This window comes from Condylostylus longicornis, unplaced genomic scaffold, assembly GCF_029603195.1.
Source record: "Condylostylus longicornis isolate FDR11 unplaced genomic scaffold, ASM2960319v2 ptg000003l, whole genome shotgun sequence".
Lineage (NCBI taxonomy): Eukaryota > Metazoa > Arthropoda > Insecta > Diptera > Dolichopodidae > Condylostylus > Condylostylus longicornis.
Genome location: NW_026577972.1, coordinates 1 through 129,024, shown reverse-complemented (window position 1 = coordinate 129,024; position 129,024 = coordinate 1). Strand labels below are relative to the sequence as shown.

The 129,024-nt window shown below is 26.5% G+C and overlaps 4 protein-coding genes across 18 annotated transcripts; 1 reads left to right on the top strand and 3 right to left on the bottom strand.

Moving 5' to 3' along the window:
* Positions 1-1,740: 1,740 nt before the first annotated feature.
* On the bottom strand, positions 1,741-2,393 carry LOC129607218 (putative uncharacterized protein DDB_G0271982). The gene is made up of 2 exons (XM_055518037.1): positions 1,917-2,393; positions 1,741-1,767 (listed from the first exon to the last, which is right to left on the bottom strand). Exons 1-2 carry the CDS (start codon positions 2,391-2,393, stop codon positions 1,741-1,743), a joined length of 504 nt encoding a protein of 167 aa, XP_055374012.1.
* A 3,211-nt stretch (positions 2,394-5,604) lies between these two features.
* On the bottom strand, positions 5,605-41,418 carry LOC129606516 (calcium/calmodulin-dependent protein kinase type II alpha chain). 2 transcript variants are annotated; one of them, XM_055516870.1, is made up of 13 exons: positions 41,401-41,418; positions 27,966-28,248; positions 27,785-27,879; positions 26,138-26,197; positions 25,669-26,049; positions 25,507-25,601; positions 25,315-25,437; positions 25,095-25,221; positions 24,392-24,487; positions 12,671-12,746; positions 11,010-11,104; positions 10,238-10,352; positions 5,605-9,583 (listed from the first exon to the last, which is right to left on the bottom strand). In XM_055516870.1, the coding sequence occupies exons 2-13, from the start codon at positions 28,028-28,030 to the stop codon at positions 9,433-9,435; spliced, it is 1,479 nt and encodes a 492-aa protein (XP_055372845.1). In that variant the 5' UTR covers positions 28,031-28,248; positions 41,401-41,418; the 3' UTR covers positions 5,605-9,432. The 2 variants fall into 2 exon arrangements, with proteins under 2 accessions (XP_055372845.1, XP_055372854.1); XM_055516879.1 differs by having other exon boundaries at positions 24,392-24,484.
* A 2,720-nt stretch (positions 41,419-44,138) lies between these two features.
* On the bottom strand, positions 44,139-65,857 carry LOC129606738 (uncharacterized). Of its 13 annotated transcripts, XM_055517356.1 has the most exons (11): positions 65,165-65,668; positions 64,536-64,947; positions 62,763-62,897; positions 56,213-59,836; positions 55,660-56,078; positions 54,431-55,538; positions 52,816-54,381; positions 52,534-52,748; positions 51,622-52,117; positions 50,528-51,555; positions 44,139-49,989 (listed from the first exon to the last, which is right to left on the bottom strand). In XM_055517356.1, the coding sequence occupies exons 4-11, from the start codon at positions 58,038-58,040 to the stop codon at positions 48,214-48,216; spliced, it is 8,436 nt and encodes a 2,811-aa protein (XP_055373331.1). In that variant the 5' UTR covers positions 58,041-59,836; positions 62,763-62,897; positions 64,536-64,947; positions 65,165-65,668; the 3' UTR covers positions 44,139-48,213. The 13 variants fall into 13 exon arrangements, with proteins under 13 accessions (XP_055373331.1, XP_055373228.1, XP_055373242.1 ...); XM_055517253.1 differs by having other exon boundaries at positions 44,141-49,989; positions 50,528-52,117; positions 65,165-65,667; XM_055517267.1 differs by having other exon boundaries at positions 44,141-49,989; positions 50,528-52,117; positions 64,536-65,164; positions 65,314-65,667.
* Positions 65,858-69,483: 3,626 nt separating this feature from the next.
* Positions 69,484-109,392, top strand: LOC129606566 (single-stranded DNA-binding protein 3). Of its 2 annotated transcripts, XM_055516946.1 has the most exons (15): positions 69,484-69,635; positions 76,309-76,641; positions 76,841-77,365; positions 80,491-80,563; positions 80,837-80,898; positions 80,982-81,066; positions 83,232-83,276; positions 84,671-84,757; positions 100,276-100,368; positions 104,412-104,495; positions 104,842-104,890; positions 105,502-105,807; positions 105,882-105,952; positions 106,029-106,229; positions 106,518-109,392. In XM_055516946.1, exons 3-15 carry the CDS (start codon positions 77,310-77,312, stop codon positions 106,620-106,622), a joined length of 1,317 nt encoding a protein of 438 aa, XP_055372921.1. In that variant the 5' UTR covers positions 69,484-69,635; positions 76,309-76,641; positions 76,841-77,309; the 3' UTR covers positions 106,623-109,392. The 2 variants fall into 2 exon arrangements, with proteins under 2 accessions (XP_055372921.1, XP_055372929.1); XM_055516954.1 differs by lacking the exons at positions 69,484-69,635; positions 76,309-76,641; positions 100,276-100,368 and having other exon boundaries at positions 76,903-77,365; positions 106,518-109,382.
* The last annotated feature ends 19,632 nt before the right edge of the window (positions 109,393-129,024 follow it).

Sequence of the window (129,024 nt, the reverse complement as noted above, 5' to 3'; positions counted from 1 at the left end):
CAAAAAAATTAAAAAAATTTCTAATGAAATACCAGGCAAGCAGGAATTGTAGCAAGTAAATCAGAAATTTACTTTTTCGCCTGGTATCATTTATGATCGCCTACTACTTTTATTAAAACTAAAATTGTAAAAAGGAGCAAAAGAATTAAAGAAATTTCTAATGAAATACCAGGCAAACAGGACTTGTAGCAAGTAGACCAGAAATTTACTTTTTCGCCTGCTAACATTCATGATCGCCTACTACTTTTATTAAAACTAAAATTGTAAAAGGGAGCAAAAAAATTTAAAAAATTTCTAATGAAATACCAGGCAAGCAGAAATTGTAGCAAGTAGATCAGAAATTTACTTTTTCGCCTACTAACATTCATGATCGCCTACTACTTTTATTAAAACTAAAATTGTAAAAGGGAGCAAAAAAATTAAAAAAATTTCTAATGAAATACCAGGCAAGCAGAAATTGTAGAAAGTAGATCAGAAATTTACTTTTTCGCTTGCAATCATTTATGATCGCCTAATACTCGTACTTTCATTAAAATTAAAATTTTAAAAAGGAGCAAAAAATTAATTATTTTCCTAGCACAATACCAGGCAAGCAGGAATTGTAGCAAGTAGATCAGAAATTTACTTTTTCGCTTGCAATGATTTAAGATCGCCTAATACTCGTACTTCCATTAAAATTAAAATTTTAAAGAGTAGCAAAAAATTAATTATATTCCTAGCAAAATACCAGGAAAGCAGGAATTGTAGAAAGTAGATCAGAAATTTACGTTGTTGCTTGCTATCATTTAAGATCGCCTAATACTCGTACTTCCATTAAAATTAAAATTTTAAAAAGTAGCAAAAAATTAATTATTTTCCTAACAAAATACCAGGCAAGCAGGAATTACAGCAAGTAGATCAGAAATTTACTTTTTCGCCTGCAAACATCCATGATGGCCTACTACTCTTATTAAAACTAAAATTGTAAAAAGGAGCATAAAAATTAAAAAAATTTCTAAAGAAATACCAGGCAAGCAGAAATTGAAGCAAGTAGATCAGAAATTTACTTTTTCGCCTGCAAACATCCATGATGGCCTACTACTCTTATTAAAACTAAAATTGTAAAAAGGAGCAAAAAAAATTAAAAAAATTTCTAAAGAAATACTAGGCAAGCAGGAATTGTAGCAAGTAGATCAGAAATTTACTTTTTCGCCAGTAGGTATACTAGGCCGATTCTAGACCAGGCCGATTCTAGACCAGGAAATGAGTCATTAGTTTTAATATTTTTCATAGTGGTGATAAGAAATGTTCATAGTGTATATTGTTATGGTATGAATTAAATTGGAGAGCTTTTAATGTAAAAAAATAATGTGTGTTTATTAATTGTTTTGATAAGAATTTTTTTTGTGTGATTTGAGAATAAGAAAATGATTTGGTTCCGATATTTGATAATTTATTATCGCGCAATAATTGATTTAAATATAGTAAGTCTTTCAATATTATCATTAAATTTTCTTTTAATTTTTTTTCACTCGCGTTCTTTTCATTTTTAAGAGAAAGCCGTATATGCTTTCTTAAAATAATTTTTGATATGTCCGTCATTGTAAAAATTATTTTTATTTTAATACGCAACTTAACCGTCCAATAAAAATTTTAAAACTAATTTCAATTTTAACAATTTGTTTTTTAAATTTGTTGTTTTTTAATTAAAATTATCAGTAAGTTTTAATTGTTTAACATAAAAAAAAAAAAAAAAAAATTCTATATCCTTTGTACTGGTTCTACTACCTGAAAATTAAAATATCTGAAAATTAAAATATTTGTGAAAAAAAATAACTAATAATTATTTATATTTTACTTTATTTTATTGATTTTTTTTTTTGACAATATTATTGGTTGTCAGCCAATTTTTCTTGTGAGAAAATGTCTTCTCTCACCAATTTGTATTTGTCTTTTTGATGGCATATCATTACTATATCCGATTCTACGTTGATCTTGCTAATTTGTTCATCTGTTAAGAAGTCTTTCATAAATTCCGGTAGGAAAAATACCGTATTTTCGAATTCCAGCATCAGTCGCTGGCCATACACGGTATTTTTCCTTTCAATTCTATTTACTTGGTAATATTTGTTCAATACTATGTCTCCCACTCTTAAGGCTCTCTTCATCACGTTCCGCCTTATGACCTTTTCATTGAAGGTATCTAAAATACCATCAATATTTTCTTCACTTCGTCTTCTTTTACGGTTGTTGCCGTTGTTGTTGTTGTTGTTGTAGTTGCTTTTGCTGTTGATTTTGCTGTTGTTGTTACTAGTTACCCTACTGCTACTAGTGCCAGTAATAGCATAATCAAATGCTGATGGTGGTAGCGGATCCAGGATGATTGAATCTATTATTTCTACTTCGCTGGTCATTTTGAATTATTTTAATTATTTTAATTAATTAATTATAAGTACTATTTCTTTAAAGTAGTTTATTAAACTGAATAATAATTTCAAACGACGGTCCTTTTTATTTCAAAATTACATTTGCGTAAGGTCTGAAATTACTGATAAAGTTTTATATAAACTCTAAAACACACAAAACTAGCCTATACTTTTATTTTTTTATTCAAGAAGCAAAGCAAAGGAATTCCCTATTGTGACGTCATTCTCATTCTTTCATAATAACAAAATCTTGCTTTTATTTTTTATTCAAGAAAGAATCTCTGACCTCACTTTCACTGTTCATACAACCAAAATCATGAAATTTTTATTTTCTTATTTTCTTATTCTCAAATCCATAACAATATACACTATGAACATTTCATATCACCACTATGAAAAATATTAAAACTAATGACTCATTTTGTGTGTTTATTAATTGTTTTGATAAGAATTTTTTTTGTGTGATTTGAGAATAAGAAATTTTTATTTTCTTATTTTCTTATTCTCAAATCACACAAAAAAAATTCTTATCAAAACAATTAATAAACACACATTATTTTTTTACATTAAAAGCTCTCCAATTTAATTCATACCATAACAATATACACTATGAACATTTCTTATCACCACTATGAAAAATATTAAAACTAATGACTCATTTCCTGGTCTAGAATCGGCCTGGTCTAGAATCGGCCTAGTATACCTACTTAAAAAGGAGCAAAAAAATTAAAAAAAATTCTAAAAAAATACCAGGCAAGCAGGAATTGTAGCAAGTAGATCAGAAATTTACTTTTTCGCCTACTAACATTCATGATCGCCTACTACTCTTATTAAAACTAAAATTTTAAAAAGGAGCAAAAAAATTAACAAAAATTTCTAATGGGCAAGCAGAAATTGTAGCAAGTAGATCAGAAATTTACTTTTTCGCCTGCTATCATTTATGATCGCCTAATACTCGTACTTCCATTAAAATTAAAATTTCAAAAAGGAGCAAAAAATTTATTATTTTCATAGCAAAATACCAGGCAAGCAGGAATTGTAGCAAGTAGATCAGAAATTTATTTTTTCGCTTGCTAACATTCATGATCGCCTACTACTTTTATTAAAACTAAAATTGTAAAAGGGAGCAAAAAAATTAAAAAAATTTCTAATGAAATACCAGGCAAGCAGAAATTGTAGCAAGTAAACCAGAAATTTACTTTTTCGCCTGCTAACATTCATGATCGCCTACTACTTTTATTAAAACTAAAATTGTAAAAGGGAGCAAAAAAATTAAAAAAATTTCTAATGAAATACCAGGCAAGCAGAAGTTGTAGCAAGTAGATCAGAAATTTACTTTTTCGCCTACCATCATTTATGATCGCCCATTACTTTCATTAAAATTAAAATTTTAAAAAGGAGCAAAAAATTAATTATTTTCATAGCAAAATACCAGGCAAGCAGGAATTGTAGCAAGTAGATCAGAAATTTATTTTTTCGCTTGCAATGATTTATGATCGCCTAATACTCGTACTTCCATTAAAATAAAAATTTCAAAAAGGAGCAAAAAATAATTATTTTCCTAGCAAAATACCAGGCAAGCAGGAATTGTAGCAAGTAGATCAGAAATTTACTTTTTCGCCTGCTAACATTCATGATCGCCTAATACTCGTACCTCCATTAAAATTAAAATATTAAAAAGGAGCAAAAAATTAATAATTTTCCTGACGAAATACCAGGCAAGCAGGAATTGTAGCAAGTAGATCAGAAATTTACTTTTTCGCCTACCATCATTTATGATCGCCTAATACGAGTACTCTCAATAAAATTAAAGTTTTGAAAAGGAGCAAAAAATTAATTATTTTCCTAACAAAATACCAGGCAAGCAGGAATTGTAGCAAGTAGATCAGAAATTTACTTTTTCGCCTGCAAACATCCATGATGGCCTACTACTCTTATTAAAACTAAAATTGTAAAAAGGAGCAAAAAAAATTAAAAAAATTTCTAAAGAAATACCAGGCAAACAGGAATTGTAGCAAGTAGATGAGAAATTTACTTTTTCGCCTACCATCATTTATGATCGCCTAATACTCTCAATAAAATTAAAGTTTTGAAAAGGAGCAAAAAATTAATTATTTTCCTAACAAAATACCAGGCAAGCAGGAATTGTAGCAAGTAGATCAGAAATTTACTTTTTCGCCTGCAAACATCCATGATGGCCTACTACTCTTATTAAAACTAAAATTGTAAAAAGGAGCAAAAAAATTAAAAAAATTTTCTAAAGAAATACCAGGCAAGCAGGAATTGTAGCAAGTAGATCAGAAATTTACTTTTTCGCCTACTAACATTCATGATCGCCTACTACTCTTATTAAAACTAAAATTGTAAAAAGGAGCAAAAAAATTAACAAAAATTTCTAATGGGCAAGCAGAAATTGTAGCAAGTAGATCAGAAATTTACTTTTTCGCCTACCATCATTTATGATCGCCTAATACTCTCAATAAAATTAAAGTTTTGAAAAGGAGCAAAAAATTAATTATTTTCCTAACAAAATACCAGGCAAGCAGGAATTGTAGCAAGTAGATCAGAAATTTGCTTTTTCGCCTGCAAACATCCATGATGGCCTACTACTCTTATTAAAACTAAAATTGTAAAAAGGAGTAAAGAATTATCTATTTTCCTGACGAAATACCAGGCAAGTAGGAATTGTAGCAAGTAGATCAGAAATTTACTTTTTTCCCTACTAACATTCATGATGGCCTACTACTCTTATTAAAACTAAAATTGTAAAAAGGAGCAAAAAAATTAAAAAAATTTTCTAAAGAAATACCAGGCAAGCAGGAATTGTAGCAAGTAGATCAGAAATTTACTTTTTCGCCTATGTACGCAGCTGAGGTGTTTTAAATGGCCGCTAAGTCAATGAACTATAAAGTAGGTCAAAGGTTGCAAAGCAAGTTGTTTACTTGTCCAAGTTCCAAAAAAGTCCAAGATATGGGGTTTTTTCCCAGCACCAAGTACCCCAATACCTACTTATGTATATTCATAACAAATATTTGCTGGAAATTGATCAAAGAATCATCCCTGAAATTATTTGCCACCTCATGCGAAGGCACCATTTGGAAGGCATAAAAGTTTATAATTTTAAGAAAAAGAAATTCTATATATATATTTTTTTTTATTATTTTATTTCTCATTTTTTTTTTACATGAAGTTTTTTAAAATTTTTGATACTTTTTTTTATTTATATATTTTTATTATTATGAATAAATAATATAAAAAAAGAAGAAGTTTTATACATATAAAGATTTTTCTATTTTTATTTTTTTTTTTTTTGTTTTCTGCATTTTTATTCAAATTGTAAATTTTAATTAAATATGATAAAATTTGCTATAATGATAAATTAGTTACGTAAAAATTTTTAATATAAGGTGTCTTCTTAACATTTAATAATCAGAAGTTTTTTAAAACAATAAATTTATTATTTTATTTGAATGATGTGCTGGTGATGAAAATCTGGAACTAATTAAGAAAGGCAACAAAATATTAATAGGGTGTTTTGCTATTTTTTGATTTACAAAATTATTTGTGCTTTCAAGAATTTTTCTCTTAGTTGTTATATTCGAGTTGAAACAAAAAAAAAACAAAAATGATAGATAGCCCTACTATGAATTCCGTTCGTAGCCCTGAATTTCGGAAAATTACGAATGTCATATTGTCAACTTCGAAATTATTAAAATTTTGCTCCGAATATTATTATAATTTCGTAGACTTTTCAAATTATTTAGTAAAAATAATTTGAAAAGTCTACGAAAGATATACTCACTTTTATAGATGAAAGTTGTTTACCCAAAAAGTAAAAAAATATAAATGAATATTTGTCAGTTGAAATAAAATACTGACTTTCGTAATTCGTATTATGAGTCGAATTCATGATAGAACTGATAAGCTAAGAAATTACTAACATTTAAAAATTATATTCGATTAACAATTATAATGTACTCAATATATTGAAAAAATAAAAATCTACAAATTTTCCAACTTAATTTTAAAATATTCTACTAAAAAAAATGTACATGCACAATATGCTTATTTATTAGACTAAATTATGTTTATGAACTAGACTAGCACGGTGGCGAACAGAGGAGCGGGTCGTTGGGGATTCTTAAAAAATTTAAAATAATTTCCTTAAAACAAGTATTGTTAACTATATAATAAACTATTTTATTCTATTAATTTTTTTTTTTATTACGGCACTTAATTTTCAATAATGTATCACCACCAGCATCACTGACCTTAAAAATTTTGAAGCAACCAGTGTGTATTTAACTTTAATTTACTAATATATTTTTATTTATAAATATATATATATATGTATATACATATATGTGCTTTTATTATATATACATTATTTCTTTTTAAATTACATTTTATAACCATGTACCATTTCCTTATCCAAAAAACTTAATAATCAATTTTGTTTTTATTTAGAGCCTCATATTCTGTATTTCACCTTTGTTGTTTTACTCACTTAAACTAGATTAGGAAAAAGTGAATGAATATTACATAAATTATTATAATTCTATATAATTTTAGCCTAATCCCGTTGTTCGAAAAAAATTTCACTCGTTTTGGAAAAAAAATATACATATATAAATGTATATGACCAATGGTGCAGTGATTATGGCACCGATCCTTTAACCGAAGGGTCTCGGGTATACATATATATATATAAGTTTATTTAGTAAATAAGAAATTTAATTATTTTTGTTATTTATTAAAAGAATTGTATTGGCTATTGATTAAGATTTTATCGGGCCCAGAAATTTAATTAAAAAATAAGAATTTTAATGAACAAAAAATATACATACACAAAAAAGATAAGTAAATATAAATAAGTAAAATGAATAAAGAAATACTTTTTTTTGAATAATTAAAAACAAAATATTTTTAAAACAAGTTTAAAGTGTCAATGAAATTAAAAATTTTTAACAGATCCTTATACAAACAAAAAAGAAAAAGAAAACTCATTTTAAATTTTAAAACACTTGGTTTAGAAAATTTATATATATATAAGTATGTATACATATATATGTGTAAATTACAAATATGTATAGAATTTTTCACTATTAATGGTGACCAAGTGCACAATATTAGTGCTCAGGTAGATATGCAACTTTTAGTTGTGGAAACATTTCATTGCTTTATATGTATTCCATAGGTTTATATTCAAGCGCCCACACATGCAACCTATATGATCGCATGCACTTAAGGAATCGAACAATTTGTAATTTTTTATAAACTGGTTGCAATTTTAAGTTGTTCGATTGCTTAATTGCATGCGACCTGTTCGATTGCTTAATTGCATACTGTTGCATGTGTGCGGGCTATTCAATAAACCTATGGCATCCAAATAAGCAATCAGACAGCTGCAAAATTAAAACTTCAGGTCCATCTGAGCTCTTAATGTATTTACTTTCAGTGATTCTTAATAACCAGAAAACTTTAATAATAAGAAAATTAAATAAAACTATTTTATTTAAATAAACCTTCAAATTGAAAAATTTATATGCAAAAAAAAGGAATGAAATTTTGTACTATTACATATTTAAAATTAATTAAAATGAACATTAATTGAATATTCAAAATTAATTAATTAATCAATTAATTAAAATCAACATTTTTAAATCGACCGATAACCAAAAAATATGAATAAAAAAGAAAAATTCATAAAATAAATAAAATTTATTTATAATTAAAAATTCTCTGATAATCTTTTGTTCACTGTAACCAAATACCAAAAAGAATCCTAAATACTATTTAATTTGATCAAAACGATTTTAACAAAAAATTATATAATATTGGCAGAGATTAACGATTAGATTTTGTTTTTTCGAATTACAATTTTACAATCCTAATTTAAAAAATTACAAGTGATTTTAAATAAAAATATTTCTAATTATTAATTTTGTACGACAATTTAAATTAAAAAATAAGAAAAAAACGATTTTTTTAATTTCTTAAGAGGATATTCAAATACGGACATGCATATATATGTAAAATTCCATTAAAATTTATTGTACTTTTAATGCACATAAAATAATATAAATAAATATATAGAGTAAGAATTCTATAAATCGAACTTTTTTAAATTACGTTTTAAAAATATGAGAAAAATTCGAGTATTTGAATTATTTTGAGTGTGTTTGTGTGTGTGACAAAATTGACACAGAAAAATTTTCTACTTTTTCTCTCTTTGTATTTATCAAAATATAATATTAAAATGTAAATACATATTTATATTTTTAAAATGCATAATATCTTATGTACATAGTTTATAATTATATACAGAGGGCAATTTTTGTAATTCCACAAACGAACTACTTTTTTGAGTAATAGCTAGTAAGCATAACTAAAATTTTACAATTGCGAGTAGCGTTACTCAAAAAATTACATATTTCATGTGTGTTATTACAAAAATTGTCTTTTGTATATCATTATAAAGTATATACACAATGATAAAATATAAAACTTAAAATTATTTTTGCTATTGTACTAATATGTTATATAGGAATGACGATATTACTCACTATACACATCAAAATAACACGGAATTGTAATTTCAAATTTTTCACAATTAACACAATTTGAAGAAAAAACAAACAAAAAAAAATTTTTATTTCTATTATCGCGATTATCTTAAAAATTTAGTAAAAAATTTAAAGTACATAAATATTGTATGTACTTCTTCTATAATATAAATAGTTTTAGTGTTTTATTTTTCTAAAATAATATTGTGATTTAAATCCGAAATAATCTAAATATTTAATAAAAAATATTTAAGTAAATTAGAAAATTTATTTTTCTTTATATTGAAGTTAAAGTTTTAATTCGAATAATCTAAGCTTTACTGTATACATTATATGTTACATTTATACATACATATTACAATATTTTAAATATTTTTGTAGTTAAATTTTTTTATTTTAAATTTTTTTTTATATTTTCTTCATTTTCTTTTATTTTATTTATTTATCTACTTTAAAAGAGTCTATTTTTGTTGTTGATTAATAAAATCGAAAGTCGTTGCTCCACTAATTTTTCCAGATGCACTTCTATGAAAATGAACATTTTGCCATTTGCTATCTCTTTTATGCCATACACGTGTCTCTTCTGATTGATGTGTGTGAGCATGTCCTTGTCTACAAAATAAACAAAAAATAAAAGCAAAATTTTAAAATTTTAATTCCAAAAAACATTTACAATTTCTTTAAAACAAAAAAAAAATTCTTAATATAAATTATTTCTATATAGTCGGTTAACGCGCGTTATAAATCGCGTTATATTTTATTGCCCAAACCTCTCAGTTTATTTTTAGAAAGTAACAATTCTTTAATTTTTTAAACGTTGTCAAATTGAATCTCGGTGATAGTAATGATATATCAATGTTAACAAGATATTTATTTAAATTCAACAAGACTAAGCAAAAATTTCTAATACTAAATTGTGTTTTATAGTTAATAAACTCTTTTCAATTTTTTAACTAAGCAAATTCTGAATCAACTGTTGATTTATAATAAAAGTATTTGAAATATTTAAAAAAAAAATTTGAGCATATACAAAAAACGAAACTGCCGGGAACTGCTGTCCAAGTCCCTAGGGGATATATCCAGCTCTTACCACACTCGGTTCTCTTAAAACCTACGAATCTATACCGATACGAAAGATTCAAATATTCATAATTATCTCGGGGCAATTAGTTATTAGTATGTAATGGAGATAAACTAGCGTTGAAGTTTTAGTCTGAAGAATCTTTCTTAAAAAAAAAAAAATTTCAACTTAATAAAATTACTTACTTGTCAATATACTGCGTCAATCTAACATAAGCAATGCAAGCCGCATCTTCACCTAGTAAATGTACATGAGGATTCAATATTGTTGTATTTATAGCCTTACAATTTTTTCCAAGCACTAAAATTTGTATACAAAATTAAAATATTATTTTGTAAAATTATCAGAACTAAAAATTTATCAAAACAAAAAAGTAAAAACAAATACTATATAATATAGGTGGAATCAAAATCAGTGCAGAATTTACCCAACAGATATTACATCCTATATAGGTCTTTCGCGTATACATGTATATATGTATGAGGGCTTCAATTAACAATTAAATTTTAACAAAAGATATTTATTAATTGTTATACATAAAAAATATAGATGAAATTGTAAGTATATATGTATACAAGTAACGTTATGACATTTCTACTGCAAATGTAGACCGAAAACTGGATACATAGCTACAGAGAAAGAAAATAATTTATCTATCCACCATAAATGTGTATTTTATTGTATTTTATTTACAGAAGTGATTCTGAAATTTATTCTTGTTTTTGAAATTTTGTTGAGCAAATTATTAAAATACATTTGCATATATTTTATTCCAAATCCGGTATACAATTGAATTAAATATTTTAATATATATTCAAATATTCATCTCTTTCAAGATGATTCATCATAAGTCATTATATAATAAATTCGGCTCTGATTTACAAAGCATATTATATTAAATAAATAAGCATACTATTTTACACATAAAAAATTTTTTTAAATGACAAAAAAAATTACCATTTTCAAAATAGAATTTATGAAAATCAATGCCTTCGACTAGATTACCTAATGCTTCGGGCTCAAAAGCAGTTAAATGTGGGTCACATATTTTTCTGTAAAAAAATTTTTTTTTTAAATAATATATTAAATGACTTTTCTGTGATAATTTTTCTTAAGAAATAATACAATTTTTTATTTATATTTTTTTTTTGCAAAACTGTTGCATTTCCTAATCAAATGGACTTCCGTCGCATCACACGAATATTATGTTACAAATTTGAAGCGTGAAATGCTTTAACTATTTAACTTTATCAATAAAGAATCCTGTTACAGTCCGACAATCTTTATAATATATATATATATAAATAATATTTGTAAGTCATAATCTAAACTCTAAGCCCATATAACGTTCACCGAAAATAATGGAATCGGTGACTAAAATTGATATAAATCCTGTATAATATGGATGCTTTATTTTGAAAGTGACTTAAGATTTGAAATTAAAGAATTCTTTTTATTTTTGTGAATTAGTTGAAATTGAAACTTATGTTGAGTCGAATAAGAAAATTAAATATTCAACATAAAGCAAATAACCTGTTTAACCGAACAGTTTTCGTTACTTTGCGATACCAAAACGAATTGGCAATCATTCATTTTTAATTGAAATATAAACTAAGGTCACTTTTAAAATAAATCGTCAATCCAATAAAGAGTTTATAAAGTATTTAAAAAATTGAGGATTTTTTGAAAATTCCGTCTTTTCAATAAAACGTATATATGTATGTGAATTAGACCACTCTGGTTCTATATATAGATGCACAAATAATTAATAGTATAAAAATATTTAAATTGACTTCTTCATAGCACATTTTATTAGGAAAACACACGTTTTTTATATAATTGCGTACATATATGTATGTATTTGTACAAAGGGTGTACCAAAATTCACAAGAGATTTGAATTTTGTACCCTTTATATTGACAAATGTAATATACTTAACATCAAATATACTTCCTATGCTTGAATTTATATATGAGAAAACTTTCACATTTAAATTTGGGAGCTGAAAGCACATTCAATTATTCTGAACGAATTCAGAAAATTGAGATATAACAAGCTAACAAATTTTTTTTAAAGTATGTAAAATTCAAAATATGTTATTCCCTGTTTTTCAAAAAATTCATTTACAAACTTAGGATGTTCTACAAAATATGGCAATTGTATGCGATTGTTAAAAATTTCGTGTATTATACTGAATTTGTGGAGTCCCGCAAAGTAGCTGCGAAGCTGTTATATACGACGATTAATATAAAATACATAATATGAACAAATCTTTATATTTTTACAAACACCTGTGAGTTAATATGCAAAATATTTAACAGGAATTTCAATAAAGGAATTCCCATATTACCGGTTTATTGCTTAAATTTTTCGCACAAATGAGTATAGTAAAATATGTAACGAAGCGAAGCGCTTGTCCAAACCAAGCATGCTACAATCGATAATAATTTAAATAATCTTATATAAAAAGTAATTTTATGATTGCGCATTTTGCAATCGATTATTGCTAAAATTAGTAAGTTTTTAAAATTTAATTATTAAAATTTTGAGACACTCTGTACATAAAATATTATATTTTGTATAGTTAAATATTTTTTTTTTAATATTTTAATATTTACGTATAACTATCAAAATCTCCACTATTGATAGCTTCAATCAATTGTTCGGTGATTTTAATAATTTCCTGTCGTCGAGCTGCAATCCAAGTGTTATTGTTTTTGAAAAACAGTTGAGAAAAAAAAAAATTAAAAAAAAATATTTTATAATTAATATGTATTTTTGTTTTTGTTAAAGAATAGTTATTTTAAAAATATATTGGAGATATTTGGCAAAAAATGTTTATCATTAATGCTTAGAGGGTGTAGTTTTCTTTTTCTCCAAAAAAATTCGAGACAATAAGTGTTTTAACAACCAAGAAATACTAAATGTTATATACCAATGCGGTGTGCCGGTATGCTCTTTGAGGGATTCCGTGAGGCTGCTTTAGAAATTACACGAGAGAACTTCATAAATAATATTTAATAAATACGAGCTCGAAATATAATTTTTGGCGAGATGCTGTTTGATATGCAACAGAATTTTATTAAGTAGCAGTGTTGCTACTTTAATCGAAAATGAACCCTTTTTGTTCTGTTAAAATTGTTCTGGCTCCATGGCTCGTCTTTTTTATCATATTAAGTCATATTTGGGCAAAACACTCATTTCGTCTATATCTTCCCAATATATTTGCGAAAATTAGTAATGGTAATGAGCAAACTATATACAATATTATTAGTTTCAAATCGCAACAGTGTCCGAGATACAGGAATTTTAACAAATATTTTCGAAATTTCTATTTGCCTAAACTTCTCAGTTTAGATACACACCCTTGAAGATAGAAAGCTGAAATTTAATATGTACATAGATCTTTACTAGAAACTTATTTTCGTAGAACAAAATTTTTACCTATCTCCCCCTCTCTAAAAGTTATATCCCTCCAAAAACCCTAAAAAAGCCATTATTTAACTATTTGTTGCAGTGAAACCATAAGCATTTTTCAAATTTTGCAAACGCAGAAAGGTAGTGGCTTGCTTCTGCTATCGCTGCATACTATAGTTAAATTTAAAAAAAAAAACAAAATGGCCGTTGAAATTTACCGTTATCTAAAATCCGTTTTTTTCAAAATTTTTGAAGACGTTTTTTTTTCTAGACCTCAGGTTGTAGCAGCTTTTAGACACTAATAAATAGTTTATTTGGTTAGAAGAAATTTTTTTTCCATCTCCATCCTCTCTCAAGTTATCGCCTAAAAATTTGAATTTTTGACGCTATATATTTCCGAAACCGCAAGCTTATTTAAATTTTTCAAAACGCTAAAAGCTAACGGTAAATTCCATGCCATTAAAAAATATAATTATTTTTCTTAACTCACGCAATTAACTATTAAACTCCTTAAATTAATTTTTGCTTCATTTCAAAGACTGCATAAAACGTTCACCCTAAATATATGCATTCCAAGAAATAGTTTCGTTTATGAATGAAATTAAATAATTTAATAGTGTGGTAGGTATACATAGACTATATTTAAAAGCAGTATTTTCACTTGTTAAAGGGAAAAGTGCTACAATACAAACCATTGGTTTGACCCAACTTTATTTACTTTATTTTGTATTTTATGTGCTCTCTCTCGAAATACTTTGAGAAACCAAACATTTTTTTCGATTTTTTTCCACTATTTGGTGTGAAATTTTTAGAAACTTTAAATCTTTTTTACAGAATTTTGGCCACTTTCTTACAGCCTGATCGTGTATCCCGCTTTTTTTAAGATTACTCATTTTTTCAATTGGATTTTTGTATTTTCTCTTTAATTATTGATTAAACGTCTTTCAAAAATAAAGTGAATAAATTTTGTATACATTTTAGAAAAAACGAGATACGCAATACCGAACAGTTCTTCTCACTCAAAAATTACATTATACAAATACATAATAGTTACTCACTTTCTTCTCACTTGCCGAGTAAAATAGCGAGATAGACAATCAGGCCCTTAAGCTTTAATTTAAGTCACTAAATGTTAAAAGAATTTTTTATGTTACAAAAGATATAGTACAAAAACCATTTCTGTGTCAAGATTTTAAAGGCCTAGTAAAATGCAGAAACTTATAAAATTGTAACAATTTTTAATTTTTATTGATTTTAAGTGTAGTAATTATTATCAAATATTAATTTTTAATCCCAATATTCACTATAAATAGCAAGTTGACATTTATAAGAATAATTGTTGAAATAAAAAACTTAATTTTAAGGTTTTTATTGAAATATAATAAATTTTAAGAGAAAATTCCCCATGGTTTTATTTTTCAAATATTTTGCAACGAATGCTCAATCGATCAAGCTGCTCAACGATTCTAGAACCGAAATAAAGTTGACGAAATTCAATACACGGAGCTTGCTGACCAAGAGGCTAGGTCCTAGAAAGAATGAGTGAGATTACTACTATTTGTCCTTTGAGTAGTCCAGCAATCTTCGGTTACTAATTTTGCTTGCAGCAACAATGAAAAAGTATATTTGCAGAAAAATTTTCCAAAAAAATTTAACAGCAAGGATTTTTTATTAAAATTTATTCTATTTCAATAAAAATCTTCATATTCACCTTTTTTTTTTACAATAACGGTTCTTAAAAATGTGAACTAATTTTTAGAGTGACTACTGTGATCAAAAATAATAGTTAATAATTACAGTATATGAAATCAATAAAGGTAAAAATAGTAATAATTCTTTGGGTTCCTACATTTATTGGGGTCTTTAAAATCTTGATATAGAAATGGTTTTCGTACTATATCTTCTGTACCATAAAAGATTTTTTTAACCTATATTGACTTAAATCGAAGTTTAAGTGGCCAAAATTCTGTAAAAAAAATTTTTTGTGTTATTTGATAGAATCGTTGAGATTTGAGAACTAGTTCCAAACAAAAATTTTAACCCATTTTGGATACCTTAAATAATAATTTGTAACATTGTACTCTTTACTGAATCACCCTGCTTTTTTTTTTTTCATCTGGGTATATGTATATTGCTTTCTATCACCCTCCTTCGGAAATACAATAGAATTTTGGGCATCCTATATATATATAAAAGTAAAAACTAAATTAGAAATAAAAAAACATTAAACATACCTTAAATATTTTGTAATAAAACTCGAATAATTTATTATTAATATAGAAGCGTCAAATACATAATACTATATAATTTTATTACAGCAGCACCTGGTATAATTTTGATTCAGCAAATATATATTATAATTATTAAATTATATATTAAGTATTTTATATAGTGATGCTTAAACAACGACGATAGCGGCGGCGACAATGCTCAAATTGTTTGATTGTTAAAAACGCAAAAGTCGTGATGCTCAAAAGTCGTTCTTCTCTGTTCTTGTTTTCTGTTAAAATTCTTTAACAAATATACACACATGTATGATACAGTATAGTAAATATTATTAAATTTTTGTTGCCTTTTTGGTCCGGTTTCCGTTGCCCTTCTTATATAAGCATATAAATTGGTTTTTGTTGTTGATTTCGCATAGTTTGTATTGGCTATGTTACGTATCGTATTTATATATATATAAAGTTGTAACACTGATTCAAAATTTATTATTGTCTTTACACATATTATAACTTTTGATTTTGAAGTTCTGCAGTGCCATTTTTTGATTATAAAGTATTGCTGCAAAAAACCAAGGTTTTTTTGGCTGCCTTTTTTGTTTTTTTTTTTTTGCATTATGAGTAAACTCTCATAAATCGCACTTTAATTAATTTTTCTCTTATGATATAAATTTTTTATATATAAACATATAATATACACAGAGTATTCGGAATTAAATAGTATTCCTGAAGCAAATGATAAAATAAGTTCAGATGAATTACAAAAAAAATCGAATTTCCACTATCTAAACTAAAATAAACTAAAAATAATGCAATGAAAATAACAATGTTCAAAAATATAGCACATTTCCAGAGTTGAGAACAATTTTAAATTTTAATTTATTATAAGTCTTAATGCCTAAATAACAGACATTCTCTTATAAAAAATTATTTATACTCTAGTTCTGGGGTCAGTAACCTTGTCAGCATGCTGAACTGTGGACTATGACAAAAATAAGAACTAAAAAATGGATAGCGGGAAACCTTTTTCTGCAAAAATGTAGTCCCTTCTTCTTAGTGTATATACGAGTACGACGGTTCATTTAGCAAATGTAACATACTTTCGATTTGCTACTGTAATATCGAATTATCGTACAATAATTAAAAACAAAAAGGGCATTGAATTTTGATTCATCAATTAATGAAACTATTTTCCTTTACATTTTATATATTTTACATTTCGTATTTTAAATATATTTTGTTAATAATAGTACTGTTAAAAGTACATTTGCGCGGCACTCAAAAAAAATTATTTTAAAAATTGTTCACCGTTTCAAAAAGGTTTTTGACCCCTGCTCTTGTTTCAAACATTGAATTGTATTGCTTTAATTACTGTGGCTTATTCTGAGTATCGAATCGCTAAGTGATAGCGTTATTTATAGGCACGAATCATTTGTATGATTTGGTTTGCGTTTACAATAATAATATCGAACTTTTTACGATAATTATAACTATCACGTAGGGATTCGATACTCAGAATAAGACCCATTTATGAAATTTTTAAAAACATAAGGATTTATTTTTTCAAACATTTTGCAACGAATGCTCAATCGTGCATTCTACCAAAGTTTAGTTACTAAAAATTGACACATTTATTTTTCTTGCCACAGAGTTAAGAAAAGAAACTCTCACGTCGTATGTGGAAAGTTTTACAGAAATAGCACACACGATCGCCACCTTTCTTTTTGTAGTCAAGTTAATCACATAGTCAGTTCAAGTGTGAAATAACCAAACTTACGAAAATTCGTGGACCTCATCAGATGAAATATGTTTGTGTAGAGTTTTTTTAATAGACGATAATATTGAATTTTTGACATTTTAATTGAAGTCGATCGAGATTATTGTTGAAAACATGAAAAATTTATTCAAAGCTCCCTCCATTTAGCGCATTGTGCGGCAGCGCATTGAAAAGCTCCTTTTATGTTGAAATGGTAAGCAATATTTTAAATTTAAAAGAATTATTTAAAAATATTGAGGGGAACCAAGTTGTGGTCTTATTCAAACTTACAGTAAGAAAATTTGAAGTATTGTAAATTGTGTTTTCATGAAATATAGGAATTGGAACCACTTTTCTGAAAATGGCTCCCTTTTTCGAATATTTCTGCTCCCCATCCAAAAAATCGAACAACAGCCCTACGTAGAATACAGGGCTTAAACCTGATGATATCACTTCACATGATATTTACATATGCCATACAGGCTACCATACCATATGCCATACTTTACATGATATTTTACATATGCCATACAGGCTACCGGAATATATGGGTAAATTACTTTTCCACTAATATTTTCCAACTTTTTATATACCAATTGAAGAGAATAAAGTTAAGCAAATAGTAATTGGAACTATAAACGAACTATAAGACAAACCAATAATTGGCCGGAAATGTGCTATAAGAAAATAACTAAGACATAATTTTCTTTTCGTTTATATTAAAATTTTAAAACTTCAAGAATACTATCAAATCTCTTATACACATCCTGTATATATATATAGAATATCAAAATGATGGACAAGATTAATACAAAAAAATTTATAATATGTACATATACGAGTATATACATAAATATACAAATAAAATATAATAAAATGGATGAATATTTATTATATACATTTAATATAAAAAGCCTGCGTACACTTAACGTTCCTGTATATCGTCGGTTAAAAAGCAGAAAGCCAGGAAACTGTGTTTTGAGTAAAGTCAATTTGAAAAAATTGTAAAATTGTAAAACTAATCAATTAGTGCAATGGGATATGTCTCTTTAATTTCTGGATTTATAAACTACATTCTGGATTTGCATGATTTTTTGCCACAACAAAGATTATATTATTCCGATTTAATTCATCTATGAATTCCGAATTCCCAAAAAATGCACTTAGTGCTTTCTGCTTTTTAACCGACGATATACATTTAAAAAAGATTAGTTATATTTTCAGGAAAGAGAGCAAAAATTTTACAAAAATATGGAAAATCGTAAAGAGAAGCACTTTTCTGTACAAAGAGTAATAAATAAATTTAAAGAAACATGTTTTTTTTAGTCTCTAAGCCTCGTTCTGGTCGCCCATCTAAATTGACGCCTAAGGAGAAATGCGATATAGTCAAAAGGGTGAAAGTGAACCCAAGATTTACGGCTTCTGAAACTGTAAAAAATATTAAATTTAAATTTAAAAAAGGCATTTGCGCTAAGACTGTACACAAAACTCTCAAAAAAGCTGCTTATAAAAGCCGAGTGATACGTAGAAAGCCATTAGTATATAGGGTAAATCATTTAAAACGTTAGAAGCCCCTTAGCTTCTAGAAGAAAGTTGTATTTTCGGATGAACGTAAATTTTGCACTTTTGAAACTAAAGGAGGACGACAGTCGGTGTAGAGGAAATGTGGTAGTGCGCAAGAAAAAAAATTTACTTCCAACAGTAAAACTTAAGGTGGAGTAATAATTTGCGGGTGTATGCTAGCTAGTGGTTTAGGAGTTTTAAAGTCTATAGAATCAATTATGAAAAGAGAGGATTATTTAGATATTTTTAAAGAAAATTTAATAATAGTGTTTGAAAACTAGGTCTTCAGACACAAGAAGACACATCTTGCTTTCGCAAGACAATGACCCTAAGCATACCGATAAAATTGTGAAGCTGTGACTATTGTATAATGTCAGAAAACAGTTGCATACACCACCCCAATCTCCCATAAAATATTTATGGGATTTGCTAGAACGTAAAATTCGTAAACGAACCATAAGTTCTAAAAAATGTTCAAAGATGTCATAACAAAAGAATGGTCAAAAATCACAATTGAAGAAATTTCAAAACTGGTTCATTCCACGCCAAAAAGGCTACGAGGAATTTTAGCAAGAAAAGGCTAGCCAACTTCATACTCTGAATTTAGTCACATTGGTTTAAAAATTCAGGTGCTGTATGCAGACTTTTTCTGCTCGTTTTGCATACGAAAAATTTTTTTTGTTTGTTTTTTGTAAAATAAAATGTTATATTTTGAAATGTTAAATACTATAAAAATTATTAAAAAAATTGAAATTTCTAAACAATATAATTAATCTCGTTTTAATGCAAAATATACAGGAACGCTTAGTGAATGCAGACTTTTCATACTTAGTTTCACGTTTGTATTAGGACACTGAAAGATAAATCTGTATAATTGAATAATAAATTTTTAATATTTCATTTTGTTCTATATAACTCTCTCGAACCATATACTATATCTATATATACATAACAAGTATACAGGAAGATGTTTGATGATAATGCAGGGTAGCATTAGGATGTAACTATATAAACAATTTTAAAAACAAAAACTTTAAAAATTTGAAGAAATCTGCAACAACGTAACATTTCACATTAAAAAACAGCCCCCCCCCCCCCCCCTATTCAAATATTTAACGAAAACAAAATGTTGCTGAAAGTGTTGTTCAAAGTTGAAAGACTGAAATCAAGTTTTTCACAATTCAAAAAAAAAATTTTGATGAGTTGCGCTCGTGTTATGTTATAAATTTTCGAATTTATAAGCTAATATCTTCGGAATTTATAGAATTCTGAAGTTGTCATTTAAGAGCTTACTATAGAAAAAATTCTACTTTATTTTACTGTACTGTAGACCTAATCGCTCTCTAGCTCTCATAGCTAACGATTAGAGTATATGAACAAAACTGCACTCCAAACAATTATTTTACTTTTACATGCAGCAGTATACACGTGGTATATACACTTAAAGACACATACCATTCGTTAGCATCCTGTATATGTCTAATTTTAACTTGTACATGTCTACAAAAAAATTTTATATTTTCATCATAGATTTTATACTGCGATGGCACCATTTGGCCATATTCCCATTCGAAATTCAATTATATTTTCTACGTATAAAAAAAATTAAACAAATTTCTTAATCGAATATTACACTTTTTTTGCTTATATATTTTGGCAATTTTAAAATAATAAATATCAATATATTTTTTAAATTATTTCATTTAAATATCATAAATGCTTTAACAATTTATATATATATAAGTTCAATAAATATATGACTACTCTTTTATATAATATCAGGTATTTTTTTTAAATTTCTATTATACTACTTTTTTTTCATATACGAGTACTACTTTTTTTCATTTTTGAGTACTCATTTCAACAGGTTAAATTAGATAATGCCCTTTCAAACATATTAAAGGCCGCCATACTTTACAATTACAAAATTTGACAACGGCAAAAATGTCAGCTTCGAACTTACAGAAAACACTATCATGAATTTCGTTCGTAGTTCCGAAATTTGGAAAATTACGAATTTCATATTCTCAATTCCGAATTACTAAAATCCTACTGCGAATATTGCGCAAAAGAGAAATCATAAATTACGTCCGTAGTTTACGTAGAATTCTACGAATGACGAACTTAGCTACGACGTAAACTTTTCACAAATCACAAATTCCTTTCGTAGAGATTATGAATCAGCAATGGTAACACAATTTTTTTGGAGTGTAAAAATCAATACTTTATTTCAACTGTCAAATGTTTATTTATGTTTTTTTTTTTGCTATTTGAGTACACAACTTTCATAAAAAAGGATATTTTTGAAAAGTTTATTTTGAAAAGGATATATTTTTGTATTTGAAAAGTGAAAAAAACAATTCTTTAGCAAATATGAATTAATTTCATTTAACGGTTGCTGTTTTGGAAAAACTCAAATTCAAACAAAAAAATTAAAAGCTTGAAAATTTATAACAACCACTCTCTCTAAATTGCTTGTTACATGTGAGTATTTCTTTCGTACACTATTGAGTGTTATTTTTATTACGAACGTAATTTTTGATTGCTTCATTACGAATATCCGGAGCAGAACTTTAATAATTCGGAATTGAGAGTATGAAAATTGTAATTTTCCGAATTTCGGAGCTACGAACGAAATTCATGATAGGGCTACTGATCTTTCCAAAAAATTTATATTTTTATTGTTTTAACACTCCAAATTGAAATATTAATTTTTAAGGAAATTGGTTGACTACTTTTCTTTATATGCGCAAAAATGTAAAATCGGCTCGTAAACAGGTCCAGTTTCTGAGGTCTGGTATGTCCCAAAATTCGTGACATAGCCATAAATTAATTCACACATAAAATTTCATTAAAATCGGTACAGCCCAAATTGAGACACACGCGTGCATTCACAGGCTCACAGCCCAACAGGTAGATCGACCAACAGCTCTATAAAATTAGTTTATTTATGTTCCTCTACTATGGAGAAGTGTATTCCCACCGAAAACTTGATATCCGAAATTTGGTGCTATCACTTAACCTCCCTTATTGTATTCAATGCGGTCGGCAAATAATAGAAAATAACCTTATTTTAATTGATTATAGATTTATTTTATATATACGCACTTGTGAAGCTACATTATTGACAATTTATCATAAATTCTGCAGTTCATAGTGGTGCCTACTAAATATGTGTGTTTCTGGCATTCAAATATATTATGCTAAAAAATATTATTCATCTTCCACAAAAGTTTCAAAAAAATCGAAACTAAATTCACGTGGATTAATATAACTTTTGGCAAATCTTTGTGTCAAACGTTCGACTTTATATTTTAATTTTATAATATAACATAGTATACAGAAATTTAAACATACATTTATATATATATATATATAAATATATACAAATATATATAAAGAAAATTAATGAAAGAAATCGAGACAAATAGAAAGAGAGAGAGAGAGACAAAGAAAGAGAAAGTAAACAAAGATAATTATTTTTCAAAAAAACAAAAAAAAATTTATAGTTTATTTGAATTGCTACTAATTTTTAAGACTATTTTTATTCAACAATATATAATACTTTAATTATGTTCTAGCAATACTTCTTTATAAATTAATATGCTTAACACACAGCAACAGTTGCATGACATTGAACTTATGTAATATAAAGAAATTATTATTTTTTATATGCACTAATATGACATAAGTACGATTAAAATGAGTAGTGAAATAACAGAGCGTCCAAGACTCGAAAATATTCCCGCCGAAGCAAGGTGATAAAATGCCTCCAGACGGAGAAACAAATTCTTAGTGACATTTTGCTCTTTGTGCCGGCCTTCTCGAATCCTTCCAATATAATCTCTTCGAAGCCTCAACAATTGAAATTTCTCAAAATCGTATATTTTGCAATTTTCACTGATAATTCATGGACGTGAATCTTTCTTTTTTATTGTTTTTTCTTTTTGCATTCGTATATGAATACTTATACATTACCTAATAGGTACAATGGCCAAAATTTTGTTTATTCATTTGAAGCTTCTAACAACCTTTCAGGTAATGGTGCATAATCAATGACGTCAAAAACTTCTTTAGTTTCAGAGATATTTAAATGTAAAATCATTTAAAAATTTAGATATTAAATTTATTAAAATAGATTTTCCTTTAATCGTCATTTACTCATATAATTTACGCACCGCATATTAAAAACCTAACCTTTTTTTTACAGAAAGTTGGAGCATTGTATTCTGACCTCCATTTTCATATAACATAATGTCGCAGAAATCTAAGGAACAAAATATTTATTAGATAAAACCGGGGGGGAAGCATTAAAAAAATAACTCAAGCAAAGTAAAATAAGAAAAATAATTTAAGAAAATTTAAGAGTCTCAGACATTCTGTAGTAATTTAAGATCAAAAAAAGTGTTTCCTTTATAGGAAATAATACAGAGCTTTAAGATATTTATTAGTAAGATACTAATAAGGATATAACTATAATAATAGTAAAATATTGTTCTTATCGTACTCTTACTCCGGTTTAATAAACATTTCTATTAACAATAATCACGAAATTTTAAAATTTTTCAGATGATAATGTAAAAAATTCTGAAATAATGACAAACTACTTTGTAAATAAAAAACAAGAGTGCATAATTTTATGGGAAAAATTTTATGTTTTTAGCTATTAAAATTGCTTATTTTCATAATCCACAAAAATACATCTCTAAAGTAAACACAATTATTATTCACTTTCTATTATTTTAATTTCAACAAAAAAAAAAATGTAAAATTATAAAACAACAACTGGTTAAGACTTTAAGACAAAATAGTTAAGTGAGTCCGCTGTGCAACAAATACGAAAACATTTTAAATCACATAAAGCACGCATAATCTTCTTCAGATTTATATTCGCAGATCTAAGCCACTAAACTATTACGTCAATTTAAAATTGCAATCAGTTTGGGGAATCAGTTTGGATTCGTAATAAAATTTTTGAAAAACAACACACGTACTAATACACATAAACAGATAAATGCCGAATAAAATTGAATCTATGTATATCAAATTAAATTAGAACAAGTCAATAACATTTTCTTATGTTCCTAAATGTATGCAATATATGAATGAAAATTTAATGTTAGTTATGGTTTTCTAAATAACACACAAAGGGCTATAAAATCATCTGGCAACAATATTAACGAGATGAGAGCACAAAAGACGGCCTTAAACAATAAATTTTTCAAAAATGGACTTTTCTATAAATGGTTAAAACATATTTTTGTTATGAGTTGTTTTTTGAATTCATTTTGAAAGTGTTACAGTGTATTTAAAATACTTATTAAACTAAAACTAATTTTGGCAACACTAAAAAAGTTTAAAATTTGTGAAAAAAAACTTACCCTTAACATCATCGTCTTCTAAAGTTGTGCTTGATGAATCAGTTGATTCTTTTACTTGCGAACCATCACCCTTTTTTGTGATCATACTTCTACCTACAGTTTTTTTTAAAGATACAAAAAAATTTTAAAATAAAAGAAAAGTTGTGACATAGAAATTTTGTTTTTATAGTAGGATTTAACAGGAATTTCGATTTAATGGTTGCAAAATACATTTATGAAATAGATCACATAATTACGGAAGATAACTTAAAGGTATTAAGAGAGGTGAAAAACAATTAAAGTATTAAGAGAGGTGAAAGGAAAACAAATCAAACAAAGACTGCCTACTGAACAAGGACGAAGGTAACGCGACTACTTGGCTCTTTAAATTAATTATTTGACCAATTTTAAGGATTAAAACAGGTACAATTTTAAATGTAATTAATAATAAAAATAAAAACATAAAGAAAAATTAAATTTTAGATTAAGTCAGTTGAAAATAAGATTAGGTCAGGTATGATATTTCTAAATTTAATAGATTTTAATTTTATTATTTGTTGCGTATGTAGCGCACGAAATATATAAGCAAAAATAAAAAGTATTTTATTCCGAATACAAGTTAGTCTCCTTTTCTTACACGCAAAAAAAATTTATGTTTCGGAAAAATTACCAACTATTGAAGAATTTTTTCAATTTATATAAAATAAAAATTATAGTAACTTACTTGAAAAATTTCTTGTTGCTAACATTGTTGTTAAAATGGCGCCTTTAAGTTTACGACGAGCATTGAATTTCTTGAGACAATCGACCGTTTCTTGACGATGTACAACAGAAGCAACTCTTTCTCTTTGCTAAAGTTGTTTTGGAAAAAATACATATGTATATAAGAAAACCAAATATAAAGACACAATATAAATTGTTATAGTTTTAATATAATAATTTACGCATATCCAAGGATGTTTAAGTGCTTCAGCAGCTGTAATTCTTTTATATGGATTAACAGTTAACATTTGATTTATTAAATTTTTAGCTTCAGGTGTTACCGTATCCCATTCTGGTGATGGATACTATAATATTTCAATAAAAGAAACAAGACAATAAAGAAAAAAATGGTAAAAATATCATAATATCCTTACATCATAAGCGCCAGCTTTGATTTGCGAATATAATCGATGTTGATCTTCATCCCAAAATGGTGGATATCCAACTAATAGAATATATAGGATGACACCTATTGTTGTTTTTGGAATATAATTTTAATAAATTAAACAACTTTTTGAAAAAGAAAACTAACTTACCACAAGCCCATATATCGACTGATTTTCCATATGGTTCCTTTTTTAATACTTCTGGTGATAAATAACCTGGTGTACCAGCAAAACCAAACCATGCTTGATGATCACCTTGTACTTCAATAGCTAAACCAAAATCAGCTAATTTAACAGCAGCACCTTTTGCTTTGCTTGCTAATAATAAGTTTTCTGGTTTTAAATCACGATGTACAACACCATTTTGATGACAATGATTAACTGATTCTAAAATTTGCTGAATACAATGTGATGCATCAGCTTCGGAATAAAATTCACGTGCAACAATGTCTTCAAATAATTCACCACCGGTTACCAAATCGAAGACAAGATAATGATAATTCTCTTCTTGTATGCTATCGTGCAGTCGTACTTTTGAAAAAAATTTAACAATTTTATAAATTTTCGGATTAGAAATGTTTTAACTTATATTTACTGAAAAAATAAAAAAGAAATTTACCAATATTTGGATGTTGTAATTTTCTGCAGATTCTAGCTTCCCTTTCCAGCTTCTGAAAATCTAAGAAAAAAAAAATTGCACATGCATTAATAACGTCATTTTTTAAAAGTTTATTTAAATCAGCAAATTGAATTTTTTATTTTTTGAAACCTGAAAAAAACTGTTGGTTCGAAATTTTTATCATTTTCCAAAAAAAAAAAAAATTTAAAAAAAAAGTGCTTATTAGTTTCACTTTGTCCGTCCGTTCGTCTGTCCGTGCGTCTGTTTACAAAACTTCTATACCCTTGAAAATAAAAGCTGAAATTTTAGATGTACAGAGATCTTTACTAGAAACTTATTTCCGTAGAAGAAAATTTTTATCTATCTTCCCCCTCTAAAAGTTATACCCCCCCAAAACCCTAAAAATTCCATTTTTCAACTTTTTACTGTAGTAGAACCATATGCATTTTGCAAATTTTGCAAACGCAGAAAAGCAGTGGATTGCTTCTTCTATCACGGGATACTATAGTTAAACTTTCAAAAAAGAAAATGGCCGTTCGAATTTACCGTTATCTAAAATTCGCTTTTTGCCAAATTTTTGATAACTTTTTTCTTCTAGACCCCAACTTATAGGAGCCTGAAATTTTAGCAACTTTTAGACATTAATAAATAGTTTATTTCGTTAGAAGAAAATTTTTTTCCATCTCTAGTTATCATCGCTTCTTGAAATTTGTAAAATTTGAATGTTTGACGCCTTATATATTCAAAACCGCAAGCTTTCTCAAATTTCTATAAAACCATAAAGCTAACGGTAAATTCCATGACATTAAAAAATATAATTATTTTTCTTAACTCACGCAATTAACCCTTAAAATCGAGCTTTATGTTAACTACTCTTTATATTAATTTTTGGTTTATTTCAAAGACTGCATAAATCGTTCATCCTAAATATATGCAATCCTAGAAATAGTTTCCTATATAAATGAAAGTAATTTTAATATAATAATAGAAAATCACTAGATTGTTTTTGAAAGCAGCATTTTCACTTGTTGAAGGGAAAAGTGCTACAATACAAACCATTGGTTTGACCAACTTTATTAATCCCTGTTATACTAAAATTGAATATCATTAAATATGATCATACGGGATTTATATTGAAAAGGTTTCGCTGCGTAATTTTTCTATTTGATTTAGGTTCCAGTAGATTTTTAAAAATTCAAAACCACGCTGTAAGATATCAGGTCCGATAAAGGGATTCAGAAAAAAAAAACATTTTAAATATAGTTCGGTCTATGCACAATTAAATTTTTTGTATAATTGATATTTGATATTAATATCTATATTAAAAAATTTATTAAGACTAATCATAATCACGTGAAAGACCGAACAAAAATTTTAGTATAGTCATGGTGTATCAAAACAAAGATTTTATAATACATTCGAGAAGTTTTGTTTTGTAAAGAGTAGAATAACAGCGCAACTACAAAATAAGTCGTTCAAGTATAAATATATGAAAATGCAAGTGGAAACTCATGGTATTACTTACAGAAAAATTGAGGTATCAATTAAGAAAAGTTATAAACCTGAAACAAATATTTCTGAGCAGATTTAGAGGTGAGCGCTGGGAAATTTTTCTGTTCAAGAAAATAAAATTGTTTACACACTTACCTCTGGCAGTTAACTTTTTTGTGTTGATTATTTTTGCAGCAAATTCCAGACCAGTTGATTTCTGAACACATCTTTTAACAATTGAGAATGCACCTCTTTATTTTACATATTATTAAAACAAAAAAAAATAAAATATTATTTAAAGTTTTTAAGTTTTCTTGCCAAAAAAAAAAACACTTACTTTCCGAGCTCTTCTTTAATATCGTAATTATCTGAGAAGCGCGTACAGGCTGCTGGTGCAGCCATCGCGATTGCACACTTGAAGAAATCTATTTTTAATTGATTTTCCTTTTATTCAAGAAAATCTTTTCTTTTATTTTTAATCCCGAGAAAAAATTATTTCAATGATCTTTATCATCAAAAAAAAAAAAAAAAAATTAAATGATTGCAATTTGAAATTTCACCTTTTTTAATTTAATTTTAATTTTTATCTGTTAAAATTTTGACTGTAATACGAAAAAAATCTGTGAAATAAAAAAAAAAAAATTCAAATTATTTAGACATGCTACTAACTATACCTATGTATATAATTTCAACATTTTTAACAATGCACAAAAAATCGAGGATAGGTTCTCTTAGAAACAATTACGACAGACCTTTCCTTATCAATAATATTTTCGAAAATTTTAAGCTGTTTTTAGGCAAAAATAAAATCTTTAAAAATTGAATAGAATAACTTATTATAAAACCTATATTTACTTATGCATTTTGAATTTATTCGAAGTATTGAACTTAATAATTGCTACAACTCCAGTTGTAATAAGGTGTAATAACTACAGAATAAAACACATAAACACAAACATAAACATAAAAAATGTTTTGTGCTCCCAGTTTGTTTAGTGCTCCATTTGTTTTTTAAAGCTATTGAAATTTTTCAGAATTGGAATTTTTTTAAACTTTTTTTCCATATTTTTCAAAGTTGCCAAAAAAGCATTTTGACAAAAAAGTTAATTTAATACGCTACACATGGTAACGCTGCTTCAATGACAAAAAATTTTTGATAATCTACGCTGCAATTAATTTCATATTGATCGACTTGGCGCATAACCTAAATGCGCATAAGGCTTATGAGATCTTGTGCCATTGTGCCAGTCATTAGCTTTGTTTTTTGGTTTCTGATTTGGTTCGAATTGAAATCGTGATATTTTAGATCACTACTTTTTTCTATTAAACTTGAATTTAAGATCTCGAAGAGTTAACGTTATTTGAGAAAGTGATTTGGGCTGTTAATATTTTATGCAAAGAAAATTTTTCGGCAATTTTATTTTATTTATATATTCCTATATTTTTGTATTACTATATATGATTTCTATAATTAATTCTTGAAGATTTCAGGCGGTTGATTCAAATAAAAAACACGAAAAAAGAGAATTCCAGCGGTACCACATAACGGGCCTAAGTGGTCCAAGTGTATTCTTTGGGCGTGAGGAAGGGTTGTTAACTTAATCAAACTTAGTATATGATGCTATAGATATATTGGTACAATTCTTAAAATTGATATTGTAACCAAATAATGTCTCGGAAACATTATCAAAGAAATACAAGTGCTTGTAATTTTTTTCTCCTATAATAAAATTCTGATAAAATTTTCATTCTAATTGCATAAATTTTTTTATAATAATGTATACATAGTTACGTACTAATATAAAATAATTTAATTATTCAAAGTACATAATATGGTAGTTTAATCATATACATATAAATAGTATTTTTGGAACTTGTAAATAAGTATATATTATCGAAATTGATTGGAAAATTTAACACAATTTATGTATGTGTCTCTATACATGTATACAGCAAATTCATTAAATTACAATTTAATTACATTTAATTACAAACAAATCGCCGAAATTTTGTAATGCGTACAATATTGTATTTATTATTATAAAAAATTATTTAGTCACTTAGGTGTATATTCCAAAAATTTAATCAAGCTTTAATACACATATGTGTGTACATATTTTCATAACTCAAATACTTATATATACCCATTTTTCAAAACGAAAAAGAATGTATATTTCACATAATAACAGGAGGGTGCCACCATCATATTCTTTCTGTATACAGTGGAACTTCCCGTATCGGTACCTTCCTGAATTCGAAATTCTCTTATACTCGAACTTTTTATTTACATTAAAGCGTTACATCTGTTTTTCATACAAAACAGTCTCTCATAATCGAAAATCTCTCGTATTCGAAATTTTCTCATAGTCGAACTATTTTTGAGTCTTTTTGAGCATAAATTTTCTCCAGCTCGAACTTTTATTTTTTCTTTCTTTTTTTTTTTATTTTTTGTTATGTTTTGTTTGTTTCGAAATTGCCAGAAATGTCAAATAGAACGAAAAAACCGATTAACTGAGTTTGTTTGAAAAATTTTTGTGGAAAATGTTTTCAAAAAAAATTAAATATTTAACATTACAACAAAAATGCATATGAAAAACCATTCACCGTTAGCGATTACTTAAACCTGGGCCAAAATGTTAAAACAAATAGTTTATTAACAGAAACATTAATAACATTATAGCATTGAATACAGATGAAGTAAATACAGCTAATATTAGCGACTACGAAAATTCAACAGAAGATTTCTGTTTCATAAAACGTTCTTCTTCGTCAGCTGATGAACCCTTACACATTATAAGAAATGCGTTTTTAAGCGAAAATGATTCACCTGAAGAATTTTTTTAAAATTTACATAAGTTCGAAAATTTTTTTTACATAAAGCCAAATAAGGGAATGCGGCAAACATATACACTATATAACGAAAGTCATCATACACCCTATATTTTTGCTATTTCTCCGAATTTAGTACAGTTTGATAAAAATTGCATTTATAGTTTCAAAGCACAATTAATTTAAAGAACATTGAGTATAAGATGCAAGGCCCCACTTAATGTATGCTCCCACTTAAGAAAAATATGAAAAATTTGTGATTTTTTTTGCAACGAAAGTTATCATACATTAATTTTATGCAACCTGTTTCGCGACATTTAGGCACCGACATAAAATATTTTTTAAAGTAGGCTTATAATTTTATTGAAGCACAAGTCAATTTAATTGTTGTTTTCATTTAATAAAGTCCACCAACTTCAAGAAAATAATATGGCAAAAACACGTAAAGAAACCACAATAGAGGAAAGGGAAATAATAATGAAATTGAAACATAAAGGCAAATCTGTCAGACAAATTGGGGAAATAATTGGTCGGAGTTTCTCGACAATTGCCCAAATAATAAACCGTGCCGAAAATTCAGGAACTGTAGAAAATCGACAGAGAACTGGTCGTCCTTCGAAAATGGATGACCGTACTAAGAGAGGTGTTTTGCAAGAATTGAGGAAAAATCCAAAACTGAGTGCTCCAAAATTAGCTACAAGTACATCACAAAAATTGCATACTGATATTCATGCCCAAGCTATACGTAGATTTTTGTGGCAAGAAGGATATCATGGCCGAGTTCCACGTAAAAAACCGCTAATATCAGATATTAATAAATGCAAGAGAATAGAGTTTGCAAAAAAATATGAAAAAGCAACTTTGGACTTCTGGCAAACCGTGCTCTTCACAGATGAAAGCAAATTCAATGTTTTTGGTGCAGATGGTAGAGGAAAAATTTGGCGCAAGTGTAATGAAGCACTGGATTTGCAACATATTATACCCACAGTAAAACATGGTGGGGGTTCTGTGATGGTTTGGGGGTCAATGGCGGCGTCTGGGGTTGGCAATTTAGTTTTTATTGATGGGAAAATGGATCAGTGGCAATATTTAAATATTATTAAAAATAATTTAAAACAGTCTGCCGAAAAATTAGAGTTGGGATCGACCTGGGTCTTTCAACAGGATAACGATCCCAAACATACTGCGAGAGTTGTAAAGGAATGGCTGTTGTATAACGTTCCAAAACAACTCCATTCACCACCCCAGTCGCCTGATTTGAATCCCATAGAACATCTATGGGATTTTTTAGAACAAAAAATCAGGAAACACGACATAACTGGCAAGGAGTCTTTGAAACGCGTAATAATTGAAGAATGGCATAAAATACCGTCGACTGTTACTTGTAACCTAGTCCAATCTATGCCAAGACGTTTGGAAGCTGTGCTTCAAGCGAAAGGTGGACCAACAAGATATTAGATACCATACTTTGTGCAATTTCTTTAAAATTTTTATTTAGTGTATGATGAATTTCGTTGCAATTTTTAATAGAATTTTTTGTTTTTGTTTTATAACTTTGAATTAATGAATTGTTTTTGTTATATATAAGCTTGTATATTTGTTTTACTTCATTTTCTAACAAATAATAAAAATATTAACTTATTTGGATATCTTTGATGCTAAATTATTTAAAAAAGTAATGGTGTATGATGACTTTCGTTGCTGTGTGTATCTTTGATTTTTTCCCATATCTCATGTACAAAATGGATAATATGTATAACATACCATAACTATATGTGCATATGTATGAATATAAAATAAATAAATTTTTTTTGTAATTTCATGTTTACTTTATTTTTTTTTTAAGGAATTTATTGGTTTTTTTTATATCTTTTCATTTTAACGCTTATTTTGCTCAAACTTCCCCTAACGGAATTCTCTCCAACTCGAACAAATTTTTTAGCATTTAGCGAGTTCGAGTTGGAGAAGTTCCACTGTACGTTGAGGATATTTTCTTGATGCACAATATATTCAATCAATATTTTGGGATTAAGGTTATTTATTACAATTTTTCATTTTATATGCATACATAGGTATATGTAATGTTTAATATAAGTATTATATATACATATATTTACGATAAATATTATCGACTTTTTTTTTGTTTTACTCGTGCATACATACATATATGTATGTGTATAAAATATCTATTTTTGAAAGGCGATATCAAAAAACAAAAAAAAACAAGACAAAAGTTAGAACAACAAGTGGAAAAAGAATAAATAAAAAATAAAAAAATAAACTAAAAATAATTGAATTTATTACTTAAACTCCTTAAATATACAGTCAATACACAAACAGACACACAGGCACACACACAGTATGGCCATAAATACAAAGTTTCCATTGCATACAAAGTTTTTCATTTATGCGAATTATTAGTCGAGCTGTTTTACACAAAACTTTCAAAAAAAAAAAATCATCCAAAATTTTTTTATTATTATTCTGTCTGTTACCATCCTTTCCCCCCGCCTCTTGATAATTTTAATTAATCGACTACACAATATATATGTTCCTCATACAAGATGTTAGAGCTCATTAGATGGGTGGTACAGCATGTGCAGTAAGGAATGTCCGCACTCAGAGGAGGGGACACAATAAATCCTTATATGTGGTCTGGGTGCACTATTACCCAAGTTGTACAAATACACAAATCTATAATATTTATATAAGTTCATATGTCAATCAAACCCAATTTTTGAAACGGAATTTTTAAGTTAATTTTAACAATTCCTAATCCAATCCTAATATTTAAAATAGTTTTATAAGATAGGGTAAACAATTAAATTAAAAATATGGGTAAGTAGCTACCTACCCGGGCCCATTCTTTATACTATATATACAGAAACTGAACTGAATAAGAAGTTTTGTTTATTTTTGTTTGTTTGTATTATAGATTAGATTCCAAATTTTAGAGATTTTCTGGAACTACTTTAAATAGAAAAGTACCGAAACTTCAATAATGCTTTATAAAAAGTTTAAGTACGGTATTAATACGGTTGTCCTACAGTCTCAGAGATTTCAATACCTTTACATTGTAAAAAAAAAAACTGCTTAAACGTTTGATACATTTTGGAATACAATTTTTACAATATTAATACGTTCTTAATAATTGTTTGTAGCACGTTCGAAAATTCACGCTACATATACTAAAAATATAGATCGTTCGGAAATTACTGGCTGCAATAAATCTTTAATAAAGAAATGTCAGAAATGTAGCGCAAACTTCTAGGTCAAATTTTGCTGCTGCCTCGTGAAACTTTTTTTTTTTCATATTTAAATTTCAAAATGACAGATTCAGATATTGAAGGATTATTAAAGTAAGTGTTCTTTAAGTTCAAAATTTCTATATTTTGCAGTGAATTGGAGGGCAAAAAGTTTTGCGGTACTATTTCATAAACAATGTCATTTCTGTTATTTTCGAACGACTGATTATTTAGAAGTTTCAGAATTTGTAGACTGCGTTAACTAAAAAAACTTAATTGAAGTTTTTGCATACTGCTTAACGCTTAGAAATTTTAGTTCTAATGTAGAACTTTCAGTGCAGCGTGCATAAACGAAAACCCCCTATAGCACTTTATTGCTGAAGATATATGCTAGATAACTTAATTGGTTATTTCTGGCAAAGTTTATATGACATGTATAAGAAAAGCGTGCTCGATTTTTTCGATACCCAATTTACTTTTATTTTACGTAAAGAACGCATTTAGGAATAATGTATTAAATGTACAATGTTTTTTACTAAGAGCTTTGGAATGTGATACTTTGTAAAGTTAACGTTGTAAGAGCATTATTTAAGTCACGGGTACTCTATATGAATTTGGATGATCATGAATGAGTCATTGACGAAACCAATAAGTTGAAAGCAACCTAAACTGTATATACTTAACAACTATGCCATTGAATATGAAAATGTTTAAGTCCATAAGTTAGTAAGTCCAGTATTTAATATCAAACTTGGGGTAATCCAAACCCAAATTATGACGGTTCAAAAAAAAATACAAATTTGGTTGGTTTTTGTTTTTTCACTAATTGCGCAAAGTATTTTATAATTTTTTCTCAAATTGGATATAGAAGGATTTTCTTCACATATTAAATATTATGGACTTTGAAATAATGAAATTAAATCGCAATGAGTACCTTCTACAATTGAAAATTGCTTTTTACATTTTAACTTTATAAAAAACTACTTACCAAATTTTTTTCATTAAATAAAACTAGGTTAGTTCGTTCTTGTTAGTGTTTTTCGTTCTAGTGGTGCAATAGAAAACTTGCAAATGTTTTTCGATTAATTAATTTTTTAATCAAAAAAGTGTCCTTATGATGAGAACCAATTTTTGTGTTCTCCTTAGGCAATAAATGAATAAATAAATAAATAAACGAGTTATTTATGCAATAGGAATAAGAAATTTTAACCGCGAGAAATTTAAATAAAGAAAATTTTTTCTCTATATAAGTATATGTATTTCATTCTTTTTTACAGATTTTATATTTTTGAGTATGAAAACCAAATTGTTAATTACAATATTATAGTAGTGGAATTTTAAAAACAAAATTAATTTAAATTAAAAGTAGGTAAGATATGTAGGTACCCTAAGTATCGCGATTTGTTGAACTTTAGTACCATATAACTACAATATATGCATTTCCCTCTATACTTAAACACGTATATGTATATAATAACAGTTTTTATATGAAAAAGCTTCTATGCTAGAACAAAAAATTTAATAAGGAGTTTTTAAAAAGGGTTTAAACGCATGTCAAAATTTTTTTTTTCCTTACTGTCCACATACTCTGAAGAAACTTTTTTAGTTTTTCTGAAAAATTTCTTTCGAATTTCAACATTTTTTTAACTAAATAAAAAATTACTTTGTTTTTTCTCATAATTCAATTTTTACCTTCCATCTTCCTGAAGGGTGTTATCACTTTGGTATGGAGTTTGTAACTACTTGAAGGAGTCATCTCCGGTATGGCCATATGTGTATATTCCTGTTCAGCGCAAAATTTTACGTTGATTTAGACGTGTCCGTCCATTCGTCCGTCCAATCGCACGATAACTCAAAAACGAATAAAGCAATCGGCACCAAACTTTCACAAGTTGTTTCTTTTCTGCCAAGGATGGCTGCCAGTGTAATTGAATTCGTAAAAAAAATTCCGACAATGGGTTCGTGCAGTTGTCATACAACAAGTTTTTTTTAATATTTTAAAAAATGAAACAGATATTAGGATAAAATTTTGTAAAGATGTTTTGAATTATATTTTACACTTGTTCTGAAAATTTTATTATATTTTTGAATTGTTTGGTAGATGCCAAACAATTCCAAAAGCTAATTCTATATTTTCGGAAAAGTAATAAAACTAGATTCATGAAATTTGGCAGTCATGTGTCCAATTGTATGCCACATATATCCCTGAAGTTTTGATGGAATAGCTTAACAGGTTTGGGTAGCTGCCACATAACTCCAAAAGCAAATTTAAAATATTCGAAAAAATAATTAAGGTTAGGTTCTTGAAACTTAGCAGTTGTTTTTCAAAATATAGATCAGAAATATCCGTGCAACTTCTATAGAGTGGCTTGACGGGTTCGAGTACTTGGTATATAACAATGAAAGCTAATTCTAGATATCTCAAAAACAAATTTTTAAACTCATATTGCAAGGTTTATACGGACTAAAACGTTTTTACTTGGTTTTATTTATTTTCACGTTTGTTTTTATTAAAAATGTTTGTACAACACGGTGTACAAAAACTTTAAATCTACAACTAATCCAAAACCATTTTGAATTTCGATTTTTTAAAAAAAAATAAAAAAAAAAAACTAAAATTCTTGTACCTTTTATTTTTTAATGGGCTGTCAAACACTTCTCTCCCTCAACCCCCTCCCCCCAACACACACACTCATATAATTTTTTGTTAGAAATTTATCAAAACCCTAAATAGAAATTGAATCATCCCTAAAATTATTTGCCATCTTATGCGAAACACCCTGTATATATATGTACGTATAAGGTTTGTTTACTATTAATATTAATGTTAATTATTATTAATAATTAATATTAATGCTAAAAGCATTAAACAATAAAAAAGATATGGATTTATGTATTGTGAAAATGATAAGTAATTCTTTTGATTTTATTGGGGAAAATTTGCTATCAATTATAAATGAATCTCTACGTTCGGGAATTTTTCCCGATTGTTTAAAAGAATCTATGGTGGTGCCTATTCAGAAGGTAAAGAATACCAAACTTTGCAATGAATTCCGTCCAATCAACATGATTTCAATATTATCTAAAATTGTTGAAAAGGTTGTATTTAACCAATTGGAGGAGTACTTCGAAAAACGTTATCTCATTTCTCAACATCAGTCTGGACTTAGAAAACGCCACAGTTGTGAATCTTTGATTAATCTCGTAGTAACAAACTGGAAAGTTGCGATTGACGACAATAAGCATGTAGTAGCAGTTTTTTTAGACTTACGACGTGCGTTTGAAACAGTTGACCGTTATAGTTTAATTTCAAGTTGAAAAAATATGGCATTGATCGTATTGAATTAAAGTGGTTCCAATCTTATTTAAAAGACAGAAAGCAAAGGACAAAAGTTGATGGAGAAATATCTGATCCCATAGAAGTTTCTTTAGGAGTTCCTCAAGGCACTATTCTGGGCGTTTTATTGTTTTTAATATACATATATAAACGATATGGAGAAGGTAACAAGAACGGGAAATTTGGCGTTATTTGCAGATGATGCATTAATATATGTTGTGGGTAAGAATATTGATGAAAGTATACATATATAAAATTAATGATGATTTGGAACAATTAAACAAGTGGTTTGTAATTAATAAGCTTAAGTTAAATTTTGAAAAAAACTAAATGTATGGAAATTAACGGTGTATTAAATAATGAGATAAAAATTAATTCAACAGATATTGATGTTGTTAATGAGATTAAATATTTAGGGGTAGTTATAGATAGTAAGTTATGCTTTAAACCACATTTAGATTTTATTTGTAAAAAATTAGTAAAAAGTTAGGATTTTTTTCAAAAATAAGTTTTTAATGTAATGTTGAAACATCATTTTGAATTCTGTTCATCAATACTTTTTACGTTTAATGCTGAAATTATGGGGAGGTTGCAAAAGCTTCAAAATCGAGGTATGAGAATAATATTAAAATTACCAAAACATTTATCTTGGAAACTTTGAAATGGATGAGTGTGTCCCAGCGGGTTAAAATGAATGTATTAATGACGGTGTTCAAAATAAAAAATAAAATGATGCCAAGTTATTTAACTAATAGATTAATTTATGTTGAAAATGCACAAAATTATAACTTAAGAAGTTTCTTGGATTTTATATTAAATTTTTATAGAAAAACCAAAACGCAAAATATGTTGATAAGGGCTTAAAATTTTTTTTACGAATTACCTACAAATTTAAAGTATGAGAATAATTTTAAAATGTTTAAAAGAAACTTAATTCGACACATATTAGAAAACTTTGCTCTTTAATGAATATGTATATGTATACATATATGTATATAGTAAAAACAATTTTTGTAAATATGAAAATTTAATGTGATAATGTAAATACCTTAGTATTAATTGTAAATAGTTATTCTTATACTAAATTAAGAAATTAATAAAAATAAATAAAAATAAAAAATAAATGAAATTAATATTATTAAGCGAAAAACAAAATAAATATTCATCTGAGTTGAACAACACAAAAACCACCAAATATCGCAGTTCGGAATATATACATTCGTTTAATTGCAGATTTGGTTTCGGAATAATAAATTTTGAAAATTACAATATTCCCAATTTAATCATATTTCATTAGTTTGTTCAACAAAAGAAAATGCTGTTTTTAAAAACAATCTACGTATACTAGACTATTAAAATTATTTTCTTTCATATACGAAACTATTTCTATGATTGCATATATTTAGGATAAACGATTTATGCAGTCTTTGAAATAAAGCAAAAATAAGTTTAAAGAGGCATCAAAAATTTAAATTTTACAAATTTCAAGAGGCGATAACTTTTAGAGGAGGGAGATAGATAAAAATTATGTTCTACAAAAAAATTAGTTTCTAGTAAAGATCTATGTACATATCAAATTTCAGGTTTCTATCTTCAAGCGTGTAGAAGTTTTGTAAACAGACACACGGGCAGACGGACGGATGGATGGACGGTCGGTCGGATGGACGGACGGACGGACAGACGGACTGACAGACGGATGGACGGGTGAACGGACGGATAGAAGAGTGGACGGACGGACAGAGTGAAACTAATAAGCACTTTTTTCAAAAATTTTTTGGAAAAGTGCAAAAAATACCTATTAAATCAAAAATTTATTTCAAATTTTCAAAGAAACTAAAAAATGTAAATTTGCTACAAATATTAAATTTCAAATAGCTAACATAGACGGGAAACTCTAACATTAAATGTATGATAAAATATATACATAATGGCTGTTTTTTATCACAAATCAAACTGAAATATTGATTGATGGTGCTCCTCAGACTTAATGACTTAAAAATTTAATAGTAATTTTGCTATAATGAAAATTATAAACCAAAAAATAAGAATTAATTGGTTTCTGTGTTCTGTTCTAAACATCCACAAAAAAATAATAATTATTTCCATTTTACTTTACAAAAAATTTTTGCAATAAATCTTGTCTGATGAGAATAATGAGTCTGATATCAAATAAGGTTTATATATACGACTTTCATAAGACTCCAAATTTATTCCAAAAAATTATTCAATATATTTCCAATATAGCAAAATAATTTGGATTGTAATTGAAATTTAAGCGCTTACCTACATACATAACGTAATATATTTGGATTGGTAGGTCCTTTTACCTACATATTATCTGCATTGTTTTTGAACAGGCTTCATTAAATATTATATTGGATAAATTTATGTTTTATTTAATAAATCTAATTTTCCTTTCAAAATTTGAAACAACAGTTTGCTTGGCAAGAGATTTTGACGAGGAAAAAGCAATGGTGGCAACATTTTTGAAATTTTTAACAGCAAACAGCTGATTTTTGATTGCGATTTTTCTTTTATAATCTTTTTAAATATTGATTTTTTAATTCTGTTTTAACAACAAACTTAAATAAAATTGAAAATAAAACTTCGCTATTTTAATTGTATAATTACAAATCGGATTAAATTTGATAAATAACTAAAACTACTGTACGTCATAACATCTGGTGTATAGTTATTAAATAAAATCTAACTCTGGAATCATCAAATATTTAAATTACCAAGAACAAACAAAAATATCTTTATTTAGAGTTTTTATTGTACCAAAAAAAGACCAACCAAGCCCAACATACAATAATATTTATAAATGAGCACGCTACTATATAATTTTCAAAAACTTCAAATTTTTTTTTGGTGTTTATTTTGGAAAAAGCTCTCACCGTGTCTCTTTCTTTTAAAATGAAATGAAGCTTTCCGAACACATATTAAATTAATTCCGAATATCAGCAATAGCAAAAATAGTAGTACTTGTTTTTCAAATTCAGCACGAATGAGGTCACAGTTTAGTGTAGGTACACATAAAAAATATTACACGCTTTTCTTATAAATATTTAAATTTGTTAATTTTAAATGGTTAGAATTATGGTAATTCTTCGGTTTTTTTTTTTTTTGGAAAATTAAAAGAGGAAACAAATTTTGTCCTTTTTTTGGACAAGATTTACAACATATTTTCCCGCGTACTAGCAATTTTGCCTGTTTGTATTTATAAATTAGTTTTTTTTTATTGAGGTAGAGTGGTAGGTACCTATCACCTTACCATCCCTACATACATTATATACAATTGGTAATCAATATTTCTTTCTGTATACACACGTTAAAAAGATTAATAAAGAAAATAGGTAAAAAAACTTTTAGGCAATTTTTTTCTACTTTTTTTTTATATAAATTTAAAATTGGCTTCACTAGTTCAATTAGTGTAATACCTATACCTTTTTGTACATACTTTTATAGTATTATAACAATCCTCACTCTGCAGATAAACTGCAAATATGAATCAAACCACAAAATTGACTACCAAACTCGACATACAAATAATAAACATTTAGCAAATATTTTTGTATAACACAAGGATGCCTTTATTCTGGCAATGTCCTGTGCATGTATTCATGTATTTATATATATATATATATATGTATAAATTGAAATCGAAATTATATAGCTCTTAATTACTTTAAATATAATGTATAGGTTTTAACAACATAATTTGTTTTTTTTTTGCAAAGCTTCTTAAAATTATAAATTTGCTGGTTAAAATTTTATCATTGCTGCGGGGACGATACAAATAAAAAAAAACCGAAAATCATTAAAAATAAAGTAAAAAGGACTTTTTTTTTAATAATGGATTCTTAAATGGTTTTCAGTCAATTCTTTATTTTACACACAAATTATTCCTGATAGAGCATTTCTAAAGCGTTTTGTTTACAAAGAACTAACTAAAATATTTTTTTCATTCCTTCTTTAAGGACTTGGAACTAATTATAATTGGTGATCTTTTTAATAATTTTTCTTCAATTTTTCTTTATAAACATACTATAGGCAATTATATGTACATAATATGCTCATACGCATTTACAAAAATACAATGTTTTCCATATTTAAATTTACAATATTTTACCCTACTAAATTTTATTTCACTTTAAATTTTAATTTTTACATTACAATTTCCAGTCATCACACAAATTTTTTTTTTATTTTGTCGCAATTCACATATACATACATCACATCATAAATTTTGCGTGTACATAAATATTAAAGGACGACCAAGAAAAATATTAAATAACAGACACTTAATTACAAAAAAAAAAAAAAAAAGAAAATAATGGAAAAAATAAAAACCACCTAACCTGAACTACACCAAGTAACAGTTGAAATAAGACTGAAAATTAATGAAAAAGTATTATACAGATAGACATATAACCAATGCTGTCGTAAATGTGCCAATTGCAGTAGATTTTTATAGGATTTGAGAAACATTAACTGCATTAATACTGCCTTAATAGATTTGCTGCAATTAAAAAAAACAAACGTTGGCTTTCATGTGTAAACTCTTAAAAGATATTTTGGCAAACATCTAGATAATAGGTTGAACATTCCATTCAATTCATTTATGTTTCTCAGCAACTTCAAAACTTTTGACATCAAATCTTGAAAATTCGCAAGGAATTTTAATATCATTTTCATTTCTCACAATTCAAAATAAAATGTTTAAATAACCTTAACTATAAGAACACTTTAATATAAATGAAAATGGTTCAATGAGGAAGTGCTCCCAAAATTGAATAATTTCGTATAAAACTTATTAAGCTCCATCCCATAGTGGTGCAACATTTGTACGGTTTTTTTCCAAAAATTAATTACAACGAAAAAAGAAATTGTTTACATTCGAACTTGTAATTTGGCTGATAAATGGACTCAATCAAAAACCCTTATTCATTCTTACAAAAAATTATTTAAATTTTATGTTATCTTAAATGCAATATTGCAAATATATAATAATTCATATAAATGTCAGGAAACGCGTTAATTACATAAGAGGGATGAAAACTTTTAATTGAAGGAAAAATTTTTCTTTCATGCAATTGGGATAACTTAGCTGCAACTCAAGAGACTCATTTACTGCAGCTTAGAAAATAGAAACGACAACACTGTATATAATATTTTGGTGAAATATGAAATAAACGATATCGTTTGGGCTCCGAACGTAGCTTTTTGCTCCATTTTGTTTACTTCGCTGCTCCACTACTCGACAAAGTTCCCATCCAAGTATATCTACACAAGAAGTAGTTCGACTTTCCGTTTACATCACACTAATGCAATCACTCACCAATATTTGTATGTGTTTTTTAAAGCGGGAGTTATTTATTTTTCCGTATATAAAGTATAAGAAAAAATATTAAAAATTTTAAAAGCGGGAGCTTCATTTCTGCAACTTATTTCACTACAAGGTGGCAGAAATGGTGTATCCGTATAATAAAAGCGAAGCAATTTAAAAACAAAATTTTACTATTAAAAAAAAAATTATAATTTATATCTATGTATATAATTTGAAAAAGACAAATATTAAAACAAAAATTTAAAATTTGTAATTAGTAATTCTCATTTCATTCGTTGTATGTATATACAATAAATGTAATGAGAATCACTATTTTAAAAAAAATTATTAATTTCATATATAAACTATGAATTTTTTATTTCAATTTTGTCTTTAAAAATTTAAAACAAATATTTCTTATGAATATACATACATACACACGTATCGTTAATAGGCATTTTTTTTATAAATTGCTTAATTTCTATGCCTCGTCTACATTGCGGCTTGACGTGAAATCAGCTCGAAACTTAAGCTGCGTTTTAACTATGGTAGGTTAAGCTTTTAAAAGCTCGAAAACGGTGTTTCGAGCTGTAAAATTTCAAATCAATATTAAGATTTCAAGTCAAGTAAACAACTTGAGTATAGCCGGCTTCAGGCCAAATAACTTTTATATAGACAATAATAAGCTTGAAGCAGCCATATAATCGGGGTACATACATATTATTAGGGGGTTTTCGTTTATGCAGGCTACGCTGAAAGTCCTACATTAGAGCTAAAATTTCTAAGTTGCAGGGTTAAACAGTATGCAAAAACTTTAACTAAGCTTTTTTTGTTTACGAACTCTACAAATTCTGAAACTTCTAAACAATCTATCGTTCGAAAATAACATAAATCTCATTGTTTATGAAATTATATCCCAATACTTTTCGCCTTCCAATTCACTGCAAAATAAGGAAATTTTAACAAGATTTGACGACTTAAAGAAAACTTACTTTAACACCCTTCGATATCTTATTCTGTCATTTTAAAATTTAATTTTTTTTTTTGAATTTTAAATTAAAAAAGAAAAAAAAAATCATACTAGAGGTTATTGCAGCCACTAATTTCCGAACGATCTATATTTTTAGTGTGTGTAGCGTGAATTTGCGAACGTACTAGAAGCTAGAAGTATTCTAGAACTGAATAAACTAAAACCCTCCTACATCATATTGTGTATCTACCTTGAATAGATATGTACCGTATAACAAAATATGAAATTTTAAATTTATAACTATTACTTTCATACATTCGAATGTTCTTACCTAACTTTTATGAAATGAAAAATAAAATATGAAAAAAACAATTTTGTTGTTATCAAAATAGAAATAACAAAATTTTTATCTAATTTAATTTTATTTCAGTTCGATGTTTTTGATACACTCGCTTGTTTACAATATTTTGTTTCTTTCTTGCCTACACAACTCTTATTACCAACTATTTCTAAAGAAAAATGGAATATTTTAAAAATTTGAAAGCAAAATGCAAACGAAAACTAACGGAATGGAACGAGTCGAACTACTTTTTGATAGATATACTTTGGGTATGACCCATGCCTTAGATGATAAACTTTTCTTTTGACACTTAAGAACACTTAAGACCGTTTTTTTTGAAACGTAAAAAAATTTAAAACAATTTCTGCAAATAAATAGCATTTGTTGTGAAGAAGAAAAAATTTAATAAATTTATTTTTGTTCCTGAACATTTTATTTCCAAATTTAAAACTTTTTTAACTTACAAATTAAATTTGCAATTTACATTTGTTGTTTAGTTTTTTCATTATTATTTTTTTTAATTTCTTTTATTAGACATTTCATGATTTTCGTTTTGCCATTTTTATTACCTTTAATTTGTCAAATATTTTATTTGATTTTTTATTTTCTGCTTTTAATTTAACTATGCAATTTTATTTAGCAAATAAATAATACATAATTACGCAATTTTGATAATTAATATACTAGTAGCCTAATCTGTGTTATCTTAAAAAAAACATAATAACTGCATTTTATTTTGATTTTTTCAATTATCGATTTCAATGCTTTTGTACAAATTTTTTTCTTTTATTACAAATTATTATAATAAAAATTTTGGGGGGTAAGGGCGGTTGCAGTAATTCCCTCGAGTGTTTTTTTTTTAATTAAAAAAAAATAAAAATTTTGACTTTGACGAGCTTTGTCTCGAAAACTATGGCCCTCTAAAAAAAAGCTCTCGATGGTTACTATATCGCATGGTTCCCAAGTTATAAATATTTATTTATATGCAGGAAAAATCTAGTACCTTTCTTTTTCAACAGGCTGTAACGAGTATATTTGAACCCCACCACCACCATATAATTTTTTACTGGAAATTACTCAAACAATCATCCCTGAAATTATGCAAAACCCCCTGTATAATGTTTAATTATTTATTCGTATATTTTCATCGATTTTACTACTGAATATAACTTTCTTTGTATTTTGTTTTCTTTAATTTTCTAATTAATTTTGTATTTTTGTTTTTGTTATTTGAACAGAAATTATTACATTTAAATTTATAATTATATTACATGAATAGTGTTATATAATAATAGCAATTAATAATACTATTAGTTTATAGAAATTGTATTTTTTAAAATTAATATAAAATGAATTTTAATTAATTAATAGGTTATAACAATAGTATAATATTTAGTCAAATTTATATTAAATTTTTAATAATATTACTTATTATATATACTATTTATTTTTATATTAATTTTATAGAAATTATTATTATTATTATTGTTAGTTTTATTATTATTATTAATTAATTAATTTATAAATAACAATTGAATAATTTGAATACATGATATGCGCAATTTAATTTATTTTTTTTTTTGAGTTTTGATTATACATATTAATATATTTAATGATACAAGTTCTTTTCCGAAAGGTTATTTTCATTTTTATAGTGCATAATGCAACATATTAATATGGTAATTTAATTTTTATTATATTATATTGAATGCTTTAAGGTTATACACCTAATTATAATATTCTCTTACTTTCAAGAATCGAATTAACAAATCTTTAAAAAAATACATATTCTTCAAATACTGAAAATCATAATGACAAGACGAAATTTTTTTGAAAAATTTAAAAGCATATTATGTAGTTGTTTCCTCTTTTTTGTGGCTGTTTTTTTTTTATGATACATTCACTTTATTGAAAGAAACATTTATAAAAATCCATTATGTAGTCAAAATTAAGTTCATTAAATTTCCGAAACTAAACATAAGTTTCCTTGCGTTAAAAAATTTATTTAGCAATTATTGTTTTTTTTTTTGAAAAATATCATAAATTTCTTCAGCTATTTTGTATACATAACACCATTTGTTTAAAATTTCGAATAAGACCCAGATATGTTCTTCATAACAACAATAAATGTATTATTATGTCAGGAAATAATTTCTATATAACGACTATGTTTAATTATACTGTATTTTTAAAACTATTTATAACAAATTATGAAATATTTAAACAAATTAATTAGAGATAAAATTTGTAGATTGATCTAACTTCTAAGTAAATTAAATTATTTAGATAAAAATATATGGTGCGATATAAAAAATTAAATTGTTTTATTTAAAACAAAAATAAAATTAACATAAAAGTCAAAGTTAATATGACCATGTCACATTTTAGTAAAACAAAAATACATAATAGGAATTTTTTCATATGTGTTTTATTTCGTTACACTATTTCAAATTCAAGATACAATTTTAACTTAACTATATGTAAACATAGATATATAATATAAAAAAAAAAACTTACAATATAAGAAAAATATATACAACGTTTTACTTTATTTTCTTGTGTTATTATTTTTAATTAATCTTTTCAAATTAAAAAAAAATTATGTAAATAATGCAATATATATATATATACATTTAAAGGATTACTAAAAGTATTCAAGATTTACATAAATTTAATGTGCCCAAAAATGGCTATTCCTTTTTTGGTAATCCTTTTCTTTCCATATTATTATTAAATAACGAATTGTATTATAAATAATACAATTTCGATTTTCAATTTTACCCTGAAAATTACCAAATCTTCCAATATTATTTCGCGATTTCAAATGATGAATCTAAAGAATACATAGGGCTTTTTCGAAAATTCATCACTGCGCTGATTTAACTAAGTTAAATAAAAAAGATTTTAAGTAGTTCTTGAACAACTGCGGTTTAAAGCTTAAATATCTGCATTCATCAAATAAAAGCTGCAAAAACTGTGATCAAATTTCTGAAAAAGCTTTCATTCACTGAATATTCAAACAACTGCGCAAAAAGTTTTGAATTGCTTAACTAAGTTAGAATATTCGAAAAAGCTCATACTTGGGCGATTAAACGAATATCAAAATGCCTCAAAGAGCAAAAGTACATTCATTCATATTCTGCTAGTTGCGTCACTTCAGGTGATGGGTTTTCAGTATAGAATTTCAAATTTTGTAATTAATTTCATTCAAACAATTACAAAATTTTTGAATAACAACCCATCACGCCAAAAGACGAGACTAACTGAACATGGTAGATTATGTATATTCAATTGGATTTTACACAAAATAAAATGTTCATTTATGTATTATGTAAATAATATTATTTTTAAATATATAGAATATATAAAATATATTTCTATATATATGAATACAGGTATATATACATTCAAAAATATCTTATTTATATATGTAGATTATCCAAAATATTAGTAAATTGATAATAACAGATAAAATTCTCTTAATAAACCGTATGTTAAAAAATAAAAATATTTATGAATTTCCATTTTTTTAAAATAAAGTAGATGTATAACTTCATGTTAATAGATTTATTAATAAAGAACAAATAATCAAACATAACCTGTTAGTCACTTGAAGTGATGGGAAATTATTGAAAATAATTTTGCTTTCTAGTATAGATTTTCGGAATTATGCAAAAAATTCCAAATAACTCATCACGTCAAGTAATGCAAATAACAGAACATAGATGAATATGTTATTAAACTTTTCGAATTTGTATAAACATATCATTATTAATATATCCGCAAAAAATATAAATCATAAAAGATATAATTCTTAATTCATACAAATATCTCATTGGTATCCATAAGAAGTGTCTAAATTGAAAAGGCATAAAAAGAAAAAAAATCATTTTTACACCATATATAATTATTACATATATATAATGCTATATATATATATATATATATACATTACTTTTAGAGGTGATACAAATTTTAAATTAATTTTTAGAAAATCACTAAAATGTCCTTTTACAACAATAGATCTTTAAAAATTGCTTATACAAGAATTTAGTTTCAAATAGTGATAAATTTAAAAAAAAAATACAAAAAAAATAAAATTGATGGAAAAATTTCTTATTTGATATTTGTTGTTTATATTCCCAGGTCAAAATTTAATAGTATTTTATAAATACATTATACATTTTAGATATATATTTTATACATTATATATTTTAGTTTTTAATTTCATAAAACTTTTGTTAGTGTTTAATTTTAAATTTTAAATGTATAATTGTACGTGTATGTAAATATTAATATAGATATTTTTTTTAATTGCCGTGGAAATTTTAACTAAATCTTAATTTATCAAGTGAAAATAGGTGTCTTATATTTGTGAACTAGTTAAAAAACATTTAAATAACACGGGAAAGAATGAAATCTGGAAAATTATTGTTTCTAAATAATAACGAAAATAAATAAGAAAGACTTGGATTTTAATATTGTTTTTTTTTTGGGTTTACCCTTTCATTACTTTTTAATTTATTGTTTGCTTATTATTGAACTTTTTTATTCTGTATAGCAATTGATTGGTTTTTTTCTAATTTTTTTTTATTATGATTACTTTGCTGTTTGCAATCACTTTTATCTTTTTTATCACTTATAGATGATCCATTTGACGAATGACTGATTGGCGGTGATGATGATGCTAAGTATTTTACTTTATCATTGCTTTCATCTTTCAAATTACTATAGCATTGCATTGATACTGCACACATATTATCACCAGATGAATTTGTTGGTGAATCTTTTTCTTCAGCGATTCTAGGTAACATTTCACCGGATGTTTGTAACGATAATGCCAATAATGTATTAGATGTGGACTGTTGCAATTGTTGTTGTGATTGTTGCTGCTGTATTTGTTTGTTAGAACAATCATCTATTTTATTATCACAATCAAATGATGATGATGGTGAAGATAATTTTGTGGAATTATTAGCTATACAAACTTGTTGCATTTGTTTTTGCTGCTCTATTGTTGGAGAACTCATTTTTATTAATTGTTGTTGGTTGTTATTAGCAACCACAGGGGCATTATCTTTAATGAAAACATTACTTCCGATTACAGTACTAGAGCCAATTATACTATTATTGATTATTGAAACTATAGGATTTGAATCTGTAATGGATTGAGTAAGTTGACTGGTGTTATTCTTCTTGTTTATATTAATATTTGAAACTGATGAGGTTGTTGCTGTTACTGACGTTGTAGTTATTATTGTCGACACAGATGCAGGTGCCGTAATAGCACCACCCGAAAATGGTGAATTATTTGTTGTTGAAACAATTGTATTACAATTTCCCGATGAACGCCATGCTGTTGATGTAGCAGTTAGTGATCTATGTTTTTGACTCATTGGTGGTGGACAACATAATGGTGATATAAATGCACATTTATTTTCTGCACTTCGTGGATGGAGACGATCTGGTGATAACGCACGTCTTAAGAGCGGTGAACTTGGTTCAGCACTTTTCGGTCTTGCAAAATTTTTTTTCACTGTGACACTCGCAACATTTGGTAGGACAACAGATGAATTAACACCTGATGTGCATGCGGCTGCAATGTTGCTACTACACACTGTATTACTTGCTACAATTGGGTGATTGGTACCGCTTAATGGACTGTATGACTGAGTTTGATTTGATGCACCAGGCTGATGGCATACAGCTGGGAAAGCTAACGGTGATGGTGAACGTGTTGGTGACGCTGGCAATGGTGATGGAGATGGTGTACGTGCCAATGGTGACAAAGGAATGTGTCCAACAGATTTACGACGGTTGGGGCCAGATACTGGTGATGAATGTATCGATTTTGATCCACCGACACCACAACCACCTGTATGCAATTTATGTTTTAAGCCATGTAGTGTTGACGGCCTTTGATATAAATGTGAACCGTTATTTGGATTACTCTGAGAAAGAATTTGAACGCTTGAACCATCATTAGCATTCTCTGCAAAAACATCTTGAGATACCGATCCATTTGTTCTAGCATTTGCAGAGTTGTTTGAGCATGCGGAAGAAATTTTATGTGACATTTGAACCAAAGGTCCGATTAAACTAGTGCTTGTTGGGGTATTTGGAGCCGATGAGGATGGTGAACTCGATTGCGATGAATTTGAAGGAGCAGAATGATGACAAAATGAATCGAATGGAGATAAGCTTAACCTATTTGTTGAAGATGCTACTAGTGATGCATCAGCCGAACGTGGGAATGAACTAAAAGACTTAGAAGGTGTAACCATAGTTGGAGAAGAAATTCCAGCTGTCATCTTTACATAAGGAAAAAACATGTACACATAAGTAATTGAAGTTTTTATTATGATCAGCGAAGCGAATGAACTTTTTGCCGAATATGAATTTTTGGTATTATGATTACCGAATTCGCCTAAATTTTAGGAGAATGAGCTGTCAAATCTGTCGAATGAAAATTCTGTGTAAACCAAAAATAAATAGAAAAATCTAAACTATCTGTAAAATAAGGTCATAAAATTCCACAAATTATTGTAAAAAATATTAGTTCTTTAATATTAATTTAAGCCTGAAAAACATCCCCCTAATTGCTTAAAATAGTTTTTGAAAAAAAGCAAAAACAATGTACATATGTATGGTCTTAACCTTATTATTTTCTATAGGGTTTTTGATGGCTTGCGGTAGCAACATTTTGGATCCATTCACCGATCACAATTTAAAATGTCAATTCGATATGACTAGTCCATTCGACTCGCTCAACCATTCGCTTCGCCGATCATAATGAGGGTATAAATGTAATAAAAGCAAAAATGAAAAAGATTTAATAATTAATTATACCTGATGGATTTCTGCAGATGCTCTTTTGGTACTTATCCTTCTAAAAAGTGATGTTTTTCTCTTCTTTTCATGGTGATCTTTTTTTTGCTTTTTCTGCCGATTTATGCCTTTCTTGGCCAATTTACTTTGCCATAATTCCCTTCTCCTTCCACCGCTTTGAATACTAGTATGCTCCAGCGGTGTAGCTCTCAAAGTCACATGTTCTCCACCACTTAATAATAACTGCAATACTTGTGTGTGATATAAGCCCTGAATTGTTTCACCATTTACATGTGTGATCAGGTCAGCTGGTCGTAAGCCGGCTTCAAACGCTGGACTGCCCTCATCAACAGCCATTACTAGGTGATGCATTGTATAAAAATTGGTGTCACCGTAGTAAACTCTTATTGTATGAACTGTAAAACCAAAACCTTTGGGTCCACGTCTTATTATAATTGGTGGTTTCAAATTAGTTACTAAAGGGGAAAGTTCTCTGCATGGAGAAGTATCGCGAGAGCTCGCAGTGCTCGAACCACCACCACCGCTAGTGTTTGCAAGAACTGGTGATTGTACAGCACCCCCGCTATTTTCTAATGATACATGACTATTCGTTATCGATTGATTTGAGTCATTTGACGTTGAACTAGGAGCAGATACAATTAGAGATAAACCAAGAGCCGAAGCACTTTTAACAACCGACCGTGATCGCTGCTTTACATTAGTGTTATGGCTACTATCTGTTGTTGTAGTAGATGTTTGTAATCCAGCTGCTAGTGGTGATTGATCACGTTGAGGAATGGTAATATCTAATAGTGATAGAGCCCCGGTATTATTAAGAACTGCAGAATTATTTGATACAACGGTTTCATCCTCGATAGAAATTGAAAAACGTGGTAGTAACTCACGATTACTAAGATTAGTCTTACGTTTTCTTTGTATTTGAGGAGACAGATCATCACTATCGGTTTGTGAGGACTCTGGTGTACTTAGATTTTTACGATATGCCGCCAATGATGATATTTGATGTGTGTCAATAAGTTTTCTACTTTCTGGTAAATTTGGTGTTGAAAATTGTTTTAGTATCGTATTACTTTTTATTAAACCAGAAGGTGTACCTGATATTTGAGTTTGCCGTGTCAGTGATAACACTTTTGAAGAACTTGAAATTAAAGAATGACAATTCGACTGATTTGAACTGTGATGATGATGGAAATTGTGGAAATGATGATGGTGGTGATGATGATGTTGCTGTTGGGTCTGCTGATGTTGATGACGATGATGATAGCTACGATTGCCCACATTAGAAGACGATACACTATTATGTATAGAGGTTGGATCTAGTTCTATATTGCACGACGCTGTATTTGTTTGTTTTGTATTTATATTAGACAACGATTCAAGGTTTTTAGATGTCGAAAATACCGGTAACATTTGATTCGTAGTTGAAGGAATATTAGTTGTTAGGGTAGATGTGCCAGTAATAGATTGTTGTTGTTGGTGTTTCAAATATTGATGTATAGATTTAATTTCTTCACGATCAGGTGTATTTAAAAATTCAGGCATATAATCGGTGTCAGGTGTAGAAGGAAATTTTAAATTTCTACATGTTAACTGTAACAATAAATATAGTTTTTTGTCAATTTCAATCTAAAACAAAAAATAAGCATACATAACTATGTTTATTGTAGTATGTTTACAAATTATGAACCAAGTACAATTGATTTGAGTTTTGTTACCCAATAATTTTGACCCTAATGCATCAAATTGAATCATAAATTGATTGCAGTTAGGTGCACTTGGCAATAAGAATGGTTTAATCTCTACACTTATATATTTGCAAAAATAATGGAATTCGATACGAAAATCGGGAATGCATACAAAAATATTATTTTCAAATTTCGGGAAAACAAATTAATTGATTCTTTTTAACATCATAACATAAGTTATAATAAGGTTTGTTGTCCAAAAAAAAATACGTTTTATAAAAATACCACAAGCACATAGTTAAATATATATAAAATTATTACATCGAGTTTCCTGAGCTCTGGCGTCGCTAGCATTTTATTTAATTCAAGATTACTACTGTTATCCTCGGATGTAGAATTTGATGCTAATCGTGACCAGCAATAATGTTGCTTTTTATATTGCGGCGTATAAGAACTAAAAGAGCCAAAGACAGGAGTGTCGTCAGTATCGTCGGTATCATCTCCTGCTAAATCATGATTATATCGATCCAAGCGAGCTAAAAATTAAATTATATTTTACAATTTTTTTCAAAATAATTAGTCAAGAGGCAACCAAACACATACTATCAAAATAACTGGTATCATCATCACTTGCTAATTGTGGCACAAATTCAGCTTTCTGTCTTAATAAAGAATTCCAATCTAAACCAAGAAAATAACAGTGATCTTTAACTTCATGAGCACCGCTTGTACCCAAACGATCTCTTGGATTTTGTTGCAATAGTTGTGTTATTAAATTTTTTGCTTCTGGTTGTACAGACCAATCTTCATTGTCAGGCCATTCAATATCATCATTTACAGTATGAGCAAATAATTCTTCGGGTGTTTCTCCAAAAAATGGTACACAGCCAATTAAAAATTCATATAATATTATACCCATTGACCACCAATCAACTGGTTTGCCATAACCTTGTCTTAAAATAACTTCTGGTGCAATATATTCTGGTGTACCATAAACTTGTTTATCAGAAAATTGTCTAGTTTCACTATCGATATAACCTTCATATAAATTTGTTGCTAAGGACATTAAGCCCATTTTAGATAAGCCGAAGTCAGTCAATTTGATATGACCTAATGCAGTTATTAACAAATTATCCGGTTTCAGATCACGATGCACAATACCATAACTATGCAAGTATTCCACAGCTAATACTGTTTCGGCAAAATAAAATCTAGCCATATCAGATGGTAAAGGTCCAATACCTTTTAATAAATTTGCACAATCACCTCCTTCAACATATTCCATTACAAGACATAAATGCTTTTTTGTTTCAAAACTGCAATACATACTAACAACAAATGGATTATCAGCAAAACTTAATATATCCCGTTCAGCAAATACTTGCTCAACTTGATTTCTTAAGATTAAGTTGTTTTTATTAATTTTTTTCATAGCAAAGCGTTGCCTTGTTTGTTTATGTTTTACTAAGTAAACAGCACCATAAGCGCCATTTGATATGAGTTTAACAATATCAAAATCATTTTCATTTGGTATTTGCTGTAGGTGTAGTTGTTTTTCTTGTAATTTAGTTTGTTCGTTAAAATTATTATTTTTACTGCCAGTATTACAATTATCATTGTTATCAACAGCAGTATTATTTTTATTGCTTTTATTGCTCATATTAGTACTGCTGTTATTTTTTTGTGTTGGCATAACTGAATTATTAATAACTTCTTCTTTTTCGTTTTTCATATTGTCAGAAATTACTTCACTAGTACTGAGATCTTTTACATTCTCCTCTCCTTTTTTAGATTTATTCAAAATAGCTTCAACATTTATATTAGACGATTGTATCGAACTTGAAATGTTGGAATTATTTGAAATATTATTTAAAGAATTTGATTTATCTTTATCACCCAATTTGCTGATTTTTTCTGTGGATAATTTCTTTTCCAATTGGTTCGAATCTTCCATTTTGCTATTTTCATTTGAATTTCCAGCAATAGATGAGGATTTTTCCAAATTTTTACTACGAGATTCCCAATTATCATTTGAGGATATCTTATTATTTGATTTGTTCATATCTAATACTTGATTTGTTTCAATTAATTCCTGATTCAATTCGGCAATAGGATCTCGATTTAAACCAAGTTTTGAAACAATATATTGTGGTATGTCAGCATTAATGCCTGAAAGACTCATTATACTACTAAATAAGATGAAAGTAAAAAAAATTACCTTGCAACATCTTTGCTTGACCTTCAGCTGCTTCTAATAAATGATAAAATTCTTCTGGATCGAATTCCAAACATTCCAACAAGCGTGCTGGTCGCGATATAATTAACAATAACTTTTTAATTATACCAGTTAATTCAACTGCAGCTTCTGGGGATTTCTCATGTGTTTCAATTAGAAGTTTTTCTAAATTTTCACTCATTTCATAGAAATATCTACTTGTTATTAACTTTGCTGTAGATTTATGCAAACAATCACGCGCCATTTCAATTACTTGATGATGTACAAATCTTGCTATTGGCTGTGAATCACGGAAATAATTACAAGCTGCATCTTTACTTTCATTGATAAAGTGTTTTAATCTTTCTTCCATTTGTATTGTAGCTTTAGGAAAACGTTCTTTGTATAACGTATTCATTATCGCAATTTCGTTATCAATAATTGGCGATCTACTTGGACTTGATAAGCTTCTTGATCTTGGTCTATGAAATGGTGAATTTCTCCCCCCACCAAGAACATTATTTCCACTGCCAGTTACTGTATTTCCACTACCAACATTAACTATATTTTTATTTATGTTGTTGTTGTTAATAATATTATTTTTATTTTCTGGTGTTGACGTACTATTTATACTGTCATCATTGTTCATGGAACGAGATAATGCAGCTGCAGCGGAAGATGGTGGCAAAGGAAGCGGTGGTGTTGAACAGATATTATTTTGCGGACTGCTACATGAACTTGGTGGTGTAAAACAACATTTTTGAAATTGGTTTTGATTCCAAGTATTTGGCGGTGTCGAATATATACTGCTGTTAGTATTGTGCAACTGTTTTGGTGTGCTTATAGATTGCGGGGATGACATATGAGATTGAGACGGGGTTTGATGAGATAAGTTGTGTAAATTATGTTTTGCAGATTGCGATTGCTGTAGCGGATGTATAACACCACTCTGCCCTGACATTGTATGCTGATGATATTGTTGTGATTGCTGATAATGTTCAGGACAACATGCAGCCATATCATTTGAAAAATGATGCGAAAGAATTCGTAATTCATCTGTTGTTGGAACATTTGGTAACTGATGTAAACGCTCATGGCTCGAACATTGAGACTTGTTTAAAGAACAAAAAGAAAACAAAAATTCTTTAATATTATTTAAATATATTTTAAAATTAAAAAGAAAAGTAACATTGTAATCGTATTCCTAATAATTAAAAATTTCATGTACCTACCGACAAATTCGAGCTACCTGGGGTAGTACCATAACCAGATGATGGCAATGAAGCAACTGACCAACGTCTTCCATCTCCCCTACAACATGAAATTCGTTTTATTGGAGCGAATGCAAATTGCATTGGCGAATTAATACGTGGACTATCTATTGGACTAGCTGATATTGGTGAATGAGATCTTGGCGAAGTATTAAGACCTGTTATGCCACTAACTAAACTTAAACGATGATTTGTTATAACATTAGCTCCAACATTACTGTATCTATTAACATTTATTGGCATTGAATATTGTGATCGTCTCTGCGGTATTATGATTGCAGCTGTAGCAGCAGCTACCGAATTCTCTTTAAACGTTGTCGAAAGTGATGGCGCCGATTTACCTAAAGTTGAACTTCTCAGTCGTGTCAAATTGGTCATTTCTGTTTAAAAGTGATACGAAAATAAAAATTATATCAAGGTGAATGAAAATGAAAAAACATTTTTTGGAAAAATAATAAAATAGGATTGACACATTTTCAACAAAATAATTTTGAATAATATCAAATTTTCTCACCATTATTGCCCAATGTCCTTAATGAATGTTGAAATGAAATTTTTCTTGCCATATTTGAAAAATCTCTACTCGATGGTAATGATATTGAGCTCGCATTTAAACAACTACCAGATAATGTTTTACATAACGAAGTATTTCTTAAAACTGATGTAGAATCTTTAATAAAATTTATGTTATTGCAACCACTAATAATACCAATTCCATTAATAATATTACTAGTACTAATAGTAGCACCACTGTTGCTAGTTGAATTATTATTTATCATAATATTATTTCCATTATTACCATTCAGTATATTATTAGTATTAATAGTATTTCTACTATTAATATTAATACAGTCTGATGAATTATTTTTTGAGAGTAAATTTGATGTTGTTGATAATGCTGGTAACATTAAAGTTGTGGATGTTAATGCTAACGTTGTGGCTTTTAATGATGTAGATGCTGTTGATATTGTAGGTAAATTTTTTGTTGCCATTGTAGTTACAATATTTGCCGATCCTTGCGTATCATTATTTCCATCACTTCCTAATGACGATGATGATGATAATAATGATTTTGTTGCTTTTGTTGATTTCACTACTTTGTTTGATGATGAACTAGGATTAGTAATATCAGTTCCACTATTATAGTTAACATTACTGTTGTGGCTGTTATTATTTCTACCACAACTACTATTATTACTACAATTATTAGTACTACTGTAATTATTGCTGATGTTGTTACTTTCATTATTTTGTTCTTCATTTTTTTTATCGAATTCGGTCACTTCAAAATTTTTACTTTTTCCTTTATTTGCATCATCATTCTTCAAAATATTATTTTTGTGCTCATTTATTTTCTCTTTTGCTTTTATTAAAGATTCTTCAATAGGTTTTTTTATTGAATTTTCATTTTCCTTTATTTTTTCTTTTGATTTTATTACTATTTCTTCCATTTCTTTTTGATTATATTCAATTAAACTTTTATTTAAATGTCCATCATTTTCATTTTCTGAAACTACAACTTCCTTGTTTCGTAAATCACTATCATCATTATCATTATCGTAAAATATTGCACTTATATCAACTGCATTTATTTTATTTGCATTATCTTTATTAATTTTTTCTTTATTATTATTATTTGTCTTAATATCAGCATCACAATCATCATATGTTAAAACACGTGCTGAATGCATTGACTGCGATCTAATTCTTGACAATGTGTTGTTACTTTGGTATTGATGATGACGATGGTGATGATGTTGATGATTAGGATGTTGGGATTGTAATTGTTGTTGTTGTTGCTGTTGTTGTTGTGTTAATCCAATCAATAAAGATTTATTTTGAAGATTTTTTATTAAAGACGACGGTGGTGGCGACGATGGTAGTGATTGTGATTGATCTTCCTTTTGTAAAACACATGAATTTGGATTGTATAATGGTGGCGGCGCAACACCTGATGATATTGTCGATTGTGGTAATAATTGTATTGGATTTTGTATTTTATTTTCAAAATAATATGATAATGGTGATGGTACTTTTGTTGAACTTTGTTGCCGAACATTCATTTTTTCTAAAGGTGATGATGTTGTAGGTGGTATTGATGATTGAATTAACGAAGTAGATGATGATGATGGTGATGATGTTGATGATGAAAATAATATTGATGCTGATGATGTTAGCAATGGTGATGTGGTTATTGCTGCTGTTGTTATTACAGAAGGACTTTGATTATTATTGTTATTATTATTATTATTATTTATATTGCTATTTGAATTTTTTGGATGGTATAATGATGATGAAGAAGATGATGTTTTTTCTTTATCTCTGCTGCTACCGTTTGACATTTTTTTAATGTTTGCTGTTTGCTTTATGGTTGTGTTAAATGTCTTAGTAGTTTAATTTTATATTAATAATTTTTATTTAAATAATGGGTGTTTGGTTTTTATTTCTTTTAGTAGATTTTTAATTAAATGTTATTAAAATATTTTTATATTTTAATTTTTTTCTTTTTTTGTTATTTTTTATTATAAAAATGAAAACGATAAAATTAATCACAGAAGCTTTTTTTTTTTGTTTTATAAATTTTTAAATTAGTTTTACTTTTATTTTACGGATTTTTTTTAACAAAGTAAAAAGAAAGTGTAAAATTTAATGTGTAATTTTTTTAAATATGAAATTTATATTTACATCTTACAAAATGTTCATAAATTCTAAGATTCTAAAGATGTTTAATAAAATTTTTATTTGCTTTTTGTTCTTAAAATTAAGAAATTGTTTTATATCATGATTATTTTTTTGAAATTACATAAATTGTAAAACTTAAATTAAATAATTCAAATTTGCAATTTTTATTTCCGATACAATAATAATAAAAATAATAATAATATTAATAATAATATTAATAATAATATTAATAATAAAAAAAAACAAGAAATATATAACTTTTAAAATTTTACAACTTTTCTTTTATAAATTAATTACTTAAAGCAAAAAAATATATATATGCGTATAAATAAAAAAAAGATATATAATTTTTTTTTAAATCTTAAATTTTCTATTTTGTTTTTTTAATGTTTATGTCTTTTATTTACAAGACAAGCTTCACTCTTTTTTGCATTCTTGTGTTGTTAAAATTTTTTTATTAAAGAATCCAAAACAAAAAAATTTTTCGAAATTTAGCATATTGCTTTCGGATTCCAAAATCATTTCTTAAACATCACCATTATTTTTTCTTTACAATTCGAATTGTTAAATATATTCACAATCATTTAGTTTGCCAAAATATTTTAACAAAATATTTTTAACTTGATTTTTCCTTATTTACCAAATCACAGCCAAAAATATACTTATGTGTTTTTTAAATATTTTATTGAATTATAAGAAAAGAAATCACAAAAAAAAAATTAATGGTGAATGAAACTAGTTTTAAAACTAATAAAAAAAATAGTCTTTAAATTTTGAATATTATTCCTCTTTCTTTTCTGATCATGTTTTTTTATTAATAAATTTCTTTTTCTTCAAATATTTCTCATAATCTTTTATATATTATATTAATTAATAATTATTTTTGCGTCAAATTAAATATGTATTTTGAAATTTCTTGGAAATCCTGTGTGTGTGTGTGTGAAGAATATTTTCAAACCCTCTTTGTATAATGTGGTTGATCTTCTTGTAAGTTGTTCTTCTACTAATAACGATGATCTTTTATTCTATCAATTTAGTTTTTTTCTTTAAAATGATTTTTTATTAAAATTATTATTTATTAAAATCATTTTTCCATTAGAGATTTTTATTGAATTTCAGCAAATTAGTTTGTTTATTGAAATTAAATATGTTGTTGATAATTTATATATACAGTTTATGTACAATGACAATAAAAATAATTTCAATTTCTTAATATTTTTTATCGATAGTTTCTTCGTTCCCATTTTTTTTGCGAATATTATTTTTAACGTTTTTTTTAGTGTTTGAGTTTTTGCTGCTCTTGTTTTATTTTTTAGTTTTCTTCTTTTTTCAATTAAAATTCATATTATGTACTGTTTGTTTTTCCAGTTATTTTCGGCAATTATATTAATATCAAATTATTTTTTGAGTTCTTCACCATATCCCCCATTCTATACATAAACCTTTGATGTTTTACCTAAAATGAAAAGCAGAAAAATTATTAAAACCAAATTTAAAATCGAAAATTATTCAATTTAAAAAAGAAAAGACTAGAAGGTAAAATTCATTAAAATCTGTTTCATATGTATAACTACAGAGTTTTTGCAGAAATCTGACAAAAAGAGTCAGTGATAAAATATAGTTTAAAGCAAGCTATATTTTAAAAAATACATAGCAAAAATATCAGAAGGAATTTTCCATGACCTTTTAAAATTGTGTACAAATGGTTTTCCCCTGGGTTTTACGAAATACATATCTGAAATACCTGGCATTTAATGAAATAACAAATTCGCAGTGTTGTGCTAAAAAAAAAGGATAACCCTCAATATTTTTTCTGTGATTTTGAAAAAGTATCTAAATAATGTCTCAAATTAAAAATAAAAATTAAGTAGATACATTTGTACTCTGTTAGGGAGGTGGCTGCTAGGTTGGTCAAGTTAGACTTTTTTTTTTAAATATCACATAAGAATAATGAAAATAACATATTTATAAAGTACTCCGAGGGTAACTATCGAAATATTCATAATTTATAGCTATATACTAGACATAATTATATCATGAGTGGATTACATACATACATACATATGTACTTATCTAAATTACTATTAAAATTAAAAGAGAATAAAAAAATATCACAAGGGAGCAAGGAAATACTGTCTACAAAAAGCGCAAATGTAAAAAAAAATCGCTTTAAAAAGGACGACTTTACTTGCTTTGAAAAAGAGGCGATTTTCAAAAGTTACATAAAGGCTGAACAAACAAGTTAAAATTAAACTCAAAACCAAACTCGAAGTACAATATGCTGCTTAGAATAATTTACTTCCAAATACATCTGAAAGAAATTTAATATCAAAGCTTAAAACAAAACTTGTATTCAAACTTAGTGCTCAGCAGGCAGACATACAATTTTTAGTTTTGCAACTGTCTGAATGCTTATTTTTATTCCACAGGTTTATATTCAAATCTTGCAATTAAATGAAACTTAGACCGGATCATCTGTCAAATATTCTGCTCCAACAGAATTAGAAATAGTGACCTATGCGTTCCTGTGCAAGCAGGATCCGATAGAAATAGAAATCAGAAAGAAGAAATATAGATTGATAGGTCACATATTGAGGAGGCTAGAGCAGTCCATAGTCAAACAAGCGTTAAAATAGAATCTTCAGGGTAGGCAGAGCATCTGTAAGACTAAGAACACGTAGCGTAGAACGATAGGTAAAGAAATAACAGCAGCAGGGAAAACTTGCGCACAAATAAGATCTATCACCCAAAATAGAGAGAGATGGAGAGGTTTATCCGAAGCCCTATGCTCCTCAAGAGGAGTTTGAAATGGATTAAAAAATAATTGAATGATCGCATGCAATTAAACAATCAAATAGTTTGTAATTTTTTACAAACTGATTGTAGTTTTTAGTAAACGCAATCGATTTGAATTGATACAATAGTTTAATTGCTTAAGATGTATGCGCAGCGATTTTAGAATCAAACAGTAATTGCAAAACTAAAAATTGCATGTCTGCTTCAGCCCTTAGTTCATTTTATATTATTGAAAAGTAATTGAAATTTTACAATTTTCAATAATTAACGCTATCTGATGATGTTTTGCAAAGGCTATGAATTTCTTCCAAATTTATTCTTGTTAGATAATTAAATTTTGCGATGATAATTGTGCTAATTTTTTATGTGTTGCACGCGATATCTAGACAAGCAATTCTTAAACTCACTTTGCAAATTTAAAGGCTCGTACAGAAGAGGGCGTTCTGCACAATCTTATACACAATGTTTAGTTAAGAAATTCATTTAGATGAAATTAAAACCGTGCGCAACATGAAAATCGTATTTAAAAAAAAAATCATATAAAAAGAAACCTTACTGTATCTTCAATTTTTTTTCTCCATTCTCTCTATTTTATAAAATTAATGAAAAATGTGTTTTTTTCTTCTATAAAAAAATATAAAGAATTACAAAAAATTTTTAAATATGTATGTATATGTCATACAACTGTATCTCTATAATTATACAAGATGTTTCACATAAATTGTAAGCAAATTCAAGTATGATTCTTTGACCAATTTCCAGCAAAAAAATGCATAAGCAGAGAAGAGCCCGACATACTTTTCGGGCTACAGCCTGTTGAAAAAAAAGTACCAGATTTTTTCTCCATAAGTATAAATAAATAGTTATAACTTCGGAACCATGTAACATAGATCCAACCGTCGCGGGTTTGTTTTACCGGCAATTAATTGCTCTTCATTTTCGGTCTTAAAATTATTTTGATCTGAAACACAGTTTTCCAGATAAAGTTCGCCAAAATCAGAATTTTTGTTTTTTTTTTTTTAATTATTTTTAAAAAACTCTAAATTTCTCTAAAATTTAATTTAATACAAATTCCTTAATATACATACTAGACTAAAAAAACTAAACTATAAACTAAAAAAATATTTGTAAATGTTATGTTTGTATGAAATGTATCAAATATATTTTACAGCAATCAATTGCATGTAAAACATTTATACTATGATTACTCTATGGTAACATTAAAATCTGTTAGATTTCGAACTAAAACCTTTTTTTCAACTGGTTATAGCTCGAAAACTAGTATATCTGCACCCCTCCTCCCATACCTTTCCTGGCTGGAAATTTATCAAAAAATCATCCTTAAAATTATTTTCCACCTTATGTGAAACACCCTGTATAGTACGTACTTCATATAAATTTATATATACACATTATATACAATTAAGTATATATATATATATGCGTATATACATATATGCCGTAATAATGTAAATATTTTTACTACAAGTTTTATACAAGGTAGGTACTTAAGTAAGTAGGTGCATAAATAAAAAATTTAAAATAATAATAAATAATTGTGTTATATTGGCTACATTATTACTCACACTTTTATAATAACACCAACCATCCTTTATTTTTTGTGCTTATATCACGCGACATACAATTATTTAGGTACAAGTATAATGTGTAGTTAGATATACATTTACATATATATATATACAATTAGCAAATTAAGGAAACTAAAAGAAAAAAAACAGACATACATACATATAAATATATTAAAATTATAAACTTATTTTATAATTTTATAAAAAGAAAATTTTAAGTGATTTAATAAAACGGCTTATTTACTGCTGGGTAATACAACTGGTATAACTCAAAATTACAATTTCTGGAGTTTTTATATACAGAGAAAAACATTTCTTCTTGATGCAAAATAAACATCAATATTGTTTAAAATAAAAATCAAAAAAATTTTTATTCAAAACTTTTATACAAAATTTTAGTAATAGATTTTCTTTGCAAATTAGCAAATTTTGAGTTATGTTAGTTTTGCAGCAAACAAGCGATAAATTATATAGATAATTGAGTGTTCAAAAGAGTATAGGTCCATTTTTTTCAGAGAAAATAATAATTATATTATAATGTAGTTTATAAATATTTATTTATACATAATAGATGCATACGTAATTTAATGAAACTTGGAGGTGTTCGTTCTCTCCTCTACATTAAAATAAATTGTAATTCAGTTCTTAATTCAGTGCTCAATAACTCCGTTCAGTTTATAAACAATAAATTTGTTGCATGAAAAGATAATGGGCAATAAATAATATTGCTATTTTTTGTTTTGATTCTTATAGCAAGCAAGCAATCCGTTTGACGCCTGTTTTGTCCTAAAATCTGAATTAAATTACAATTCCAAATTCATTTTAAACTTATTACATTATTTGGGTATGTAGGTACCTAGCTATTTTTCAATTTAATGTTATACTAGCATTAAATTTAATTTCGAAATGACTGCTATCGATGCCAAAACAATATATTTACAACAAATTTTGTACTTTAAAGACCTCTGATTGATTATTACACTTAATTAGAAAATTACCTATAAAAATTTCAAGTTTATTTAAAAAATGTCACTACTCACTTTCATACAAATGTAAACCTATAATTCATAAGAAAAAATAAAAAAAAAAATCGAATTTCAGAACACCTTTGAGTTTACACTTTCATCTTCATTTTATTAAAATTAATTTAATTTTAATAATTATAAGAAATTATGAATTTCAGAATTCAAAGCAATAATTTTATATAATTTATGCAAGTGACACATTAAAATTTCTGACAGTTCAATACTAATCAATAGGGATGGTAAGTAGTCCGTTTTTTGTTTTCTTAACAAAACATTTTATAAAAAAATTCAATTACCGAGAATTTTAAAAATGCTATTTAAAGCTATATTAAGATTTTTTGTATAAGTATATATTATTATGATAAACTCATACATACATATGTATGTATGTACATAATACCCCTTTTGAGATTTCAAAAATTAGAATTAAATCTATACATAAAATATTTTACTTACAATAATTACAGAAACAGTTGAATTCTATATAAATATATATATATATTAAAATACATCACCGTGTATAATTACCGTGTGCATTTGACCCCACCACCCCACAATATATATGTATTTTCTAGTAAAATTTAAATATAGGTACATTTGCACATACATATCTATGGATATATGCATATATGTATAAATATATTTATAAATTATGTATTAAATTTTTTATCTACGAGTATTTTTGAAAATCGTGTATGTATAAAAAAAATTTTTTATACATTCACAATTTTCAATTTATACATACTTATATATTTATTCCATCGGAGTTTTATTTTAATTTTATTTTTATTTTAATTTGTAGAAATATTTTAAATAATTTAAATTTTTATAATAATATAAACACCTCTACTCTTCTTATTTAATTTAAAGACAGATGGAGAGAGACAGAGAGGAGAGAGAGGAGAAATAAAAATACATATTCTGTCATATGAGATTTATGAGTGTTTTTTTATAATAATATATTTTTCGGGCAACCAAGAACAAGCACTAAACTACACTAAATGTTGTTGTTGATTTTTGATTGTGTTTTTGATTATTGTTTTAGTTGCTCTTGCTTTTTACTTTTCTCATCTCATACTTAAATCACTATAATCACTCTACTATCTTATTTGTTATTATTATTATTATTATATTTTTTTGTTCTTCACCTTCTTTTTCTGAAATAATTCATTCACAATAATTGAATGTAATTTTAATTTTAATGTACATGGCAAAACGCAGTTATAAAATTCTTATATACATGTCTATATACATATATACCTAAATATATTTATATATATAAACTTATATTATTCCCATAGATAGACAGTTTTTTTTTTATAAAAATCAATTTTGTATTTTTTTTCTCACACTTTTATTTCTCTAAAAAATTACCTACAAAAAATTGCGTGATTTAATAAAAACGCTTTATTTGAAAATTAATTTTTCTAAAAAAAACTTTACATTTATATTTTTTTTTTTCTCATTTTACTCTCTTAATTTTTCTACTACTACTATTTTTTTCGATAAAAATTCACTTTTACTTTTATTTTTCTCCTTTTTTTGTTTCTTCTGATTTTTTTTCATTTTTCCCCATTTTCAAAAACAAAATTAACTCACACCATCAAATTGTGTTTTATTTCAATTTTTTTTAAATTGCACTCCCCACCAAATGCAAATTAATTTTTTCAATTCATCATCATTAAAAAAACCACCATTCATCATTTTTTTTAATTGAAAATATTAAAAATTAAAAATAAATTTCGATTGTTTTATCTTTTTCTTTTTTTGATTTTTGTCCTTCTTTTGTTCAGAAATAAAAATTTCGAACTTTTTTTTTGAATTAAGACTTTTATTTTTTTTTCTGAAAACTTTTTTTTACTTCTGCATAAAAAAAAAGAAAAACAAAAACTAAAAATCCAATTTTTACCTATTGATTTAAAGAAACAAAAAAAATCACTGTCATGTCATAAAACTGTCAGGCAGAGAAGAACAGAAAATAATAAAAACATAGCAAAAAAATTACATATTGGGTTTTTTTTTACACCTTGACACTAGTTCATCTATCTTTCCTTTTTTACATTCTGATTTTAATCGACTGTCACAATAAATACAGTCCCTGTGAATAAGGTGAATTCATTGGTTCGGCGTTTTTGAGCTGAGCTATTTAAAACCGAACTATTTTTTCTCTTGATTGTTCATTGGTTCGTATGAGAAAAACTGACCGTTTTTTTTTGTTATAATGCATTTATTACTTTTTTGACAAGAATTTTATGTCATTGTAATAGTTCAGTATACGTAAAATTGACGTTTTGAAAAACCTCCGCACTAAAGTTGAAGTTGATTCAACTTCAGAGATTGAGAGAGAGAAAGAAAGCTGTACTAAAAATACAAAAAGTGTCTAAAATGCAAATTTTCATATAAAATGCATCAGTTCGTCGCTGACGAACCAATGAATTTGGTTATAGTCAGTGTTGCGACTAGGGCTGTCGTTTGGCTCCGATTTAAAAATTTGTGTTCTAGGATCCTCCTTCTGCATTTTGGCTACGATTTTGTTTTTTCCTCAGTCAGACCCCAAAATAATATTGATAATAATTTTTAAAAAAATTCATCAGTTGAAACTTTTTTTGCAATATTTAAAAATTCGTTGACAATACCTTGACTAACGAAATTATGTATATATACCTTTTTCTGCCAATTCAAAAGCCGCCACATATCTTTTTGTAGTCAAATTAGTAAATTAGTCAGTTAAAGTGTCAAATAACCAAGCTTATAAAAATTCGTGGTCGTTAGCAGATGAAATATTTTTGTATGGAATTTTTTCAATAAACGATAATATTGCAATTTTGACATTTTAATTGAAGTCGATCGAGTATATTGTTAAAAATTGAAAAAAAATTATTCAAAGCAACCTCAGTTTTGCGCATTGTAGTGCGGCAGCTGAAAAGGTAATAGTTTAATTTATTTTGTAAATTAATTTAAAACTAAATTTGTGCGGTAAAATGTTGCTAATCGAAGAAAAAAATACAGCTTGACAGCTAGCAAATCAGGCCCTTATTATGAACACAAATTTTTAGTATTATGATTAGCGAATTCGCCTAAATTTTAGGAGAATCAGCTGTCAAATCTGTTGAATGAAAATTCTGTGCGACAAGCTTGGCGAATGAAACGAAAAATCAAAATAATACATGAGTGCTTCTTTTTTTTAATATTATAGCATTTATAGTGATACAATTGAAAAATCTAAACTATCTGTAAATCATAAAATTCTACAAACTATTGCAAAAAATATTGATTATTTTTATTATGAGTGAAAGAAACGAACCAAAAGCAATTCGACCATTAATTAAATTAATGGAAAACAACCCTCACATTGCTAAAAGGATAGAAAAATTCAATTGTTTTTGCAAAAAAGCAAAAAAATGTATATATGTATGTGTGGTGCTAATCTCATTATTTTCGGTAGGTTTGTTGATATCTTGCGGTAGCAACATTTAGGATCTGGCGAATGAAAGAATTCGCCGATCATAATTGAAAATGTCATTCAATTCTCCTAGCTATGTGCTTCGCTCATTATAATATGCGTTTAAAAATGGAGCGCTACCACGATTGACAGAAATACACGTTTGGACCCTAAGAGAAAGTGACATTTCACAGCTGATGAATTTACACGTATTCTTAAGGAAACTATAGAGGGCCCAGTTTAAGATTATAAATCTCCCACAAGATTCATTTTTTCCAAATTTCAGTTAAATTTTTTTCTATATTTTTTTTTCTCGAAGTATTTACTTGCTTTTTGTGTATTTTTTCAAATTTGAGAAAATGTACATTTGATATTAATAAATTTACATAATTAGCGTATGACATGACTTCCACATTGCATATTTCTTATATAATCACATATAAATCTATATATTTTTTATGTGTATACTATATTAATTAAACTTAAATTAAAATCTAATAAAATTTTTATTAATTTTGTTTTAAGTCTTGTGTTCTAGCTTAAAAAATATAATACCATATATAGTACAACAAAAAAATATGATTCTTCAGTAATGTCATCTCGTCAAAAATGCATATGCATTTTTAACAAATACGTTCACAAAAAAGCAATGTCGGGGCTTTGATTTTTTTGTAATGTCAGGACCGCTACACAAAAGAACAACTTATTTTTATTATTGAGTAATATTTTGCAAATAATGAAAGTTTTTTAAACAAAATCATCTTCAGCGATGAAGCTCATTTTCATCTTCGGACCATTCTATGTAGTTCGAAAATGCAGCCGGTCAGACAATACCGGTTAAAAGTGCTCGCTATGCGACATGATAATCTATTTTTTGTGCCAAAATTCAAGATATGGATGTGGATGGCACGTGCTTTCAGCAAGACGGTGCCATATACCCCACGAAACAATTCACATTACTGGATGAGTCATTTCAAGCTTTTTACTATTGTTTAAATTATTTTTACGAGTTTTAATTTTAAGTTCTTTCGTATTCTACAACTAAGCTCAATATATGTGCATATTTTGACATAAATATTATAATATTTTGAAGAGCCCATGTTGTTTTTTTTGCACCACAATTATGTATCAAATGAAAGTGGCTGCGGCTTAAATGCAGCTGACAAACTATCTGTCCGAACTACAATTATTTTTGTCGTAGTAATATGCCAAAAATCATCTAAGTTAAATTAAAGTAAATGTTTGTTTGCTATAGCGTTCTCATATTGCCAGATTTATTTGATTTTTCAGATTTTTAGGACGTCTGCCAGATGACCAGATTCTTGGTAAAAATGCTTTTTTGGCTCATGTGGCATTAACATTATGCTTTATTGAAATAATTAAGCCTATTTAGTTTTTCGTTGCCAGTGTGTAGTGATCCAATCTAGAACGAACTTTTTTTGTGATAAGTAACCAAACTGTAGATACAAACTGTTAACAGACCTTAAATGAAATATTATTATATAATTATTTAAAACAAAAAACCTATGTACCTATTATAATTTCATTATTATTAAAAATTTTTTGAAAATTTTATTGAAATAAGAATAGTTTTTGATAAACAAGCTATATTAAGCATTTCAGAAACTGTAAATACATAATTGTGGTTTTTATAAATGGTAAACATTAATGGATTAAAGACAATTAAATATATAACAATAAAAATTATGCTTAAATTCATATAAAAGTTTGATTTTTTTATTAGAATTTAAGCCAGTTTTTTTCTTTTTTTATGTTGCTAGATTTTTCAGATATTTTGACGAAATTTTCCAGATTTCCCGTAAAATTGACATGGTAATGCTGATTGTTTAAATGCTATGCTTTGCTTAAATTTATTTTAATATACATATAATTTTTATGTTTGCATTCACATGAAAAAAAAAAACTAATAGAAAAAACATTTTTTGTTTATACACATACTGCTCTGCTATAGCGCCGTCTATATTTCAATACAATTCATATTTTTTCGCTAGTTTTCGGCTTTTTTTCAATTTTTGTTTGTATGTATGTAGTTGAGAATTGAAAAGTCAAAATCAGAAAATTGTATTGTAACAATGAAAGAAAAAGAGAGAGAATATAATAAAATTAAAAATGAAAAAGAAAAGAGACAAAAATAGAATAAGGTGAAATTTCAGTATGAAATTTATAATTCGAGAGTTATGCTGCAAAATTTTGTATAATTTTTCCGTATTTTTTTATTTTTATTGTATTTAATTTTTTAAGACTACATTTTTTTCGGTTTTTTCGGGTGAACATAAAATTTTATAAAAAAATAATATTTCAGAAAGAAATAATTTCCAATATTAATTATTTATTTTTATAGAAATATTAAAAAAAAAAATAAAAAACAGGGAAAATAATATTGTAATAAGAATTTAATCAACAAAAAAAAGAAAGATTTTAAATATAAAAAATATAAGAGAAGAAAGAAAACAAAATAATCAAAGTTGATAATTCCATCATTATTTTAATCATAATATATTTAAAAATTATCATCATCATCGTTACTAATGTTATTCACAATATTCACATTCACAACATAATCTTATGGAGCAGTGTCGTCAACATTATTATCATTTTAACCTTCTTTTGTGTTTTTGTTGTTTTTGTTTTTGCTCTCTTTCTGTGCATTAGTGAGTGAGTGGTGAGTGTTCTTCCATCCATATACTTAACCATATTGGTTTTCACATCCATAATTATTATATATATATGTATATACTTGCACCACTACAATATGTTATATACAGAGTTTATCAAAAAGTTATTTTTTGTTTTTGTTTTAATGTTATAACTAATTATACATACATATTTTGAAGACAATTGAGAGTAAAAAGCAAATAACTCCACATTTGAATAATACTCAAGTTGATTTTATTTTTGTTAATTAAGAATTTTAAAATATTACTTATAATTTTAAGTTTGGTATGATTTTCGAAAAATCAGAAACTATAAATGTGGCTTATTTTATTTTAAGCCGATTTCATATTGAAAAGTTCTCAATTATTACAAATAATACAATATATATGTATGTATGCAGGTGGTACTTTTAAAAATCTAATTGAAAATGATATGTGAAAGTAAAGTGTAAATTAATGAATTTTTTGCTTATAATAATAATTAGGATAGGTCGAAAACAGAATTAATAAAACGTGTAAATTATTAATATATGTATAACAGTTATAATCATGAAATGGTAAACTCTACAAAATACGATCGTAATTATGTATATGATTTTAAAAATCTAATTCAAATAAAAATCGTAATTATGTCATTCAAATCTAATTCAAAATTATAAAATTTTAAACTCAAAAACAAGATTTTCAGTTTCAATACAGTTTGTTTGTTTTTTTTGTTTATTTGTTTTGTGTCGTCTCTCTTGTGAAAAATATAGTTGTTATTGGATTTTTATCTCACTATTTTTTATCTTGGATTTTTTTCTAACGCATCTCTTTATGTTTACATAATATGTATAAAATGTATTTGCGTGTTTGTGTAAATCACGGCTGACAGAAATATAGGCCTGGACCCAAAGAGAGATTGACAGTTTCCAGCTGACGAATTTACACGGATTCTTATGAAAGCTTTAGAGGTCCCTTTTTATCATATTCTCCCACAAGATCAACAATTTTCAAAGTTTTATTTAAAAAAGTTCAATTTTTTTCTACTTTTCTAGTGCTTATATTCTTAAAGTTTTGTGTTATTAAAACATTAAAAAATTTATATAAAAAAACCTCTCAGGTTTTGTTACTTTTTAAGATTTCAATAAATGCTACACTACAAGAACTTTTTCGAAGTATTAAGATGATTTTTGTGTATTCTTTCAAATTTGAGAAAATGTACATTTGATATTACCAATTTGCTAATTAGGTATGATATGACTCCCACAATGCATACTTATATAATCTCATATATATGTATTTTTCATGTGTAAACCATATTAATTAAATTTATATGCTTCATAATTCATAAAAATTATTGCATATGTGTATTCTGTTTATATTAAAAGTTCATATTTAGGATAATTCTTTTCAGGTATACATATATGTGATTTTAGTTATATTTGAAAATATTTTCTCATTGTTAGTAAGTCTAATTCACAGATTTACCTAAACTAACGCATCAGGAATTTTAAAACTTACACAAGTTTCTTTATAATCACCCTTATTTTAAATCTCACTCGTAGAATTTTAAGAATTTCAAACTAAGTTACGTACGTAGACTTTTGAGTAATTAAAAATTTCATTCGTGGGTTTATGAATCTGCAATGGCAACATTATATTTCGGAGTGTCAGAATCGATATTTTATTAAAGCTGTCAGGTGCCAAAATTTAACTTTTTCAAGTTTCACAGCAGATATTTAAATCTATTTCGTAATTCCTAGGAATTTCAGTGTTGCTAGTGAGATTTGCAATATGGGCGAATATTTTTATTATGTTTGCTTTTATATAGGGGACAACTTGAAATGATGCATTTTTATAATGACTATAAAATTATAAAAGCACTGTCATAGTTATGAACTTAAAATTAATTAATTACAAACTTAAATTTTAAATTAAAATCTAATAAGATTTTTATTAACTTTATTTTAAGTCGTATATTCTAGACTAAAATACGTTTTTTTTTATTCAGTGTATTGTCAATTTTTACTTTCAATTCTCTCAGATACATATGTATGTTGCCTGACATGGCAGTACAAAAAATGCGGAAAAAACTCGAAAATATATTTAATCAAAATTATAGATAAAATTTTGTTGAAAAGAGTTGAAATTTGGATTTTTGATATGTTGCTAAGAAAACTCCAAGTTTCATGTTAGTATAAGAATTTTTAGGTTTTAGTCAACTTTTCGTATAGAAAACTCGAAATGAAAATAGATAAAAATCATAATTTTTCCAAAAAAACAACAAAAAAAAGATAATTCTTCAGAAATGTCGTTTCGCCAAAAAAAAATGTGCAATTTTAACAAATATATTCACAAAAAAAAAACAGTGTCCAGGCCTTGATTTTTTGTAATGTCAAGGTGTAAACACATATTTAACGTAATAGTAGCATTTGCATATTACTTATAATATTTTATTTGTGTAGATATATACATATATATTTGCATTTATTCATGTGTATACAAAATATAAATATTGGGAAATAAATTTTTTGTTTTGTGAAATAAGGATTTTTTCATAATTTCTCCAAAAAATTTCATTTCTCAAAATTCTAATTAAAATAAAAAAAAATTAATAATGAAAGAAAAATTAATAATGGAGAAAATAAAAATATACGAAAGAGAACAACAACAGCAGTAGCAGCACTAATGGTGTTTTAAAAATCAAAACAAATAAGTTTTTTTTTTATTTTATTTGTGTTGAGAGGTGAATTTTTTTAATAAAAAAATAAAGGTGAAATTTTTTTTTTTTTTTAATTTAATAAAGCTTGTTGTTTGTATTTTTTTAATCAATATTATTATTTTGTGTCAAAAATATGAGAAATTAATAACAATAATAATAATAACAATAGCAATAATATTTAATTTATTTAACAAATAAAAGAGAGCGTGCTGTTGTGTGTTGAGTTTAAAAAAAAAACAAAAAAGGAAAAAAATAAGGAAGAAAATTTTAAAAATTTTAACAAAAATAAGTGCGAGCGTGTATTTTTTTTATATATAAATATGATTATGCATGCATGTATGTTTACCCTAGAATAATTATTTTTTTATTACAAATTTATATAGCTGTATTTTGTATAAAAAAAAAACATTTAATTATGTACATGCACATATACATGTAACTGTATTCAGATAAAGCCACCTAAATTTTATGTGTTTGAGAAAAATCACCCTCCTTAATTTTAATTACAGTATAAAATTTTTATAAGAATACTAAGAATTTTAACCAAAAATAAAATTTTATAAAAATACGAAATAATAATATGCATGCATATTCATTCATGTGTATGTGTGTAAGTACATAAATGCAAAATTATAGTATAAAAATGGTAATTTAAATAATAATTATAAATAACATAATAAATAACAATAACTAACATTAATAATAATAAAAATAATATTATTATATATAACAGTAATAATAATAATAATAAATTATATCAAACATAAAAATATTTACAATATGTACATATATGTATGTAAGTACGTCTTTTATTTTATTTAGAGAGGACAGTGGACAGGCCAGAGCGAGAGTATTATAAGTACATATGTATATAAAAATTGTAGCATACCTACCTACCTACAATGTGGGTCAATATTTTTTACTTATGTAGATATTAATTATATATTATTTACCTAATATTCTTATTAAGAGTGTACATATGTATACATATTTGGAAAACATGCATATACATACATATGTATATTTTATAATTATAGGGTTGCCAAAAATGAACATTCAAAATTAGCCCGATTAAAAATGATCTAAAAATTTCGCATAGGTATAACTGATTTTTATATAATTATATAAAACTAATACTGCACTCCATGCACACTTGAAAGTTCTTGAACTTTTTAATAAAATTTAAGTAAACATCAACATGTTTTTAACATTTTGAAAGATGGAATTGAATAGTGTAGTGTGGGGGTGGGGGGGTTGGGTCATACCATAAATTAATATTAAAATAAATTTATTATAACATTAGCAAAAACAATTAGAAAAATTATTTTATAAACAAAATTTGAAAAGATTTTATATAAACAAGTAATTTTACTGTTGTGAAATGTGAGTCAGTCAATTATGTTAAAAAATATTTAAGTTTTAAAAATAGAAAACGTTAGATTATGTGTCCGATTACCCTAAAAATTTATAAATTTTTTCAAAAAGATTCCTAAAAATTAATTTTTAAATTAATTTTACTCCAATTGTTATACCCCATCTGTACAATGTAAAAATTTATTTGTAAACCCGTGGGCAGCATATAAGGATCTATTTTGCTTTCCGATAAGTGTGGCCCCTCAAAAATAAGAATTATCCGAGGGTTTACTCGGTTAATATCTACCTAAGCTTGGCGACCATGATATTTATAATTTTTATATGTTCTTAAAAATAATTTTTTAAAATGCATATAAGATAATATTTTTTTTTAACTTTCATAATATTCTGACAATTTACATATAAAAATGTATTATATAATATTGTATTTAAAATAAAATTGATTTAATTAAGTAATAATACATACATAAGTACTTACTTGCATAATATACGAGTATATACATATACGTAAATTAATTTGATAATTTGAATTAATTTAAAGTTTTAGAGTTCTTAAAATATTCGCCATATATTTCTTAGAGAATAGAGGAATGGAGAAATTTATAATATCAATATTAAAAATATACTTACTTATATAAGAAAACTATGAAAAACGATAATAAATTTTATACATATGAATTATAAAATATTATAAGTATATACTTATATGTTCATATGTTGTTAATATACTTAATAATTTACCGGGCGTTTTATAGTTTTGTATTGTAGTAAAAATAAAATAAGTAATATGAAAAGAAATTATATACATAAATATGGGTCTTAAAATTTATCTACATCCATATATGCATATTTATAGGTGGCTGTCAATTTTACTTGAAAATTTTTCGTGACTTCAAAAGTGTATTTATATTACTATTATTCCATAATATATTTTAGAACAATTAGAACTTAGTAAGTTGTTGAGTTGCGTATATACAAATTGCCTCGTGCACTGCTATATAGCAATGTATAGACCCTCATGAGTATACAAAATTTTGTAGGGAGACAATGTTCATGGCTCAACAGTTTGAAATTATAGGGACTTAAGTTACTCTTAACTGATTTTTTTTTACTTTTTGAAATTTCAAGGATAATTCCGTATCCGACATGCGCATTATTAAATATAATTTAGAAACATCAGAAAAGGGCTGATGAATATATACATTAGTTATAACATGATCATGTTTTCGGAATGAAATGACTCTAAAGTTCGAAAAATTTTAAATTTTAACTTTTCATTCAAAAAAAAAAACTTTAATTCTTTAGGTGACATTACATTGCATTTATCTCTAATTTTAGCACAGTTGACAACCTTTTTAGTTAGATCTTTCATTTGGTATATCAAATCATCCTCTCCCTACCTATTCTGATTTAGGAGTTATTTAGAAAAATTAAGCAAATGTTTTTTTATACCAAGTTTTTTTCTTCAATGATTTCAAAAAATGTGCAGCAACTGCTCAAAATGGTTTCTTTTTGCAATTATACAAATATATAATAGCTCAATAAATTTTACTTAACAACCTTAAGTTTCCCTTACATTTGCAAACAAATTAATGGCCTGAAGAATATCATACAACGTCTTTCATTTACACTACAGGGCTGTAACCAGTTTAATTTCAACAATCTTTTTTAAATAATTTTTTTCCAACTGGTGCTTGATAAAAGATATTCAAAATAAATTTTATATTTACAATTATACATACAACAATTTAAATACTATTTACATATATTGCACTTTACATATATAAGTAAGTGTACATTATTTTTCAATTTATGAAGCATCATATATTTACAACAAAAATACAACAAAAAATATAAAAACTTCTAATACGAATATCACTGTCATGTTTTTTGATTATTTCATTAACTTATAACAAAAAAAATATTATAGAATATAGCATAACAATATCAAAGATTCTGTACCAATAGTAACGAGTATACTGTTGACCTATATGAGTAACCTAATGGTATTTCGAATCTTAGAAGTAACGCATAGCAAAATAACGAGTACTTAGTTAATATTAGTTAATATTACTAGTATCTCATATGAGTATAGCATAAAATTCGATTTACTGTTAACAGATTTGATTTTCTTATTTTCTGTGATACTGGATCATTTGAAAAACATATTAATTTCACTGTATGTTTTCTCATACATCGAGAAAAATTTTTATATAAATATAAATAAATTAATATAATAAAATTAAAATTTTTTTATATTTGACTAATTAGGATTATTTTTCTTTTAATTTCATATATAATGTTATATTCAAAAAAAAAAAAGTAAAAAACTACATGAAAATGACAGCAAAATGTAATATAGCAATAATTATCATTAATAAACATTTTGTAATATTGAAAAAACCATAATACAAAAGCAAAAACAAAAGTGGAACAATCTGTGAAAAAATATTCAAAAAACACATACAACATAGGTTCAGGCACAACACCTGAACAAGAAAACAAAAAGGGCATTGCTAATGAAAGCAATTTTATATTTAGCGCGATTTTAGACAAAGCAAGCTAAATAAAAAGTTAAAAAATTAAAAGATTGTTTTAAAATTAAAATTAAATTTTAAATATATACTTATATTAATATATTCTACAAGGAAATTATGTAATAGTCAACAACTCAATAATGTTAAGAACAAAAACTAAAATTAAAGCACAAAAAACATTTGAAACTCAATAATTGTGAATTGATATATATATATATATATATATATATATATATAAATAAATATATATATATATATATTTATATATATATATATATATATATGATAAATGTGTGTATTAATTCAAATGTAAATTAGTCAAAAAAGGAAAAACAAACTTACTATTATTAAAAATTTATAACAAAACACATACAAGGCAAAACAAAACTTTTGAACACTTAAAATTCAAAAACTAATCACTACAAAAAAACACGAAATATATAATATTAATATGAAAATTTTTAAAAATTATGTACAAAAATAAAAATAAAAAAAAAAACAAAATAAAGATGTGATTTTTAATTTAAAGTTATTAAAAATTAAAAAAAAAAGTTAAATAAAATTCCAAATATAGTTACCGAAATTTCTATGTCTAGTAGATTTCAAATGAAATTAAGTTACAAAATTTAATTTAATTTAATTTTAATGAAAAAAGTCATAAATTATAATAAAATAAAAAATCATTTAAAAAAAAAAAAACAAAAATTATAATTTAATAATTTAGATAAAGTATTTAAATATTATAAATTTAAAAAATAAGAAATTAGATAATAATAACATAGAAAATATGTATGGTAAATCGAAAAATTCAACAGTTCCCTCGGACGCACAGGCCAGAGAAAAGTAAGTTCTCGTTTCTTTTCAAATAAATTACTTATATTTCAATAATTAATTAAAACACTTATTAAATAAATAAATAAATAATATTATTATAAACAGTATTATATTAGTCGTTTAGCAATATTAATTAGGAATGATAAGCTTCTATAAGACTAGAGGGAATTTTAATTTATTTATTACAGCGTTCTTTATCTTTTTATTTATTTATATACTCGTACTATATAAATGTAAAATAAGGCGCCAGTTATCAGTATTTGTTTAGCTAACTGACATCTAACAGAGAAGTAAATTCGGTTAACTGGCTAAAAGCTACTATAAGTGCCTAACTATAGAGAAAGCGCGCGTTAGCAAAATTTATTAAATTTTTTTTGTTAGGCGACAGTTAATTGACGCTTAACTAAAAGGATTTATTCAGCCAACTGGCATAATTCTAATTTAATCGTCTAACTGGCATCTTTCAGAAAAATAAATCCTGCTAACTGAAGCCTTGCTTTTTAGATAGATACCGCACATTGGGAAGAATAGCGACACAACTCAATAATATAATTTTGATTTCCAGAATTCAAAGGATTTATAGCCGAGTGTAAATTACTATCGAAGGCTAACGTTAGTATAGAGCTATTCTAGAAGTATATGAACAAATTTCAAGTATTATTCTGTTACAGAAAAGCTTTATATATACGAGTATAATAGTAATAAAATGAAGTTTGTGATTTTGCATTTTGACTTATGTCATATTCTGGTAAATGTGCGATACATTGTCCACATTTTTTAAACAATTAAATTTTAACTTTTTTTTTGATAAATTATATATATATATGTATAATATCTGGAGATGAGAAGGTCATGCACTTAAAAATACAAATATGCACTTAAAAATGAAGAAATGAGCACTTAATATGCAGTAAAATATCATGAAAAATATGCATTTTTATGCACGGTAAATTATGCATATTAAAAAATACAAATCACGGTAAAATATGCACCTTTTAACATACCAAATATTTAGGAAAAATTAAAAAATTACTTAAAAATATTAATATTTTTGATCCTATTGGTCAGTATATTTCAAAATAAAAACTAAACAAAAATAGTAAAATGATAAAACTATAACAAAATAAATAAAAACATATGTAAGTATGTTAACAAAATATTAAAAAAATATTAACAAATATTAGATAATTAGACAATTGATTATAAATGTCAAACTTAAACAGTGTCACCGTTTCGTTTATTCTAAATAAAGTTGAAAAGCAAATCGTTATGAAAACAAACACGATTTTTAATAGAAACTATACGAAAATTAAAACAAAATTCTTTAATTTGTTGTAAATTTTATTGAAATATGCAAAATATGTATTTATTGAATAATTTGCTTGAAATATGCAAAAAATTTGCAAAAATATTCATTTGCGTGGACTTCTCGTCTCTAATAATTTGATCTATGATATTGTACTATGCGAGTATATATACAATAATTTTGTTTTAATTTTCGTATATAATATGATATGATGATCATATGATTTCTACAAATCACCATCAAAGTTGACATTGACATAACATGACTCTAATCATTTGACTTTCGTAATTAATCACACTTGCAATAAGTCATTTGATAATTTTAAATTAAAATGTGATTCAGATATGTAGTCGTTGTGCGGTCCAAAAAAATACCTTTACAAAAATAACGTAAATTAGTATTTTTATATATCTATAAAGGAAGAATCAACACTTACTTAGTTGCATTTGCATTAGAATCGCTATTTTCACTTAAATTTCGATCCTCTTCCACTTCGCTCATTTTTGCAATAACTTTTTTAAAGATGCATCAAAAGGACATTAATGCTACTTCTGTCAGCGCTATTCTAAAGCAGAAAATTTCAAAACTGCAGGAATTTCCTCTATTTTTAAAAACAGTTGACAGCACTGCATAAATGACAATAAATTTTTAAACGTAAATAATACCTTTAAAATTTATTTAGTTTAAATTTTCGCTAAAAGGAACTCATCTTATGTCAGTTTCTGATTGTTGGCAGCATTAACTTTCATGCTGACAATATGAGAGTGGATCTTTATGCGAAAATGATCCACTTTTTGCAGTATTATCTTCATCATTCCAGATATTACTTATATCTGAAATGATCGTTTGATCTTAGTTGGCAGATCTTACTAAGATCATTTTCAGATTTAAGTAAGATCTGCCAACATGAACTCAAACTATGTATGCCTTTGTTACAAGAGAGAAGAGAAAGTGAGAAATAGAGATTCCTTTCAAAAGTATTTCAAGTGTCAGACTACAACTTAGTTAAACCTAACGGTCCTCTTATTAGTTTTTGCTTCTGTTCAATTTCAGTACTATCTATATAGTTTCCATCATAACAACTTTTGAATTATTTATGACAATTCATGAATACTGTAAAAATTTTAAATTTCATTATTAAGCTATTAAAAAACTTCAACAATTTTATCCTTTTACCAATGTTATCGCAATTCATTCATGCTCCAATATTATCGGAAAATTTTCACAATATCTGTATGCTTAAATTATAATAATGGGGTGAACATCCCTGGACACAAGAATCTCAATGCTTTTACGAACAAGAGAAAAATTAGTGTTAGTAATCGTCTTGCCATTTTCCATTTAGCTCAAGCATAGATCGCTCGATGCTCGCTTCAATCTCAAGGTTTAGTGTTTTAATTTCCACAACAATTTACAATATCTTCTCAATATAGACCAATGATATTCTACTTTATGCATTTCCCTCACCACTAAATCGTGTTTTCAAGAAAATGCCTGGCCTGTATAATTACCCGTCCTACGATGCCGAACGTAAACGAAAACAACTGTCGAACTGAACTGATTATATTACTGACTACTGCTCTTAAAAAGATTTGAAGCCATCTTACTGAGAAATGAGCTAGAACTAATTAGACCGTTAATAACGTGAAAGTTTCTGATTCCAACATCCTTATTTTGACTTTATGAAAATACTGATAGAGGTAGCATTTACTCTGATTTCATCCATGTTTTATAAAACAAATATATGAAAAATAAATTTCCAACGATTTTCATTGGATTATATTGCTAATTATTACTAAGTATATTTTTAATTATTTTTCTTTCTCAGACTTGCGCTGTATGTATATGAATATTTATTACATGTTGGAGCTCAAAAAGCAGCACAGACATTTTTGTCAGAGGTAAGTTTTTTTCAAATAAGTATATGTTAAATTTATGTAATTATTCTTTACTTTGTAATTTATATTTATTTTATTATAATAATAAAATAGTGCGTGAATTCCTTATTATAAAATATGGAACTCTAAACCGTATTTAAAAAAAACCATTTCTTATATAAGAACAATATATCTTTACTTAAAATCGGAAAATTCTTGAATCTTAGATGTTTAGAGTCACAAAATTTTAATGTTTATTTTTTAAAATCAAAATTATGAATCTTTCTTTTTTTTCAGATTCGATGGGAAAAAAATATTACATTGGGTGAGCCGCCTGGATTTCTGCACACATGGTGGTGGTAAGAAAATTGCTACTTTCCTTTTTTATATCTTATTTTTTAATTACTCCAATTTTTGTGCTTTTTCTTTGCTTTAATTGCAGTGTTTTTTGGGATCTATATTGTGCAGCGCCAGAAAGACGTGACCAGTGCGACCATTCATCAGAAGCCAAAGCTTTTCATGATTATGTAGGATTTTATATTATAAAATTTATAGATTACTAATAGTTTTCCGTCTGTCTAATCGTTCCAGCGGTAACCAATAACTAATTAAGTTAAATTCATGAAATTTTCAAAAAATAGTTGTACTATAATAAATGTCAGAATGTTATTTATATTCCTGGACAAAAGCGTTCATTTTCTCTCTATGAATCAGCTATGTTCTTTCGAGCAATTTGTAAGTAGTTCAAAAGGAAAGGTTTTTTACAGCGACTTTTCTTTTTATCGACCGTATTGTATACAATGAGGCAGGTTATGTAATAGCTCTAAATTTTGGATGCCGAGTTTTGGCGGGAACGCACTTCCATGGTAGGGAAGCGTATATAAATTACTTTTAGAGAGATGTCGGCCTGTCGGTCTGTGTGTGTAATCGTGAATGTCAAGTTCGGTCGAACTGATTTTGATGAAATTTTATATGTGAGTTTATTTTGGTTGGATTGATCAACTTTTGGGATATATCAGACCTGGGGAACTGGGCCTTTTTGCCGGCCAATTTTACATTTTTGCGTATATAAAGAGAAATAATTAACCAATTTCTATGAAACTTAATGTTTAAATTCGGAGTATTACAACAATGAATATATAAATTTTTTGGAAAGACCAGGGCTCTGAAACCGAACTGGGGGCCGATTTTATATTTTTTACCATATTTATGGAACGGATTGATGGAATTTCTTGAAATTTGGTATTTGATTACTGGTTGTTACCGAAACTAACTGATGAACTCTTTAAGAAATTTAGGTGGCGCAAAGCGTAATTATAGTAAGAACCAAATTTACATTTTTCTAGGTATGCTCACTAAAAGCTTACTAGTGTCTTTAAAATTATAAAGAAGTGTTAATAACGCATTTTTATAATCTTCTGTAACACTTTCATTAAACTAGGGATTAATGAAAGTGATTACATTGCGGTCGGTTATACGCTTATCACATCAGATTTTTTTATTTTTCGAAGTATGTTAATTTTTTATTTTTTGGTTAATCGTATCAAATATTTTGATTCTATAATTTATGTGATAATGAAAAAGTGAGTGAACAACGGATTTCTCATAATTCTTTCAAGATAAATTTCGTTATCCTTTTGAATATTAAAGTTAACACTCAGGGCTACTTTTTAGCACTTTTCTAAAAAAATTTTTGAAAAACGGTGCTTACTAGTTTCACTCTGTCCGTCCATCCGTTGATATGTTTACAAAACTTCTACATCTTTGAAATTTCATATGTACAAATCTTTACTAGATATTTATTTCCGAAGAAAATTTTTACTTATCTCCCCCTTCTAAAAGTTATAGCCCCTCAAAGTCTTAAAAATGCCATTTTTTATCTAATGATTGTAGCAAAACCAGAAACGTTTTTAAATCCAGCAGACGCCAAAAAGTAGCGACTGGCTTCTTCTACCGCGGCATATCATATTGGAACTTTTAAAAAAAAAGTTCGTTAAAATTTACCGTTATCTAAAATCCTATTTTTTCCAAATTTTTGATATCGTTCTTGTTTTGGACCTCAGGTTGTAGGAGTCTGAAATTTTAGTAGTTCTTAGATATTTATAGATAGTTCATTTCGTTAGAAGAAAATTTTTTCAACCTTCATTCTGTCTCAAGTTATCGACTTACGAAATTTGTTAAATTTGAATTTTCGGCGCCTTATATTTCCGAAACTGCAAGCTTTACTAATTTCTATAAATGCAGAAAGCTAACGGTAAATGCCATGCCATTAAAAATATAATTATATTTCTTATTATAGGAAAATTAATCCTCGAATTCGAGCGTTTTTGTTTTATTTAAAAGATTGCATGTATTACTCATGCTAAATGTATGCAATCTTTGAAATATATTTAAATATGAATGAAACTAATTTTAATAATGTAGTACACATTGTTTTTAAAAGCAGTATTTTCACTTGTTGAAAGGAAAAGCGCTGCATTGCAAACCATCGGTTTAACCCAGCTTCATTTTTAAATTGATTTGCATGTGCAAACGTTTTATTCCGAACAAGAATTAATCCGCAAAAACGTTCCAAAATTTTGCACGACTGACATCAGATGACATGATCAACTCTCCACCTATTCCATATTTTTTATATTTTCAAGTCTATTACTTTATCGTACACTTTTTTCTGTCTTTTATATAATTTTAGGGTTTTGTTAGTTCAGGTCATAATTTCAATGGCATTGGAGCACATGTAAGTTAAAATTTTTTCATTATTTTTTTCTTTTTGTACTTTTATAATTTTTTAGTTTGTTTTATATATACTATTATATATATTTTTATATATACATAAAAAATTTGTACAAAAATTGTATTAAATATATAAAAAAGGAAGTGCGGGTAATGTCGTATACCCTTTTCATTTTTATTATTTTCTCGGCAATCACAGCATATTTCTAGTTCGGATAAATTCATTTAGAATCGTTAATCGTTAAAATGCTTTTTAAAACTGTACTGGAAAGATTCTCAAACTTATAAACATAAGACCAGTATTAAAATAAATACAGGAAAAATCCCAAATTTCCTATTTGAAAATTTGTCGGGTATTGTGGTATACTTTCTCGGGTAATGTAGTACGCTATAACAAATTGTCCGAACTAATTTAATTATCCGAAAATATAATAACTTTGTTTCTGACGTGCTAAATTATTAAGTTCTATGTTTCTGGTATGACTGTAGTGTGCATCTAATATTAACAAAATGAGGTTATTCTGTGTCGGTCTTGCAAATTCCAAAAAATGCTTAAACTACTCTGTAAAAGTTGGTGTTTTCACTCATCCAGATCTATGATATGCTGCCTTTGAATCTACTGGAGCGTTATTCATGAATAATGGATTTGCATTTTTTCTTGGAAAAATAAAATATGGAGGTAAAAATTTTTCTCCTGCACTCATATAACTTATGACAGTCAAAAGAGTACCCGCAATACTGGACTAGCTGGTCTTCAATGCTTATGTCAAAAACTGGTTTTCTACATAGACGATGGGCAAATATTTCATTTATTATTTTTGAACTCCGTGCGCAAATTTGCAAAGTAATATGAGGCACGCCATATGTTTTTGAAGCCAATAAAATACCTATTTCTCCATTACGAACTGCTGCTATTGTTTTTTGCATAGAAATGTGGTAAAAAGCTTTTACTTTCATTCCCTTTTTAGGCATTGCCAGGTTAACATAAAGGTTAAAATTAAAACAACATAGATATGTGCTGCTAATACAGTATAGTATACCAAAATACTCTTATTAAGGTATACCACATTACCCGACAGGGTACAATTTTCAAATTTAAAAAAAAAAAAAAATATAAAAATGTAAATGAATTTAATTTGCAAAAAAAGTCAACATAACAAACAAACAAAAGTCAACATACAAAAAAATTATGCTACTTCCAAATTAGAATGAAATTGAACATGATTAGACAAGATTTACTTTATTCAATTGTTAAGCTGTAAATTCTGTTTAAACAGATAATTGTTATATGTTCAGTATAAGAAATAAATTGGTATTCCACATTACCCGCACTTACTCTAAATACAATAAAAGAAACAAAATAAAAAAGCAAATAAAATATGTAACAAAAAAAATTAGAACGCCGGCCCAGCACCAAGCCCCCTTGGACAATTACCACCAAATGAAGGAATGCCAGGCGGTCCAATGGCACCAAATTTCTTTCCAGTAAGTCAAAAAATAGTAAAAATAGAAAAATACAAATAAATTTTCTTTTAATATAAGGATATGTATATATATATATATAAAATGTGTATATGTGTATACATATATTTTAATGTGTATAATAATGTATTCGTATGTGTGTTATATTATATTTTCATTTACTGTATACATATAAGTATATATAGTTATGTTTGTTTTTTAAAGCAAACATAAATTGTATTTTTTAAAAGTGTCCTTTGTTTTATAATACAAAAACATGTGATATACATTGATATATATATATATATAATATTATATAATTATATATATATATATATATATATATATATATATATATATATAATTATATATATATATATATATTTATATATATATATATATATATATGTATATATGTATATTGTGTATACAAAATTTTTATTAAATACAATTAGTGCATGTACAATATGGTCTATGCGTGAGTGGTTTTTGGAATAGTGAGTAGTTCTAAATAAGAGAAAACGTTACTTGTACAGGATGTTTCGCACAAGATGCAAATAATTTCAAAGATTTGATCAATTTTCAGTAAAAAATTTTTTGAGTTGGAGGGGGGGAGGTTGGAGATTTTTATTAAAATTATCGGTTTCACAATCAATTTGATTTGAGTTAGAGTTTACTAAATGTAAATGATGTACTATGGTTCCAATCAAATTGATTTAAAAACCGAAAAAAATGAGCAATAAACCAATCCACGGCGGTTACTCTATGTTGCATGGTTCCAAAGTTATAAGCATATTCATACGCTGAAAAAATCTAGTACCATTTTTTGAATAGACTGTAGCTCAAACACGAGTATATTTTCACCTCCCTCCCTGTACAAGTTTTTGATGGAAATTGATCCAAGAATCATCCCTGAAATTATTTGGCACCTTATGCGAACAACCTGTCTAGTTATAAGTTTTGTAAAACATTTAGTAATTTACGTACATACATATTTATATAGGTAGATAAATACTAATTTTATAATATATACGTTAAGTGCACATATATATGTATATATATATTATTATTTATCTTCTGTATTAAAATTTATATTCTGATATTGAAATTTATAGTATATATTTGGAAACATATATCGAAATGTGATATTGTGAAATTTAATCATAATTTTGCTGTGCGAAAATTATAAATCTTCCACAACCAAAAAATCTGATGTGGTCAGTATATAACCGATTGCAATATATATTGCCTAGATTAGTAAAAGAATTCCAGAAGATTATGAAAATGCGTTTTAAACACTTTTTTACAATTTTAACGACACTAACAAGCGTTTAGTTAACATACCTAGAAAAATGTGAGTTTGGCTCTTAGTAAAATTTTATTTTGTGCCGTCCTTATAATACAAAAAGTTTGCCAGTAACCCAGATAAGTTTTCGAGCCTTGATCTTTCCAAAAAATCTATAGATTCGTTGCTGTAACACCACAAATTTAAATATTAAATTTCAATGAAATCGGTTGATTATTTCTCTTTATTTGCGCAAAACGATTTCTTCCAAAAGTTAGGAGGTTTCTTGTACGGTTGAGGGAAACTTATATATGAAATTTCAAGTAAATCTGTTGAATATTTTCTTCTAAATGATCAAAAATGTAAAACAGACCCGTTAAAAGGTCCAATTCCCGATGTCTGATTTATTCCAAAAGTTGATCAATCCGTGACATAGTCGAAATAAACTTACATACTTATGACATTTGATCAAACTCGGTTCACCCGAACTTACAGACCGACACATTGCTCACCGACAGACCGACACATTGCTAAAAATAGTTTATTTACACTTCCCTTCCATGGAGAAGCGCATTCCCACCTAAAACTCGATATGTAAAATTTGTTGCCATAACCTTCCATAACCTCCCTTATTGCATGCAATTCGGTTATTGAAAAATGTGATCATTTTAATTTCTAAAAAAAAATATGACAGTATACTTGGTTGTATATAGAATATACACTTATGTGGAAAAGTCAACATACGAATTCTATTTTATATTTCAAAACCATACTTTTGTATGAATTTTTTTTATAATGAATTTTTGTACGAATTTTTTTTATATTGTTTCAAATTTATCAGGCTTTATTTATGAACACAAAAAATTAAGAAGTCTTAAAAATGAAAACAAAAGAATTCAGTTCATTTGAGTGTATCACAAGTTCAAGTGGTGCAAAAGTTAACATACGGTATTAAAATAATATAATAAATAACATTAAATATAATTAGCCTAATATGATGTACAGCTTCCTTTGTTTGGAATAACTTCCCTCAATCTATTTCGCATTGATTTGTCCAATTTTTGGAGTGTTGTCATATAAATTTTATTCCATTCCTGTTGGATAGGTGTTTCTTAAAATTTCTTCATTTTTTTCATTGTTTTTCTGGACTTTTCGCTTGATTTCATCCCACAAACGCTCAATAGGATGATTAGGTCAGATGATTGGGGTGGATTTTTGAGCTACTTAGAACGAGTATAAAGTAGCCACTCACGGACAATGAGAGAGGTATGTTTTGGATCATTATCCTGTTGAAATCAAAATTTGTCCTCAAGTTTTAATAATTTTGCACTGTCCATTAAACTGTTTTTCAAAATATTTAAATACCCTATTCATTGTAGTATAGATAAATTGTAATCTGCCAACGCTAGAAGCTGCAAAATATGCCTAAACCATCACGTTTCCACCCGCGTGTTTAACTGTTCTAATAAAAAAAAAATTCTTCAATGGTTGATAATTTTTTCCGAAATATACATTTTTTTCAGGTGTATGAAATGAAAACTTCCTTTTATTTGGAATAACATATTTTTTACTTTTGCTAATACCTTTTGTGCGCTATATACGCACTTTATCCACTTACGTGGATTTTCTTCTTATTGAGACAACAACCAATTTAAATTGAAGCCTATTAAAATTAGAAATATTATACCTGAATTAATCTAAAATTAAATTTTTCTTTATGCCTTTTTTTTCATTATTAATTACAAACTAAAATTACCTGTTTTAATCCTTAAAACTGGTCAAATAATTAATTTAAAGAGCCGATTCATGAACGATTTGTGATAACAAATTTTCGGGGTTTACTTTCACTTTCATTAGTATAGCCCGTTTTTCTCTTTCAGAAAACATTTTTGGTTGTATTGAGCGAGGGTTTGAAGCAGTACATCCACTCTTATTATAGTTGCTAATTATAATTTGTATAGTAGATGTACTTTTACTGCAAATTGTGGTTATTTGACCTGAAGATTTGCCTTCATTTCTTAAATCTACAGTAACTTTCCTTAATTCGGTGCATATCTTTTTCCTTTGAGAAATGATTTCGTATTAGTGAGGAACCAAAGTACTTTTCTTTTTGATAAATATACAAAACATTCAATTACTACATTAGAATTAAGAAAGAAAAAAATCGTATGTTAACTTTTGCACATGTGATAATTTTACTTTTCGGCGAATTTCCTCTTTTGTTTCTTGAAAATCAAAGAAAACATCTAACATAAAAGTAATTTTGTTGATGTTTAAAGAAAAAATTCACTACGTGAGTTTTTATTTTGAATTGAGTTAGCAAAAAATCCATGGTTATGATTAAATGCATTAAATTGAAAAAAATATTACTGTACGTTGACTTTTGCACGTAAATGTAGATAATAATTTATTATTATAATTTCTATATTATTTAACGTTAGACAAATGAGTCTGATGTCAAACAGAGTTTACAACTTTCGTCGGACTATCAGATTAAATTGTAAATTTTATCGTATTGTGTAAACAGTAACTTAGATTTAAACACTTGTATATTTATAATAGTTTTATAAATTATTCTAAATTGCCTGTTGATCAATATATTTATATAAGATCTCTACGTTAAAAAAAAATTTATTAAAATAATATAAATTTTAAATTAATAATAATATTTTAAAATATAAGATTTTACTAATATTTGTTTAAAGATTAATAAAAATATGATATGATTAAAAAGTTGAAAAGATACTCATAGGGCGGCTACCAAAGCTGCAAAATTTTTGCTCAGAATATGCAATCTACAATCTGTTAAACATTTTGGTAAACATAAATATAATGTAGACTGGCAATTCTACTTTAGTCAGCTGTGTACCTTTAAATCAAAAATTGGAATACATAAACTAGTATCATTGACATTTGAAAAAATTAGAAAAGGTATTTTAAACAGAACGTTTTTTCAAGTAAACTAAAAATGGTAATATACCTACTTGTTTTGATAAAAAAAAACAGAAGACATAAATGCAAAACAATACAAAACAATTGTAGATAAGTAGTCAGTTGATGGTATCATTAAGCTAAGCCATTCTGGAGAGCAATCCGAAAATTGAAACTCGCAACAATATTCGCGATAATATTAATAATATTCAGAAGAGAAGATGCGAAGTAAAATGCCTTTTGATTAAAAACCGAAAACGACAAAATATACAAAAGGCAAGAAAGTTCTTACAAACTCTAAATGAGTTTACCGACTAGGTTTTGGAAGCTATTTCCGCATGCGTAAAAAACGTTTGATGTTAATCCTACTTCTAATGAAATTTTACTTTTTGTGTATTTTTGCTCACAAGATATAATTTTCAGTGTCTAATGAGAGTTTTAAAATCGATGTGACAAATACAAACTGAAATGAGGATGGGAAACTTATACGCGATATATTAACCGTGTAGTTTTCTTCTTGAGCTTCCTAACTAAAATAATAAAATATTTACTTACTTGAAATAAAATAAAACACTATTCTACTATTATTAAATAAGTACACTTCACTTAATTATTAACAGAGTAACAAAATACAAGAAGCAAAATAAAATAGCACATTTAGAGGCTACTAAAAATTTTGATTTTTAAATTGAAAATTTGAATCGAGTTTCTAATTATCGGACATAATGGACATTATATTTTGAAGCACATCTTTAATTGATTCTAATATAATCAAGACATATAGTCTCCTTTCTTCCAATTTAGTTTTGTATTCCTCCACTTTGAGGAAATCTTGATGTCTTTTCTCATCCTTTTGTACTTGCTCTTTTAAAAAATCCATTGCATCATTTTTTTTTTTCTTACGGGATATAGCAAGTTCAGGATCGCTGTCAATATTTTCGTCGTTTCCAATTTCAATTGAATGCGTTGATGAATTAACTAACATTTCTGGAGGTGGATTAATACTATGACGGGAGCCGTAAACCTCATAAAATTCATCAAAAAATTCCCAATACGTCATAACCATTTCCACAATTTCTTTTTTTTATTCTTTTATATAAGGCACAAAGAGTAAAAAATTTTTTCCAGTACTTTTCTCCATAAAGTTGATTTTGATGTCTTACCTGACTTAAAATCGCCTTCCATTAAAAGCCTCCCGCAATCATTAAATCAATAGTTTTAACTGAATAGTTTTAACTGTTATTCCTTTTGCCTGATTTATCCATGAAATAAAGAAATTGATAAGTACGTAAAGTTTTATATAAAAAGAATCATGTTGTACTCGTACAAAGTGAATTTAGTACATTTTTACTTTCGTTAAAAATTCAGATTGTACCAAAATTAAAAACGTTGAATTGACAGCTTTTATTTTGGTAGACGGGAATATGTTTTCTCATTACAACATACATAACGTTTTGTTACAAGGTGTTCGATTAGATTTGAATGCTCTCCCGAAACAGGGTTGGTAAATAGAATGGATCCGCACGATCAAAAACCTTAGGGAAATTGCTTTTTTTTCCCCGAATAAATAAGGATATGAAAGTTATTTTTAAATATCGACTTCTTCTTCATTTGGTGGCGCTACATTTCGTTGTGAGATTTCGCCTTTACAATTTGCCACCATTCTACTCTGTTTTTGGCTTTTCTTTTCCATTCGCAAACTTCTAGTGTTCGTAAATCACTTTCCAAGCCGTCTAACCATCTAGCCCGTGGTCTGGCCCTTATTCTACTTAACAATGGCTTATACTCAAAGATTCGCTTTTGTTTGCGGTCCTCAGGCATCAGGTGCTAAGTGGCCAACGCATCTTATTCTTTGTGATTTGATGTGTTTTACAATATCTTCGCCATTGATTAATTGATTCAGTTCTTCGTTCGTTCGTACAAGGGACGTTCCATCTTCAAGTTGCTTGGGACCAAAAATCTTTTTTCGATTCGAATATTCTTAAATTTTTTTCGTCAACCTGAGTTAAAGACCATGCCTCGCATCCATGGTCTTTAAATATCGACACGATAACTAAAATTGTTATTATATTATTATTTTTTAGAAAAAAATTTATAAACGAACTTTCGTTATATTTTGGAGGCATATCTGGGGCTTCCCTTCTCTGCATTTCTTATAATTTTTTTTTGTTGAAAACAATTTCTAACCCTATAATTTCTAACCATATATGATACATCATGTAGTTTCATTATGTATATTAACGTTTGGAGTAGGAGGGAAGGTGGCAGAGAATTAGTGAACATTCTTTTAGGCTATTGGGATTATAATGATTATTTAATAATGAGTAAATTATCATGAGTTTTATTATATGTATATCAGTTCATACTGCAATGGATATATAAATAGCACATACTTACGAGTATGTATGTAATTGTTTTTGAGAAATTATCATCACCTATATGTACTAATTACGGTTAAATTCTCAAAATTTTTAAATATGTGGAAATGGTTTATAATCTGATCCTAACTTTCAATTAAATTTTAATTTATTAACTTATTATATATACTAATATATATATATATATATAAATATATATATATATATATATATATATATATATATATATATATATATATATAGCTTCTTCTCAGGTGTCAGAAAGTACGGGTACGTCTAGAACGGCTAGAGACATGGGAAAAAAGACATAAGATAGGGTTTTGCCTCTTGGGTCCGAGAAAAATCTGACATTGGAACTTTCTTATCCCCGAAATAGCCTTATTTAAAGATTTTCTGAAAAAAAATTTGTATAACAAATGAACGTTTTTCTTTTATACTTTATATTATTAGAAACAAGTTCTAATTGAATCGTTAAGCGTAACGGCTGGAACTTTAATTACGGTAAAATTAAAAATAATATTTAAATTAAAATTACTGTGTTAGTACAACGGCTGTTGCAGTCAACTATAGGATGGCTGCCTGTGAAACGTGTAAAAACAGAATTAACGGTGAAGGTATTAGGTGTGCCGGCGTGTGTAATAAAATATATCACGTTTCGGGAAAATGTTCTGGTATAGATAAATACCAGAGCAGTATTTTGGAAACGAACAAGAGATTAAAATTTCTGTATGACGATTGTGTTTTATACATTTACAATAAAGAATCGGTTCTTCAAAAAATGGACTGCGCGATATGTAGAAACACGAAACATCTTAAAGAATATAAGAGCGATTTCGAGAACGCTCTGCAACGGAATGAAAATGAAATAATGGTACAAGTTAAAACTATTAAACAAAAATATATGAAGCGTTTAAATGATTTGAAGAACGAACAAAAAAAAGAGATGGAAAAAATGGTTACAATTGCCGAAGTTTTTAGGAAGGAAAGTGGAAAACTGAATGTAGTGCTCAACAAGCATACACAAAAATTAAATGAATGTGTGCTCAAATTAAAAATTCTTTAAAAATAATATATTAACAATTTGCGTCAAACGGTGTCATATACTTATGTTTTGAAAACAAATAAAGAAAAAAAATCGAGCGGTACCAATGAAAAAAACTTACCAATAATAGTGAAATCTAAGCAAAAACAAAAACAAAGGTTGATTCAAAAAATTTGAAAATTAATAATGTGGAAAGTATAATGGAGTGATAATAATTGAATCAGATTCTCAGGAAAACTGTGAAAAAATGAAAATAGAATTGGAAAAAAATAAAGGGTGCTCATGAAATTAAGATACCTAAAGAAATAAAACCAAAAATAGAAATTGTGCGCATGAAAAATAAATTTAGTGAATGTGATGTAATTTGAAAAATTAAAAAAACAGAATGAAATGGTGGAAAAGACTGAAATGAAAGTAATTAATTTGCGTACGGTCAAGAAATTTAATAAGGAAAATTCAAAATGTAGTTATAGAGGTCGATAAGGAATCCTTTCTTTAAATATTGGGCATGAAAAAATTATGCATTGGTTGGGAAAGATGTGGGTTTTTTGATGCAATAAAAGTACAAAGATGTTTTAAATGTAATGGTTTCAACCAGAAGTCTAATGAATCCTAAAATGAAGAAGCGTGTTCAAAATGTACAAAAAGTCATAAAACAAGTGAGTGCAAAGAACAGGAAATTAAAATATGTGTTAACTGCAAAATATAATAAAAATTGGCAACCTAAATATTTTATATCTGAATATATGTAGCATAAGCAACAAAATTTTTGGTATGGAAGCGCTGATTACAGAACTGAAGGGTTCGAACGTAGTAGTGCTGATAGAAGTGTGGATATATAATGACAAAATTGATTCACACAATATACCTAACTTCACAGGGGTATATAATTGCAGAGAAAAAAATTGAGAGGTGGCACTGCAATTTTTGTGAAAAATGGCATTCCTTTTAATGTAATTTGTAAAGAAGAGAAATATAATTATACGATTATTGGAATTCAAAATGTTAAACCGAAAATAAAAATCGGTACATTTTATAAAGCTCCAGCAGAAAAGAGTAATTTATTTATAGAATATTTAGAAAATAAACTAACAAATAATTCAGATCATTAATTTTTTACTGATAGCAATTTGAACTTACTTGAAAATAATAACATATTAGCGAGAAATACTCGTAACGATATGATAGCTACTGCAGGATATTACATAGTAAACAAAATTTAAAGTACAAGAGTAACACAATAAACAAAGAGCTTAATTGATCATATAATTACAAATATTAATAATAATTCCAATGTTAGTTAGAAAATAGAAGATAATAATTTATCAGATCATCAGCTAGCCATAGTTGTTATTAAATGTGAGATGACCAAAAAATTGCCTATAAAAACGCGGGTAATGCATAGAACAGATTATGATCGACTACGTCGGATTGTAAAAGAGAAAATAGGTGGGACAACGGTAACGGAAATTAATATTTTAATAAAAATTATTCAAGAAGCAAAAAAATGTGTACAAAAACTTTCCGTTTTAGAGCTGGAAATAATAGTTGGATAACACCGCTTTTACTGGAAAAATTGAAATATAGAAAATCATTGTATGATGAGCATAAAAGAGAACCGAACAACTATGAAAAAAGAATAAGATATGTTGAAGTTAAAAAGAAGATAGAAAAGTTAATAAAGGAAGCTAAAAATAAACATTTAACTTTAATGATTAAAAAGCAGGAAACGACTTTAGAAAACTATGGGAAATTTTGAATGCAATACAATAAGTAATAAGAATGGTGAAGTATCTGAACAATCAGCATTTGTAATGAAAGAAAATGGGAAAAGAACAAATGCGGATTACGAGACAGCACAAACCATGAACAAGTTTTTTAATGATTTAGGTGAAAACATTGAGGAAGGGATCCAAAAATCCCTAGTGGAAGATGATAATATCTATAAGCTACACAATAACAAAACAATGTTGCTAACACCGGTTACAGGAAAAGAATCTGACGATATTATTATGTATCTTAATAAAAATACAGCACCAAGATTGGATAAAATAACAATTAAAGATGTGCAGGAAATGGTAGATATTATAAAATACCCCTTAACAAATTTAATAAAGAAATGTTTCATGGGCGGCGAATTTCCGGAGGAATTAAAAATCGCATGCTTGGTTCCAATTTATAGAGCTGGCTTAAAAGAATGTAAATACATATATAATATTTTGAATAATAATCTTAAGTCGAAATTAATTCTGATAAATAGAGAAAATATTCATAATTACATACTAGAAATAGAAGAAACTTAGATATAACTAGAGCTAGGACAACGAAAAAACAAAATAGTTTAAAATGCAGTGCAATAAAACTATTTAACAGTTTTCGTACAAGCTTTAAAAATAGTGAATAATTGGATATTTTTAAAGGTAAACTTAAAAAACATGTAAAAAATTTAGAAGTTAGTATTGTATTTAAATATTATTTAGAAAAAATGAAATAAAATTTTAGTTTTAAATTATTTATAGTGTTTAAAAAATAGTAAATCCGTGATTTCAATAATGCGCTTACGACGTAATCTGTGCAAATATTAAATTTTAACAAACGTTACCACATCGTTAAAAACATGGCATTTTTATGCTGCATTTTAAGGAAAAAACTTAATAGCTAGAACTTTATTGCTGAAAATATGTGCTAGTTTATTTAATTGGTTATTTCTGGCAACAGTTATATGACATGTATAAGAAAAACGTGCTCGATTTTTTCGATACCCGATTTACTTTTATTTTACGTACCCACTACATACGTATAGAACGAAGAAGAAAACTGTACAATGATAATGCATAAAGTACAATGAGCTTTTACTAAACTTTTTCGATACTTTGTAAAGTTTGCGTTGTAAGCGCATTATTGAAATCACGGACATTCATATATTTGAATTAAACTATTATTTTGTTTATGCCTAAACCTTTTCTTTATTTGAAAAATTTATTTTTGTATGTTTACCCCCATGATTTAATTATGTGTTTAAAATTTATTTCTATATGCCAAACGGCCAAATTTATTTCTATATGCCAAAATACAAAGATGTACCAACAAGATAAATTTCTACTTAAAAAATCAATTCTGGTATACCAAACATTGACAGAACATAATAATATTTTTAGTCTTTTATGTTTATTTTCTTATTCCTACTCTTTTCCTTTAAGTGTTTCTCATTTTTCACCAATTTTTTTTTGCTTCTGTTTGTTTGGCTTTTTTTGTTTTATTTTGGTAAATTATTCACATATTTACTTTATGTTCTGCCAATGTTTGGTCCCCGATTATAAAAATTGCAAAATTTTTTTTTGTTGGTGTTGAACTATCTAACAATATTTTATTATAACAATATTTTTTTTTTAAATTTATATTTAAAAAAAAATATATATATATAAATATATATTCTTTTGTAATATATATATATATTACAAAAAATAAAACAAAAAATTTAAAATAAAATAAAAAATTTTAAAATAATCCAAGCAAAGAAAAGTACGACAACATCCAGGCAAGCATCGATCAAATAACCTTCTGGCTATCAGACTACCACGCTACGCACTAGGCTACGCAGTACCTTGAATTTCCCTTTATAATTCTATATTTTATTTATTTTTCGTAAAACTCTTCAAAAACCATTCTATTTTACATTATATATATATATAGCTACTTCTCAGGTGCGGGTACTTTTAGAAGGGCTAGACACATGGGACAAATGGCATTAGATAGAGTTTTGCCTCTAGGGTCCTAGAAAAAGCAAGAATCCCACTCACCCTCCCTCTTCAGCCCCTCCAAAAGTGCTTTGTGCTGCTTTTTACGAATTGGTATTACATCCTGTATACATATTGTACAGGTAAGTCCTATATATGTATTGTACATTAGTAAGCAAAACATAAGTGTACATTAAATTTCCTGAAAAGTTAGGACGAAATTTAATAAGAAAATTTAATTTTACATATTGCATTAACCTTCTGCAAATAGGGTATTTTCAAAAAAATATTTAGAACAGAAACTCGTTGATATTGATTTGTAAGGATAAAGCTTTTTATACCCGCACGAACGTATGTTTGAAGGGTATACTACATTTACCTTACTGTTTGTAACACTAAGAAATAATGGTCTTAGATATAGACTCAAGTGTATGTTTGTGATCAGTGTCCGTCCTTCCCAACGATAACTCAAAAACTAATTGTGCTAAGTTTCCAAATTTTCACAAATGATTTACTATAGTAAGTGCTAGAACCCTATTGAAATTGGATATGATCGGAGTATTGGTTCGACTAGTTGCCATACAACTTCAAAATTTATTTATCTATATCTCAGAAACTATAAAAGCTGTGGTATTGAAATTTCGTACAGGTCAATATGTAAGTATATTACTGGCCAATGTATAAGTATGTGTTTGATAAAACTAGTTGAAATTTCTTGGTTCCTTCTGGTGGCTGCCATACAACTTCAAAAGTTATTTGGCTATATCTAAGAAACCATAAAAGCTGTGATATTGAAATTCACACAAGCGAATATATTAGTTGGGCCAATGTGTTTGATAAAATTCGTTGAAATTCCTTGACTCTTTCTAGTAGCTTCCATACAACTTCAATAGTAATTTGGCCATATCTTAGAAAATATTGAAACTGAAATTTTGCATAAATTAATATAGAAATTTAAAGTTATAGCCTGCCCCAAAGTCAGCTATGTCATATTTATTCGCACACAGAATAGCAAATATGTACGGGTAACACAGAGTTGACACGGTCAACTTTTGTTTGATACGGGTTTTGCTCGTTTAATTTCATTTTGCATAAGACCAAAAAAAAAAAATTATCAATAAAAAAAAAGTTCATCTGACAGATCGCATTTTTCAGGGTTCGGAGCTGAGACTTTTTGCATGGAAATCGTATGTTATACGCATTACCCTATGTAGTATTAGTGTTAAATGATTATACTTTCACGCGCTTTATTCGCATGTATTATAAAGTCCAAATGTATATGTGCATGGATGCTAGTAGCGAATTATTTTATGGCTAAACAGTAATTGATCGCTTAATGTGCTTATTGTCAAAGGTATTTTCCAATTTTATGCGACATAAGTCAAAGCGAGGTTCTAAAATAAATTACTCAAAAGATATTAGATCTCAAAGGAGCTAAATATTTGCTTAAATATGTACTTTTTTGTAACTATTTTGAAGAGCTTTTCTTATTTTAAGTTTTATCTTATATGTATATTACGAGTGTGTTTTTGAAAAAAGTAAACTTAAAATATCTCACACACAGAATGGAACACAATTTCAAAAGTGCTTTCACAGCTATGTTACTATGACGCTTCATTTAAAAGCTTGTCTTAGATATTATTCTTCAATAATATCTACTTGTATTTTTGTCTGGAACTCACACATGTTGTAATTACTAATGTTCAGATTTCGGATCCAATAATAATTTATTGCATTTTTCGAATTATTATATTATGAGCAGAATATATTATTCTCCTTTGTTCCAAAACAAAAACATTATCCTTTACCCATGTTTAACTTTTCAATTATAAGCACTGATAACTTACAATCAATTGGAACAAGATCATTTGAATAAAAATCAAAACAACAACTAAATAACATAAGTGAAAGTGTTATTTACTTGTCCATAACTGTATATTTTTTTATTTTTTTGCTTCACTAATTAAAATTTTAATAAAAAATAATTTTAATTATGTTACTTAAAGTTTAGCCAAAATTATATAAAAGTCTATTGCTATCCATATTTACTTAAAAAATTAACCATAACCGCCTCCTTAATAATGTACGTACATTTAAATTTATAACTATTTTGAAATAATTCAAATGTTTACTTTGAAAAAACTGTCAGAAATGTCAAAAACAAAAAATTGTAAGGAAATGCTGCCACTTTAAATTTTTTATGATGCGATTTTGTTACATAGAACTAAACCTCTTGCGACTTTCGCATTTTCACATAGTAGGCCATCTGATTTAAAATTTTAAAATATTAAAAATTTAAAATTTCAAAATGTCAATTGACAAGAATTACTTTAATTGCATTTGACTGTCATTTGCAAATGATAGTGATAAATATGATCGTCAGATTGATAACGTTCTGGGAAAGTGCCACACATACAAACACGAGGTTGTTTTCACTATATAGAATGAAGAGTCTATATGTAGTAAAAAAAATATTGCTATAATATTTATAGGTCGATTTGGGTATTTTTGCGAATTCGTGAATTTTTATTATTGTGTTGGGACGATTTGTTATATAAAAACATTGTTTTGAAATAAAGAAAATTTCCTCATAAAACCTTAGATACACATAGAGGAAACTGGTGCTAGAAAAATTATATACTTTTTCTTTTGAATTAAAATTTTTGTGGCTACTGTGTGAAAGCCTTACAAGGATAAAGCTTTATAAAAATTATGAATAAACCAGTGGCCAAAATTGTATTAATTGTGTTGCCAATAACAAAACCTGTCTTACATGAGAGAAATTGGAAATTTGTTTAATTTATCTGCCTTGATTTTCTTTCATTTGACTATTTGTATTATATGAAATTTATTTATCGCTGGTTGTACAATATAGGGGGTGTTTCGCATAAGAAATAATTTCAGGGATGATTTTTTGATCAATTTCCAGCAAAAAATTGTATATGGTGAAGGTAATTGGGGTATGTTACATGGCTCCAAAGTTATAAGCATTTATTTATATGCAGGAAAAATCTGGTACCTTTTTTTTCAATAAGCTGTAGCTCGTGAACGAGTATATACGCACCATATACAATTTTTTGCTGGAAATTTATCAAAGAATCATCCCTGAAATTATCCCTTATGCGAAACACCCTGTATCATATATTATGAAGAAATTTTCTTTAAGTAAATTTAGTTTAATCTCTATGGGGTTTTTCGAAGATATTTTTAGTACGAGTATTAGATTATCGATAATCCTCGTATATATTCGTATAATATAATACAATACTATCGTATATAAGTTTCAATTCCGAACCATAATTTTTTGGGTACTATATAATTTCGTTATTATATACATAAGTATATATATAGATACTGTAGTTCAGATCTTTTGTATTAAGCACGAAGATTATCTAGATTGAATGAAGAAATAAACCAATATTTTTTGTTTGTTTTTTTTAGTATTGCTTAGGAGATAAGGGTTTAAATAAGGGTTGAAAAGTCTTTTTTAAATTTAAGGGTGGTTTTTTCGAGGCGTACGGGCTTTTAAATTTTTTTCTTTTTTTCTTTTTGTAGACAAATATAATTACTAATCTCTACTACAATTTTTTTTTTGTAACTTTTATTTTAGTATTTTTTAATTTATTTACGCACTTTTTAATATTTTGTAATTTTTCTTGTTGAATTTCTTCTTCTTCATTTATCTTATTTTCCATACTTCTTCACTCAAACAAGCTTTTATCTCCTTTCTGCCCTACTATTCTATTTTTCTCTTTTTCAATTTAAGCTCTTTGCTCATTTTACTCCCAATTTCTGTTCTTTTATTTGAATTTTTTTTATTTTCCAAATAATTATGCTATAAAATTTGCTTTTTTCATATTTTTTGGTTTTTTGTGCTCTGTACTGTACGTATATACATTTTTTTATGGGTAGGTACTAAAAATATTCACTATTGGGAATTCATAGATAACTAAAAAAAATGTTGTTTTAGGTCAAATATGATTTTTTAAATGCTTTTTTTATTATACTACTTGTTTTGCATCACATTTTGCTAATATTTGTGTGCTGTTTTTGATCCAGAACGAATTTGTGTTTGGTTTTCCCAATTTTTTTTTTGTTTTTGGTTCTTTTATTTTATTTTTACTTTTTTTATTTTTTTTTTGTTTGCTGCTAAATGTTGTGATTTTCAGAATTCCGCTATGCGGCCATCACCACCAACCCATCCACCCAGTCAGCAGTCCCCACATCCACAGCCTCCACCTTCACAAATGATGCCTGGTCAGGTTAGTACACTCCCAATCATTAAAAAAAAAAATTCACATACAAAAAAACAAAGGAAAAACACAAACATTTAAAATACAAAAGCTCAATTTTTTCAGATTATCAATTTTAATTCTTAATGAATTATAAGGAATTCTTAATGAAGATATTATTTCTCCAAAAATAAAATCAATCTTTTGCGTATCTTCCGCATCCCACAGCGGCTTTCCTCCCCTTCAAATATTTTTTTAAACGTGCTATGTTAGAACTACATTATATATGTTATATGGTCCTTTTTATTAATTTAATATGATGATCGTATGATTTCTGCAAATGACCATCATCTGCAAAGTTGACACTGACATTATATGACTCTAATCATTTGACTTTCGAAATTAATCACACTTGCAAAAACTAATTCGATATTTTTAAATTAAAATGTGATTCAAATATGTAGTCGTTGTGCGGTCCAATACCTCTACAAAAATCACGTTAATTAGTATTTTTATATATCTATAAAGGAAGAATCAACACTTACTCACTTTCATCTGCATCTGTAATCGCTATTTTCACTTAAATTTTGATCCTCTGCCACTTCGCTCATTTTTGCAATTACTTTTTTAAAGATGCGTAAATGACACATTAATGGTTGCAATTTTAACATATTTACGGCATGGAAATATTTTAACATATTTACTGAGGTCATCAAAAGCTCCTCTAGAGCGGCGTCCTCTTGGAAGGCTTGCAAAGGTTTTGGAAAGTGAACCAGCAGCGCCAAGTAGATTGATAGCTGCATGATGGAGTTGATCTTCCCTGAAGCTCGAAGGGGGCGTGCTTGGACTAATCATTTTGAGGAATCCTGTGCGAGGGTACTGGTCACTGATAGGGGAATATTGAGGGCCATTCTCAGCTTTGATCCATTCAAATCGACGGGCCCTAGCCGGCAGAAGTACAATACGCTGCACGGTGCTGGTCATCCTTCCTTGCTTAAAATTATCTATGAGTGCTGTATATACTTATTCTACATTCCAAGAAGGTGGAATGTTGCTTAAGTGGTCTTCATTCCTAAGGCTGGAAGAAGCTCACACAGCTGCCCAAGAATCTCCGACCCATCAGCCTAACATCATTCTATTAGAGATATTGGAAAAGAATTTGGATAACGCATACATGAGGAGTATCCTTAATCCGTGCTCTGATAGAGAATTTGCGTTCCGGAAAAAGCATCAGGGCCAGTTTTGGGGGCTCGGGACTTCGATTCGGCCGAGGCAAGCCTGGCTGAACAAGGGAGACCTTGAGGACGGATCCGTCCATTTTACGCACATGGATTCAGGCTCAATGGCAGGGTAATTAAGGGAGTCAATTCTGAACAATTGGATGTTGTGCTTTCCTTTCGAGCTTGCGGAACATGGAACTACACCTGGGACTTCAGCTGGTAAGGGGTTGCTGTTGCGCAACGCGGCAATGGATCGCATCATTAGATTGGCGAATAGAACAACGCCTAACGCGACAAGGAATTCATGACCAAGGATAGATTTGCGTCGCACAAGATATCAGATTTCTCTCAGACGGGAGGATATCAGTGTTTTAGTAGGGGTTCTTCTCCTCCGTCGTCGATATTACTTTCAAAATGTTAATGTTCACCACTTACCTGTATTTTTCGACTTTAACGAACCTCTGTATAAAGGGTGAACCTGTAACGTGGTCTCTCTCGGGGACAGAATTGTGGGACAAAAATCGTTCCGAGAGGGTGAAGTCTGTAATAAGAAATTTTCCTGGTGACCGAAAATTCGCTTGAACAAGTTCGGAAATTTGAATATTTCAAACATCAAAGAGATCTCAATTTATGTATACTTGTGAATTAGAATGAACATTATATGTTTAGATCCATAGTTATTAGTTTAAGAATTGAATTATTATAATATAATATGTGATTTTATAATAAACTGACTTATAATTTATGAAGACTACAAGGATAGGCTAGAATCAAGTGGGAATTTTCCCCGGATCTTGTTGGGCCACTGTAGTACTACTTTGTCAAGACACTTTGCAAATCCGCGTGGAAGGTGGGGACCTCAGTACACCTTCTGGTAGAGTTGGTTGCTCTCGTTTGCAGGAGAAGGGAAATACTGAGCGACATTACTCTCACGGCGGTCACCCGGACTTCACAGTTGCTCGAGCTCATCAGGGCGATGGATCCCAAGCGACTACTGCAGGGTTATGCTCCACACTGGGAAAGAGCACAATAGATCCTTATGAGTGATCACGGTACTCTGTTATTCCGGTTGAATACAAATCTACAAAATAATAGACTGATAATTTTCAAATGAATAAAATAACTTTAGGAAGAAAATAATTTTCTTTTTTGATCAATTTTAACATTCCATATATTTTTTTAACATTCTTTATTTTAAAACTCACCGACAAAAAGTTGCCTTTATTTTGTTCTTTTTCCGAATAAACATTTTTTTTTTTAATTTTGCTTTTCTCAAATTTAAATTATTTATTTATTTGTTTTTAACTTGTATAATAAAATGTGTCAAAAACATATTAAACGTATTTAAAGCGTCAAAAAAGAATTCTACCTCGGGCTTATTTTTTCTCGTTTTGATTGTACGTTCATTTTTTGATTGTTAATGATTTAATGTTGACACTGCATCAAAACTTTTAGTCATAACTTAATTTCTTAAATAAGCTATAATTTACTAAAATTATAAGAAAATTCATTTAAATTTTTGTAATCTCTAAAATTTGATATCATTATAGTGTTGCCATGATATATTTGTACCATATATACATAAATGCATTTGATACATAAATGTATTTGTACACATATACATAAATACATGCAATGTTTGGTGTTGTGTATACCCTCTTGTCAAGTTTTAAATGTTTATATGCATATTTGTAAAACCCTTACTTTACAGAGTGGAACGGAACTGGTGTTAAAGCGCTCTCGAATTTTGGGAAAACGTCTAGAGGAGGTTTAAAAAAAAGTATTCGGGGACGATGTCTAAGATTGGTTTAAAAAAATAGATTATTAACGTTTTTTCAAAAAATTTTAATTTTTAATTCAAAATTTTGATTTTAAACAATCGTTACTCGAAAACACCGAGAGCTTTGATATCATTTCCGGATCACCTTATACATATATTATTTTTTGTTTTATAAATTCAATTGCCAGATAAATACTTATCATCATGATCTATTAATTTAAAAATTGTGCTATGGAATGACACAAAACGTAATGATGACGTCATATTTTATGTTTTATATGGAATGACAATACAAAACGTAATGATGACGTCATATTTTCAAATACCAATGTTCTATTTAGTAGGTCTTGTAAATTATATTAGAAAGTGATTATTAATTTTTTTTTATATTTTTTTTTTATAAAAGAACAACCCTTGCTGTTTTCGAATATGAAAATTAACATAACTTTGGAAGTCTTTCTTAAATCACTCAAAACATTGTGACGCATAACAGGAAAAGAAATAATAATGTCAAATAGATTTTTATAAAAAAACTACCCAAATAAGTTATTTGGGAAGGAGGGTGAGGAATAAAACATTTCAATTTTTAAATTTGGAACAAAAACTGAGTATTAAAATTTTGATCTAAGTTAATCAAAACTGGATTACTTTATATTGATTAACGATAAATCAATGTTACTCTAAATAAAGATAAACGAAAAATATAAAGATAAACGAAAGCAATGAAAATCGCATTCTTAAAATGATATATTATACCTAAACTATATGCTCTTATTGTGTTAACTTTCAAATTCGAATTTAAAACCAGATTTTAGAAATTTAAACATAAGTATAATTAAATATATTTTTTAAAAAGCAAAATATTGGCAAATTAATAAAAAAACATGTATTTATTAAATCTATATTATTTTAATATAGATTGTGATATGATGGTAATCCCAATATTTTACTATCTTTATTTGTGCCAACAATGTAACTAAAAATATTTATATAAAATAATTTTATATGATAATTGAAAAACAATTTCAAAATGTGTTATATTTTTTCTTTATTAACAAAAAAAAACTATTTAGCCATTTATGGGAGCACCGAGATATCCATCAGGTCCAAGACCAAATGTTAGAATGCCACAAGGAATGGGTAGCGATTTTAATGGGGTAAGTCATCATATGTATATGTACTAAAAATCCATTTTTTATTCTCTTTTGTGAATCCAATTGAAAACATTTTAAAAAATTTTCTTCTAACTTGGGTTGCTTGGGTGCATAAAAACTGACTTTAAAAAATTGGTATTCCTATCAGTATGGAAAAGTTTTGTGGTGTTTGTGGTTAACAACAAACACACAATAGATTTTTGTGATCGAGTAGACGTTTCATAAAATACAGCTCAATTGACTTTCTTTTATTTAGGTTATGCACACTAACAAATTCTAATGGTTTAAAGTTAAATAATTAAAATTCAATGTTCTGATGCTCTTTTTTTTTTATATTTTTTAAATTTAGCCACCTGGTCAACCGATGATGCCAAATAGCATGGATCCTACAAGACAAGGTATATACATAAATATTTCTTTATGATTTTGCATATAAGTATATTCATAAACAGTTTTTGTTCAAATGTAAATACCATAATATGATTTAGTGTTTTTGATAATGCAATATGCTTTCGCATTTCTAACTTAGAACTTAAATAACTTAGATAACAGAAAGACGCAGCTGTAAAAACTTCAAATTTAACATTGTATAAAAAAATTTTTTTAGTTGTGAAAATTCTAAGATTTTCATATTTTATTTAAAGTTTCATTTTCAAATGAAAATATTTTATTAGTTCGAATTCACTGAAATATAGATTTAAATTTTTTGTTAAAGTAATGACAAAATTTAAAGAATTTTATTCTAATAAATCCTATAAATCCATTATTTTTTTTTAATTACAAATTAGTTTCCACAACAGTATAATCGAAGCTGAGTATTTACGCGTATATCTTAAAAATCTAACATGCAATTGTAATGTTAAAACAAACTGCAAAAATAGTACCGTAGTATGAAACACAATTTTTTGTTGTCGAACAAAGGACATATTTACAACTAAGTTAGAACTGAATTATCAAAAACGCAGATTTACAAAGTTATATAAAATACAATTAATAAATAAATTTCAAGGGGGTCCACCTGGAATGGGCCCAATGAATCCACGAATGAATCCACCACGTGGTCCTGGTATGGGACCAATGGGACCTGGTTCATATGGTCCTGGTGGAATGCGTGGGCCTCCACCAAATAGTAGTTTAGCACCTGGTGGTCCCGGTATGCCACCTGGAATGGGAATGGGTGGTAGTAGACCACAATGGCAACCGAACACGTCAACACCAATGAACTATTCATCATCATCTCCTGGGAATTATGGTGGCCCTCCTGGTTCTAGTGGACCACCTGGCCCTGGTACGCCAATAATGCCATCACCTCAGGGTAAATTAAATTATTATATTATTTTATTTATTCAATTTTTTAACTTTAATAAAAAATATTCTACATTCTTTTAGATTCATCTAATTCGGGAGGAGAAAATATGTACACATTAATGAAACCAGTTTCTGGTGGTAATATGGGTGGGGTAAGTATATATATATAATAAAACAAGTAATAAATGTTATATATGATTTTTTTTTAATTTTTTGCCTTTTTTTAAGGAATTTCCAATGGGTGGAGGACCAGATAGTGGTCCAATGGGACCTATGGGACCCAACACAATGGGACCTGTCATTAATGGTGATGGTTTAGACGGAATGAAAAATTCACCTGCTAATGGTGGACCAGGTACACCAAGAGAAGATTCTGGTAGCGGTATGGGTGATTATAATTTAGGTGGTTTTGGAGGTCCAGGCGAAAATGTAAGTGAAAAACGGAAATATATATACATATATGTATGTATACTTATTTTAAAAATTTCTATTCCATATTTCATTAATTTTGTATTCTCCTTGAATGTACATTTCCTTACATTGTCCCTCAATTTACCTTCTCTAAATTAATTCTCTGAATTAATTTTTTTCACCCAAGGAAATCTTTCCATAAAATTTTGCTCATTTGTATGTATTTCACGTCATTATCCAGAGTACCTATTTCATTATTGAAATTTTTAAAATCAACTAAAAAAATTCATCATTTTCATTTTTAAGGATCAGACGGAATCAGCGGCAATTCTCAAAATAAAAGAAAGTATGCAGGAAGAAGCGAAACGTTTCGAAAAAGATTCTGATCATCCAGATTATTATATGCAATAACATCTTTTTCATAAAGGTTGAACGCAAAAAAAAAACACAAAAAAAGAGAAAAAAAACAAAAACAAAAAAAAGGATAACATCCATTATATTTCATACCCAGTCTCCTCAACACCCATCCTCCCCCGCCACCGTTTTACATATTTTACATATTAATCAATAAAAACACAAAAAAAAAAACAAAAGAAAAAAAAAGTATTTATGTATATGTAAATTTATGCTATATATATTTCATTGTGTAATTGTAAATTAAGAAATTAATAAAACAAAAACAAATGTAGTCGATAAAAAAAAAATTATTGATTACATAATAAAAAATCTTATATAATTAGATGGCTTATTTCGAAAGTGTTCCTAAGTCCATATTTTAATTAAAAATTAAATATTGCTACTCTATTTTGGGTTTAAAGTAACTAAAACTGTTCGTATAAACTGGTTATTTGCTTTATATAGAATATCTGATTTTTCTATCCGACACAACATAAGTTTTATTGCCAACTATATTGATGTTACCATATTTACTTTGAAAATAAGAAAGAGTTTTAAAATTACAAATGGATAAACTTAGGTCACACTGTTCAAATAAACCCATCCAATTATAATAAAATTATATTTGTTTTTTCTGTGAGCGTTTAATTATTTTTTTTTCAATTTGTTTCACATCATACATGTATATGAAATCTATAAAAACTCATAAATATTTATATAATATGAAAAATTAAAACTTAAGATTTATAAATATTATAAAGTTCCATATTATTGGACATATCAGAAAAAAGAAGTAAAAATTAAAAAAAAAATCTTTGAAAATTTTAACTGATTTGAGCAAACATCAGACAATTTAAGCAAACAAATGTCACTAAAGTTTGACGATTAAACTGTTTTTTTGTTCTTTTTTCGTGTTTAGAAACAAACAAAAAATTTACATGAAGTACTGAGAATAAATTTGAAATAGTTGTAGTAAATTAGAAAAGTTTTTAGAGTTAAGAAAAAATTACCAATCGTAAAAGTTAAATTTACGATTGGTAATTTTTTCATATTTGTTACATGACCAAATTGGCAGTAAGTCACCTTAATTTTAAAAATTGTGCTAAATCAGTAGTTAATTTTCAAAAATACTTCCTAAATATTTCTTACTAATATTAACACACACCGCGTGTACATGGCAAAAATGTTTTTTTTTCTAGCATTTTTATAATAAATATTTATAAAAATTTCTTGCGTCTAAAAATAAAATCGTCAAACTTTGCTTGATTTTGTAAGCAATTTTAAAAAAAGAAATAATTATGTAAACGTAAATAAAATATTTCCAGTTCTCTTTATGTATTTTCTATATATTTTTGTATATTAAGTTGGGTGTAATGCGTGTGATTTTCACAGGGCAAAATAAAAAATTTCAAATTAAATCCGTTCCTCATTATTTTTTTCTGTTAAAAATTAATTTAAATTAATTTTGTTATTTTCTTATTTTAACAGCGAAAATAAAAGCTCAAAATATAGGTACTATCCATATTGTACAATTTATACAAAAAACTACATAAATACATACATACATATATAATTATATGTATATTATATATATTAATTAATTAATTTAATATATGTATCAATTAATTAATTTAGTATATTAACTAATTTTTAATAGTTTTATTCTATACATTTGTTCGTTTTTTTTCTTCCCTGTGCACGTTTTCAAAAATTGTTAACTTCAACTTACATAATGTTATTATACTATTTGTATATTGTAATTTTATATTAAAATATAATTATTCATTAAAAAATTTAATAAATGAATAATTGAAAAAAATGGTATATAAAAACAATAAATAAATAAAAAAAAGTAAGGAATAAAGAAAATATACGTAGGTGTAATCGATAATGTAAAATGTGCGTTAAATTCCTTTTTTACATCTTGCTCGATATTGCAGTTAACATAAGCCCATTATAACTTTTAATGAGAACAGGTTTGTGTCATTTATAGTGTAAATCGATAATGCAAAAAACAAATAAATGTCACGTAATTAATAATGGCACATAATCATATTTTAAATTTTTTTCCCATTTTTTTAATAAAAATAAATTTCAATTGCTAATTTTTTTACCGTAAAGTGCAAAATTTTGAAGAGGATAAATTCCACTTTATTTATTTAAGTTTAGAGTTCTAGAAATATTCAAATCAAAAATAAATTTTGAAACAGTTATCAACCGGTTGTATGCGAAAATTGTACGTATACGGAGGTTGATGATATGTAAGTTTTTACAAGCATAAAGTCACTGATTGCCGTTTGGTTGGTTTTTGGTGACCGCCAGATACAATTTCAGATCGACCAGCATTTCATATTTTCGATTACACCTAATTTATGGTGTCAGAGTAAACAAATATTTTTGTTCGAAACAAATTCCAAAAACTTAAAAAAAAATATGAAAACAAATGAATAACATAATAAAAAAGTCTTAAAAACAGTTAATTTAAAAAATAAAAAATAATAATTATAACCCCGCAAAAAATATAGAAGATATTTATTTTTAATGTGTAAAAATAAAATATAAAAAATAAAACGCAAAAATTAAATAAGTAATAAAAACAGAAATTAAATAAGCATTACTACAAATTAATTTTAAAAATTAAATAAAAAAAAAAGAGAAAAAAATCAATAAAAAGTAGGCAATTTTTAAGTAAAAAAACTTTTGTGCTATTATTTCAAACTAATGCAAATGTGATTCGAAGTGGTTGCTTTTATGGTCGCCAAAAATTAGCGAATGAATAGTAGTCAAAACTTAACTATGGAAAAATTTTCGACAATTCAGATAATGCAATTGAATTCTTCTCTTACATAAATCTTAAATTTTTTTTTTTTTGCATTGCAGATCTATTGGAACTATGTACATAGTTTACTTTTTCCGATCCAAGTTAAACTGAATTTCCGCAAAATTTCTTTATAATTAATCATTTTATCAAATAGGTTTGATATTCGGCTAACTATAAAAATGCTAATAAGGTTAAAAGCGAACAAAGGCAAAAATTTTCCATGCAATAAATTATAAAAATATAACTAATATGTGTTATAAAAAATAATAAATCTTATTTTTTTCATTTTAAAATCTCATTTGTTTCTTAGAAAATACTTTTTCATCTTGAGTTTCACAGGATTTAAGTTGATTTTCAAATTAGGCAAAAATAATCCTTTTTTTGTATCATTTATAATACAGATTCGCCTTTTTTAATAAAAAGAATAACTGTCTTTAAAATCTTTAATCTTAACCTGTGTTTACTTAAAATTCTTCAGTAATCTTTTCTCTTTCGACCGCCGTTCCCGGAGATTTAGCTCAAATTCGGGATCGAAATTCAGAAATTTTAGTTTTTAATTTTTTTTGTATGACTTTTGTTCGTCTTTGTTATGTTTGCTTAACTTTTTAAATTATATTAATTATAATTCAGTAAACGAATTTTTTTTTTTTAATTTTTAAAGCCACAAAAATAACTAAATCTAGGATTTCAGATGCTAAATAACTAAATCTAGGACCTGTTATGGTGTAACGTAAGTATTGTGTACCTATATATTAAAACAATTTGATTCGTTTTAAATAAATTTAATAATGTAACTTGTTTTGACAGTTTTGAGCAAGTGATACGATTAAAACAATAATAGGTGCAAAATTTACAATCTCAAACGTTTTAAAATCATTAAGTTAATAAATTAAATAATAATGTGTATTAAATTCAATTTAAATTTTTTAAGCTATATACTAAGAATATGTAAATAGAACCGCAACTTAAAAATGCATTAAAAATAAAAAATGTAATTTCTAACGCAGCCAATCTTTCCTGTCTCATATTATTATATAATCTAGTTCGCTGTCAAAAACATACCGTTATTAAATAAACCAAGAACCACAAAAAGTACTGAAAAATTTCCCAAAAAATGAAAAATATTTCAATCGGGGAATACTTCGAAAACGTTAAAGATTAAAAATTGTTTTTCTAACTGCCTCAGTTCGCGATATTTCGAAAAAACAATTTTAGTTTGGTGGTCTCATAGATATAATATATGTATGGGATTAGTCTTACCTATCTTAAGTTAACTTGAAAGCTATAAGTTTCGGTTTCGTTCCTTGCCTGCATAGATCTTTGGGTGATTCTTTATTTATTCGTTTCTATATAAAATAACTCTTCACGAGAAACGAAAACTGTGCCTACCGATTACTCATTACTTTTGATTAAAAAATTAAACAAGTTTAAATAAAAATAAAGAACGATACATACCTGCTATTCTAATAATTAATATGTAATATTGTTTCCAGTATCATCAATTTTTTACCGTTTATTTATATCAATTAAGGTGGTTATTTATAGATCCGCAAATTTTCTTTAGTAAAACCAAATTTAATAAACCTTATTGAAATTTAAATTTCAAAAAATCCTTATATATGTATACATACGAGTACATACATAATATATATTATATACCTTTTGGAGGTATCGGTGCCATTATACTCATTTCAGGATATTTCTCTAATAAATTTGCATTGAACGGTTCCTCATCCCTTCCACTTAATAAAATAATCTGTGCGTAAATACTTTTAAAAATATTAATTTGCAACCGAAAATTGGTTGAGCTTTTCTTATGACTCGTAACGTATTTGTTACATACAGCTGCATTAATTTGTAACAGCATTTACAGTTTTCCATATTTGTAGGTTTAATTATGTACCTCTATATAAAATGTAGAAGTACATAATTAGATGTAATTAAACCTACGACATTGAAAATGTACCTCTACATTTTATATGAAAAATTCCAAAATTAACGCGTAACGTAATACCTACACTAGATTCAAACTTTTGATTCCAAAAAGTGTTGGAACTTGTCATGTGTGGTACGCGAACGAACTAATCATAAAGAGCGAATCACTTCACTTAACCTAGCTGATTAGTTCACTTCTTCAAAAATGAATAATTTAAAAAAAATTACTGCATATACATATTTTTATTTACTGCATATACTGCATATACATATTTACATACAATTGGAAATTAATATACATTTTATATTTTTCCTTATTTCTTTCTATATAATATTATACAATACAAATAAAATTGAACGCCATAATAATTACAACTAAATAACAATGAATTAGAAATACTAAATGAAGAAGCATCTTGAAAAAACAATGAAGCCAATTTTTTTCTAGTTGTCTCTTTCCTTGCTCCGAGCATTGTCAAAGTCGAAACAGGAGCGTATTTATTTTATTTTCTTGTCTGGTTTCTACTATAAAATATGTGTAATTTGTAGAAAGATTTTTTCATTTAAGATATCTGTGGAAAAAAAACGAATTTAAACAAAACTCATAATCAAAAAATTTTTTTTTCAATGGTTGATAATTTTTCCGAAATATAATTATAAGTGCGTATGTAGCGCACGAAATATATTAGCGAAAAATAAAATTAAAAAAAAAAGTATTTTATTCCGAATAAAAGGAATTTTTCTTTTCATACCAATAAAAAAAAAAAACTCATAAATTTTTTTCTTTCTTTAAATAAATTTATTTTATAAATTGCAAATAACTATAAGTATTTTAATATCACAATATTTTATTACCCTCGGAAATGAACATAATTTGTTAAAAATTTTCTATATCTATTATTAGTTTTGTTTGACAATTTTACTGAACAACTGTAAACAATATTAATGACAATAAATCTTAATAATTCATATAAATCTTAATGAGTCTAAAGCAGTATAATTTTTAACAAATTTTAATTAATATGGTGGTTATTACTCACTGAAGTAGATGGTATGTTGTCGTATTCTTTCTTATTTATTTCAATTAAGCTTCACATACTAATTAATTCTGAAACAAAATATTTTAGAATCCAAATAATTCACGCTAATATTTTATTTTACTTACTGAATTCAACGCCAATGGGGGGGCGTCTTCATGTATTTCTTTGGTGACTAAATCTTCACTCTATAAAGAGAAATATATCTAATTTCATCATTTAAAAATTTAGGAAAACTGTAATTATCCAAAAAAATCATTTAAAATATTTGTTTGTATGCTACATTTTATCAAACACAAACTCTTTTTGCTTAAAAAAAGTCCGGTGTTGGTAAAATTATGTTATTCGCAGTAATTTTAATTTAAACAAAACAAAAGCAAATCTTTTCTTTGCAAAATTAAAAACTTATTAAATTACAAATTATGAATTAATCAAAGCACTATTGAACAAATATTTCTTTTAATTATTGAAATGAATAATATTCACACGTATATGGTGTAGAAAAACTATTTGTTTTTGCAGACGGGAATATCTTTTTAAAACTATACAAAACTAAAACTATACATTTTTTTCTTTTTTCCACTTGTTACAATTTTTTATAAGTTTTTATAAAATAATATTAAATACTTTATGATTTTTTATTTACAAACTGCACTAACTTTATAAATAAAATAACAAAATCTTTTTTGCTTAAAAAAAAGAACAGCATTTGGCATTTAATGTTAATTTCATTTTGACAATGCTCGGAGCAAAGAAAGAGACTCACTGAAGTTTTTTTTTTTTCAAGGTACGATTTTTTCAAAGATTCGCCTTCCTTTAGTATTTCTAATTCGTTGGTATTCTATTCAGGAAAATTCTCCTAGGTGGGTTACTGTTATTTGCATTATTTTTTATATTAACCTACATGCAATTCTAATTATATCGAACGAGAAGTGAAATAAATGACATACTATACATATAAGTGACTGAACTAGATATCTATCTAAATAAATTGAAAGATTGAAGTAGTTGATTCAAAATGAAAGCTACCTCAATGAAATAAATAAAAGGAAGGTTGAGTTAAGCTACCATGTCTTATGCACAAAATATTTAGCAAAAAAAAGATAAAAAAAAAAAAAATAAAAAAAAACTAATCATTATAAGTCTATATTCGAACGCGTTAGGACAACAATATATTTTGTAAGTAAAACAAAAGTTAAAAAAAAATAGTATAGGATTTCTTAGGTTTGTTTATTCTAATTATTATTCTAGAATAATTATTTTTATTCTATAACTCTCCTAAAAAAAACAAAAAAATTTAAACTCATATTGTATTTATTAAACGCATGTACAAATCGAATATATTTTGAAATTTAAGAAATAAATTATTTATAAATTAAAACAGTTATTAAATGAGAGTTTTTTAAATAAAAGTTTTCAAATGACAGTTTTAAATTTTTCTTCTATCTACAATGGTGTACTAACATAGGACAATGTCGAAAAGTTTAAACCCCAGGCTGCAAAAGTCTGAAATTTTAACATCTTTCAGACACTTATAAATAGTTCATTTGTTAGAGGAAAATTTTTTTCCACCTCTACCCCCTCTCAAGTTATCGCCCCTCGAAATTTGTAAAATTTGAAAATCACCCTATATTTGCGAAACCGCAAGCTTCTTCAAACTTTTATAAATGCAGAAAGGTAACAGTAAATTCCATGTCGTTAAAAGATATAATTGTTTTTTTTTCTTAACTCATACCCTTAAAATCTAGCATTACTAAAACCCCTTTTTAAATTAATTTTTGCCTTATTTCAAAGACAGCATAAATCGTTAATGACTACATAAGTTTCGTATATAAATCAAAATAATTTTAATAGTGCGGTAAGCATATATAGATTGTTTTTCACAGCAGTATTTTCACTTGTTGGAGGGAAAAGTGCTACAATACACACCATTGGTTTGACCCAACTTTATACAATCTACAATCTGTATAAATGTTGAAGTGATGTAATTTGTTGTACTTTTGAAATCCACGTGAATAAGATTTCTACTTCTTGTGTTGTAGTTGTGCTTACGTTTTCTTTATACAAGAAAAATTGACTATGTTCAGGTCCATTTTGGCCAAAGTTGTAGAATGTAATACTGTTCATGATGTTCATGTTAATCAGAAAAACGAATTGCAGATGTCGTTATTGTATTGCTTTTTATCCAATGTATACTCAAGTTGCCAGATTTTTCGGATTTTTTGAAGGTGAAATCTGCCAGATCTTATCAAAAAAGCCAGATTTTTTCCATCACCTGACATAAAAATATAAAAAAAGATTTAAATATAATTTCAAATGTATTTACAATTTTAAATGTCAATGTTTGAACACAAACTTTTTCTCTCCATAAATAATAACACGAAATTATTTTTTGGCAAATTTTTTTAAGTTATTTTTTAAATCAATGTGATAATGACGCTGTTGGTAATAATATTCATTTGAGTTAATTACAAAAACGAACTACAGATGGCCTTGTTATTGCTAGGGCTGTCGTTTGGCTTCGATTTGAAAATTTGTGTCCGCGGTTCCTCCTTTTGCATTTTGGCTCCGATTTTGTTTTTTTTTTCCTCATTCCGACCCAAAAACAATATTTTTAATTATTCTTGAAAAAATTTTTCAGTTGAAAAATGTAATTTCTAAATAAAAAAAAAACTTTTTTTTGCAATATTTAAAAATTTGTTGAGAACACCTTGACTAACGAAATTATGTATTATATACCTTTTTTTGTTAATTCAAAAGTCGCCACCTATCTTTTTGTCGTCAAGTTAATCAATTAGTCAGTTAAAGTGTCAAATAATCAGACTTAAGAAAATTCATCGACGTTAGCAGTTGATATATGTTTGCAATCTTCTCAATAATACTCAATCTTCTCAATTAAAATGTCAAATTGCAACGATAATGTTGCAATTTTGACATTTTAATTGAAGTCGGTCGAGTATATTGTTGAAAACTTGCAATTACTCAAAGCTGTCTCAATTTAGCGCATTGTGCGGCAGCAGTATTTTCTTCTGCTAATTTGATTTTGCTTCTGCAAAATTTTTAATTCATTTAAGTGTTTTTTTTTTAATATTTCAAAGTATTTTAGATAAAAGCTTTTGTTTTGTATTCCGATCGTTTTTTTTTAAATATAAGAATTCCTTTTTTGAATATTTCTGCTCCATGTCCAGAAAATCAAACGACAGCCCTGGTTATTGCTATCTCCTGTCTTTTGTTTGCTTCTTGCCTTTTCCAAAGTATATCTATTTAGGAAGTAATTCGACTCGTTCATTCCGTTATTTTTCTCAAAATATTCCATTTTTATTTAGAAATAGATGGTAATATGAGTTATGTAGGCAAGAAAGAAACAAAATATTGTAAACAAGCGAGTGTATCAACTACATTGAACTGAAATAAAATAAAATTAAGTTAGGTAAAAATTTTGTTATTTTTATTTTGATAACAAAATTTATTTTTCATTTCATAAAAGTTAGGTAAAAAAATTCGAATGTATGAAAGCAATAGATATGAGTGTAAAATTGCATGCGTTTTTTATTGTATATATGTATGTACAATTGCATGTACATAATAAAGTAGATACACAGTATCAGGTATTGGTATAGAAATAAAGAAAATTTATAAAGAAAAATGTGTATGCATACTTTATGAAATATAGTTATTACCGTTATGTACACATAATCTGTATGAAATGTGAGTTTTAAATTTATAAAGATGAGATTGAAATTAAAATAAAAAATCCATAATATATATTTATACCATTAATTGACAATGTTATTGATTACAAATTTAATTCTTTTTTTGATATTGTTCGTCTTTTTAAAATTTATTTTTATTATTTTTAAAATTATATGTGTACATATCAATTACATGTATTAATTTTTTTATTTTAATATTCAAAATATGTTTTTAAATCGCTTCGTTTAATATGGATACACCATTTTCGCCATCTTGTGCTGGAATTAATTACAGAAATGTTCTTGAAAATTTTTAAAATGCTTATTATTTTCCCCTATATTAGATTGTAAAAAAACAGGTGGACATCTATAGTGTACTCTTCCCTCTTCCAAAAATTTCTATGTGTATAAAAACGAAAATAAGAAAGTATTCTGCTTAACTCTTTTAGCTAAGGGAATTTTTTGTAAACAAATATTAGTGAGTGATTACATAGTGTGATGAAAACGCAGAGTCGAACTACTTCTTAAGTAGATATACTTTGGTTTTTACTTCAGCCCGCAGCTGTCATGTCAGTTTGCAAAAATGATTTTTCTGAAATTGTGTCGTCGTGTTTGTGCGGTTTGTGAATATTTTATTATTCTTTTACTTTTAAAATAAAAAAAAATAAAAAAAAGGACAGAGACGACGAAAAAAGAGAAGAAATTTTCGAAAAAAATATTTGAAATTAGAAATTTTATTTTGATATTAAATTTTTTTTTAAGTGTGTGTTTTTTTTTATATAAGTACATAGTAAATAAATTGTATGTGAAGAGGAAGAAGAACAAGAAAAAAGAAAAAAGAAGAATTTGTGTGATTTGGAATATTTTTTTTATTTGTAATTTTCTTTTTAATTAAAATTTTTTAATATTTATATTTTTTCTCTTTTCACCTGATTATTATTTACATACAATCCGACACACACAAGCAAACACATCAATTCTATACCTAAAATATCTAAACAAAATAATTTCGGAAGAATATCGAAAAATTCCGCATAATAAAATTTATTTTTTTTTTTTATTTTTTAAAGAAATACAAAATTTAAAAAAAATATTAAAAATGTAACGACGAAACGGAATAAATAAAACAGTAAAAAAACGGGAAAAATAATAATTTTTGTACATATGGTGAGGTGACCAATACGACGAAGAAACTCTCGGAGATGGTGAAACAACAACAGCAACAACAAATTTCCACTTAAAAATATACAAAAATAAAGGCAAAAAAAAATTAATTTCTTTTGATTTTTTTATAAAAAATAAAATAAAATAAAAATTGTTGTGTTCTAAAAAGAAAAAAAAAATTTCAAAAAGAATACCAAAAAAGGTTGGAATATGCACATACATCTATATACATATACAGTGACCCACAACGAAAATGGTCCACCTTAAAAAATTTTGTTTTTTTTTTCATTTAAAGAAATATTATCTGATTAACTAATTAAAATTCATGAATTTGGCTAAATTAATATATTTTTTTTAAAAGAACCCCAAGAGCTTTAAGCTAAGCTGCTAGAAAAAAGCCATTCATTAGCAAGAAAAACAAGAAGATCCGATTAGAGTTTGCTCATCTATACATTTTGAAAGATTTCTCGTTCTGAAAACATGTGTTATTTATCGATGAAAGTAAATTTTATATTTTTGGATCGGATAGAAGGTTTAAGTTTGAAGAAAAGTAAATGAAGACCTGAAATCACAGCATGTAGTACCCACAGTAAAACACGGTGGTGGTCATGTCATAATGCTTATTCAGCATCTGGGGTTAGTAATTTACATTTTATTGAGGTAAATATGTAGAAAAATCAATTTCTAAACATATTTAAAATAATTTAAAACAAAGTGTTATTAAACTAAGAATTAGCGATCCATTTCATATGTACCAGGACAACGAGCCAAACATACCGTTGTAATAGTAAGGAAATGGCTATTGTACAACTGCCCAAATGCAATAAAAACTTTACCACAATCACGCGATATCAATATAATTGAAAATTTGTGGCACAAATTGAAGCTGCAAATTTGGGAACATCAGATTTCTAATAAAAATGACTTAAAAAAAGCCTTATTAGAAGAATGAAAAAAAAATTCTCCAGAACGTAGAAAAGCTCGCGCCCTTAGTACAACACAGTTTCAAAAACACTTGAAGAGGTTTTGAGAAAAACGCAAGTGAAAATTTGAACTGAATTTTCATCGATTTTTCATAATAATTACTCGTATTACATGCAACAACTTGTTTTTAATTTTAACTTAATTTTAAATCAAAAATTAGTAAATATTTAATTATTAATGCCTTCATATATTTTATAAAACTGAAATGAAAATAACGATAGTATTCCGTTGCTTAAATAAAACACATTTTGCAAAAATTCAACAAAGTTGTAAATGGCTGTTACAACTTTGTTACACTATAAAAAAAATTAGAGGAATTATAGAACTTTGTTGCATCAAATTTCTCGAAATAAAACTATAAAATTTATCAATATTTCAATTTTATTTGTTTTGAAAAAAAATACCTAAACAAAATAAAAAATATAATAAAACAAAAAACATTTAAAAAAGAATCAAACAAATAATATAAAATTTACTGAGAAAGGCACAAAAAATTAACCTAGTTTTAAAATCACTTTTTAGTATAATTTATCAGTTGCATTCATATACTTGAACATAGCCAGTAAATGATTCTTTTTTTTCAACGTTTAATAAATTAGAAACAGTTAATATTCCTAAAGTTTTTTGTAAATGGTTTTCTCGTCGAACAGAACCTGTCTTGAATCACAATTATTATAGTTAGATGTGTTTTTCGAAACTATTTCTTTAGCTGGTACATCTTTTCCTCTAACACTTCTATATGGTTTTCCAGCTTGATGTAATTTTCGCCGGCTTCGTTTACCTTTATTTGCATCAGATTTTCGTTTTCGTGTTTTTTTTTTCTTTATTTAAAGCGTTTAAAGCTCCTGCATGTGTTGCATCAGATGTTTGCACGTCTAAGGTAACTTCTTCTACGTAATATCATCGGATAACTTTAATTCCTGAATCCTATCATCCATCTTACCATAAAACAAAAATTTTTACCTCATATTTTATGTTTAGTCAATAATAACAGTTAAAATTAAATACTTACGTTATTTTTTATTGTTTTATATACTTATATATTTTCAACTATTAACTCGTGAAATTTAGCTAAAACTTTACTTAAAAAATTTTTACCCCAATTTCTATGCGACACGGTAAGAGAGAGAAACAAAGTCTTATCTACATTAATTTAAGCAACAAAGTTTTATCAACATTTTTTTCTTAAATTTTTTTGGCTACAAAGTTTTATGTGAAAAGAACCACTATTATTGTAAAATAACCACTAAAATAAAATTTTTTCAAAAATGTTCATTAGAACTATGTTGTTCTGAAGTCGCGAGCTGTTGTCGAATCCATTCCAAACCGTTTAAAAATGATAATTAATGCAAGAGGTTCTGATACAAACATCCAAAAATGCAATTAAATGATATTTTTTTAAACATTTAATAAGTGGACCGTTTTGATTGTGATCTAAAATTTTTAGCAGCCGAACATTTATGAATTCAAGGAGTTAGAAGAAGATGGAGTTAATAACATTTTCAATATTTCGAGAAAAACGCATTTTTATATTCTAGTTTTAATAACGTTGCAATTTTTTACCTATTGAAAATGTAGAATTTTTAATTTTTTAGATCTTATATTGATTTTATAATAGTTTCAAATAAGGTATTTCAAAATTTTGTCAATGTTACGGCAAAAGTGCAATTTAGAAAAATATGCAATTAACCCCTTTTTACACCAGTAAAATTAGCAAAAAACAAGAGGTTGAAGAATTAAGAAGCGTTAAATGAATTTTTGTTTTATAACTTTTTTTTTTATTTTTTAATTTGTTCAAAAAATTCAAAAAATAAAAACAAACTTTAATTTAAAAAAGTTGGATCAAACAATGGTTTGTATTGTAGCATTTTTCCCTTCAACAAGTGAAAATACTGCTTTTAAATACAGTCTATGTATACCTAGCATTCTATTAAAATTGTTTTCATTCATATACGGTTAATTTTAACGGCCATTTTATTTTTCTAAAGCTAAAATACGGTATGCCATGGTAGAAGAAGGCAGCTGTTATGTTTTTGTGTTTGCAAAATTTTAAAAATGCTCACGATTTCACTGCAATAAATAGTTAAAAAATTACATTTTAGGGTTTTAGGGGGGTATAACTTTTAGAGGGGGGGAGATAAGTAAAAATTTTGTTCTACAGAAATAAATTTCTAGTAAAGATCTATGTACATATAATTTCAGCTTTCTATCCTGAAGGGTGTAGAAGTTTTGTAAACATGTTCACGGACGAACAAACGGATATACCGACGGACGCACGGATAGAGTTAAACTAACAAGTCCTTTTCAAATTTTTTTTGGAAAAATAACAAGATCTTAGACTTTTTTTGGAAAGGTGTAAGATATAGACTCAAGTGTATGATTTTGATCAGCGTCGACTTCTGAGTCGATTTAGCTTTGTCTGGCCGTCCGTCCGTCCTTTCTAACCATAACTCAAAAACTAATTGAGCTAAGTTCATCACATTTACATAAATGATTTATTATAGTAAAAGCCAGAACCCTATTGAAATTGGGTATGGTCAGGGTACTGGTTCGGGTAGCTGCCATACAACTTCAAAATTTATTTGACTATATCTCAGAAACGATAAAAGCTGTAATATTGGAATTACACACAAGCGAATATATTAGTAGGGCCAATATGTTTGATAAAAATGGTTGAAATTGCCTGGCTCTTTCTGGTAGGTGCTATACAACTTGAATCGTACCTTGGCCATATCTTAGAAAATATTGAAAATACAGTACTGAAATTTTACATAAATTAATATGGTAATACGGCAACTTAAAATCATAGTCTGTCCTATAGTCAGTTATGGCATCTTTATTCGCACATAGGATAACAAATTCGTACGGGTATCACAGAGTTGACACGGTCAACTCTATTTTTTCTTCTTTTTATTTAAATTTATTGAAAAAGAAAAAATAATGTAGGTTTTACAATATATTCATACTAGATATAAAAATATTAAATATAATATCAATATATTTTTGTTAAATTGCTAAATAAAGCACTTTTTCAAGTCAAATATAACATCTACCTGTGCATGTGGTTACTGAAATTAATAAACAAAAATGTGAAAAAATATTAAAACTTTAAATAAAGTTAACGTTACATTAAAAATAAAAATAACGGTTTTGCTAATATTTAGTTTGTTTTTATTGAATTGTTTGTGGATGAAAGTGTCAAGTGCTTACTTAACCCTTTAATGTAATAAACTTTTTTTTTCATTTTACTTGAAAACATTTATATTGTATGTTAAGTGATCTTAACGCCTTCATTTAATAAACAAAAGATTAAAGTGTGTACTTAACTCTTTTTTTATCGTATAAATACTCGTACCGTAAAAATTGATATTTCGAAAAACATGTGTTTGTAAAAGATGCGTAATGTTTTGAAAAGACTAAAGGTGCCAAAGAACGGTTTTTGAGAAAAATGACACTTAACTCCTTATTCTTCTAACCCCTTGAATTGTTATTTAATTTATTTTTATGATATTGTTTCTCTAAGTTTTTTTGTTTAAAATAAATTTATGTTGTAAACACTCGAATTTTGTATTCAAATTTTTTTGGTGTCACATAATATTTTATTTGTTTTTTTATAATGATTTACTAATTGTTTTGAAGTGGACCATTTTCACTGTGAGTCACTGTAATAATTTACCTTGTGTATTAATATAGACATATATGTACATAATGTATATGTAATATTATTGTTTACAATTATTAGGAGAAAATAATAAAAAAAATATTAACGATGAAACACATGAAAATAAAAAAAAAAAATTTAAAGTAACAAAAAAATTTTTTCTAAATTTTCTGAATTCTTAATTTTTCTAAATTTTTAATTTTTGCTAAATTCTTAATATTATTATTACTGCTATTTATTGTTATTATTATTATTATTACCGACCGTATTGTGTATACAATAGGTAGGTAATGTGATGGCAACAAATTTTACATATCGAGTTTTCGGTGGGATTGCACTTCTTCATTATAGGGAAGTGTAAATAAACTATTTTTGGCAACCTGTCGGTCTGTCGGTCCATCGGTTTGTCACTCTGTGTGTGCACACGTGTATCTCAAGTTCGGCTGAACCGATTTTGATGAAATTTTATATCTAAGTTAATTTCGACAATGGCACGGATTGATCAACTTTTGGAATATATCAGTCCTCGGGAACTGAACTTTTTAGCGGGCCTGTTTTACATTTTTAACCATTTTGAAGAAAATATTTAACCGACTTACTTGAAATTTCATATATAAGCACCGCTCGACCGTCCGCAAAATCTCCTAACTTTTGGAAGAAATCAGGTCTCAGCAACTGGACGTTTACTACGGGCCAAATATACATTTTTGCGTATATAAGAGAAATAATCAACCGATTTCATTGAAATTTAATATTTGAATTCTTCCTATCGAAACAATGAACATATAAAGTTTTTGGGAAAATCAGCGCTCGAAAACTGATCTGCCGGCCGATTTTACGTTTTTCACCATATCTACTGAAAGAATTGATGGAATTTCTTGAAATTTGATTTTTGAGTTCTGGTTGTTACCCAAACTAACTGGCGAGCATTTCAGGGAATTCGGGTAGCACAAAGCGGCACTTTACTAAGAGCCAAATTTACATTTTTCTAGGTATGTTAAGTATAAGCTTACTAATGTTCTAAAAATTGGAAAGAAGTATTTAACAAACATTTTTATAATATTCTGAAACATTTTCACTTAACTAGACAATACACATTGCGGTCGGTTATGTGCTGAAAACATCAGATTTTTGTTATTGTTATTATTGTTATTGTTATTGTTATTGTTATTGTTATTGTTATTGTTATTGTTATTGTTATTGTTATTGTTATTGTTATTGTTATTGTTATTGTTATTGTTATTGTTATTGTTATTGTTATTGTTATTGTTATTGTTATTGTTATTGTTATTGTTATTGTTATTGTTATTGTTATTGTTATTGTTATTGTTATTGTTATTGTTATTGTTATTGTTATTGTTATTGTTATTGTTATTGTTATTGTTATTGTTATTGTTATTGTTATTGTTATTGTTATTGTTATTGTTATTGTTATTGTTATTGTTATTGTTATTGTTATTGTTATTGTTATTGTTATTGTTATTGTTATTGTTATTGTTATTGTTATTGTTATTGTTATTGTTATTGTTATTGTTATTGTTATTGTTATTGTTATTGTTATTGTTATTGTTATTGTTATTGTTATTGTTATTGTTATTGTTATTGTTATTGTTATTGTTATTGTTATTGTTATTGTTATTGTTATTGTTATTGTTATTGTTATTGTTATTGTTATTGTTATTGTTATTGTTATTGTTATTGTTATTGTTATTGTTATTGTTATTGTTATTGTTATTGTTATTGTTATTGTTATTGTTATTGTTATTGTTATTGTTATTGTTATTGTTATTGTTATTGTTATTGTTATTGTTATTGTTATTGTTATTGTTATTGTTATTGTTATTGTTATTGTTATTGTTATTGTTATTGTTATTGTTATTGTTATTGTTATTGTTATTGTTATTGTTATTGTTATTGTTATTGTTATTGTTATTGTTATTGTTATTGTTATTGTTATTGTTATTGTTATTGTTATTGTTATTGTTATTGTTATTGTTATTGTTATTGTTATTGTTATTGTTATTGTTATTGTTATTGTTATTGTTATTGTTATTGTTATTGTTATTGTTATTGTTATTGTTATTGTTATTGTTATTGTTATTGTTATTGTTATTGTTATTGTTATTGTTATTGTTATTGTTATTGTTATTGTTATTGTTATTGTTATTGTTATTGTTATTGTTATTGTTATTGTTATTGTTATTGTTATTGTTATTGTTATTGTTATTGTTATTGTTATTGTTATTGTTATTGTTATTGTTATTGTTATTGTTATTGTTATTGTTATTGTTATTGTTATTGTTATTGTTATTGTTATTGTTATTGTTATTGTTATTGTTATTGTTATTGTTATTGTTATTGTTATTGTTATTGTTATTGTTATTGTTATTGTTATTGTTATTGTTATTGTTATTGTTATTGTTATTGTTATTGTTATTGTTATTGTTATTGTTATTGTTATTGTTATTGTTATTGTTATTGTTATTGTTATTGTTATTGTTATTGTTATTGTTATTGTTATTGTTATTGTTATTGTTATTGTTATTGTTATTGTTATTGTTATTGTTATTGTTATTGTTATTGTTATTGTTATTGTTATTGTTATTGTTATTGTTATTGTTATTGTTATTGTTATTGTTATTGTTATTGTTATTGTTATTGTTATTGTTATTGTTATTGTTATTGTTATTGTTATTGTTATTGTTATTGTTATTGTTATTGTTATTGTTATTGTTATTGTTATTGTTATTGTTATTGTTATTGTTATTGTTATTGTTATTGTTATTGTTATTGTTATTGTTATTGTTATTGTTATTGTTATTGTTATTGTTATTGTTATTGTTATTGTTATTGTTATTGTTATTGTTATTGTTATTGTTATTGTTATTGTTATTGTTATTGTTATTGTTATTGTTATTGTTATTGTTATTGTTATTGTTATTGTTATTGTTATTGTTATTGTTATTGTTATTGTTATTGTTATTGTTATTGTTATTGTTATTGTTATTGTTATTGTTATTGTTATTGTTATTGTTATTGTTATTGTTATTGTTATTGTTATTGTTATTGTTATTGTTATTGTTATTGTTATTGTTATTGTTATTGTTATTGTTATTGTTATTGTTATTGTTATTGTTATTGTTATTGTTATTGTTATTGTTATTGTTATTGTTATTGTTATTGTTATTGTTATTGTTATTGTTATTGTTATTGTTATTGTTATTGTTATTGTTATTGTTATTGTTATTGTTATTGTTATTGTTATTGTTATTGTTATTGTTATTGTTATTGTTATTGTTATTGTTATTGTTATTGTTATTGTTATTGTTATTGTTATTGTTATTGTTATTGTTATTGTTATTGTTATTGTTATTGTTATTGTTATTGTTATTGTTATTGTTATTGTTATTGTTATTGTTATTGTTATTGTTATTGTTATTGTTATTGTTATTGTTATTGTTATTGTTATTGTTATTGTTATTGTTATTGTTATTGTTATTGTTATTGTTATTGTTATTGTTATTGTTATTGTTATTGTTATTGTTATTGTTATTGTTATTGTTATTGTTATTGTTATTGTTATTGTTATTGTTATTGTTATTGTTATTGTTATTGTTATTGTTATTGTTATTGTTATTGTTATTGTTATTGTTATTGTTATTGTTATTGTTATTGTTATTGTTATTGTTATTGTTATTGTTATTGTTATTGTTATTGTTATTGTTATTGTTATTGTTATTGTTATTGTTATTGTTATTGTTATTGTTATTGTTATTGTTATTGTTATTGTTATTGTTATTGTTATTGTTATTGTTATTGTTATTGTTATTGTTATTGTTATTGTTATTGTTATTGTTATTGTTATTGTTATTGTTATTGTTATTGTTATTGTTATTGTTATTGTTATTGTTATTGTTATTGTTATTGTTATTGTTATTGTTATTGTTATTGTTATTGTTATTGTTATTGTTATTGTTATTGTTATTGTTATTGTTATTGTTATTGTTATTGTTATTGTTATTGTTATTGTTATTGTTATTGTTATTGTTATTGTTATTGTTATTGTTATTGTTATTGTTATTGTTATTGTTATTGTTATTGTTATTGTTATTGTTATTGTTATTGTTATTGTTATTGTTATTGTTATTGTTATTGTTATTGTTATTGTTATTGTTATTGTTATTGTTATTGTTATTGTTATTGTTATTGTTATTGTTATTGTTATTGTTATTGTTATTGTTATTGTTATTGTTATTGTTATTGTTATTGTTATTGTTATTGTTATTGTTATTGTTATTGTTATTGTTATTGTTATTGTTATTGTTATTGTTATTGTTATTGTTATTGTTATTGTTATTGTTATTGTTATTGTTATTGTTATTGTTATTGTTATTGTTATTGTTATTGTTATTGTTATTGTTATTGTTATTGTTATTGTTATTGTTATTGTTATTGTTATTGTTATTGTTATTGTTATTGTTATTGTTATTGTTATTGTTATTGTTATTGTTATTGTTATTGTTATTGTTATTGTTATTGTTATTGTTATTGTTATTGTTATTGTTATTGTTATTGTTATTGTTATTGTTATTGTTATTGTTATTGTTATTGTTATTGTTATTGTTATTGTTATTGTTATTGTTATTGTTATTGTTATTGTTATTGTTATTGTTATTGTTATTGTTATTGTTATTGTTATTGTTATTGTTATTGTTATTGTTATTGTTATTGTTATTGTTATTGTTATTGTTATTGTTATTGTTATTGTTATTGTTATTGTTATTGTTATTGTTATTGTTATTGTTATTGTTATTGTTATTGTTATTGTTATTGTTATTGTTATTGTTATTGTTATTGTTATTGTTATTGTTATTGTTATTGTTATTGTTATTGTTATTGTTATTGTTATTGTTATTGTTATTGTTATTGTTATTGTTATTGTTATTGTTATTGTTATTGTTATTGTTATTGTTATTGTTATTGTTATTGTTATTGTTATTGTTATTGTTATTGTTATTGTTATTGTTATTGTTATTGTTATTGTTATTGTTATTGTTATTGTTATTGTTATTGTTATTGTTATTGTTATTGTTATTGTTATTGTTATTGTTATTGTTATTGTTATTGTTATTGTTATTGTTATTGTTATTGTTATTGTTATTGTTATTGTTATTGTTATTGTTATTGTTATTGTTATTGTTATTGTTATTGTTATTGTTATTGTTATTGTTATTGTTATTGTTATTGTTATTGTTATTGTTATTGTTATTGTTATTGTTATTGTTATTGTTATTGTTATTGTTATTGTTATTGTTATTGTTATTGTTATTGTTATTGTTATTGTTATTGTTATTGTTATTGTTATTGTTATTGTTATTGTTATTGTTATTGTTATTGTTATTGTTATTGTTATTGTTATTGTTATTGTTTTTGTTATTGTTATTGTTATTGTTATTGTTATTGTTATTGTTATTGTTATTGTTATTGTTATTGTTATTGTTATTGTTATTGTTATTGTTATTGTTATTGTTATTGTTATTGTTATTGTTATTGTTATTGTTATTGTTATTGTTATTGTTATTGTTTTTGTTATTGTTATTGTTATTGTTATTGTTATTGTTATTGTTATTGTTATTGTTATTGTTATTGTTATTGTTATTGTTATTGTTATTGTTATTGTTATTGGTTATTGTTATTGTTATTGTTATTGTTATTGTTATTGTTATTGTTATTGTTATTGTTATTGTTATTGTTATTGTTATTGTTATGTTATGTTATTGTTATTGTTATTGTTATTGTTATTGTTATTGTTATTTGTTATTGGTTATTGTTATTGTTATTGTTTTTGTATTGTTATTGTTATTGTTATTGTTATTGTTATTGTTATTGTTATTGTTATTGTTATTGTTATTGTTATTGTTATTGTTATTGTTATTGTTATTGTTATTGTTATTGTTATTGTTATTGTTATTGTTATTGTTATTGTTATTGTTATTGTTATTGTTATTGTTATTGTTATTGTTATTGTTATTGTTATTGTTATTGTTATTGTTATTGTTATTGTTATTTGTATTGTTATTGTTATTGTTATTGTTATTGTTATTGTTATTGTTATTGTTATTGTTATTGTTATTGTTATTGTTATTGTTATTGTTATTGTTATTGTTATTGTTATTGTTATTGTTATTGTTATTGTTATTGTTATTGTTATTGTTATTGTTATTGTTATTGTTATTGTTATTGTTATTGTTATTGTTATTGTTATTGTTATTGTTATTGTTATTGTTATTGTTATTGTTATTGTTATTGTTATTGTTATTGTTATTGTTATTGTTATTGTTATTGTTATTGTTATTGTTATGTTATTGTTATTGTTATTGTTATTGTTTTTGTTATTGTTATTGTTATTGTTATTGTTATTGTTATTGTTATTGTTATTGTTATTGTTATTGTTATTGTTTTTGTTATTGTTATTGTTATTGTTATTGTTATTGTTTTTGTTATTGTTATTGTTATTGTTATTGTTATTGTTATTGTTATTGTTATTGTTATTGTTATTGTTATTGTTATTGTTATTGTTATTGTTATTGTTATTGTTATTGTTATTGTTATTGTTATTGTTATTGTTATTGTTATTGTTATTGTTATTGTTATTGTTATTGTTATTTTTATTGTTATTATGTTATTGTTATTGTTATTGTTATTGTTATTGTTATTGTTATTGTTATTGTTATTGTTATTGTTATTGTTATTGTTATTGTTATTGTTATTGTTATTGTTATTGTTATTGTTATTGGTTATTGTTATTGTTTTTGTTATTGTTATTGTTATTGTTATTGTTATTGTTATGTTATTGTTATTGTTATTGTTATTGTTATTGTTATATTGTTATTAGTTATTGTTATTGTTATTGTTATTGTTTATTGTTATTGTTATTGTTATTGTTATTGTTATTGTTTTTGTTATTGTATTGTATTGTTATTGTTATTGTTATTGGTTATTGTTATTTGTTATTGTTATTGTTATTGTTATTGTTATTGTTATTGTTATTGTTATTGTTATTGTTTTTATTGTTATTGTTATTGTTATTGTTATTGTTTGTTTTGTTATTGTTATTGTTATT

What these genes read in the sequence shown, in the direction of transcription:
- LOC129607218 (XM_055518037.1), bottom strand. Translation starts at nt 2,393, where the DNA reads ATGACCAGCGAAGTAGAAATAATAGATTCAATCATCCTGGATCCGCTA. An exon ending in AAAAAGACAAATACAAATTG is followed by an intron (nt 1,768 to 1,916) that starts GTGAGAGAAGAC and finishes TTTAATTTTCAG; the next exon opens with GTAGTAGAACCAGTACAAAG.
- LOC129606516 (XM_055516870.1), bottom strand. Translation starts at nt 28,030, where the DNA reads ATGGCTGCACCAGCAGCCTGTACGCGCTTCTCAGATAATTACGATATT. An exon ending in ATTACAACATCCAAATATTG is followed by an intron (nt 26,050 to 26,137) that starts GTAAATTTCTTT and finishes TTTTTTCAAAAG; the next exon opens with TACGACTGCACGATAGCATA. An exon ending in AGAAGACGATGATGTTAAGG is followed by an intron (nt 12,747 to 24,391) that starts GTAAGTTTTTTT and finishes CTTGGATTGCAG; the next exon opens with CTCGACGACAGGAAATTATT.
- LOC129606738 (XM_055517339.1), bottom strand. Translation starts at nt 58,040, where the DNA reads ATGTCAAACGGTAGCAGCAGAGATAAAGAAAAAACATCATCTTCTTCA. An exon ending in CAGGTAGCTCGAATTTGTCG is followed by an intron (nt 55,539 to 55,659) that starts GTAGGTACATGA and finishes TCTTTAAACAAG; the next exon opens with TCTCAATGTTCGAGCCATGA. An exon ending in CATCTGCAGAAATCCATCAG is followed by an intron (nt 49,990 to 50,527) that starts GTATAATTAATT and finishes CCTTATGTAAAG; the next exon opens with ATGACAGCTGGAATTTCTTC.
- LOC129606566 (XM_055516946.1), top strand. Translation starts at nt 77,310, where the DNA reads ATGTATGGTAAATCGAAAAATTCAACAGTTCCCTCGGACGCACAGGCC. An exon ending in CACAGACATTTTTGTCAGAG is followed by an intron (nt 80,564 to 80,836) that starts GTAAGTTTTTTT and finishes CTTTTTTTTCAG; the next exon opens with ATTCGATGGGAAAAAAATAT. An exon ending in AATAATGCCATCACCTCAGG is followed by an intron (nt 105,808 to 105,881) that starts GTAAATTAAATT and finishes ACATTCTTTTAG; the next exon opens with ATTCATCTAATTCGGGAGGA.